This window comes from Neoarius graeffei, chromosome 2, assembly GCF_027579695.1.
Source record: "Neoarius graeffei isolate fNeoGra1 chromosome 2, fNeoGra1.pri, whole genome shotgun sequence".
NCBI classification, from domain to species: domain Eukaryota; kingdom Metazoa; phylum Chordata; class Actinopteri; order Siluriformes; family Ariidae; genus Neoarius; species Neoarius graeffei.
The window spans coordinates 41,528,795-41,671,397 of NC_083570.1; the positions used below are offsets into that span (position 1 = coordinate 41,528,795).

The following is a 142,603-nucleotide window of genomic DNA, read 5'->3' on the forward strand; positions in this document are numbered from 1 at the left end:
AGAAAACCTGACTGTCACCGGGGAGCTTTTGTGCAGTGAGCTGTGCCTCTCCAGTCAGCAGTGGTAATAGATGGGCCACATGTTGCCCGACCGGCCACCCACCCTTCGGCCGCTTTCTCGAAGAGTGCAATTAACACCTCCAGGTTGTTGTGTGGCCCTATCTTTGTTAGAGTGATGTGGGGTGGGTCCGGTGTGGTAGCGGTCAAGGACCCCGCCGATGCAAGCAGGTGCCGTAATGCCTGGTGATCTTCCTGCTGGGCCAGCAGCAAGACTTCGAAACGTTATTTCTGCTCCTTCCAGCGGGCGATCAGCACTTGGTACTGGCTCTGTTCGGTAGCAGTGAGGGCATGAATCAGGTCTTTAAGTGGGGAAGACTCCACGGGGTTGTTCCCTTCAGTATCCCAGCTTTTGGCACCACTGTAGTATGTCCTTGATGTGGGTGGAATACTGAAGCGCGGTAGGTGGGGACTGATATTAACACAGACTTTACTTCTGAGACTTTCTTGCTTCCTATTCAGCTTTACTACTCTCGTTTGCTCGCTCACTCACACACACACACACACACACACACACACACACACACACACACACACATGCTCTGGTTGGGAGAGATCCTCTTTGCTCTCTCCCTCCTTTTCTATCCTCTGTCGTCACTGCAAAAAACACACACACAACAGGTGTCCTGACTTTGCCACTCACCTTCCCTGGCCCCTCCCTCTATTCACAAACCAATTCTTGGCCACACCCCCACTGCCACAACATGTTAATACCATAACATAAAGGCTTAACTAGCCTAGCTTAGGTGTCGCTCACTCACAATTATTGAGAACGGCAATCAAAGGATTGATAAAAGGATGAAATAATTGCTGATACCACTAAATTTAACACCTAGTTAAAGCATACCAGTGGTGGTTTTATACCCCCCATCCAGTGTGACATAAATTACATCATTGGTGATTTGTAACACATGAATGAACTGAATGGTGAAGCTTTAGAAAACAGCAAGTCAGTGGGTGGACATTGACAATGATACACCGGTAACCTCCATCTTTTCCATACCAGAAAAAGAAATCAGTGCCTCCATTTGTGATAATTTAAATCAGTCTATGAACTGAGTCAAAAGCTACACTAAGGCAGTGGCGGCTCCAGAGATTTTTCCTTAGGGTGGCAAAGGAGGGGCATAGGTTCCAGGAGGGGGGCATAGGTTGTCGATGCAGCAGTTTATGCAAATCGTAGAAATAATTTTTACTTACACTCAAGAAAGACTCACAATCAAGTCATCTTGTCAAATATGTATTGAGCTATTGTACCATCAAGGAAAACGGATTCAACCATCTAAACCATCTTTTCTGAAAGTATATTCCCAAGCAAGGAATGGAACTATTCTGCCCTAGCGATGTATCAAAAAATAGACAGATAGCGAACGGTTTAGATTGTGGATCTTTACTGAAGACAAAATGTTAGTTACACATTGATTAGCGAGCTACTGCTAGTGTAATCTCTGCAAACTAAGGTCAGGACAGATCATGGGACAGATAGCTAACTAAAGCTTCTATGCTAGTGGAGCAAGACTAGCGTGCTAGTCTAGTTGCTGACCAACCAATATAAAAAATATTGATAATAAAGATAGCTGGGCTAAAAGAATAATTGAGTACCAAAATGCATTTAACATAGAAAGGACAAGACTGTGTTCTATCAGGTGAAAACAATTTGACCAACCTCTTTGCTCCAGCACGTTGCCTCATCAGAAGTCGAGCATTCAGAAGAATCATAACAGAAGAACATCTCTCTCTGGGTGAAACCATTTCAAAATTCCGGGGGTGGGATGGGGTGTGAAATAACGTAAATAACGGTAGGTAGAGATGAGATGAGGGCTTAGTATCTCTGTAGATAGATAATTGAATTTCAAAAATGTGTTTTAATAAATAATTCTTTTTAAAATAGGGGGGCAACTGTGGTGGCAAGACATATTTTTACAGTGGCAACTGCCACCTTTTGCCACCCCTTAAAACCACGCCTGCACTAAGGTCATGCAAAACAAGCAAGGAGACACAAGCCTGATCACAGGCCAGGAGTAGGTCATTTACTACTTTAACCAATGTTGTCTTTGTGCTATTATGAGGTCTAAATCCTGACTGATACATTTCATGAATGTTATTTTTATGTAGATATGAACTTGCCTGCTTTTTCTAGGGTCTTGGAGATAAAGGTGAGGTTTGATATTGGCCTATAGTTGGACAGCTGACAGGGGTCTAGGTCAGGTTTTTTTAATTATCCCCCTCCCAAATGAAATTTGGCAGGAGATATAGAAATGGGTTCCGTCTGCCTGGCCGGCTGTCTGTCTGGTCACGTTTTCATTTCCGGGCCATATCTTTAAAACTACTGAAGATACCTTCATGAAACTTTGTATACATGTCAAGCAACATGTGAACTGGTGCCTTTTGCTATTTTGGATTTTTGAAATTTTTTTTTTTTAATTTTTACATAGAAAATAGATTTTGACTTTGTTTCTAAGAGCAATGTTCGTTTCCGGAGCATATATCCCAAACTATTCATGATACGGATTTGAAACTTGGTATACATTACCCCTTTTCCACCAAATCAGTTCCAGGGCTGGTTTGGGGCCAGTGCTGGTGCTGGTTCACAACTCGTTCAACTTGCGAGCCAGCTGAGAACCAGTTTGCTTTTCCATAGCTCGTGGTGCTAAGGGGAACCACGTCATTACGTCGCTGTATACGTCAGTTACGTCGCTGCATTTGCATAAACCTTGGTGCAAATATCGAAGCAACAACAACACGGAGAAGAAGAAGCAGCAACAACAACAATAATAATAATGGATGACTTCGCGTTTGTACAGCTGCTGCTTCTCGGCGCTTAAAAATGGCGACCTTTTGCGGTCTTGCGATTGTTGTTGGTCTTAACAACTTTGCCCCCTGCTGACGTAAGCGGTTCTTTCCTCTGGCCCAGCAAAGAGCTGGTGCTAGCCTGGAACTGGTTTTTCTGGCCCCAGAGCCAGTTCTTTGTCAGTGGAAACAGAAAACCCGGTTCCAAACTAAGCACTGGCCCCGAACCAGCCCTGGAACTGCTTTGGTGGAAAAGGGGCACATGTGAACAAGGTGATGTAGATGTGCCTTTTAGAAACAAGTTCTGTCCATCCATCTGTCCAGGGGCATTGTAGTGGGGGGAAAAGGGGAACTGAGTTACCAGGGCCCCAAGTGGGGGGAGGGCCCTTGAGGAGTCTGTAATTTTATTTTCCTTTAAATATCAATACCATTTAAAGATCACAATATATGTTGCTAACAAATGTAAATATTATGTTTTGGGTAAATAAATTGTTTGATTAATGGATTGAATTGTGTGTCCTAGCCCAGGGGTTTTCAAAGTGTGGGAGAGTCAGCCCCCCCTCAGAGAGCAAATAAACAACAGCACCCCCCTTACAATTTTTGTTGTTGCTATACTTAATGTTCCATTCGTATTTAAAAAAAATGGTTGTTGTACACATTTTTATTTTTTTCTTTTACACATTTTAAACATCTGTGCTTTTTTTTAAAACATCTTGTCTTACACATTTTAAACATCTGTGCTTTTTTAAAACCTCTTTTGTACACATTTTAAACATCTGTGCTTTTTAAAACATCTTTTGTACACATTTTAAACATCTGTGCTTTTTTTAAAACATCTTGTCTTACACATTTTAAACATCTGTGCTTTTTTAAAACCTCTTTTGTACACATTTTAAACATCTGTGCTTTTTTTAAAACATCTTGTCTTACACATTTTAAACATCTGTGCTTTTTTAAAACCTCTTTTGTACACATTTTAAACATCTGTGCTTTTTAAAACCTCTTTTGTACACATTTTAAACATCTGTGCTTTTTTTAAAACATCTTGTCTTACACATTTTAAACATCTGTGCTTTTTTAAAACCTCTTTTGTACACATTTTAAACATGTGTGCTTTTTTAAAACCTCTTTTGTACACATTTTAAACATCTGTGCTTTTTAAAACATCTTTTTTTACACATTTTAAACATCTGTGCTTTTTAAAACATCTTTTTTACACATTTCTAACATCTGTGCTTCTTAAAACATTTTTTTTACACATTTTAAACATCTGTGCTTTTAAAAAAAAAACATCTTGTTTTACACATTTTAAACATCTCATAGCATCGTTAGCTAGCACCTCTTGGCAGACAACACACTGTGGCAGTGGAGCATCTTCAGATCCAGTCCATGAAAATCCAAACTTTAAATAATCGTGCTCATACTTCCTTCTTTTTTTTTTTTTTTTGCTTGGCCCAGACTCTGTCTCCTCACTCACTGTAGCTTTAGGTACTAAAAATCAATCCATTTTGTCTCTGGCAAAGGCTAGCTGAAGTTCGCTAAATGTCCGCAATAGTAACTTATTCTGGTTTATTTTTCCTCACGTTGCGCCCCCCCTGAAGAACTCTGGTGCCCCCTAGGGGAGGCGCACCCCACACTTTGAAAAGCCCTGGTTTAGTCCGCTTTCACCGGGCTTTTTAACTTGGCGCATTTAATGGAGCGTTCATTCTGCTGAAGCAGTGCATGCGCATTGTCGGCTATCTGTGCTATGGAAGATGATGCACTAGAAAACAAAATCCGGTTTTCAGAAATGAAAAGAGAGGCAGGAAGGAGACAAGAAAAGAAATGAGGGAAAGCAGCTGCTCACAAACTTCTTTCCCAAGAAAGGTGAGCCCAAATGTGAAAGCAAATAGCCTACAGTAAATGACATTAAGTGGTTATCAGTGCTAAAAACCGCACAACACAAAATTAGAAATAACATGATGCCTTTTTTGTTTGCATTGCAATAGTATACTAATCGAAAATTAAGTTAATATTTATTATTGGGCCATAACATAATTAGGCTAATAGCCTAATTTAGTCTCAATGTCCTAGGTTCATAAGGGTAGGCTGTCAAATTAGTAGCAAAGCTAACTTGTGAAACACATGGCACTCAGTTTCAGAGCCTGTCACAGAGGGGGATGCAGCAACACACCCCTCATCCTCTCATACTGGGGATCTGAGACAAGGTGAGCCTTTAGCTTAAAATGAAAGCACATAATTTTAGCTATTTTTACTGTAATGTGTTAAGGGTTGTTTGATATTGATATCTTCAATATCAAAAGGCTTGACTAAATAAACTTGATTGTTTATTGTAGCCCTGTGATAGCTCTATTTACCATGCAAAAAAAAAAAATTGGTGATAACATTATTTTTGGTGAATGTATGGCAATATATGTCATATTTAGCAAAATTACTCGTGTCATTTAGAAAAAGTGCTTTTTTGACCACAGGTAGCTCCAAAAGGGATGCACTTAAATCATTCTTTATACCATAAAACACATATTTAGTTCCATATCATTGGAAACATAGTTAAGTTTTAATGTTGAATGCCAGTAAGTTTTCAGACTATTTTGATCAAATTAGTATGTAATTGTGTCAAAAAAATGTCCTCTCCAAGACAGCTAATTTTTCAATATAAAATAACATATCTAAAATGATTATTTTCATCCTAAAATGTGGTCAAGATATTGGGACATAAATATTAGAGACAACTAACACAAAGCTTACAGCCTTATATTTAAAAGCACTATGGAAGTAGTGGATTCTGAATTGTCAAAAAAAATGTCCTCTCCGAGAATCACTTCATTTGTTTCTCCCAGCCCTGCTTAAAGCTACACTTAATCTTCTTTATCTTATAGCAGATTACACAAAACTACCATACACGTATGTCAAAAAATTACCTGAAATCTGTTCTTTAACTTGTCCTGCACTTAAAAACTGGTACAGGAACCAGTTTGAATCAATTTGAATTTTGGACCCCTGCGACACAAACTTTGTACCCTGATTGTAAAACAACCCTTAAGCAACACTACAATCATGCTCTGTGTTTTACTGAAGCCTATGTTTGGCTATAGCCTAATTAGAATAAGAGACTAAAAGTTTACATTTTTGTCACATCCATAAGAAAAATAAAATGCCACATAGTTTTTTGTGATGCAAATGAATATCTCATCTCATCTCTCAATCTCTAGCCGCTTTATCCTGTCCTACAGGGTCGCAGGCAAGCTGGAGCCTATCCCAGCTGACTACGGGCAAAAGGCGGGGTACACCCTGGACAAGTCGCCAGGTCATCACAGGGCTGACACATAGACACAGACAACCATTCACACTCACATCTACGGTCAATTTAGAGTCACCAGTTAACCTAACCTGTATGTCTTTGGACTGCGGGGGAAACCGGAGCACCCGGAGGAAACCCACGCGGACATGGGGAGAACATGGAAACTCCGCACAGAAAGGCCCTCGCCGGCCATGGGGCTCGAACCCGGACCTTCTTGCTGTGAGGCGACAGCGCTAACCACTACACCACCGTGCCGCCCGCAAATGAATATATTTTCTTTTATGTAATAAATAAGCTACTTGATAAAAATCTGTTCTCTTCAGCCCAATGCAAAGGTGCTCAATTTTCATGCAGGCCTATTATGTTTGGTGACCTTTGGTGGCATTTACTGTTACAACTTTCAATCATTCTGCAAATAAAACAAAGATTCAGTGAAGTATTGTGTGATTAGGGGTTTTTATTCATTTAAGAGTTGTTAGATTCATGTGTGGCTACATAACTGACTGGACTGGTAGTACACCCTTGTTGTTAGATACTTTCAGCATTGTTAACTGCTGAGTTTTTTTTTTGGGGGGGGCCCCATGGCCACTGCTTGTGCATAGGGCCCAGAATTTGGTGCTACGCCCCTGCCGTCTGGTCACGTTTTCGTTTTCAGGCCATATCTTTAAAACTACTGAATATATCTTCATGAAACTTTGTATACATATTCAGACCCTCCAGGATTTCGCAATGTTGCAATTTGCAACTTCAACACAAATTCAACCAATCCTCTCGAATTCAGGGCGGTGTTGCAATTATATCCAATCACCACAACTTTCCCGCAAATTTGACCAATCGTTGGCATCGTCTTGAGGTGACGTCGACAAACTACCTTCCACCTTGCTTCCGTTATACATTCAAGAGAAGCAGCATGTGCGAGTCAGTGTTTATATAGGCTTAAATTCTGTTACTGAAAGTGTGTTATGTTTACAGTGAAGGACTGTGTGCACTTTACATTATTTTTTTTTTTACTTAATACAAGAAATTAATGGATGCCAACATTTTTGCCAAAATGGTATTTTATTTTCCATTGTTTTGGCAGCTTCAGCATCATACTGTGAGATTCTGTTCAAATTGTTTTTTTTCTTCTATGAAGCCTGACCCATTTATTTTATTAGTTTATAATTATTGTTTAATTTAGTCTTCAGGAGAGACTGCCTGCACACAGTACTAGTATTAATAGTTTTTTTTTCTTACATGAAAGCTGAGGCATTTATATTATATTTTAAGGTAACTTCATGTTGTGCTGTGAGGTTCTCTGCACTTTAACTTTTGAACCAACAGGTGCATTTGGATAAGTAAAGCCTATTTTTCTGCATTTTTGTAGCCCTGGTAATCTTTTATATTGGTAAAGTTGTTTATAGGACCATTTCTCAGTGTCTGTTTTTTTAATCAATAGTTTTTCAGTAATAACTTAATATTTAACATATCACTCAATTTAATCACAAAAAGAGAAAATCGCAACAATTTCTCGCAACTTTCACTTCCTCCCGCAATGTAATCGCAACAAAAACCTAAACACCGCAACTTTCATCGCAATTTTTTGGAAAACCCCCGCAACATCAGACATTTTAGCCCGCAACAATCACAAAAAAGGCCCGCGAAATCCTGGGGGGACTGACATATCAAGCAACATGTGAACTGGTGCCTTTTGATATTTTGAATTTTTGAAAAAAAGTATTTTTCAAATTTTTGCATAAAAAATTGATTTTGACTTGGTTTCTAAGAGCAATGTTCCTTTTTGGAGCATATATCCAAAACTATTCATGATACGGATTTGAAACTTGGTATACATGTTAACAAGGTGATGTAGATGTGCCTTTTCATACTAAGAAATTTTAATATTTCATGTTTCCATGGAAACAATTTCAGACTTAGTCTCTCAGGTTAGTCTTAGGTTTTGTTTCCGGAGTAGAACTTAAAAACTATGAGTGGTTTGGTCTTGAAAGTTGGTATATGAGTTGGTACATATACATTAAGTAATGTATATGTGCCTTTTGATACTAAGAAATGTGAGAAATTTTAATTTTTAGCTCACCTGGACCAAAGGTCCGGTGGGCTTATGCCATGGACTGCTGAGGTCAGTGGAAAGAGGTAGGGTTGGTTTCCTGCAGCAGAACTTGAAAATGTGACAAATACCGTAATATCTTGAAACTTGGTATATTGTTGGTTCCCCATATCTTCTTTTTATATTTCTCATCTCATCTCATTATCTCTAGCCGCTTTATCCTTCTACAGGGTCGCAGGCAAGCTGGAGCCCATCCCAGCTGACTACGGGCGAAAGGCGGGGTACACCCTGGACAAGTCGCCAGGTCATCACAGGGCTGACACATAGACACAGACAACCATTCACACCTACGGTCAATTTAGAGTCACCAGTTAACCTAACCTGCATGTCTTTGGACTGTGGGGGAAACCGGAGCACCCGGAGGAAACCCACGCGGACATGGGGAGAACATGCAAACTCCACACAGAAAGGCCCTCGCCGGCCCCGGGGCTTGAACCCGGACCTTCCTGCTGTAAGGCGACAGCGCTAACCACTACACCACCGTGCCACCCCCTTTTTATATTTGTATATGTAAATACTTAATTTATTTTAATTTATCTAGAAGTTTTTCTCTATTTTTCTTTTCTCTGTTTATCTGTAATGATGCTGCTGGAATCTTAATTTCCCTGAGGGAACCCTCCCAAAGGGATCAATAAAGTTTTATCTAATCTAATCTAATCTAATCTAATCTAATCTAATCTAATCTAATCTAATCTAATCATAGAGGGCGGGGGATATAGATCACTCTGTCTTCTTGTTAATCAGGGGTTTGATAACTGCTAGTTTAAATGATTTAGGTACATAGCCAGTGCTAAGGGAAGAATTGATTATTTTTAGAAAAGGTTTAATTGCTTCTGCTAGTATCTGTTTGAAGAATCATGTGGGTAAGGGATCTAGTATACAAGTTGAAGATTTTGATGAGGAAGGAAGTGAAATTTGTTCAGTCTCTCAAAGGGGAGTAAAACATTGTAATAATTTTTCTCTCCTGGGTTAATCATCAAATTGTCTGCCTCTAAATTAATAGGTTTTTTTTGTCTGATATTTTCTCTTTAGGGGGTGGCACGGTGGTGTAGTGGTTAGCGCTGGCGCCTCACAGCAAGAAGGTCTGGGTTCGAGCCCCGTGGCCGGCGAGGGCCTTTCTGTGTGGAGTTTGCATGTTCTGTCCGTGTGGGTTTCCTCCGGGTGCTCTGGTTTCCCCCACAGTCCATTCTACTATTGTTTAATTCTTATTATTTTCTTTTAATTATTTTAATTATTTTAATTAATTGTTTTAGATTAAAAATAAAATTATTTTATGTAATTTTATTTCTCTATTGGGCGGCACGGTGGTGTAGTGGTTAGTGCTGTCGCCTCACAGCAAGAAGGTCCTGGGTTTGAGCCCCGGGGCCGGCGAGGGCCTTTCTGTGCGGAGTTTGCATGTTCTCCCCGTGTCCGCGTGGGTTTCCTCCGGGTGCTCCGGTTTCCCCCACAGTCCAAAGACATGCAGGTTAGGTTAACTGGTGACTCTAAATTGACCGTAGGTGTGAGTGTGAATGGTTGTCTGTGTTTATGTGTCAGCCCTGTGATGACCTGGCGACTTGTCCAGGGTGTACCCCGCCTTTCGCCCGTAGTCAGCTGGGATAGGCTCCAGCTTGCCTGCGACCCTGTAGAACAGGATAAAGCAGCTAGAGATAATGAGATGAGATTTCTCTATTGTTTACTGTTTTTGCTTCTGTAAAGCACATTGAACTGCCATTGTGTATGAAATGTGCTATATAAATAAACTTGCCTTGCCTTGCAGGTTAGGTTAACTGGTGACTCTAAATTGACCGTAGGTGTGAATGTGAGTGTGAATGGTTGTCTGTGTCTATGTGTCAGCCCTGTGATGACCTGGCGACTTGTCCAGGGTGTACCCCGCCTTTCGCCCGTAGTCAGCTGGGATAGGCTCCAGCTTGCCTGCGACCCTGTAGAACAGGATAAAGCGGCTAGAGATAATGAGATGAGATTTTCTCTTTAGCCATTGAAAAAAACTATGTTGTTGCTACTACATATTGAAGCTGTGCATGTTTCATCTCATCTCATCATCTCTTGCTGCTTTATCCTGTTCTACAGGGTCGCAGGCAAGCTGGAGCCTATCCCAGCTTGCCCAGCTGACTACGGGTGAAAGGCGGGGTACACCCTGGACAAGTCGCCAGGTCATCACAGGGCTGACACATAGACACAGACAACCATTCACACTCACACCTACAGTCAATTTAGAGTCACCAGTTAACCTAACCTGCATGTCTTTGGACTGTGGGGGAAACTGGAGCACCCGGAGGAAACCCACGCGGACACGGGGAGAACATGCAAACTCCACACAGAAAGGCCCTCATCAGCCACGGAGCTCGAACCCGGACCTTCTTGCTGTGAGGCGATAGCGCTAACCACTACACCACCATGCCGCCTGTACATGTTTCAGTGTGGTCTTATTCCTAGTTAGTTTTGCTACAGTATTAAATAAGAATCTAGGATTATTTTTGGTATCTTCCATTAGGGTGGAGAGATACATTGATCTATTAGCATTAAGATCTTTTCTATAAATCAAGCAGCTCTCTTTTCTTTGGAATACTACCAATTTTGTTTGATGCCATTTACTTTCTAATTTTCAAGTGGTCTGTTTTAAGGTGCATGTGTGATCATTATATCAGGGTGCTAGATTTTCTCTTAAATTATTTTCTGTTAAGTGGAGCTACAATAGCTAAAATATAGTGGGCCGTTGACTCTACGCATTCAGTTGCCTGATCAAGTTCTGTGGGGTCTGACGGTGAGTCAGTCAAAGTTGATACCTCTGGGAGACTACTGATAAAACTTCAGACAGCAGTTGACATGAATGTACATTTGATGTGATAGTATGGCACAGTGCATATATTATTGCTAAGATGTATTTCAAATGGCATGAGGTAATAACCTGAGGTAGCTTCAGACTAGAAGTGTGACTATATTTCCGTCCATCCATCATCTGTAGCCGCTTTCCTGTCCTACAGGGTCACGTGACTATATTTTCTGTATTTAATTTGAATATAAGTATTAAATCAAGTGTGACCACCATTACGAGTGGGTAACTTTTATCATTAACCCCTACTGAATTTAGAATGGACAAAAACACAGTTCTCCGATTCTTACAGGTTATCAATATTAAAGTCTCCAACATTTTAATGCTTTGCCTAAAGAAACAACCAGGTTTGAGATGAAATCTGCAAATTCACAAAGGATTTCAGAGTATGGCCCTGGGGTTCTGTAAATAATTACCTGAATCAAGTGGATAGACTTTTTTTTTGGGCTACATAAGTTATGTTAGTATAAAGAACTTCAAATGCATTGAATTTGTCAAGGTTTTTGTGTGATGCTTTCATTATCATGATAAATAACTGCGACGCCTCATCTGCTGCCAGTTAGACAAGGCTGATGTACAGTATATAGCTGTATCCTGGAAGACTAGCTTAATTTAATGCGACATACTCATTTGGTTTGATCCACATTTCTGTCAAATGCAGTACATTAAACTCCTGATCAGTAATTATTTCATTAACAATAAGCACTTTAGATATAAGAAATCTAATATTTAACAATCCTAGCTTTAGATCCAAGCTGCTGGCTGTACATTCAGTGTGAGCTAATTTTATGTTAATTAGTTTACTCAAAACTACTCCAATTATCTGTAAAGCTCAAATTGTACATAGAGTTGTAAATCTTTCTGGATGAGCATCAAATACTGCAGCTTCATCAGAAGTAAGATGAAGGAGAAGACCAAGAACCAGGGTATAATAAAAGAGAGTTTAATTTACATACAAAGACAACCTGGGCAACAACCTTTAGTCTTGGTCTAAACAAAAGCTTGGCACAGCCAGCTAATATATTGATATTCTTCTAATGTGTAGGTGCAAATGACACATTTTAGACCAGATAGGTAAAACTCAGAGCTAAGATAAATGAAAATGTGAGCAAAGACAAAATCATCATGACCCAAGGAACAGTTACATGTACATTATGAGTGAAGAAAGTACAGACAAGTATGCATTGAATTAACTAAACCCTTACTGAAATCACACTAAGCAGAATTGATCCTAATGATTAAATCATGTATAATGATCATGGAATAATAGAAAACATTATGTCGATAGACAGTTATGTGACAGGATGTTAGCTATGTGCCAAGGCCCTGAGGTACAAGCCTTGGTCCGTAGGCATCAACAGGATTGGCCTGAACTGCATGCCCCCTGTGGACCCCTGCATTTTATCACTGGTAGTTTCACCAGGCATTAGAATAATGTCATCTTTTTCTAGGGCTCTATATTATGTGTAACATAATGTTTCCTTATCATCCATTGCTAATGAGCCATAACTTCCTAGTGTTGTTTTAATTTGTGCTCTCTTTCTCTGACGTACATTGCATACCATAGAACCGGTGTGTACTAGCCTAATCTCCTATTTTGATATACATTTGTAAACACTCTGCCTGAGAAGCGTTCTATAAATATTAATGCTTTATCATTAAACTTCAGATTGAGCAAAACCTGACAAGTGTGTGTGTGTGTGTGTGTGTGTGTGGTGTCTGTTTTTCCTAACCCGTAATCAATGACCAACAGGAAAAGGTCAGACCAGGTGAAGATTGACCAGGCATTCTTGTTCAGAAAAAAGAAGGCAATTTCCATCCTATTCTGGATCTGAGAGGACCAATTTGTTCTTGCAAATCCTTATTTTCCACATGCTAGGGTACGCATATCAATTTTACACTCTCTATAGCCATCGCCACAGGCATTTTTGAGGTTCAGGATCCTACAGTGCCTCTGGAAATCAGCAGGCCCTACTAGACATGCAAAATCACCTCAACTTCTTAAGTTCAGGCTCAAGGTAAAGTCTGTTGTTCACCAACACCAAAGCAAATCTAACGGTTAACAAGTACAGAACTGGTTTCAATGGGGATGAAAACCAACCTTGTGCCACAACTAGGAGCAGTTCCCTGTTGGACTGAAATGTTCACCACAGCTGCTTTCTTCACTGGATGGGTCCCCCTCCAAAAAAGTGAATGCAATTATAACCTTCAGGTTTCTATCATGAACTTTTAGTTAGATGTCCTGCAGTGTGCATCAACAAACTCCTCCACCAGCCTTCCTACCAATATTTTAGACTTGGTTACAGTTAACTTATGGATAGAGAAATTGAACCATGCACAAAAAGATTTTTCATGAACTGAATTGTTGGTACTGTTTCTGCTCTATTCACATGTCTTGAATTTATCTGGAATCTCATTGGCTAATGCTGCAGTACTACACTGATAATAAACCGTAAGTGCTAAAGAAGGCAACTGGACTTGCTTGAAATTCTTGAAAACGTTTCACCTCTCATCCGAAAGGCTTCTTCAGTTCTGTCTGACTAGTGGGGAGGACCAGGTATTTATCCTCTAGTGGACCAAAAGCAACCCTAAGGTAAGGTTTACGATGACCTGGATGAATGAGAACCTTCACAGACACACTGATAATAGTGTAGTAGTTAATTCATTACTTGTGTGGTGGTAAATAATGTCATGACTACTTAATGTTTTCTTCTGATCTTAAGTCTTACTTTAAACATCACTATAAAATTACATATTTTAAAACAGTCAATATAAATAAAATGAAAAATAAAGTACAGATCGTTTTCAGCAAAAACAATAATAAGCATGTTTAATTTGACAACATTAAATCATGCAATGCCTCTGAGTTAGAGCACTTGTGGGTCTTAAATGTAAGTGAACAAGTAAATGTCTTTGCACACTGCGAGCAGTGATGCGTCTTCTCTCCTGTGTGAATGCGCCGGTGTCGCTGGAGATTACATTGATGAGTAAAACTCTTTCCACATAGTGAACAATGATACGGCTTCTCTCCTGTGTGAATGCGCTGGTGTCGTTGGAGATTACTCTGATGAGTAAAATTCTTTCCACACTGTGAGCAAGGATACGGCTTCTCTCCTGTGTGAACGCGCTGGTGGCGTTGGAGATGACTTTGACGAGAAAAACTCCTTCCACACTGTGAGCAGTGATGTGGCTTCTCTCCTGTGTGAATGCGCTGGTGTTTTCTGAGATTCCTTTGGTCAGTAAAACTTTTCTCACATTGAGAACAGTGATACGGCTTTTCTCCTGTGTGAACGCGCTGGTGTTGTTTGAGATCACTCTGTTGATAGAAACTCTTTCCACATTGTAAGCAGTGATGTGGCTTTCCTCCCATGTTAGTACATAGGTGTTTTTTGAGACCATTCTGATGACCAAAACTCTTTCCACAATCTGAGCAGTGGTGAATTTCCTTATGTACATCATCGTGAGAAGTGTCAGTACTGAGAGTATCAGAGGATGATGTCTGTCTACGGTAGTCTTCGGAGGGGATTTGAAGGTCATCTTTAATTTCTCCTGATTCCTGCAGTCTCACAAACTCTTTGTAGTGACATCTCTGGATGTGTTTGTGGAGGTATATTTCAGATGCATAGGAAAGAGGACATGTAGTGCAGGAAAAGCCTCGTTGCAGAGCATTGTTTACTTCTGGAGAAGTGAAAGGACAAAAATATCAGAAACTGAATATGAAATACAACACAATTATAAAATGTAACAACACTATCCCAATGTAAAGAAGTGTTTGAGGTTAAATAAAAATACCTGAGATTCTACATGAATGAACAATGGAGAACCAAGATATAGCAACATCTAGCTTGGAATACTGGTAAATTCAATAAATTATTATTGTATCTACCAGTATAATACAATAATATAATATTGGATAAGGTGCTGGAACAGCAGCTAAGGGCAGCACTAGCCATAGCCCTGTGGATCTGTGTGACCAAGGATGAGTGGTTGGTTTCTATTTGATCTAACATCAAATCTAGGCAATGGCAAGCCTAGCCTTAATTACAGCTCGTCCAGGAGTGATAAGGAGACTCGGCCCTAGCATTCAAGGTTCCGAAAGATACAATAATAGGCCTTATTTATCAAGTTGGATATGAACAGATTTATTTGCAAATAGCTTGTGGTAGCATTTACACAAGAAAGTTTGTATTTTTATATATTTTATACAACCCTGATTCCAAAAAAGTTGGGACAAAGTACAAATTGTAAATAAAAATGGAATGCAATGATGTGGAAGTTTCAAAATTCCATATTTTATTCAGAATAGAACATAGATGACATATCAAATGTTTAAACTGAGAAAATCTCATCTCATTATCTCTAGCCGCTTTATCCTTCTACAGGGTCGCAGGTAAGCTGGAGCCTATCCCAGCTAACTACGGGCGAAAGGCGGGGTACACCCTGGACAAGTCGCCAGGTCATCACAGGGCTGACACATAGACACAGACAACCATTCACACTCACATTCACACCTACGGTCAATTTAGAGTCACCAGTTAACCTAACCTGCATGTCTTTGGACTGTGGGGGAAACCAGAGCACCCGGAGGAAACCCACGCGGACACGGGGAGAACATGCAAACTCCACGGGGCTCGAACCCGGACCTTCTTGCTGTGAGGCGACAGCGCTAACCACTACACCACCGTGCCGCCCCTAAACTGAGAAAATGTATCATTTAAAGAGAAAAATTAAGTGATTTTAAATTTCATGACAACAACACATCTCAAAAAAGTTGGGACAAGGCCATGTTTACCACTGTGAGACATCCCCTTTTCTCTTTACAACAGTCTGTAAACGTCTGGGGACTGAGGAGACAAGTTGCTCAAGTTTAGGGATAGGAATGTTAACCCATTCTTGTCTAATGTAGGATTCTAGTTGCTCAACTGTCTCAGGTCTTTTTTGTCGTATCTTCCATTTTATGATGCGCCAAATGTTTTCTATGGGTGAAAGATCTGGACTGCAGGCTGGCCAGTTCAGTACCCGGACCCTTCTTCTACGCAGCCACGATGCTGTAATTGATGCAGTATGTGGTTTGGCATTGTCATGTTGGAAAATGCAAGGTCTTCCCTGAAAGAGACGTCGTCTGGATGGGAGCATATGTTGCTCTAGAACCTGGATATACCTTTCAGCATTGATGGTGTCTTTCCAGATGTGTAAGCTGCCCATGCCACACGCACTAATGCAACCCCATACCATCAGAGATGCAGGCTTCTGAACTGAGCGCTGATAACAACTTGGGTCGTCCTTCTCCTCTTTAGTCCGAATGACACGGTGTCCCTGATTTCCATAAAAAACTTCAAATTTTGATTCGTCTGACCACAGAACAGTTTTCCACTTTGCCATAGTCCATTTGAAATGAGCCTTGGCCCAGGGAAGACGTCTGCGCTTCTGGATCATGTTTAGATACGGCTTCTTCTTTGAACTATAGAGTTTTAGCTGGCAACGGCGGATGGCACGGTGAATTGTGTTCACAGATAATGTTCTCTGGAAATATTCCTGAGCCCATTTTGTGATTTCCAATACAGAAGCATGCCTGTATGTGATGCAGTGCCGTCTAAGGGCCTGAAGATCACGGGCACCCAGTATAGTTTTCCGGCCTTGACCCTTACGCACAGAGATTCTTCCAGATTCTCTGAATCTTTTGATGATATTATGCACTGTAGATGATGATATGTTCAAACTCTTTGCAATTTTGCACTGTCGAACTCCTTTCTGATATTGCTCCACTATTTGTTGGCGCAGAATTAGGGGGATTGGTGATCCTCTTCCCATATTTACTTCTGAGAGCCACTGCCACTCCAAGATGCTCTTTTTATACCCAGTCATGTTAATGACCTATTGCCAATTGATCTAATGAGTTGCAATTTGGTCCATCAGCTGTTCCTTTTTTGTACCTTTAACTTTTCCAGCCTCTTATTGCCCCTGTCCCAACTTTTTTGAGATGTGTTGCTGTCATGAAATTTCAAATGAGCCAATATTTGGCATGAAATTTCAAAATGTCTCACTTTCAACATTTGATATGTTGTCTATGTTCTATTGTGAATACAATATCAGTTTTTGAGATTTGTAAATTATTGAATTCCGTTTTTATTTACAATTTGTACTTTGTCCCAACTTTTTTGGAATCGGGGTTGTATATATGGATTAGGTTGTCAAGTTTAAATCACTTATTTATTTCAATTATACACAGACTGAATTAAATTACATTTTTGTGGGATTTTGTGAAACTGAGTCAGTTCATATTAATGTAATTTATTAAAGAAAGCAAGCCAATGTTCACAAATTAAGACATAGAAGACCGGTCATTTAATTAACAAGAAATACAGGCATATAAAAAGGGACACACTGCAATGGTTCAGATGATTCTCAAGTAGGACTGCCGCAGTATAGAAATTTAAAAGAATGCCATGGTGTGGTTTGCGCCATTACTGCGACCAACCCCCCCCCCCATGTTTAATATAGGCAGTGGTATAGAAACTTCCTTCCTGAAGTATCTGAAGAATGCCACAGTGTGGTTTGCAACCAAACCCCCATATATTTAATTATTCATTAATCTGATGTTACTTGTCCCTTAATATGCTGAGCAGCAAAAGTTTAAGGAGTTAAAAATAAACATAATTAAAAAGACTATTTCTGCATGGTATGACTCTTGTGGAATTATTGAATTTAATACTAAAAATGTGTTAAATTGGTTGATAATATAAGTAAAATATGATCACAAATGCTCCTGTAATAAAGAAAATGTGTTCTAATTTTTTTTGCCAGTTAACAAGTTTGGGTCAGACATGCTGCATTAGTGTGCTTAACTAACTTCTATCCAGGCAGTTGTTCATATTACAGGGATGTGATTTGGGGCTGGTGAAATTATCTGAAAATTTTAGCCGGGGGGCTGGGGGCCGCAGGCCCCCAGCTGGTCCAGGGCAGCGGCCTGGTGGGGGGACAAGGGGGGAAGCCCCCCGAAGCTTCTGGGTTCTTCTGACTTAAAAATTGGACTAAAATGGCAAGCAAACAAACAAGAAAAAAACTTGTCATGATTAACAAATTCAAGCCAATTTAATGGTCAACATGCAACTCTGACACACACACTCTCGCTCACTCACACACACACACTCTCGCTCGCACACACACTCTCTCACTCTCTCTCACACACACACACACCCCAAAGAACCAGCGCGAGCAGGGCCCGCTAGCCCCGCGCCTTGTGACGTAATTCGCCCAGAGGCGAGCCGCGGTTTTTCTCCAACCATTCCCAGCGGAACTTTTTTTTTCACTATTCTGTCGATTTCTTTAACTCGATTTGCATCTTTACGCTTGATCGCGGAGGCTGCCATCTTTCAACTCTTTGTTTGAAGCGAGCTTACGTACAGCTATCTAACAAGCGCGTTCATTGGTTGTTACAGAGCGATGAGCCAATCACGTACCTCGTTTCATCTCATTGACGTAATTACGTCATTTACGCAATTACGTCACTGAGATGAAACGAGGTACGTGATTGGCTCATTGCTCTGTAACAACCAATGAACGCGCTTGTTAGATAGCTGTACGTAAGCTCGCTTCAAACAAAGAGTTGAAAGATGGCAGCCTCCGTGATCGAGACGTAAAGATGCAAATCCGAGGCTACCATCTTTCAAACAAAGTCAGAACGAATAGGATACCAATGTGGATGAGGGAAAAATCAGAAAAAAAAATTTTCTTCAAGTTTTGAGGTGAAAAAAGCGGAATTCCGCGAATTTGCGGAAAAATCACATCCCTGGTATTACACTGAAGGCATTATAACGTGTTTTTTTCCCCCTGCCTACAATGGCAAATATGATCTTAATGTTTCTGTAGTATGGGGAGGTGTGATAGCACTATCCTATGTTGTGTGTTTGTTGTGATAGGGCATGTGTATTTTTTCCCCAATTTTTCCATTATTTTCTCCCTAATACAGTTATGGCCAATTCCCACCCAAAAGACATCTCTCCTGTCACACAAAAGCTACCAACCAGGGAGTGCGAAGGCTACCATGTGCTTCCTCTGAGGCATGTAGGAGGCATGTAACGAGACCTCTGATGTTTCTGTAAAAACTTTAAATTTTAATAAAATGTTAACAAATGTTAATTTTAACGAAGACCCAGTGTAACCAAACTGTACAAAAGCCAAAAAAATTGTCCATCTTATCCACACATATTCTGCATCTCATCTACAGCTCTCATCTGCAAATGATTTCAAGAAGACAGTGCATTTATTGGTTATAAACCATTATTTTCCTTTGTTTTTCACCTGTTGCTACATTTCTTTTTTCAAACATTTTTGGGTCATTCCATATCAAATGAACCAAAATTTTTTAACTTTCATGCTCAATTTTAATTTTCTTTAAACTTTTTTGGATGAAGGGGACATGTATCCTGAGCCCAACTGCCAAGTTTTAAAGCTGAAATGTTAATATTAGCAGAGATAAATTACTGGTTTGGGGTCAGGGGGTCAATTTTAAGAAATCAAACCTATTTCTGAAGCCATTTGGAGGACTCTGTATGCTCACTTGTAGACTATTCAGGTGAACTATTTTTTTTCCCTCTAGCCCTATAATACATACACTTCTGAAATATATAGTTTGAACTTTCTTTGTCACCACCTTCCAACTATTTACTGTAGATCAGAAATTTAAAAAAAAAAAAAATCACGATGCGAATTCACAAGTGTTTTTTACTAGTTTTAAAGAGCTGTTTTCTAGAAAACTAAGCAAGTCTCAGACATGCCACTTGGTGACCAAAGTCTCAGTAAACTTTTCAGGCCATGTTAATATAGCTCTAGGATAGCATATGGCTGATATTCAGGTGCCCAAAGTTGGCCCCAGCTAGAAAATTAACAAATTTGCCATATTTCATGGGGGGTCCAGGTCAGAAGGTCCACAACTTAGCAATTTGGAAAGTTGGGTACATTCAGTGGCGGGCCGTGCATTTCACACATGGGCCTTCAGTACTGCTCTGTCTGAATTAAATCCACCCCTCAATAATGCCTATAAAACTTCTACTGCAGCTACAGCTGCGACATTCATAAAAACATCAATAACAACCTCATATTGCAATGTTATTTTGCAAAATAGCAACATTTTATTTTATCGACGTGTTCGCAAAATAGCAACATTTTATTTTATCGACGTGTGTGTTTATGTGCCTTATGAGACCTTGTGTGCATGTATGCGAATGAGGTCAGTCAGTATAGGCGAAGTAGATGACATCACTCACCAATACGGTGATTATCTGAACTGAAAATCCATCCTCCTTTCTTTCCTCAAGAAAACATCAATAACTCTGTCATAGAAGTCGTTTGTTCTTTTCAGTCCCATCAAAAAGTCCCGTTCGATGGCCATCAAGGCCAATACAGACAGTCGAGCCTGTCCTGTCATGTTTCTCGCATACGTTTTGATTCTCTTGAGGACTGAAAATGTCCGTTCGACAGAAGCAGTGGATACGGGGATGGTCACAGCCAAACACACCAGTTTGTACAGCTGCCCCATGCTCTCACTCAGCTGTTTCTGCTGAAGAAAGTCAAGCAGATCAGTGGGGAATTTTCCGGCGAAATCATCCATGCCATACATGACAGTCAGTTCTGTTCTTAACCGAGAAAGGTCGAAAAGTGTTCCGTGACTCTGTGTCAAGCTGGAGAAGGCTGCATGTGGGAAATCCTTCTGGTAGTCTTTAAACTTCTGGGGGTCGGGGAGAGTGGCAAACAACAGTTTTTCGTGGTCTTGAAATCTGCTCTGTGTCTGGCAAATAATGTTATCCAGGATCCTGCCGTGGAGTTGGTGGTAGTGCGCGCGAGGATCTTGCGCTGGGTCTCTTCGTGCGCTCGGAGCACCTGCGGTGTGTTCAGTGGCCTCGTAGATGTCATTGTATCGGCTCCTCTCTCGCTCAACGGTGGTACAGAACTCCTTCACCCTTGCCAGACAAAACTGTACATCCAGTTTTTTGTCTTGCAGTATTGAAAAGAGCACGTCTGAATACTCGAAAATGCCATTAAAGGTGTGAAGCAAGAAACAAAATTCAAAATCATCCAGACGTGCTTTAAATCCATCAGCAGCTCACACAGACTCCTCGTCAAACTCGTCATGATTATCCAGAATGTGATCAAACAGTTCCTTTAGAGCGTCTCTCTTTTCAAAGACTGTATTGACCACTCTGGATGTGTACTGCCAACGTGTTGGTGCCACCCATGGGAGACATCGCTGGCAGATTTCGTCCAGTAGTTGGGTGTGCCGAGGTGACCTCGAAAAAAATGCAGCAAGGCCGTTGAGGTGGGCAAAAAAGATCTTGCATTCTTTAAGCTTTGATGCCCCTTGAGTCAGCACTAAATTGAGCCGATGTGCATAGCAGTGTATGAACAAAGCCAAAGGTGCGCTCTCCTTAACTTTAGCCTGCACTCCATTTAATCCAGAGGACATCACCACTGCGCCGTCAAAACACTGTGCCACCACTTTATCCAAACATCCATTTTCCTCCAGAAATCAGATGATAAGGCGTGCAATGTCATCGGCTCGCTTCCCACTGGTGACATCTTCAAATCGGACAAACTGCTCCTTGACACCTGCGCCCGTTATGTAATGCAGAACCAGTGCCAGCTGCGCTGCATTACTGGCGTCTGTCATCTCATCCACCATAACAGAGACAAACGGTGCTTCATTGATTTCCCTTCTGATCTCTTTCCCCATCACTTCAGCGATCGCTGCGATCAGGTCGTTCTGTATTTTACCAGAAGTCCCAGTAAAAACTTTGTTGATGGACAGATGGTACTGCAAATCTGTGTTGCTCTCGGCAATGAGAGAAAGAAGCTCCACATAATTCCCTTTATTGTTTGACCCAGCGCTTTCGTCGTGTCCCCGAAATGAAAGTTCCTGCTTGCCCAAAAAAATTACACAGTCCACCAGTCTTTTTAAAATTCCCCTATTCTTCTTCACCTTTTCATTGTGGAGCTCCGTTTCTCTGCGTGCTTGCTCGCTCAGCTGAAGATCCACTCTTTTTTCCCCCAAAGGTATTTGACAGCACCGTTGCTCGCAGGTGACCGGCAGTGCTTTGGTGTCTCGCTGCCGCCTTGGTTAGGCAAGCCAAATTAGCAAATCCACTATGGCCCCAGACACCATGGCGATCAGTAACAAATAACAAACACGCCCAACAATAGAGTTTGCAGTGTTCCTCGGAGCCCGTGAGCCAGGAGTACCGCTCGTAATTAGCGGGCTGAAAGTGGCGAACAAATCCTTTTCCAGGCTGTGTCAGGTTGGCTAGCTTTGGCGTTGACTGCCCTTTCTGAACGATGTCCAGCTTTTCTGGAAAAGTGCTCCGGGAAAATGGTTGTGACAATAAATTTGCCACCATATCAACTTCTCCCCCTCCTTCGGCCACTTTGGGTTGATAAAACAGATATTTATATTATTTAACTATTAAAAATTGAAGCTCGTTAATGCAGTTAAAAATTGCCAAGTTGACTAGCACTCAATGACTTTTTGTAGCATTCGCGTCATCGCAACTCCAGTGGAAATCTACCCAATCAAATGGTGAGAATACAATGACGTTTCCTTATGCATGCTTTGAGCCAATCAGAGCATATACGCCTGCAATGGGCTGTTGGGGCTCATCAGAGACGGCCTAATACGACTGGTTCTGGGCTCGCTAACTTAAATCTACAGTCTATGACACAGACAGGCCAGCAGAACTGATTGTACTGGCCTCCAGGCAGATTTATTTGCCTGGCAACAAATGATGGTTGAAATGTGATTGGTTAAAAATGCTTCAACGTGAAAAATACACGTCTGGCAGCAGCGCAGCCACGGGAAAGGAAACGGCCAGACCATTTGGAATTATTTAATAGTTATGAAATGAAATAAAAATAATAAACAAAAAATTAACATCAATCAGTCTGTATTTCACACTGTACATATATACGTAGTACGTACCGTATATACAGTGTGAAATGCACTAAATTCAGGCATGTTTGTGGTATTGTAATAGAGCCCACAAGATAGCTGCATCCCTGAATATATTATTCTCTGCTTGTAATTTTACTTGGGGAACAATATCATTTCTGAAAAATGTCATCGTGGACCATAAATATCTGACGCTAGGCTTTAAAAAAGCTTGTCAATAATTATATAAATGTGACTTGGATTTGGGGGCGGCACGGTGGTGTAGTGGTTAGCACTGTCGCCTCACAGCAAGAAGGTCCTGGGTTCGAGCCCCGGGGCCGGCGAGGGCCTTTCTGTGTGGAGTTTGCATGTTCTCCCCATGTCCGCGTGGGTTTCCTCCGGGTGCTCCGGTTTCCCCCACAGTCCAAAGACATGCAGGTTAGGTTAACTGGCGACTCTAAATTGACCGTAGGTGTGAATGTGAATGGTTGTCTGTGTCTATGTGTCAGCCCTGTGATGACCTGGCGACTTGTCCAGGGTGTACCCCGCCTTTCGCCCGTAGTCAGCTGGGATAGGCTCCAGCTTGCCTGCGACCCTGTAGAAGGATAAAGCGGCTTAAGATAATGAGATGAGATGAGATGACTTGGATTTGGCCGTTACAGTGGCTGCTGATAAAATGTGTGCAATAATCACATACTTTTTGTCTTGTACATTCTTCTTCTTATATATACACATCATTCATTCTTATATGCTGCTTGTAATTCCCTCTAAAATGTCTGTGTAATGCGTCTGTTGTTCCAGTACCACAATATTTCCAGGCATTTCACTGTTTTTTTTGTTTTGTTTTTTTACACAGGTGCAAGTTTCACTGCATTACACATACGAGTTTACTGATAATTTATCTCTTACAAACACCATTGCATCATCAAATAATTTTAGCTGATTTTCACTATTTGGCCACTAATTTCAATGCTTTTATTATCATGTAAAAATCCAATAACCATACCATGACCCAATAAAACAAAAAGGAAACATTTTCCATTGCCAGTTTTCACATATGTGAGGCATTAAACCCTACTCTAAATGTACGGTACATTTAGAGTAGGGTTTAATGCCTCACATATGTGAAATAATATATTCGGGGATGCAGCTATCTTGTGGGCTCTATTACAATACCATAAACATGCCTGAATTTAGTGTATTTCACACTGTACATATATACGTAGAAGCAATGCTTCATAAAGCCACAGGGAACATTTTTCCATTTCCAGTTTTCACATATGTTAGGCCTTAGCCCCTACTCTAAATGTACCCAACTTTCCAAATTGCTAAGTTGTGGATCTTCTGAGCTGGACCCTCCCATGAAATAAGGCAAATTTGTTAATTTTCCAGCTGGGGCCAACTTTGGGCACCTAAATATCAGCCATATGCTATCCTAGAACTATAACCCCGATTCCAAAAAAGTTGGGACAAAGTCTCATCTCATTATCTCTAGCCGCTTTATCCTTCTACAGGGTTGCAGGCAAGCTGGAGCCTATCCCAGCTGACTACGGGCGAAAGGCGGGGTACACCCTGGACAAGTCGCCAGGTCATCACAGGGCTGACACATAGACACAGACAACCATTCACACTCACATTCACACCTACGGTCAATTTAGAGTCACCAGTTAACCTAACCTGCATGTCTTTGGACTGTGGGGGAAACTGGAGCACCCAGAGGAAACCCACGCGGACACGGGGAGAACATGCAAACTCCACACAGAAAGGCCTTCGTCGGCCATGGGGCTCGAACCCGGACCTTCTTGCTGTGAGGCGACAGCGCTAACCACTACACCACCGTGCCGCCCTTGGGACAAAGTATAAATTGTAAATAAAAACGGAATGCAATAATTTACAAATCTCAAAAACTGATACTGTATTCACAATAGAACACAGACAACATATCAAGTGTCAAAAGTGAGACATTTTGAAATTTCATGCCAAATATTGGCTCATTTGAAATTTCATGACAGCAACACATCTCAAAAACGTTGGGACAGGGGCAATAAGAGGCTGGAAAAGTTAAAAGGTACAAAAAAGGAACAGCTGGAGGACCAAATTGCAACTCATTAGGTCAACTGTCAATAGGTCATTAACATGACTGGGTATAAAAAGAGCATCTTGGAGTGGCAGCGGCTCTCAGAAGTAAAGATGGGAAGAGGATCACCAATCCCCCCAATTCTGCACCGACAAATAGTGGAGCAATATCAGAAAGGAGTTCGACAGTGTAAAATTGCAAAGAGTTTGAACATATCATCATCTACAGTGCATAATATCAAAAGATTCAGAGAATCTGGAAGAATCTCTGTGCGTAAGGGTCAAGGCCAGAAAACTATACTGGGTGCCCGTGATCTTCAGGCCCTTAGACGGCACTGCATCACATACAGGCATGCTTCTGTATTGGAAATCACAAAATGGGCTCAGGAATATTTCCAGAGAACATTATCTGTGAACACAATTCACCATGCCATCTGCTGTTGCCAGCTAAAACTCTATAGTTCAAAGAAGAAGCCGTATCTAAACATGATCCAGAAGCGCAGACGTGTTCTCTGGGCCAAGGCTCATTTAAAATGGACTGTGGCAAAGTGTTCTGTGGTCAGACGAATCAAAATTTGAAGTTCTTTATGGAAATCAGGGACGCCGTGTCATTTGGACTAAAGAGGAGAAGGACGACCCAAGTTGTTATCAGCGCTCAGTTCAGAAGCCTGCATCTCTGATGGTATGGGGTTGCATTAGGGCGTGTGGCATGGGCAGCTTACACATCTGGAAAGACACCATCAATGCTGAAAGGTACATCCAGGTTCTAGAGCAACATATGCTCCCATCCAGATGACATCTCTTTCAGGGAAGACCTTGCATTTTCCAACATGACAATGCCAAACCACATACTGCATCAATTACAGCATTATGGCTGCGTAGAAGAAGGGTCCGGGTACTGAACTGGCCAGCCTGCAGTCCAGATCTTTCACCCATAGAAAACATTTGGCACATCATAAAACGGAAGATACGACAAAAAAGACCTAAGACAGTTGAGCAACTAGAATCCTACATTAGAGAAGAATGGGTTAACATTCCTATCCCTAAACTTGAGCAACTTGTCTCTTCAGTCCCCAGACGTTTACAGACTGTTGTAAAGAGAAAAGGGGATGTCTCACAGTGGTAAACATGGCCTTGTCCCAACTTTTTTGAGATGTGTTATGAAATTTAAAAATCACCTAATTTTTCTCTTTAAATGATACATTTTCTCAGTTTAAACATTTGATATGTCATCTATGTTCTATTCTGAATAAAATATGGAATTTTGAAACTTCCACATCATTGCATTCTGTTTTTATTTACAATTTGTACTTTGTCCCAACTTTTTTGGAATCGGGGTTGTATATTAACATAGCCCTGGCCTGAAAAGTTTACTGAGACTTTGGTCACCAAGTGGCATGTCTGAGACTTGCTTAGTTTTCTAGAAAACAGCTCTTTAAAACTAGTAAAAAACACTTGCAAATTCGCATAATTGTGATTTTTTTTTTCATTTTAGAACTTTTATAGAAAGAAAGAAGTCAAAATGAAGAAAGCTTATTGGACATTTTTCAAAAGGTATGGGTGCCTGAGGGCCCAGGAAAAAAAAAATTGGGCTGTCTGCAATACCCAGAAGTGGGTATAAAAACCCCTCAAAAAGCCTCCAGAATGAAGAAAATTAATAAAAATTGACCCCCCACCCCGTTAAGTGGCTATATTTTAGTAACAGAAGCAAAACTGGGCAAAATATTTTGCCAGTGCTCTCCAAAGACATTAAGGGTGCAATCCTGATTTTTTTTTTTTTTAGCAAAATTGATGTAAGGTGTGAGGCTCTGGTTGAATTGACATGGAATGACCATTTTGGTTAAAGACAGGACACTATTTTCTTCATAGTCCTCATTAGGAAGTGGAAAGAAATGCAAGTACAATCCACAGTATTTCAGAATAAGCAGCAATGAGTTTTTCAGTATGTTAAGTGGAAGATGTTTAGCTATTCTTCTTCTGTCATCAGTAATAGTTTTGCTTGTGAGAAATGCAGATTAATTAGCACTCTAATGGAGAAGATCTGGACTTTACAGAGGACTAGCAATAACAAGTAATGCAGTGGGTTGACTTCACGTGTCTCAGAGGAAGCATAGGATAGACTTCACCCTCTCTGTTTGGTCGCTGTCATGTGATAGGGGAGACCTACCTGGTTGGTAGAACAGGCCAAAATTATTTATCTGGGGGAGTGCTCTGGATACAGTCTATTCCATTGTACAATAGGCTTTCATCCCAGAAACATTGTTAAGCTAAGAAATATGTCAGGAGATGATGCAGAAAACAACCTCTGTAACCTCTTAGACTATATTAACACCTTGCTGTCTGGTTGTTCCTGTAGGTGCAGGACTGAGTTCTTTGGCATACTCTTCTCCATACCACACCAAGAGCTCCTGTCCTGGGTTAATGGGTCTACAGCAACGATACAAAATTTTCCCTCGATACTGAAATGCCACAAGATTCTTTTCTTCATCATTACGGGCACAATTCACATATCTAAAAGAATGAGGCAACATGACAGAAAAGGTAAAGATCAGATCAGAGTTATAGATTTAGAGAAAACATGGCAGAGATATCAGTGACAGAAGGAAGATAAAGTTCTTCCAACAAACAAGGAGCTGTAAAATCAATCACTAAAAAGACCCAACAACTGGTGTACTCCTCACCTCATCCAATTCGCATGCATTTCTCTTTTGGCGTCCATATTTTCGTCACACTGCCTACTCCTGCATATCTGTAGAAAAATTACACATTTAAATTTTCTTCATTAAATCAATCTAAACCTTTAAATGAGGTATATAGGAATAAAAATGATGGCTCATGCCAATATTATATTAAGCATCATGCAGGCAGAATTCAAGGTTCTTTACTGTATATTTAGATTCACAAAACAGCCGACACGCTCTAATGTGAATTTAGTAACCTTAGGAAAATGCAAGTAAGGCTTTTCATCAGAATGTAGGTGAACTAAAGGTTTCCCCTGGAATGATTTAGGTCTTTGACACAGCAAAGCTGTGCTCTTGAATAAGACCACTCTGCTAAATACATGTCCCTTGTTTTTTGATTTCTAAACAGACTGCTACAAAAATGCACAACTTTAAAGTTTAATGAAACCCCAAAAATAAACTTTATACTGACAGATAATATCCATACAAGACATGTTCAAGTGTTCACTTGTTCATATTTATATCTGTATACTGTACATAGTTTTTATTTTAAAAGGAAAACAATGTCCTTGGGTGCTGACATTTTACTCTCTCCAAGGTTCAAATATTGCGCTCTGAGTACAAACTACATGAGACAATCTGAGATTGTGACATCACTTACATGCTACATGACTGACCAAGGCTGAGATCTAGTGGGATCTTATTTCTAAATTGTTGTAAACAACCCTGAAGATGCACAGTTGTCAAGTGTTTGGGTATAAAAATAAACCCAATTACTGAACCAGTAAGCACACACTTTCATATTTTCACTTTCCCTTTTTCCACATTTTTTTTAATCAGAGAAGGCCAAAGACTGGAAGTTCCCCCCCTTCCTGGGCAAAGACAGCAATCAGAGGCCACCTATAATTGGTTCTGCCTTAATATCAACAGATCTTCGATTAAGGTACGTAAACTGTCTACCACGACACACATTCAGCTTGTTTAGTGTGTTGAGTGCAGGATGTTTAGTCATTCTTCCTTTATCATTAGTAATAGCTTTATTTGTGATGTGTATATTAGTTAGCTCTCTGACAGAGAAGATTGCAGCTTTAGAGGTGTGCATCCAGACTCTAGAGGAGGTTAGTGAGAATGAGAACAGTGTAGTTTCTGTAGGGGGAAGTCTGGATGCCCTAGCTGGAGGAGTTAGTAATCCCCCAACTCCAGCTTTACAGCCCTCACAGCAGGGCGAATGTGTGACGATTCAGCGGCATAATGGCAGAGCCAAAGCTACTGCTGAGGCTCGCCCACAGGAGCACCGCTCTCCTCTGCTTCATGTCTCTCAAAGGTTTGCTCTCTGCCATGAAGCACCTGCTGAGAAACCTGAAAGAGCTCTGGTTATAGGAGACTCTACTTTACAGCGCATGAAATTAGCTAGGCCTTTAGGGGCACCAACAGCTTTAGTCAGGTGTATACTGGGAGCCAGGGTGCCGGACATAGCAGGTAATCTTAGGGTCCTAGGCAAGCACAGGTTTTCAAAGATAGTTATCCATATAGGAGCTAACGATATATGCCTTCGTCAGTCTGATGTTACGAAGAGCAACTTTTTGTAGAAGTGTTTAAATTAGTGAAGGTGATGTCCGATGCTGTAGTATGCTCTGGCCCCATCCCGATGTGGTGTGGTGATGCAGCTTACAGCAGGTTATGGTCACTGAACTGTTGGTTGTCCAGGTGGTGCTCTGAAAATAATGTGGGATTTATAGATAATTGGAGTAGTTTTGAGGGCAAGGCTGGCCTGTTAGGGCAGGACGGTATCCATCCCACTCGAGAAGGTGCTGCTCTCATTTCTTGCAGCATAGCTCATAATCTCAGAACAGGCCTAGTTAATTTGTGACAATCCATAGCCAAGGCCAGGGAGCAGATGAAAAGGCTAAACTGACTGTCTGCTAGCTGCACAGAGTCATCACTCAGGTTCCACTATATCAAGACTGTCTGTTCCCCGAGCTATACAAAAAAAGTAGAAACACTCAAGAGTTTGTTCTAATAATCTAATTAATATAAAATTAGTTCATACTGATTGTACAGCCAATGCCAGCACCTTTGATCTAAAGGTAGGACTCTTAAATATTAGATCTCTTACATCTAAAGCGCTAATTGTTAATGAACTTATTACTGAACAGGGTTTAATGTACTGTGTTTAACAGAAACGTAGATTAAACCAAATGAGTATGTAGCATTAAATGAAGCTCATCCTCCTGGATACAGTTATATACACCGGCCTTGTCTAACTGACAGAGGAGGCATCTGTTATGAATGACGAGATGTGGTGAGTTAGGATCCAAAAGCAGAAACACAAACCAGAATATCCAATAAAATAAAAAAAAATTTAATTGAAGTCCAAAAAAGTAAATGAACAAAATTAGCAAAATAGTCCAGACAAAAACAAGGTAGGCAAAGACAAAACGCTGGTATGAAATAAACATGAAAAATAGTCCTGACAAAAACTGGAGACAAAAAACATGGCACAAAAAACATGAAAAGACAAAATGTGAATGCAAAAAAACTGTGGCAAAGACTAGGCAAAACAGACAGCAAAAAACCATGAAGCTATAATGGCACAGAGACTATGTGAAAAACAGACAAGATGTTCTGGCAAAGTCCCCTTCTGAGAAGGTCTATTTATACACAGCAGAGGAGACCAGGAAGTAAATGCCGGCAAGATGGAAGTCCCGTCCCGGATCCAGATTGCGCTGAGCTGGGAGATGATAAATCTCTGGAGTGGAAGTCTGGGGCAGATCATAACAGTACCCCCCTTCAACGAGCGCCTCCAGACGCTTTAGGAAGAGCGTCAGGGTGTTGCCAGTGGAACTCCGTGATAAGTGCGCCGTGGCGATGTAGCTTACAGCAGGTTATGGTCGCTGAACTGCTGGCTGTCCAGGTGGTGCTCTGAAAACAGTGTGGGCTTTATAGATAATTGGGCTAATTTTGAGGGCACTGCTGGCCTGTTAGGGCGGGACGGTATCCATCCCACTCGGGAAGGTGCTGCTCTCATTTCCTGCAGCATAGGTCATAGTCTCAGAACAGGCCTAGTTAATTTCTGACAATCCAGAGCCAAGGCCAGGGAGCAGACGAACAGGCTAAACCGACTGTCTGCTAGCTGCACAGAGTCGTCACTCAGGGCCCACTACATCGAGACTGTGTCTGTTCCCCGAGCTCAACAAAAAGGTAGAAATTTTCAGAGAGTTTGTTCCAGTAACCTAATCAATATAAAATTAGATCATACTGACTGTACAGCTGCTGCCAGCACCTTTGATCTAAAGGTGGGGCTATTAAATATTAGATCTCTTACATCTAAAGCGCTAATGGTTAATGAACTCATTACTGATCAGGAGTTTAATGTACTGTGTTTAATAGAAACACGGATTAAGCCAAATGAATATATAGCATTAAATGAAGCGAGTCCTCCTGGATACAGTTATATACACCAGCCTCGTCTAACTGGCAGAGGAGGAGGCGTCGCGGTTATTTATAACGATTATCTAGGTGTAACACAAAAACCTGGTTATAAATTTAATACATTTGAAGTTCTTCATACTCATATAACGTATGTAGCCTCGAAAAATATGTCTACCCAGTTAATTCCATTGCTTATTATTTACAGGCCCCCGGGGCCATATTCTGAGTTTCTTTCTGAATTCGCAGATTTTATCTCAGATCTGGTTATTTCCTTAGACAAAGCTTTAGTTGTCGGAGATTTTAATATTCACTTCGATAACCCAGAAGACCCTTTAAAAACAGCGTTTGTGTCCATCTTAGATTCAGTCGGGATTAAGCAGAATGTCATAGGACCGACCCATAATGGTGGTCACACCCTTGATCTAATACTAACATTCAGATTAAACATAGATAATATAGTCATACTTCCACAGTCTGAAGTTATCTCAGATCATTGTCTCATCTCATTCAAGATATGTCTGAGTAATAATATATGCACCTCACCACGCTACTGTATTAAACGTACTTTCACGTCAACTACTGCACAGAGCTTTATAAATGATCTCCCAGAGCTGTCAACTTTGATTGGGTCACTGTCAGCCCCTGCAGAACTTGATCAGGCAACTGAATGCTTAGAGTCAACATTCCGCCATACTTTAGATAATGTAGCTCCTCTAAAAAGGAAAATGGTCAGAGACAAAAAATTAGCACCCTGGTATGATGATGACACTCGCACATTAAAACAGACCACTCGAAAATTGGAACGTAAATGGCGTCAAACAAAATTGGTAGTGTTCAAATTAGCTTGGAAGGAGAGCTTCCTGAAGTATAGAAAAGCTCTTAGTGCTGCGAGATCAACATATTTCTCCTCCCTAATAGAAGATAACAAAAATAATCCTAGATTCCTATTTAATACTGTAGCAAAATTAACCAGGAATAAGTCCACTATCAACACATGCACACCTGCAGTATGTAGTAGCAACGACTTCATGAATTTTTTTAATGACAAAATTGAGAATATCCGACAAAAAATTCAAACTACTAATTTAAGGTTGGACAATGAAAGTGACCTTGTAGTTAACAATATAACTGTATCAGATCATCAGTTAGAATGTTTTACTCCCCTAAAAGAAACTGAATTACTTTCATTAATCTCTACATCAAAAGCCTCAACTTGCGTACTAGATCCCTTACCAACACATCTATTCAAACAGATAATGCCTGGAGTAATTGAACCGCTTCTAAAAAGAATAAATTCTTCTCTTATGATTGGCTATGTACCCAAATCCTTTAAACTAGCAGTTATCAAACCCCTGATTAAAAAACCTGACCTTGATCCCTGTCAGCTGTCCAATTATCGGCCAATATCAAACCTCCCCTTTATCTCCAAAATCCTTGAAAAAGCTGTGGCACAGCAGTTATGCTCATATTTACATAGGAATAACATCCATGAAATGTATCAGTCAGGATTTAGACCTCATCATAGCACAGAGACAGCACTGGTTAAAGTAGTAAACGACCTACTGTTGGCGTCTGATCAGGGCTGTGTCTCGCTACTTGTGTTGCTTGACCTTAGTGCAGCATTTGATACCATTGATCATTCCATTCTTCTGGATAGACTAGAAAATGTTGTGGGAGTTAAGGGAATGGCCCTCTCCTGGCTCAGGTCTTATCTAACTGATCGTTATCAGTATGTTGATATAAATGGTGATATTTCTAGATGTACCGAGGTAAAGTTTGGTGTTCCACAAGGTTCTGTCTTGGGTCCACTGCTTTTTTCTCTATATATGTTACCTCTGGGCGATATTATTCGTAAACATTGTATTAGTTTCCACTGTTATGCTGATGACACACAGTTGTATGTCTCTGCAAAACCTGATGAGAGACACCAGCTTAATAGAATTGAGGAATGTGTTAAGGACATTAGACACTGGATGCTTATTAATTTCCTTCTGCTTAACTCTGACAAGACTGAAGTACTTGTGCTAGGACCACATACAGCTAGAAGTAAGTTTTCTGATTACACAGTGACTCTGGATGGCCTTTCTGTTTCTTCACGTGCAGCAGTAAAAGACCTCGGAGTGATTATTGACCCCAGTCTTTCATTCGAAACTCACATTGATAACACCACCGGGATAGCTTTCTTTCATCTCAGAAATATTGCAAAGATAAGAAATTTTATGTCATTGCATGATGCAGAAAAACTAGTCCATGCTTTCGTTACCTCCAGGTTGGATTATTGTAATGCCTTACTGTCTGGATGTTCCAATAAGTGCATAAACAAGCTCCAGTTAGTTCAAAATGCAGCAGCAAGAGTCCTTACTAGAACTAGAAAATATGACCACATCACGCCTGTCTTATCCACACTGCATTGGCTCCCAATCAAATTTCGTATTGATTATAAAATACTACTATTGACCTTTTAAAGCACTAAATGGTCTCGCACCACAGTACCTGAGTGAACTTCTGCTCCTCTATGACCCGCCACGCCTACTTAGATCAAAAGGTGCAGGCTATCTGCTGGTACCTCGTATAGTGAAGGCTACATCAGGGGGCAGAGCCTTTTCTTACAAAGCCCCACAGTTATGGAACAGCCTTCCAAGTAATGTTCGGGAATCAGACACAGTCTCAGCATTTAAGTCTAGGCTGAAAACATATCTGTTTAGTCAAGCCTTTTGTTAATGGTGTTTATGAGGTAAAGGAGTAGATCTGGAGGGTCCTCAGACATCGAGTGTTTTGGTAAACTGGGATGTATGGATGCTGTCAGTCCCCACTCACTTGCTCACTCGAGTTTGTTGACGGTGTAGTGGCTGGCTGCTTTATGTCCCGGGGCTCCCTCATGCCTGTGTTACCTTCTGGCTCTCTCCTTTTAGTTATGCTGTCATAGTTAGTTGCCGGAGTCCCTGCTTGTACTCGGTGCAATATGTATACTGCTCCTACTTATTCAGGTGACATTGGGCATACCTAACAACCTGTGTTTTCTTTTATCTCACCCCCACCCCAAATCTGTCCCTCTGAGTTACATGGAGTCAACAGGAAATCTTTTGGTGGAGAGGGTGGAGACCTCGACTGGCTATCGTAGCCTGCAGGGAATCGGCCGTCAGACATTCTGTCGCATGTCCCAGACCCGGTGAAATGTAACTGAATTGTCTTGGCCAGCCCTAAGGGTCCCATCTGCATCCCATCATTGCTGAGGAGTGTGCTCCCATCACCCAATCAAGCATCCAGCCAGAGCAGGTCATGATATTTTTTACCATATTAACATGCCATTGTTGTGTGTTATGCCTGATGTAAAGACTCTCGTCTCTGCGAGCCTACCACACAGATTTAATACTTGTCATTTTTAGGGCATACCTAACAACCTGTGTTTTCTTTCTCTCTCTCTTTCTCCCCCCCCACTCTGTCCCTCTGAGTTACATGTTGATCCTGGGATTGAGATGCTGGCCTCTTCTGCCCCTCGGACCTGCTTGATCCATCCTGGTGCCCTGTGTCTGGTCGGAGTTTTATCGCACCGCTCCTGTGAAGGACGGCCCCATGAGGACAGTTGAGGGTTATACCTGTTAAAACTGTTAATATTATAGTCAGGCTGTCTGTTGTTGCCCAAATGAGGATGGGTTCCCTTTTGAGTCTGGTTCCTCTCGAGGTTTCTTCCTCATGTCGTCTGAGGGAGTTTTTCCTTGCCACCGTCGCCACAGGCTTGCTCATTGGGGATAGATTAGGAATAAAATTAGCTCATGTTTTAAGTCGTTCAAATTCTGTAAAGCTGCTTTGCGACAATGTTTATTGTTAAAAGCGCTATACAAATAAACTTGATTTGATTTGAAGTGTTGGGTCCAGTATGAGCCTGGCGGGGACCCAACTTCTCTCCTTGGGACCGTAACCCTCCCAGTCCACCAGGTACTGGAGACTTCTGCCTCGCCGCCGCACCTTCAGCAGTTTCTTGACCGTGTAGGCCTTGCCGCCATCGATGAGCCTCAGAGGAGGAGGGGGTTTGGAGGGTGGGAGCAAAGGACTGGAAACCAGAGGTTTAAGCTATGATACATGAAAGGTAGGGTGAACATGTCGCATAGTGAGTGGTAATGCCAGTCTAACGGAACATGGGTTGATTACCTTCTTGATGAAGAAGGGTCCAAGGAACCTGGGTGCCAGCTTGCGAAAGATGGCCCTAAGTGGCAGATGGCGTCTTTTAATCGGGTTTGATAACTGCTAGTTTAATGGATTTGGGTGCATAGTCAATTCTAAGGGAAGAATTTATTATTTTTAGAAGCAGTTCAGTTGCATCTGGTATTATCTGTTTGAAGTGCCATGTTGAAGATTTTGATGTGGAAATTAATGAAGTTAGTTCAATTTCTCTAAGGGGAGTAAAACATTATAATTGCTGATCTGATACAGTTGTATTGTTAACTACAGGGTTACTTAAATTGTCTGACCTTAAATTAGTAGTATTAATTTTTTGCTGGATATTTTTCAATTTTGTCATTGAAAAAAATCATGAAGTCGTTGCTACTACATATTTTAGGTGTGCATGTGTCTATGGTAGTCTTTTTCCTAGTTAATTTTGCTACAGTAATAAGAATCTAGGATTATTTTTATCATCCTCTATTAGGGTGGAGAGATGCATTGATCGAGCAGCACTAAGATTTTCTATAATTCAAGAGACTCTCCTTCCATGCTAACTGGAATACTACCAATTTTGCTGGATGCCATTTACGTTCTAATTTTCAAGTGGTCTGTTTTAAGGTGCGTGTGTGTAAAATTGTTACACCAGGGTGCTAGTTTTTTTTCCTCTAATTAGTTTTCTTTTAAGTGGAGCTACATTATCTAAAGTATAGCGGAACATTGACTCTAAGCAATCGGTTGCCTGATCAAGTTCTCTGGGGTCTGACGGTGATTCAAACAAAGTTGATAACTCTGGGAGACCATTTATAAAACCTTGTGCAGTAGTGGATGTAAATGTATGTTTGACATAGTAGTGTGGCAAGGTGCATATATTATTGATCAGACATATTTTGCACAAAATGAGAGAATGATCTGAGGTGGCTTCAGACTGTGGAAGTGTGACTATATTTTCTATATTTAAACCGAATTTTAGTATTAGGTTGAGAGTGTGGCCACCATTATGGGTAGGACCTATGACATTCTGATTAACCCCTACTGAATCTAGAATGGACACAAATGCTGTTTTCAGAGGGTCCTCTGAGTTATCAAAGTAAATCTTAAAGTCTTCAACAACTAAGGCTATGTCTAAGGAAATAACCAGGTCTGAGATGAAATCTACAAATTCAGAAAGAAATTCAGAATATGGCTCCGGGGACCTGTAAAAAATAAATAACGGAATTGACTGGGTAGACTTATTTTTTTGTGGCTACATGTGTTAGTATGAAGAACTTCAAACGTATTGAATTTATGTCCAGGCTTTTGTGTTACACCAAGATAATCATTACAACTAACTCTGATGCTGTCATGATCCGCCCCGGACTTCCACTCCGGAGATTTATTATCTCCCAGCTCAGTGCAATCCGGATCCGGGAAAGGACTTCCATTTTGCCGGCATTCACTTCCTGGTCTGCTCTGCTGTGTATAAATAGGCCATTCTCAGAAGAGGACTTTGCCAGAACGTCTTGTCTGTTTTTCATGTTGTCTCTGTGCCATTATTGCTTCCTGGATTTTTACTGTCTGTTTTGCCTAGTCTTTGCCACAGTTTTTTGCACTCACGTTTTGTCTTTTCTTCATGTTTTTTTGTGCCATGTTTTTTGTCAGGACTATTTTTCATGTTTTTTTCATACCAGCGTTTTGTCTTTGCCTACCTTGTTTTTGCCTGGACTATTTTGCTAATTTTGTTCATTTACTTTTTTGGACTTCAATTAAATTTTATTGGATTTTTTTGGTTTGTGTTTCTGGTTTTGGATCCTAACTCACCACATCTTGTCATTCATAACCGTACGTTCTGGCCAACATGGATCCAGCGGAACTAAACCATCTGAGAACGGCTATGCAATAGCAAGGAGCCCTCCTCGGGACCCACCAACAGGAACTCCGACAGATCACCCAGAACCTGGCCACCCTGTCCGATTCACTCAACCTCCTAGCCACACAACTCCAGCACTCCCAAGCCGTGCCTACCCCTGCCCAGCCGTCTCCTTCACCTCCTGCCACCGCCACTCTCCACGAACCAAGACTCCCTTCGCCTCAACCCTACAGTGGAGAACCAGGTACCTGCAGATCTTTTTTTTGTCAGTGTTCGCTGATCTTGGAGCTTCAACCTCTGGTTTTCCCCACAGAACACTCCTGGGTAGCCTATACCATCACGCTCCTCACCGGCAAGGCCAGGGAATGGGGGACGGCGGTCTGGGACGCCAGCGCACCCTGTTGTTCCAGCTTCAAGGAATTCTCTGAGGAAATGAGGTGAACATTTGACCGCACTCTGTCTGGCCGGGAGGCAGCAAGAGAGCTCATGGAGCTGCGGCAGGGGTCCCAATCGACCTTGGATTATGCAATCGAGTTCCGGACGTTGACAGCGTCATGCAGTTGGAACGAGAGTGCCTTGGTCGACGCGTTCCTACATGGCTTATCTGATGCTATCAAGGATGAACCTGTCTCAAGGGAACTGCTGTCAGACCTCTCCAACCTGATGGACCTTGCCAATTACATTGATGCGCGGGTTCAACAACGGAGGAGAGAGAGGAGCCACCTCAACCCCTCTCCACCACCCGCCTCGTCCGTTGAACCCATGCAGGTAGATTGGGTATGGGTGTCAGCGGAGGAACGACTGTGCCGACGGAACACGGGGGCTTGCTTCTACTGTGGTCAGCAGGGACACATCTGCCGAGCCTGCCCGCTAAAAGGACGAGCCCACCAGTAAATCAAGGGGCCCTGGTGGGCAATGCTCTGAACCAGTCCCCTGCCAACCGACTGTTGCTCCCCGTTATCATCACTCTCAACAACCGGCATCACCATCTTCAGACGCTCGTCGACTTTCCTTCCACTGCCCAAGCTCCCCTCAGCCAAAGAGACTGCAGAACTACTCATCCACCACACCTACCAACATAGTTTCTGACCGGAGTCCTCAGTTCACTGCACAGTTCTGGAGAGCCTTCTGCAAACTCATCGGGGCCACCTGTAGTCTCTCCTCAGGCTTTCCACCCACAGACCAACGGCCAGGCAGAAGGGGCTAACCAGGCTTTGGAGGTTGCACTCAGGTCCATGGCGTCCAGGGATACCAGTTCTTGGAGCAAGTACCTACCTTGGATCGAATACGCACATAACACTCTCCCTTCCTCTGCCACAGGTCTCTCTCCGTTCCAGTGCTCACTAGGGTAACAACCACCACTGTTCCCCAGCCAGGAGGAGGAGGAGGTCACCGTACCATCAGCCCAGGCCTTTATACACCACTGCAGGAGGACATGGGCATTGGCCCGGAGAAGACTCATTCGCTCCACACTCGCATCCAAGAAGCAGGCCGACAAACGTTGCTCCAAGGCACCCACCTACCGAGTGGGTCAACGAGTTATGCTCTCCATGCGTTTGGCTGCGTGTTTGCTATGGGGCTAATGTGAGCTGATTAGCTGAGGCTATGTTCTGCTTGGTATGAATGGAAAGAGTAGCTTCTCTAATTTCATCCGACACTGAACATGTTGCGCTGGAGCGAACAGATTATGTGTACTGTTGTTTCATTTCGACTATCCCTTATATTTATGACTTATTTAACAAAAATATTAAAATTATTACTAAAGATTGTTTGACAAAATATACTTAGTGCTATTTTCATGGCACAGAAGTCTCATCTTATAGAAATACCTTATCTCATATCATCTGTAGCCACTTTATCCTGTTCTACAGGGACACAGGCAAGCTGGAGCCTATCCCAGCTGACTACAGGCGAAAGGCGGGGTACACCCTGGACAAGTCACCAGGTCATCACAGGGCTGACACATAGACACAGACAACCATTCACACTCACACCTACGGTTAATTTAGAGTCACCAGTTAACCTAACCTGCATGTCTTTGGACTGTGGGGGAAACCGGAGCACCCGGAGGAAACCCACGCAGACATGGGGAGAACATGCAAACTCCGCACAGAAAGGCCCTCGCCGGCCACGGGGCTCGAACCCGGACCTTCTTGCTGTGAGGCGACAGCGCTAACCACTACAACACCGTGCCACCTTATAGAAATATTGGGGGGGGGAGAAAAAAAACAGCATTTAAAAAAAAAAAAAAAAACTTTTTACCGGAAGTCAACTACAGTTGCGTTCTACTGGACCCAGTATCGGGTTCATCAGTTTTAAGAGATTAATTTGTGTCCAATCATGTATCTCATGCTTTAACTCTGTATGCATTATTTATGTGCTTACTTTTATAGTGGAGCTCGCTGCATGCAAAGCGAAGAGCCAAGAGAATATGGTAATGCAACCATATGACATTCATACGAAGGACATGCGTACCACTGGAGACCCAATCGTAAGTGCAAGGCAACATCTCTCAAACACTTGACCACTGAACAACGAAATTTGTATTTTTATTTACATAAGATAAATGGGTTTTTATCCAGCACTTCTTTTTAATTTGCTTCATAAAAAATAATGTGGGATTATTTACACAAACATTTTACATTCATTGGGAGCTCAGCTTTTAGGCAGTGCCAAAATATGATAGTCATGTGAAGGGAGAAGTCATTTTGTAGAACTCTTAGGTATCCTCTGATATTTGTAGAAGTGACCACCTGGGTTTGTGATGTGACTTCATGAATAATTATATTAATTTATACAATAAAGAAATATTTTCTTGAGCATTAGTCAGGTGTAGGGAGGATGATTTTCCATTTCAGGAAACTGCCAATTCCGTTTTGTGATTTTGCCAATTCCTTTTTTTTTTTTTCCATTTTCTGTAATGAGAGATGGGAGAAGTTTCCATGTACCACAGATGCCAACATGCATGATTTGGGCGTAGCAGCTACAGATCTGAAGCACAATAACGGTGCTACACGTAAACCTGAAAATAATGCGTTTTTCAACCGGATTTGCCTGTGCATCGAACGACTCAATATATTTCAGCATTCTGACTGTTTCACATGTCATAGTTTACACTGATTTGGATAATTTCAGGAATTTCCATATCCTTATGTTAGCTGTGCTGTGACTGGCCGAGAGGTGACCTGATTTTATGCTCTCGGCCAATCACAGCGCGTGTTAAATGCAGCGCTCAGAAATGCGCAGTAGTGATGCATAGTAGTTTTCCTGGAAGCAAATTGTTTTCATCGGTCGTGTTCCAGAACTGAAACTTTGAATTTCTCTCACAAACTAGAGTCAGGTGTGAAGTGAAGACAGACCATGGATTGTGAATGGTGGCGTCTCCGCCTAAAAAGAGGAGGATATGTGAACAGCAATTTGTAGTTGAATACATGGCCAAGTGGCTGCGTATGGTACAGTTGAAACTGGACAATCACCATGCCTACTGTACTCTGTGTAGGTGCGATTTCAGCGTGCGACATGGGGGGAGGAGCGATGTGTACCGCCACATGAAAACCACCAAACAATTCCTACAAATCAGCTGTCAAGACAACAAAACATTAAGTCCAGACTGGTGCACAGTTCAGCCAATAAATACAGTATTAATTTTGTTGTCGGGCACTGGTATTGACTTAAGTCCATTATTAGACTGGTGCACAGTTCAGGAAGTAAATAGTGTTAATTTTGTTGTTACTGAAAGGCTATATGTAAATCTTTTGTCTTTTACTCCGGCTTTTGTTACTGATCATGATGAAACTACTGAAAACACTGTATTACAGTACAAGCTCCGTTACCTGAACCCCTTTAATCTGAACATCCTCTTAGTGAGCCAGACTTTCCCCCCCCCAGAGAGTTTGGATAATTGAGCTTATCCAAGTCTAAGTCCCTTCCCATGCCATGTGGCGTATAGGGAGGTGCCGATCTCTGTTTCCGTAGCCCTCAGCCTCTCGCCTATTACATAGCTAGGGTTACAGTGGGGGGGGGCTGGTCCTCTCGTAGCTGCGAGAGTTTGATTCCCCACTCGCATCTGTATTGCAGCGTGCCTTGTCAGAAGGCAGTAGGTACCATTTTTATGATGGTCTTTGGTATGACCTGACCATGAGTAGAACTCACGATCTCCCAATCGAGAGGCGGACACGATAACCACTGGGCCAACTCGCGGTGTTAATTGAACTTGTACTGTCCAGCAAACCCTGCATTTATTTTCCTCAAAAAGTAGCTTAAAATGGCCTAGATTGCATCTCTGAGCTTCCCTGAAATTTGCTTTCTGGAGGTCTCGGTGGCCCCCAGACCCCCGGCCTAATAGGAAGCCTTGCAACCTTGCTGCACTCAGAGATGCTACTCTTTCATTTGTCAATGTTGGCATCTCTGTTATACTGACAATACAGTTTTGGAGTTCTGAAATCCATAAAAACAAAACTTGAACAATACATTTTTATTAAATTTCTTCATAATTATAGACTTTCAGGTTCAAATTGGGAGAATGAGAGAAAGAAGCTGAAGGAATGCATGGCATCACCTCCATTGAAATACATCAAAATGAAATAAGACATCATGTCAGGCTCAACATTTACTTTTTAATCCACTTGTCCAGTCGGACAAGCAGTACGATTTTTCACTTCTCCTGACCACAACCTTTTTTATTACTATGTATCTAATATATAAATGAAAGGAACCTGGTTAACAAAGTTTACAAAAAAGCTGATGTAGTTATGATAATCATTATGCGCTAATGATTTATAGTTTTTCAATAAAACTCAAACTTTAACTGTAACAATAAACAAAAACTATCCAATGCCCCATTATTTATTTTTTTTGTGTGTGGTTATAATCCATTACCTGATATGTAATTTTAAGTGTTAGACTCATCCAAATTCAAAACTTCTGGAGGAAATAAAGTTAAATCTTTAATCAAGTAAAACCTGAAATATAAATTAATTTAAAGAAATGAAACCGAAAGAAAACAAGTTGGACATGATAAGAGTGACAATCACGTTGTGAAAGAAAACAAACTGAGTGAGTTCGGCACAGTCATAAAATTCCCGCGATTTGTGACCGTTAATGTGTCCCACACAAAAGAAAAATACAATGAATGTCTGAATGAAATGAAGATTCACCACAGATATTTATTTTATTAATGTCTTTAATCACCATTTCTTCAATTTCATTGAATTCACGGTCTAATAATCTATAATTAGATATTACGACGTGATTATTTTTCTCACACACACACTGTACTCGGCTGCCCCAGAATTTCGTAAACAATAACACGGCTAGATTGAGGTGAGTGAAGTACTTTTGTTGGAACTTTACTGATGTAACTCTTGAATAATTATTATAAAAAATGGGGATTTTCAACAAGTATTCAACTTGCCCGGTTGGACAGGCAGATGCAGATTTAACACCACTGTACAGTGGTGCTTGAAAGTTTGTGAACCCTTTAGAATTTTCTATATTTCTGCATAAATATGACCTAAAACATCACCAGATTTTCACACAAGTCCTAAAAGTAGATAAAGAGAACCCAGTTAAACAAATGAGACAAAAATATTATACTTGGCCATTTATTTATTGAGGAAAATGATCCAATATTACATATCTGTGAGTGGCAAAAGTATGTGAACCTCTAGGATTAGCAGTTAATTTGAAGGTGAAATTAGAGTCAGGTGTTTTCAATGGGATGACAATGAGGTGTGAGTGGGCACCCTGTTTTATTTAAAGAACAGGGATCTATCAAAGTCTGATCTTCACAACACATGCTTGTGGAAGTGCATCATGGCACGAACAAAGGAGATTTCTGAGGACCTCAAAAAAAGCGTTGTTGATGCTCATCAGGCTGGAAAAGGTTACAAAACCATCTCTAAAGAGTTTGGACTCCACCAATCCACAGTCAGTCAGACTGTGTACAAATGGAGGAAATTCAAGACCATTATTACCCTCCCCAGGAGTGGTCGACCAACAAAGATCACTCCAAGAGCAAGGCGTGTAATAGTTGGCGAGGTCACAAAGGACCCCAAGGTAACTTCTAAGCAACTGAAGGCCTCTCTCGCACTGGCTAATGTTCATGAGTCCACCATCAGGAGAACACTGAACAACAATGGTGTGCATGGCAGGGTTGCAAGGAGAAAGCCATTGCTCTCCAAAAAGAACACTGGTGCTCATCTGCAGTTTGCTAAAGATCACGTGGACAATGTTTTGTGGATGGATGAGACCAAAATAGAACTTTTGGGTTTAAATGAGAAGCATTATGTTTGGAGAAAAGAAAACACTGCATTCCAGCATAAGAACCTTATCCCATCTGTGAAACATGGTGGTGGTAGTATGATGGTTTGGGCCTGTTTTGCTGCATCTGGGCCAGGATGGCTTGCCATCATTGATGGAACAATGCATTCTGAATTATACCAATGAATTCTAAAGGAAAATGTCAGGACATCTGTCCATGAACTGAATCTCAAGAGAAGGTGGGTCATGCAGCAAGACAACGACCCTAAGCACACAAGTCGTTCTATCAAAGAATGGTTAAAGAAGAATAAAGTTAATGTTCTAGAATGTCCAAGTCAAAGTCCTGACCTTAATCCAATCGAAATGTTGTGGAAGGACCTGAAGCGAGCAGTTCATGTGAGGAAACGCACCAACGTACCAGACTTGAAGCTGTTCTGTACGGAGGAATGGGCTAAAATTCCCCCAAGCTGGTGTGCAGGACTGATCAACAGTTACTGGAAACGTTTAGTTGCAGTTATTGCTGCACAAGGGGGTCACACCAGATACTGAAAGCAAAGGTTCACATACTTTTGCCACTCAAAGATATGTAATATTGGATCATTTTCCTCAATAAATAAATGACCAAGTATAATATTTTTGTCTCATTTGTTTAACTGGGTTCTCTTTATTTTTTTTTTTTTAAATTCAATCAGCGTGCACACCGATCATAAGCCCTCATGTCATTTACAACAGGGCGAGACGTTGATAGTTTGTTGACAACCTGGTTTACACAGAGATTTGATTTATTTTTGCCAAAAACAAACAAACAAACCCTCACTGTATAGATGCGTGGAATAAATTTCTGTGGTTCTGAAACTAGATGCCAACAAAAACCCATTTTCCATTTCAGAATGGCAGTTCTGTTTCAGACAAGGGATTCCGTGATTTTTTTTCCCGTGATCGCGGAAAATCATCCCTACAGTTATTAGCAAGTGAACTTCCACCATACTGGCTAAAAGAATCGACGTAGGGTCGCATCGTGATCTAACTTGAGTTATACCCCTACTCCACATATCTCTACAAAGAATCAATTGATATTAATTGGAGTTACCTTCATCCAGTGGTAACATTTTCTTGCTTAAAAATATGCAAATCTTTATAATAAATTTATAACAAACTCACCACCGAGGAGCATCCACTGTTCATGGCTTCCTCTCGGTCTACCAGTTCTCCCTGGCAGGGCCCGAAGTGTACACCTACTGGAACGGTCTCCGCCTTATTAAACACTCCCAGGTCTGCACCAGGAATACTGGACTTCTGAATCTCTAACCCAGGAGGAAGAGTTTGTCTGGCTTGGTCAGGGACTCCCATGGGAACAGGAGTATCAGGGATGGTGATGAGTGGTCCATGAACTTCACACTTGCTGAAGAAGAAGGATTTGCAAACTTCACAGTCTGGGAATAGAGAGAACACAATAGGAAGGAATTATGCCCAAATGTGTATGTAATGTGTGTATATCTAAGACCATATACTAGTGCATCTCAAAAAATTAGAATATTGTGAAAAAGTTCAATATTTTCCATCAGTTATTTAAGAAAAGTGAAAATGTTATATATTGTAGACTCATTACACAAACTAAAATGTTTCAAGCATTTTTCTATTTTAATCAGTATGGCATACAGTACAAAAACATTAAAAAAACATCTCAAATATTAGAATTTCTCATTTCGAGTTTGAGTAAAACAGTATGAACACAGTGTATATCTCGGTCTAGTTCAGTACACACAACCACAATCATGGGGAAGACTGCTGACTTGACTGTTGTCCAGAAGATGATCAATGATGCCCTCCACAAGGAGGGTAAGCCACAAAAGGTCACTGCTGAAAAGGGTGGCTGGAAAAGGTGCACAAGCAACAGGGATGGCCGTAGTCTTGAGAGGATTGTCAAGAAAAGTTGATTCAAGGACTTGGGAGAGCTTCACAAGGAGTGGACTGAGGCTGGTGTCAGTGTGTCAAGACCCATCACAAACAGACATCTTCAAGAAAGGAATGCGAAAATTGTATCCCCTAACATCAAGCTACTCCTGAGCCAGAGACAATGTCAGAAGTGTCTTATCTGGGCTAAGGAGAGAAAGAAATGGACTGTTGCTCAGTGGTCCAAAGTCCTCTTTTCAGATGAAAGTACATTTTGCATTTAATTTGGAAATCACGGTTCTAGAGAGTCTGGAGGAAGAGTGGAGAGGCACAGAATCCAAGGTGTTTGAAGTCCAGTGTGAAGTTTCCACAGTCTGTGATGATTTGGGGTGCCATGTCATCTGCTGGTGTTGGTCCACTGTATTTTATCAAGTCCAAAGTCAACACCGCCATCTACCAGGAGATTTTAGAGCACTTCATGCTTCCATCTGCTGACGAGCTTTTTGGAGATGCTGATTTCCTTTTCCAGCAGGACTTAGCACCTACCCACAGTGCCAAAACTACTACCAAATGTTTTGCTGACCATGATATTACTGTTTGATTGGCCAGCCAACTTGCCTGACCTGAACCCCATAGAGAATCTATGGGGTATTGTCAAGAGGAAGATGAGAAACACCCGACCCAAAAATACAGATACGCTGAAGGCCACTATCAAAGCAACCTGGGCTTCAATAACACCTCAGCAGTGCCACAGACTGATCACCTCCATGCCACACTGCATTGATACAGTAATTCATGGTAAAGGAGCCCCAACCAAGTATTGAGTGTATAAATGAATATACTTTTCAGAAGTTGGACATTTCTGTATTGTAAATCCTTTTTTTGATTGATCTTAGGGAATATTCTAATAATTTGAGATACTAGATTTCTGATTTTCATGAGCTATAAGCCATAATCATCAAAATTAAAACAAAAAAGGCTTTAAATATTTCACTTTACATGTCATGAATACAGAATATATGAAAGTTTACCTTTTTGAATTAAATTATGAAAAAAAAGGAACTTTTTCATGGTATTCTAATTTTTTGAGATGCACTAGTGTATATATACAGTGGGGCAAAAAAGTATTTAGTCAGTCACCAATTGGGCAAGTTCTCCCACTTAAAAAGATGAGAGAGGCCTGTAATTTTCATCATAGGTATACCTCAACTATGAGAGACAAAATGAGAAAAAAAAATCCAGAAAATCACATTGTCTGATTTTTAAAGAATGTATTTGCAAATTATGGTGGAAAATAAGTATTTGGTCAATAACAAAAGTTCATTTCAATACTTTGTTATATACCCTTTGTTGGCAATGACAGAGGTCAAACGTTTTCTGTAAGTCTTCACAAGGTTTTCACACACTGTTGCTGGTATTTTGGCCCATTCCTCCATGCAGATCTCCTCGAGAGCAGTGATGTTTTGGGGCTGTCGCTGGGCAACACGGACTTTCAACTTCCTTCAAAGATTTTCTATGGGGTTGAGATCTGGAGACTGGCTAGGCCACTCCAGGACCTTGAAATGCTTCTTACGAAGCCACTCCTTCGTTGCCCGGGCGGTGTGTTTGGGATCATTGTCATGCTGAAAGACCCAGCCACGTTTCATCTTCAATGCCCTTGCTGATGGAAGGAGGTTTTCACTCAAAATCTCACGATACATGGCCCCATTCATTCTTTCCTTTACATGGATCAGTCGTCCTGGTCCCTTTGCAGAAAAACAGCCCCAAAGCATGATGTTTCCACCCCCATGCTTCACAGTAGGTATGGTGTTCTTTGGATGCAACTCAGCATTCTTTCTCCTCCAAACACGACAAGTTGAGTTTTTACCAAAAAGTTCTATTTTGGTTTCATCTGACCATATGACATTCTCCCAATCTGCTTCTGGATCATCCAAATGCTCTCAAGCAAACTTCAGACGGGCCTGGACATGTACTGGCTTAAGCAGGGGGACACGTCTAGCACTGCAGGATTTGAGTCCCTGGCGGCATAGTGTGTTACTGATGGTAGCCTTTGTTACTTTGATTCCAGCTCTCTGCAGGTCATTCACTTGGTCCCCCCGTGTGGTTCTGGGATTTTTGCTCACCGTTCTTGTGATCATTTTGACCCCACGGGGTGAGATCTTGAATGAGCCCCAGATCGAGGGAGATTATCAGTGGTCTTGTATGTCTTCCATTTTCTAATAATTGCTCCCACAGTTGATTTCTTCACACCAAGCTGCTTACCTATTGCAGATTCAGTCTTCCCAGCCTGGTGCAGGTCTACAATTTTGTTTCTGGTGTCCTTTGAGAGCTCTTTGGTCTTGGCCATAGTGGAGTTTGGAGTGTGACTGAGGTTGTGGACAGGTGTCTTTTATACTGATAAGTTCAAACAGGTGCCATTAATACAGGTAACGAGTGGAGGACAGAGGAGCCTCTTAAAGAAGTTGTTACAGGTCTGTGAGAGCCAGAAATCTTGCTTGTTTGTAGGTGACCAAATACTTATTTTACCGAGGAATTTACCAATTAATTCATTAAAAATCCTACAATGTGATTTCCTGGATTCTTTCCCCCCATTCCGTCTCTCATAGTTGAAGTGTACCTATGATGAAAATTACAGGCCTCTCTCATCTTTTTAAGTGGGAGAACTTGCACAATTGGTGGCTGACTAAATACTTTTTTGCCCCACTGTATGTACCTACCATATGTGTGTGTGTGTGTGTATATATATATATATATATATATATATATATATATATATGTATATATATGTATATATATGTATATATATGTATATATATGTATATATATGTATATATGTGTATATATATATATATATATATATATATATATATATATATATATATATATATACACACACTTTATACATCACGCCTAAATACCATATTACACTCTCTATAATCAAAGTTCCCAACATCAATAAAAAAAAAAAGTTCAACTTCAATTTCTTTTCATTACAATTTGGTGACTAAATAATCTGAGACAGAAGCTACATCCCATATGACCCCTCATTGTAATTTTAGTGCACTCGATAATGAGTAGGGTAGAATAATCAGCAAGTGCGTTATTGAGCTCCAAAGTGGCCTGATGCCTTACAGAGGTAGTCTTTCTTGTCAGGATCTTCCACTTTAATGGCGAGAACCTCAGGTGAGTTGTCGAGGTCATTTCCGTCGTTGGAGATGTCCAACTCCAGTGTCTCTTCTTTCTTTACACAGACTTCATTTTCGTGGTTGGAGATGTCCAGCTCCAGTGTCTCTTTCTTCACACAGACTTCATTTCCGTGGTTGTAGATGTTCAGGTCCAGCATCTCTTCTTTCTTCACACAGACTTCTGATGCTTCAACTGTTTCTACATCTAAAGTCTCTATATTCACATCCTCATACAGCTAAAGATCAAACAACAATAAACACTTATTCAGCAAAAAAACAATTTATAAGGTTTGTTAATCAAAAACATTGTTTTTTTTTGTAACATGTCTTTATTAAGCTTTACCTGTGAGGGATCAGGAGCTTGAGAGTTCCTGGAGGAGCATAGTCTCTTTACTGCTGAACTCATTATAACGGCTCTAAAATAAGATTATTAATAATAATAATAATAATAATAATAATAATAATCTGCACATTTCTACAAAAAAAAATAAGTGAAAACAAACATAATATTTAAGTAGTTGGTTTTACTGCTAGAATTTTTCCCCAGAACAGATACAAAAACAGATTACAGACAAACTAACATACTGAACTAATTACACACACACACTGTGTGCATATATAAGGGCTTTCAATCAATTAAAATATTTAACCGCAATTAATCAAATTGTTGTCCATAGTTAACTCACAATCACAAATTAATCACATTTTCATCTGTTCTAAATGAATCTTAAAGGGATATTTTTCAAGTTTTTGAGGTGTGGGAGTGGACAAATATGCTTATTTTATGCAAATGTATGTGGCCAGGTCAGGAAGGATAAAGCTGGACACAGCAAAAATTATTTTTGTGGGTATTTTATCCCCCCACTGCATTAAAAAAAAATAAAGCAGTGTTAACTTTATAATTGAGGGTTTAGCACAATTTGGTGTGAACAAAACAAGACAGTATTTAACTCTAGTTCTTTCCTTAACTTCCAGCCTCAAACTATGCAATAAAATAAACTGATGTGGACTCTGGACAACAGTAGTGGCGATCTTTAAATAAAGAAAATAAAAATACAAAACCCAAATAAATTCATTTGTTAAGCCACACATCTCATAAAGATGTTTTCCAGTAAAATGCAATAACTTACTGGTAAGTCTAGAGGACATTCATGAGCAAAAATTGCATTTAGAAACACTTTTATATAACTCACAAATGTCTCAGAATAAAACAAACTCCCTCTCTCCAGTGTGCAGCCTGAGCGCTTAGACACACATACACATACGGACTGCAACACGTCTTCGTTTCTCCCCTCTGGACCATTAAAAGCATACAAAATGGATTATCAAAATACACACACTTTATGTAAACAGTCAGAATGCAACAATATAAGTTGATTCTGTACATAAGTGTATTGTATGACTTACGCCGACCAGCTACTGGCTACATAGCTTGCTCGCACTCCGTCGTCACTTCCTGATTTCCCAAACTACGGGGGAGGGGCACAGAACATGCATGTGTTAATTGCACATTAAAAGGAATTTGCATTAGCATGTTATTGCATTAACTTTGACAGTCTTAATGTGTCTGTGTTTAATACATACACTAGTGCATCTCAAACAATTAGAATTTAGTGAACAAGTTCACTATTTTCCAGCAGTTATTTAAGAAAGTGAAAATCTCATTCTAGACTCATTACACGCAAACTAAAACGGTTCAAGCATTTTTCTATTTTTTTATGTTGATAATTATGGCCTACAGCACAAAAGTAAAAATAAAAATATTTCATTTCAGTTTTGAGTAAAACAGTATGAAATACTGTGTATCTCATGGTCTAGTTTAGCACACACAATCAATCATGGAGAAGACTCCTGACTTGACAGTTGTCCAGAACATGACCATCGACACCCTCCACAAGGAGGGTAAACCACAGAAGGTTATTGCTGAAAAGGCTGGCTGGAAAAGGTGCACAAGCATCAGGGATGACTGCAACCTTAAGGGGATTGTCAAGAAAAGTTGATTCAAGAACTTGGGAGAACTTCACAAGGAGTGGACTGAGGCTGGTGTTGGTGCATCAAGAGCCACCATGGACAGATGTCTTCAGGAAAGGCACTACAACTGTCACATTCCTAATATCAAGCCACTCCTGAACCAGAGACAACGTCAGAAGCATCTTACCTGGGCTAAGGAGACAAAGAACTGGACTGTTGCTCAGTGGTTTAAAGTCCTCTTTTCAGATGAAAGTAAATTTTGCATTTCATTTGGAAATCAAGGTCCTAGACTCTGGAGGAAGAGTGGAGAGGCACTAAGGTATTTGAAGTCCAGTGTGAAGTTTCCACAGCCTGTGATGATTGGGGGTGCCATGTCATCTGCTGGTGTTGGTCCAGTGTCTTTTATCAAGTTCAAAGTCAATGCAGCCATCTACCAGGAGATTTTCATGGAGTACTTCATGCTTACACCTGCTGACAAGCTTTACAGAGATGCTGATTTCCTTTTCCAGCAGGACCTACCTGCCCACAGTGCCGAATCTACTACCAGATAGTTTGCTGACCATGATTTTACTGTGGTTGATTGGCCAGTCAACTTGCCTGACCTGAACCCCACAGAGAATCAATGGGTACTGTCAAGAGGAAGAGCACCCGACCCAAAAATACAGACAAGCTGAAGGCCGCTATTAAAACAGCCTAGGCTTCAAGAACACCTCAGCAGCACCACAGGCTGATCACCTCCATGCCACGCCACACTGATGCAGTAATTCATGGTAAAGGAGCCCCAACCAAATACTGAGTGTATAAATGAATATACATTTCAGAAGTTGGACATTTCTGTTTGGGAACCACAGGATTTCATCTCTGCTTTTTGCGGATGACGTTGTCCTGTTGGCTTCTTCAAGCCAGGACCTTCAGCATGCACTGGGGCGGTTTGCAGTCGAGTGTGAAGCGGCTGGGATGAGAATCAGCACCTCCAAGTCCGAGGCCATGGTTCTCGACCGGAAAAGGGTGGCTTGCCCTCTCCAGGTTGGTGGAGAAGTCCTGCCTCAAGTGGAGGAGTTTAAGTATAGAGCGTGAGATCGACAGGCGGATCGGTGCAGCCTCCGCAGTGATGCGGTCGCTTTACCGGTCCGTCGTGGTGAAGAAGGAGCTGAGCCAAAAGGCGAAGCTCTCGATTTACTGGTTGATCTATGTTCCGACTCTCACCTATGGTCATGAGCTTTGGGTAATGACAGAAAGAACAAGATTGCGGATACAAGCGGACGAAATGAGTTTCCTTCGCAGGGTGGCTGGGCGGTCCCTTAGAGATAGGGTGAGAAGCACAGTCACTCGGGAGGAGCTCGGAGTAGAGCCGCTGCTCCTCCACATTGAGAGGAATCAGCTGAGGTGGCTCGGGCATCTCTTTCGGATGCCTCCTGGACACCTCCCTGGGGAGGTGTTCCAGGCATGTCCCCCTGGGAGGAGGCCCCGGGGAAGACCCAGGACACGCTGGAGGGACTATGTCTCTCGGCTGGCCTGGGAACGCCTCGGTGTTCTTCCTGAGGAGCTGGCCGAGGTGTCTGGGGAAAGGGAAGGGCTTCCATGCTCAGACTGCTGCCTCCACGACCCGCCCCCGGATAAAGTGGATGAAGACGAGATAAGACATTTCTGGATTGTAAATCCTTTACTTGATCTTAGGAAATATTCTAATAATTTGAGATACCGGATTTCTGATTTTCATGAGGTATAAGCCACAAACATCAAAATTAAAACAAAAAAGGCTTGAAATATTTCACTTTATGTGCGATGAATATAGAGGTTTAAATTACAAAAAAATTAACTTTTCTAAATTTTCTATATTCTATATATAACTTTTCAAAATTATAATTGTGACTGTTGTTTTCGTTAATGATGACGATGAAATGATTTCGTTAACGCACCTTTTTTCATGACTAAAATGAGACAGTGACGAGCTAAACATAACTCTTTGATCATGAAAATATGACGAGACGTATCTGTTGTTTTCGTTGATGAGACGAGGCGAAAATGTTAGTGGGTTGGCTATAGGACTATCAAAATGCATGGCATTTCCTCCAACAGTGCGTGCAACCTGTCTGCCAAATGCTGAAAATATCAGCAATGCACCTGCATCCGGTCCTTGTTTGGTCACGCCCACCACCAGGCACAGTGCACACCGGGGCAGCCACACACAGTTCATGGACCATGGTGGCGGCAACGCCAGCACAAGGGCTTGGTGGGCGGAAAAGACGTGGTGATTTATGGACATACTTTACACATAATCCAGCAGAAAATAAAACGGAATGCCTTGTAGTGGGAGACAGAGGTACACGCTGTGGCTATAAACTACGTGGCAAGAATACGACCGACCTCAAGAGGCATCTAAAGGCTCACCATGCTGCTATTTCTGCGACGGTAAGTTAATGTTACAAGAAGTCCTTAACATATCATGCATACGTTTGCTAGCTTTGGTTAATGTCACTCAACAATCGGTCTGTGATGAATTTCCTATGAACTTTTCCAAAACACCGTGACCTGGCGAAAATGAGTGGGACCGCTAGCTTCACGCTAAAGTTGGCTTGGTTAAGCTAACTTAAATTCAATTAACATGTCATGAGTAAAACTTGTCCTGCAGGGATTATTGGTGGGACAACAACTGAATGCTTTGTCATATATTGACCCATATTTGAGTTACTGTGAAACATACGGGGGGAAATGTAGCTTTTCAGACCTGTTGCTGTGCCTTAATATATGTCTAAATGAGCAGCAGCACACCTCGCTACTCTAACGTTAGCAGTAGTATGCTTAGCCATCAATGTCACGGGCTGAGCTGTGACGCTGACATAGCGCGCAGGCAGCCATTTGCTGGCATTTTTAAAAATCACTGCTGTCCTGTCGCTATTCTCATTACTACCACCATATGTACTGTTTAAGATCTCTTTCATATTGTCATAAATCACCATTTGTCATAGATTACTTACGCAGGGCCAAACTTAGTGTTTAGAGTGCAGGGAAAGGCCTACTGGCACTTCTAGATGGCTACTGTTTGTGCATCTGACTCATCTCATTATCTCTAGCCGCTTTATCCTGTTCTACAGGGTTGCAGGCAAGCTGGAGCCTATCCCAGCTGACTACGGGCGAAAGGCGGGGTACACCCTGGACAAGTTGCCAGGTCATCACAGGGCTGACACATAGACAGACAACCATTCACACTCACATTCACACCTACGGTCAATTTAGAGTCACCAGTTAACCTAACCTGCATGTCTTTGGACTGTGGGGGAAACCGGAGCACCTGGAGGAAACCCACGCGGACACGGGGAGAACATGCGAACTCCACACAGAAAGGCCCTCGCCGGCCACGGGGCTCGAACCCGGACCTTCTTGCTGTGAGGCGACAGCGCTAACCACTACACCACCGTGCCGCCCTGCATCTGACTCATTCAAAATATTCGCTTGAAACATATTGTCATTCATTCTTCATCTGAATAATATTTGTCTAGTCTCAAAAAGTAAAATAATTCACACTGGCTGTTAAAAACTTCATTTATTGGTTAAAACTTTGGTTATTACTACACAGGTAGCAATTCACTCACCAGGCATTCAAAACGTTCTTCCATGTCTCGTTTGGGGAAACAGATGGACTGTTCCACTGGGGGGGGGAAATAGAGGGGTTTCCCAGGTTCTTTGTGGGGCAGCCCATTGTGATGGGGGTGTTTTAGGGGTAATGACTTAAAAGCCATTTGGAGGGTTCAATAAGGTATTTTTGTGCATGTCAGTTATTGTATGTATTTTTGTGTTATGTTTTCTTATTTGATTTATTATTCTGTAATAATTATGTTGTTTAGTTAATTGATTATTTTTGACAGTGGGGCTATCCAGTAGGTGGGGCTACAGTTAGCAATGCTCTATATTAGGCCCAAGAGCCTCAGTAGGTGAGGGTTGGTGGTGAAGTGAACGTGTCTTGTTAATTGAAGTTGCTCTTGATAGTAGTTCAGGGTCTGAAGACTTAGCCTGGTTATTTATGCTTGTTTATTTTCGTTTTGTACAGTTTGTTTTTGTATATTTTTTCATGCATGCTTGTCATTGTAAATATTTGCACATTTGTAAAAAAGAGAGAAAAAAATAAAAGCCTTTTCATTGAAAACTACTTGGTCTCCTCCGTCTTCTCCGCTGCTGTGGCTATCCTGCCACAATCATATTTACATTAACGGACAGCGTGGTCATCTTCTAGTTGTGTGTTCATCATGACATGTTTGTGCTCTATCAGCGCATTGCGACATGTTAAACGGAGGCAGAAACACGAGTCTGTGAACAATGGAGCATGCACACTAGACAGCGTTTATGTAGACAGCATGCACACTAGACAGCGTTTATGTAGACAGCATGCACACTAGACAGCGTTTTATGTAGAGAGCATGCACACTAGTAGGGCCTCCGATTTTCCGTGATCGCGGAAAACGGACGGAAATCGCGGAAATTGGGGTCAGAAATGGAATTAGTGCTCAGAAACGGAATCTACGGAGCCCCTCTGGTGACATGGGTGAAAAAAAAAAATTCCGTGGCCACGAGTTAATAACGTGTGGGAACGAGATCCTATTCCGCCACGATTTGCTTAATGAGTGGGAATGAGATGATTATTAGGTGGCCACGAATTAATAATGCGTGGCCACGAGATGATTCAAGTTCCAGCCTGATGGGATGATGTCCAGTTTTTGAGCGGCCGTCAGTTGTGCAATAAATACAGGATTTATCCTGTATGATGAAATCTATAACTTCCCCGAGGTCAGCATATTGTCTACGTTTGAGCCCATGCTTTTTGAGCAGCCGATTTAAATGTCTCTTGCTCAGAATTACTCCATGTCTAACTGCAAGTGATTTAAGGATATCATTAGAATTCATTCCTAGATTAAAATAAAACGAAATCAGATCAAACTTGTCCATATTTGCGGCTGAAGCTACTGATGCCAGAAAGTCAACAGTCTCAGTGATGAAATGACTAACACTTCTCGTGGCCACGTGTTATTAATTCATGGCCACCTAATAATCATCTCGTTCCCACGCATTAAACAAGTTGTGGCCACGGAATAGGATCTTGTTCCCACGCGTTATTAACGTGTGGCCACGGAATATTTTCAAGCACAAAGGAACTCCTAATGCAGTATTATAATGGTGATCTTGAAGGCAGATTTTGAACAGTCAGATTTCCATTAGTAGTTTGCACCAAGGCTTTTCAGTTTAACATTATATAATAGCAACTGATTATTTTCATGATTTAATGGTTTATGTTCTTAAATAAGAAGTTATGTTCCGAAGAATGATTTTCTATATAAAAAGTTTGAAGACTTGTGCATGATTAAATGAATAATTTACAGGCAAAATGTAAATTAAACTAATAGAGTTAACTGTTAAATAATTTGAATCATTTAAAGTATATATTAAATGGACACTGTCACACACTTTATGTTAGACCTGTCGTTGTACTGAAAACATTGTAAGCATAAGAACGAATAAAAGTTTGAAAAACATGGATAAAATGATAACTGAGATTGTTTTATTTAAATGTACAGGTAGTCGTCGACTTACGACCTATGCGACTTATGACCGATCAACTTTACGACCGTCTGGCTATGACTGGCAAGTGTTTCCCAGCTGAGCGTACGACAGTTTCCGCCCCAGCTCCCGGCAGCACCCAGCATCCAGCCAGTGTTGCCAGATACTGCTGACGGTTTCCAGCCCAAAATATGTTCAAAACCCGCCAAAATGCACTTAAAACCGCCCAATCTGGCAACACTGCATCCAGCCTCTTCTATTGTGTGCAGTGTTTCGCTGGACAAACAACGAGCGAGCTACAGCGCGCGTACGGCTTAACCAGATCTTGTGCTATAACGTGCGCAGCTGGTAATCAAAGTAACTTTCACTTTTCTGTTCTGTTACACTGTTCTGTGTCCAATGTCCAAAATGAAGTTAGTTTTCAACTGTTCAGCTAAAAAAAAAATGTAATTAAAACGATTGTGTTGTTGAAATGATGTGTTTGCAATTTATTTATAATCAAAAACTGATCAGGGTTTCCCATACATAGACCATTGTGTGGCACAGCGCCACACAATGGATTCCTATCGCCACACAATCAGACTCGTGATTTTGAAAAAAAAAAAATTCCCATTGCGTATCGTTCCGTTCATTCATAGTGCTCTTTCTTCTCGTTCGCGCGCGCGCACACACACAGAGAGAGAGAGAGGCGTGTACACAGGCCTGCCGTTGCGCATATACCTGGACTGTGAGTAGGCCTGTTAGGCTAATTAAAAATAACGCAGCCTTCCCGATTCGCCTTCCGACCCCTTATTTTAAAAGGTAGCCTACGTCGTGCTCGTGACGAGCTTTATCATAGCCTTCTTGGCTTACAGGAAACGGACATCCCTGAGTCAGGCTATAAACCAATTTTGATGCAGACAGTAGCAGCTTGACGCGAGGAACCGGCCTTATTGCATTATTCCGTTTATCCCGCTTCAGCAATGACTTCCTTTACGATAGGGCACTTGAGTTTTTTTTCAGGAAGCCACGCAAAATTAAATGTTCTGATAGGGCATGCAGGCTTTGCACCAATTAGGGTAATGCTTTTTCATTATTGTTAGTTGCCTTGGTGTTACCTTAAGTGGTTTCTTACATCTAATTATGATATTTTATTATTATTTTGTTACATTATACTATTTATTTCATTTTAGTATTGGTTGAGGTAAGTGCTGAGTTCAATATTTAAAAACCTCCAGCTTGTTTTTTGCAATTTATTCTAGGGCTGCAACAACTAATCGATTAAATCGATTAAAATCGATTATTAAAATAGTTGGCAACTAATTTAATAGTTGATTAGTTGGGTCTACGTCATCATACACAAGTGCAGTTGCTACTCCCTAATGTGGGAGCAGTAAAGCACCATTAAGCTGGATACCGACCGCCGTAAAAGAAGAAGCAGGAGAAGCGAACCAATGCCGTGCTTTGTGTAGCTCACCTGGAAGAAGCGTTTGAAAAATGGCGGAGGAGGCTAACGTTAGTAGAGAGAAAAATGTCCGACCCAAGTCATCAAAAGTATGGGAGCACTTTACATTAACGTCTTCAAAGAACAGTGTTAGGTGCAAAATGTGCAGAGTTGATCTCGCATGGCACGGAAGCACAACATCGCTGAATGAGCACCTGAAGAGGAAGCACGTTGGAGCCATGGGTGAAGGAGATTCACGGTAAGTTAACGTATCACTTATCCATCAACAAAACTGGAGAAAACAGACAGAGAGCATTTCTGTCCATTAAGTTTATTTTTAAATTGGCCTGAAATCGTGCGTTTGTCCGTCAAAACGGACACAAATCTGCCGGAAACTGTAGATATATTTGACGATAATTAGCTGAAATTAAGTCAGAGACACAGGTGGATAACATGACTTTGTGAAGTTTTTGGATTATTTTATGCAATTATTCAGGGACAGTTTAACGCGAATCCTTCATTTCTTCATAACAGAAACTTGAGCAATATCTGGTCAAATATACAGGGATGCAAACAGCGCGCCTTTTGGCGGATGGCGCCTTTTTCACGGCTGAATCGCGCAGATCCGAATTTTTTTTTGGGGGGGGGGCGTTGGAGTGTCTGATTATAATTTCAAAGTAAATTCTGTATTAAAATTACTAAATAAGCAAATCCATTACAGTCCATGAAACAGGAAGTATAAGGATGAGGAAAAAACAGTTTAAATCGGGAAGCTGCGCACATTTGCGCAGTCCTGCTGCTCAGGCAAATGTGCGCAGCTTCCCGATTATTGTCAGCACATGGCAGCATTACCCAATGTTCATTTGTTTTTCATTACAGTTATTTAAACTGTTCACCATCTTAAAATTCAAGACTTCAATAGGATTTTGTTTGACAAAACAATATAAAGAAATGGTGGTTGCACTATATAAAAAAAGATGTTTTATGTGATTATTTTCTTTACATTAATTCAGCTGCTACAAAATTTTTATTTTTATTTATTTTTTGTACTCAATGTAGCATACATTTAATTTTTTCATGAGTTGGAAACAACTTTTGAACAAAGACAGTTTGGTTAATTAAATAAAATGCTGGAAATCAAATTTTGCTTTTTTTCCTTTTTATCCGATTAATAATCGATTAATCGAAAAAATAATCGACAGATTAATCGATTATCAAAATAATCGTTAGTTGCAGCCCTAATTCATTCCTTGATTGTCAACTAAAGAATTATTGAAAGATTGCCACCAAAAAGGCAAAAAACTAAGGTAAAAACCAGAGATGCACCGATTGACCGGCTGCTGATCGGAATCGGCCGATTTTCACGTGATCAGCCATGACCGGCGACCGGCCGGTCAAAATTAAAATATGCCGATTTTCTGCCGATCAAAACTTGTGTATCACATAGAGATAAAAGTGGAAATACTCATAATTCGCAACTAAGAAGACTGCAGCTACACTGGCAGCTTGAACATGCTTTCTAGTGCGATTGAGTTGCGCTTGCGCAGAACAGTGTCAGTCCTGCGCGCCTAACGAGCTCCGACACGCGCGCCGTTAAATAAATATATATATATATATATATATATATATATATATATATATATATATATTTATTTATTTATTTACACTATATTTGGATATGCAAATATAGTGAATTTTTTTTTGTGCCAGATATTGGATGTGAAAAGAAGAAAATGTTTGTGGTTGTGTGAATTTCCCATTACAGGAATTAATACGTTAGCCTATTACCAAACATCTAGTTAGATTTGTACAAAGAGAGAAAGAAAAAAAATGTCTTTTTGTTTGTTTTACAACCTTGGTTGCACTTGATTCCATTGGAAATTACTCTACAAATACACATTTGACAAAGATGATAGAATGGCTATGGTATAAGTATGACTGGAAATAATTTTTGTATTCTGATACTGAATGAAGAAATGGGTTGCTCTATAAGGCATAAGTTTTCAGATCTAAATAGGCTTATGAAAGTGTGTTCCATAGCAGTAGGCAAATAATATATGAGGGGGAAGTTGTTTTTGTGCCAGATATTGGATGGGAAAAGAAAAAATGTTTGTGTGAATTTCCTATTTCAGGAATTAATATGTTAATACCAAACATGAAGAAAGATTTTACAAAGAACAATGTCTTTTTGTTTGTTTTCAACCTTTGAGGTGTTGAAAATTTATTACTGAAAATCTGGCAGAATGTTCTATTAAAGAAAAGATAAAAAGAAAATAGTCTTTGTGTGTGCTGTGAAGTGGTTTGAAAAAAAATGAAATCGGAATCGGCCCAAAAACTTGCAATCTGTGCATCTCAAGTAAAAACTAAACTTTAACTTCAATTTTGGTGAGTAATTTTCATAAATTTAAAGACAGGTTTTCCACCAACATCAAGCCCAGCAAACTAATGGCCTGCCCTGTAATGTAAAGTTGGGTCGAGGAATGAAACCAGGCAGGGTTCTGGTAAAAATTGTTTTAGCTGTCTTCTCTTAAAGAACTTAAAAGAATTTAGATTGAACTGAATAATCTCAAATGCTTCTTGTAGCTTTAAAATAGTCCCAGCAGGCGACTCTGAAGAAAAATACTGTGTGTTTGAACACCGCCCGCTGTAAACACTTTGCATACACCCCAATGACCGACTCCACCGACCGCCACGACGCCACCGCGCACGATTCCCTCATCGGCACAGTGGAGCACCACAAATTGCTACCTGGTCTGTGGGAAACACTGCTAATACAGGTGGATGAAAGAGTGATAGTGTGATAAAGAAGTACTATACTAGTACTACTGAGTGATAAGAAGTCCTAGTGAATGCTTGATAAGTAGACAAATAATAAATAATTAGGTGTATTTTTCGGCGCGCGCTGCATGCGTGCGCACTATGGCTCAAAATAATATACCAGCAAGAAATAAAAGTTACTTTCACCCCTGAGTATGCAGTGTTTGACTTAAACCAAATAATGAGCCAAGGTAATGAAATAAGAAAATGTTGATAAAATAAGACTTTAAGATGATTACAATATCATTACACATCACAATATACTTACATTCATTTAACATAGGCCGACTTACGACCAGATCGGTTTACAACCGGTCAGTCGTAACCAAACGCAGTCGTAAGTCGACGTCTGCCTGTACATGTATAAAGAGTAAGGATAACCATAAAAGTATTAATATACAATATAAAGTTTTAAAGAAAATAGCAGGAGCCAGTCAACAATCAAGTTAACAGCACTAATTAACTACAGTCTTAAATAAATGAAAGAAACATTTTCAGTGAAGTGAAATTTAGTGTTGATTCTAAGGTGCATTAAGATATTAGACTGTGTACAGAAAGTTTAAAGCTTTATATGAAGTTGTTCTACAGCTGGCCAGTAAAGCAGGATTACAGGGATAGATGCACAAGGACAACAAACATGCAGATGCCTCCCAACACCAGTTACCTGAAACATAAAATTTCATGCATTTATTACATGTACTTAAGAATTCTGATTCTGAATTATGTATTTTATATATTGAAAATCTAAAAATGCCAATTTAGTTGTCATTTGAGCATATAACAAACAAATTGTCTGAAACGGAATTAGCCATTCTCTGAAACGGAATTTAATGTTTTTTGAAACGGAAAATACCGGTAGGAGGCTCTACACTAGACTAGGGATGGCGAAAACTAAAAAAAATCTTGACCGACCACCGAGCCTCATTAGCCGGTTAAAGTCGGTTAACCTATGAGTTTAAAATTCTAGAATTGGAATTATTACAAGGATGCAAACGGCGCGCCTTTTGGCGGATGCCGCCCTCTCCACGGCTGAATCGCGCAGATCCGACCTTCCTTTCCCAAGGGGGGGGCGTTGGAGCGTCCGACCACAACTTCATCAAAGCAAATTCTGCATATAAGCAAATGCCGCCACAGTCCACGAAACACAGGAAGTACAAGCACGAGAAGAAAACAGCAAATCAGAAAGCCGCGTGCCCGCGCAAAATTTAATGTGCGCATTCTGATCTACTGATTGCGCAGCTTCCGCGCAAACGTGCGCAGCCCCCCGATCCACTGCCCTCCTTTCACACCCCCCACGCCTCATGGACTGCAACGGCACCCACCTATTTAGTAATTTTAATACAGAATCCACCTTGAAATTACAATCGGACACTCCAACGCTCCCCCCCCCCAAAAAAAAACCAAACGGATCTGCGCGATTAAAAAAAAAAAGTCGGCATCTGCGCCTTTAGTTTGTGTGGAGAGATATTATCTGCAATAACATGCATTGTTGGCTACAGACCGAAACATACTTTCAGAATGCACTGGCCAAGGCAGGACTAAACTCCATGTGCCTTCTAATAATTAAAAAAAAAAAACAATAGTAATTTGTAAGCTAAAAAGCCGGTGTCTACACTTTTCTTTCACCGAGTGGCAGCTGGGCGGGACATGACTGAATGGGTGTTTCTGATTTGTCAGCTGTCTTTAACTGGGGCGGGACATGACTGAATGGGTGTTTCTGATTTGTCAGCTGTCCGCTCCAAAATCGGCAGCTTCAAAACGATCGATTTTTTTTTTAACCGACAACCAAAAAAAATTAACCGGTTGACGTTGATTCGGTCAACCACCGGTCAAACGGTCATCAGTTAACATCCCTACACTAGACAGCGTTTATGTCAAGAGCATGCACACTAGACAGCGTTTATGTAGAGAGCATGTTATGCACAACCTGTCAACCTCGATTACAATTTCCTATCTCTGTATTGGCCTAATTTAATGTTTTAAAGTAATTATTTTTTTGACTAAAATGAATGACTAAAACTGGACTAAAACCCTTTTAGTTTTGGTCTAGTTTTAGTCGACAAAAATTATTAAGGATAGAATTGACTAAAATGTGACTAAAACTAATAAGCATTTCGTCCAAAAGACTAAGACTAAAACTAAATCAAAAACGGCTGCCAAAAACAACACTGGTTTGTGATGCACTAATATACAAAAACACACCCAATTTCCAAAAAAAATTGGGATATTTTCCAAAATGCAATAAAAAACAAAAATCTGGTCACTTGTGAATTCATGTGAACCTTTACTTAACTGACAAAAGTACAAAGAAAAGACTTTCAATAGTTCTACTGACCAACTTCATTGTACTTTGTAAATATAAATGAAGTTAGAATTTGATGCCTGCAACATACTCAAAAAAAGTTGGGACAGAAGCAAAACAAGACTGAAAACTTTATACGAGATGCATGTAACATCACACTGGGGAACACAATTTTTGTTGAGTTAGGTCTGACAACTGTTTTAAACTAATTTTTGGGTGCGGAATCCAAAACTGATCTCAGTTTTTCTCTATCGTGTCAAGTTTTTGAACTATAGGATCCCAGTTTTCTTAAAAAATACTGTACTTAACAGATATGTGCTTGTTTTATAAAAATTTACAAATGGGCAATTCCATGTAAATGTCAACCTCACCAGGCAAAAATAAAGCAACATGTAATACATCAAAACCACTCCCAGAGATATCACCTAGGCCTGTATTTTACAGATGTGAATAAGTTGAACCAATTTGTAACCAACCTAATATGTCACTGTCAGTCTTTCTTTCTTATAATGTAAAACCCAAGCTAAAATCAACTTTGATCATGTACAATTCTATATTATTGCCACAAGCCACAGAAATGTATGCTAAAATCCACAAAACAGCAAAACAATAGCCATCCTAAATATTATTTAAGAACTTTGATAGTTTTAGCTGATATTTAGAGAGTTTTTCAAAGGGTTATGGTGGTTAAATTGCTGATTTTCTAAACATATGCCATGTCTATTTCAGACGCGTCACATCCATAACGGAATTATGTCACATCCATAACGCTGATTTTTTCTTCCTAGATTCTGCTTGAAATAGAAAATATTTTAAACAAAGGCTTTTTTTATTTTCAGCTAAGACTCCTTTATTAAATGCATGCCTGCATTTGGATATTATGTTTGCAATTTCACAGAGTTTGATGAATATGTGTAGTCACCCTGGAAATGGGGTATTTTTTCTGTCACATCCATAACGCATGTCTTTTTTGGCATTTTCTAGAGTTCTAAATGTACTATGGGAATTCTTTTTTTCCCCATGACTTCTCCAATATGAGAGGTCTTAAAAATATACAACAAACTTTAAAATACTGGAAAGGAATAAAAATTAACTAGGTCAGTTGTTGCCATTTTGAGTCCAAATGTCACATCCATAACGCTGGAATTGCTCAAATACTGACATACAATGAAATGTGAAAGAAACAGGCATGACTGCAATGTTTATTTAACACTTATGTTTTTACAAAGGATATGGCTACTGTAATTATAATTGTGTGCAAGAAGAAGAAGAAACCTTTATTCATCACATGCACACTTCAAGCACAGTGACACACTTCAAGCACAGTGAAATTCATCCTCTGCATTTAACCCATCTGAAACAGTGAAAACACACACACACACACACACACACACACACACCCAGAGCAGTGGGCAGCCACACCAAAGCGCCCGGGGAGCAGTCAGGGGTTCGGTACCTTGCTCAAGGGCACCTCAGCCCAAGGCCGCCCCACGTCAACCTAACTGCATGTCTTTGGATTGTGGGGGAAACCAGAGCACCCGGAGGAAACCCACGCAGACACGGGGAGAACATGCAAACTCCACGCAGAAAGGCCCTCGCCAGCCGCTGGGTTCGAACCCAGAACCTTCTTGCTGTGAGGCGACCGTGCTAACCACTACACCACCATGCCGCCTGTGCAAGTAGTTACGGTAAAAATTTACATTTATAGCTCTTTCTGGAGCGTTCAACTTGAGGATTATCGCGTTTGATGCTCCAACAAAAGTCAGCCATCATATGTACATCCCATTTACCCTGATAACATTCTTCCATAACCTTCAAATAGTCTTACTACAGTGGAATTTTGCTTATCTGGAGGGTAAGCTGTGGAGAAAAAACTTGACGTGCTAGGAAAAAAAAAAAAAAAAAGACTGCAATTTTGGAATCAGCATGCCAATTTTAGTTTTAATCAGCATAAAAATCTAACTCAACAGAAAATTTTTTTCAAATTGTTCCCCAGTGTAATTTTTGAAGATTCCACAATAAGCTAGGTAACTGCTAACATGATTGGGTATAAAACAAGCATGCACCAAAGGCTCAGTTTTTGCAAGCAAGGATGGGTCGTGGCTCACTCCTTTGTGACAAAATTTCTGAGAGAATTGTTAGTCAAGTTAAAAAGAACATTTCTCAGCACAAGATTTTAGGTCTTTCAAAATCTACAGTACATAATATTGTGAAAAGATTCAGGAAATTCTGAAAACATCTCAGTGCATAAAGGGCAAGGTCCAAAACCACTGTTAAATGTGCATGATCTTCAAGCCCTCAGGGGGCACTGCTTGAGAAACTGTAATGCTAGTGTGATAAAGATAGCCACATGGGCTTAGGAGTAGTTCAGTAAACCACAGTCTAGGGTTCAGGATACAGTCTGCCACTAAATCCTGAAATGCAACCTGAAACTGTATTATGCAAGGAGGAAGCCACTGTGATGTGGTCAGATGAGTCGACATTTTAGATTGTTTCTGGGAAAACTGGACATCAAGTTCTCAGTGCCAAAGGTGAACATGACCATCCAGTTTGTTATCAGAGAAAGGTGTAAAAGCTAGGATCTGTGATGGTATGGGGGGCATCAATGCCCACAGCATAGGTGAGTTGCATGTGTGTGAAAGTATCATTGATATTCTGGGGCATATATTGGGATTTTAGAGACATTCATCACAGCAATCCCTGTGTCCGAAATCATTCACTACTCACTATATAGTGGACTATATAGGGAGTTCACCATCTTGTAGTGCTGTCCGAATGTATAGTGAGAATTATTACACCCTATATAGTGGACTCGTAGTATCCCACGATGCATCGTGAAAAGTAGTGTATAACTGATGGTCACTAACCAAGCAATATATACCATCATGCACTGCGGTCACACTTAAAAATAAAAAAAATTTTAAAAATGTTTTTAAAAATGCTAGGGTGAATGGACAGGAAGAAACACACTATAAACGGATATTTAAGTACAATTAAAATAGTAAAAGAATAGAAAATAAGCTAAAATAGAATAAGACAAAATACAAGAATAAAAAAAAAAGTTACAGTGCAGAGTGAGGAATTAATCAAAACCCTCAAATTTGATTCAATTAAAGTGAGTAATTCCGTGCCAAATCACCAGATTTTAGAGAAAGTTCCCGACTGACCAGCTCAGATTTTGTTCATATTTTTTTATTTTAATGTCCTTGTTACTAATAACTGCTGTGCACAATTTTAGACCAATATCTCCACTAGTTTCGGAGATATTAAGCCTTCAAAAAGGGGGTGTGGCCCCATATTTAGCATACAAACAAGTGCTACAATCAAACATCCATAGTTTGATGGCTAATAACTTTTGAATTGTTCACACTAAATGGTTCAAATTTGCACACATGATTCTTTGATATAATAAGGCTTTGTACACAGAAGGAGAGCTTTGTGACATATTTGCAGATTTATGGCATGCCAAATATGGCTTCCTGGAATGCGCATTTGTCCATGGTAGCACTCTTGGCTCTCTATATCTCCAGATTTAATGACACCAGATGTCCGATTCTTTTTAATATACGAGACATGTTATAGTACTATCAGGAAAACATGTTATATCTGTGACAAAAATTATACTTCTCATACATAGGCCCTTAAAAATGGAAAAAAAAAAGCTTGTTGCGTCTGTATTTTGAATGCTTATAGCAAAAACCTGACAAGGTCTACCAGAAAACAAAATTAGATCAGTGAAAAGAGCAAGGTCTAATTGATATATGTACCAAATATGAAGTTGGTGCTGTGAAGAAAACTATTTCATTCAAGCTGTTGAATATAGAAGGTTTTATGCCATTCACAAGGTTACATCTAGAGTTGAGCCGGATACTCGGCTGAAACGAGTATCCGGTACGGATAAAGCACTTTTGCCAAGTACGAGTATTATACGAGTAATACCTGTGCTCGGACTGAATGAAAATCCTCACACAGCGTCACAGCGCCCCTCCCCTACACACCGCTCTGCTCACTCACACAGAGAACAGCTCTCAGGTTTGCGGCTCTTTTCCGTTAATGTTTCGGGTTTCTTCAGCTTCAAGTTTGTTTTTATTTCAGTTTGTACTTACTTATAACCAGTAGAGTTCTGGTAAACGTGGGTTCGTTCAGATGTGGAGTTTGGTAGAAAGCGACTCGCGTTGCGTCTCTGCCTGTCGGAGATTTTTTTTCTTTTTTTAACCGTCGGTTAAAAACAGTTTTTTTGACTTCACGCATTGAGTGTCTGACACTTTCTTGCTGTAATTCATGTAAAAATAAAGGTAGTAGTGGTATAAGTATTACAAATTAAGCTACACACACACACACACACACACACACACACACACACACACACTCTGCCAGTCGTCGGAGTTTTTTTTTTTTAAACCGTCAGTTGGCTCTAACCAGTTTTATTTTACTTCACGCACTGACACCTTCTAGGTAGTAGTGGTATAAATAATATTACAAATTAAGCTACACACACACACACCTGGTGTGGAAATAAAAAAAAAAAAAAAAAAAAAAAAAAAAAAAAAATCACACTGATCATAAAAAAAAAGTTAAAAAAAGAAAGTTGAGTATGAAAAAACTTGTTCATTACATTTCATTTCATAATTGCAACTGCATGTGTTGTATTCATTGTTGCAAAACTTGTTCTGTAAATAGTTCGTTTGCTATCGTGATCAAAACCATTGATCTGAAGCTCAATGCTGATGCTGTCCTGTAAATGGTTTTCTAATCAGCAATAAATATAACAATTTCTGATCAACCCATATCAACTGCATGCTTAAAATAACATACTGGTTAAAGCCCCGCCCGTTTCAAGACAACCAGACCCACTTCCGGGTTAAATCCCGCCCACTCCCGGGTACGGATACTAGGGCTGTAACGATACACCCAACTCACGAGTCGATTCGTATTGCGATTTTTGACCCACGATTCGATACGCCCACGATTTTTTTTAAATGTTTTTTTAAAGTAGTAAATTTGACTTAACATTTACTTACTTACATTAACTATTTAATAACAAATAATTCAGACCACTGCAGAGAATGAGTAATATGTATGCAAAAATGAACAAATGTATATCCAAAGATTGTTTTATTTCTCAAAATAATACTGTTGAGCCGGAAGCTCTGTTTTTTCGTTTCTGAAAAAGTCATTTTTCCAAATCGTGTAAATCCGTTAAGATTTTTTTTGGGGGGATGGCTCTCTCACTGTCTCACTCTCATAAGGCCAATGATTTTCTGTGATCGCGGAAAACAGATGGAAATTACGGAATTTTTATGGTGAAACATTGCTCGCGTGTCAAAATGTAACTGCCGCAGAAGGCTTCCGCCCAGGCAGACATGCCTTCAGTGTTGCCAGATATTGCTAACGTTTTCCACCCCAAAATATGTTCAAAACCAGCCAAAAAGCACCTAAACCTGCCCAATCTGGCAACACTGCATGCCTTTCCGGTCAAGTGATTGTGATTGGCTTGTGGCACACCTAGCCAGCCAATGAGCTGCTTGTTTACAGATTCGCTCCCCGCGTCGCAACCAGAATGGCGACCGCTTAAAAGAAATGAATGCTCTGCCAGTGGCGAGTGTGGACGTTGCGTGACTCGCAGAAGATTGTCGCAGGTCGGCGAAAAAATGACTTACTAATAGATATAAAAAAATAAAAGTAATTTAAGTAAGTTTAAAATGTAATTTAAATAAAAAGTAAAGTATTCATAAATTGAAGTTTGGAAGCACCTCTGTTTTTGGGCTGAGGAGAAGTTTGAAAGGGTGTACCGCAATTCTGCCTTCTTGTATTGCGATATGGATCGTGGCTCTGCGTATCGCGATTTCGATACGCATATCGTTACAGCCCTAACGGATACGGATACAGATAATTCATACGGTTAACAGATAATGCTGTACTCGCTCATCCCTAGTTACATTACATGCTACATCATTATTAATTCAAATTCTCGACTATACATATATGTAGCATATTTGTAAATATGATAAATTCTTTACAAATCTCACAAAAGTCAATTACACAAATTTAATTCTATTTATGTAGACTTAGCATGTCTATTTGAAGCGTCTGAATAACAATTTCTTTCACCACACCAGACAGAACTACATATTGTCTACCAGTTGATGTGATTGGTGCATCTATGATCTTTATGATGTGCATCAGTGGAACCCAACAGATATCTTCTCTTCTGGGCCAACTGTAAGACTTTGCAGGACCATGAGAGTGCATAAATTGTACTTGCACATCCTGTTCCTCCTCCGATATTGCACAGATATTACCAATCCACCATTGCTGGTCATACAAACATGCAACATATTTTCCTGGGATCATGTCTGACAGGGTGTAAACCTTCTTTCACAGCATCATCTACAACCTGGGGATGAGTGCCACTCATGTCCACAATGAAGCTTGGTCCACCAGACACTCTGCTGATCTGCAACTGGCTCTCTGAGATAGGAACAAATGAGTGGTTGTCCCTTGTTCCTGGTATTGTTGAGGACTTTGAAAATCTCTTCTGAAGAACTTTTCCATTGCTTGTTACTTCCCCCTTTTCAATCCAAATGAAATGGATGTTTATGTTTTTTTTCTGCCCACACAAAGAGATCTCGTGGTGTCAGTATGTGTTGTGAAGTAACTGCCTGTAAGCTGTGTGACCTTTGTAGGTCAACATGTGATGACAGAGAGAGTATAAACTTTTCTTTAACTTACCATAACGAGGTTTTATGCTATGTTTTAATCATTAAATTACAGATCTATTTTTGAGAAACATGCAATTACTTTAACATATTTAGAATCTATAAAAAATATGTTTAATTTTGATATATAAATGTATGCATGCTGATTAAGTTAAACATTCAATTTCAGCAAGTTGTTACTCTGGTACATTAAGTGTCAACCCTCCATTCCAAAATAATCACATCACATCACATCACATTATCTCTAGCCGCTTTATCCTTCTACAGGGTCGCAGGCAAGCTGGAGCCTTTCCCAGCTGACTACGGGCGAAAGGCGGGGTACACCCTGGACAAGTCGCCAGGTCATCACAGGGCTGACACATAGACACAGACAACCATTCACACTCACATTCACACCTACGGTCAATTTAGAGTCACCAGTTAACCTAACCTGCATGTCTTTGGACTGTGGGGGAAACCGGAGCACCCGGAGGAAACCCACGCGGACACGGGGAGAACATGCAAACTCCACACAGAAAGGCCCTCGCCGGCCCCGGGGCTCGAACCCAGGACCTTCTTGCTGTGAGGCGACAGCGCTAACCACTACACCACCGTGCCGCCTTCCAAAATAATTTTTTCTGAAATTTCTGTTCGTTAATAAATTAAAAAATTTAAACATGCCACTTTATTAGGGAGCTTCAAATGAGGTCAATGCTGATCAGTCAATAAACCACAAACATACATTTATACCACTACATAAATGATGAATATGCTAACTCCATGTGACCTGTCTATCTTCAAGACAAAAATTCACCTATTAATATTTATCTGGGCAGCACGGTGCTGTAGTGGTTAGCGTTGTCGCCTCACGGCAAGAAGGTCCGGGTTCGAGCCCCGTGGCCGGCGAGGGCCTTTCTGTGCGGAGTTTGCATGTTCTCCCCGTGTCCGCGTGGGTTTCCTCCAGGTGCTCCGGTTTCCCCCACAGTCCAAAGACATGCAGGTTAGGTTAACTGGTGACTCTAAATTGACCGTAGGTGTGAATGTGAGTGTGAATGGTTGTCTGTGTCTATGTGTCAGCCCTGTGATGACCTGGCGACTTGTCCAGGGTGTACCCCGCCTTTCGCCCGTAGTCAGCTGGGATAGGCTCCAGCTTGCCTGCGACCCTGTAGAACAGGATAAAATGGCTAGAGATAATGAGATAAATATTATTCATCTGAGTAATTAGCACATTAGGCTTTTCCCATTCCCCGGCCTGAACTACCCTATCATATGGTTAGTGAAAGTGTACACTGAACTTGATCACTCAAAGTAAAACTAGGTCACGCAAAGTGATGTCATAGTCTCCTTGACCTCTCCCCAACAGAAATCTATAATGGATCATTAACTAGGATTAAAACTCCTCCTAGGATTTTATGCCAAAGGAAAGAGCGGAAGAACGAAAAGAATAATAAGAAACCGTGCAATTACAATGTATTTTGCCTTTTAGGAGGCAAAATACAATGATGTAGCATGTGATGTAACCTTGTGAATGGCATTTTCGCATGTCTTAAAACCTTCTATATTCAACAGCTTGAATGAAATAGTTTTCTTCACAGCACCAACTTCATATTTGGTACATATATCAATTAGACCTTGCTCTTTTCACTGATCTAATTTTGTTTTCTGGTAGACCTTGTCAGATTTTTGCTATAAGCATTCAAAATACAGATGTGACAAGCTTTTTTCCATTTTTAGGGGCCTATATATGAGAAGTATCATTTTTGTCACAGATATAACATGTTTTCCTGATAGTACTATAACATGTCTCATATATTAAAAAGAATCAGATATCTGGTGTCATTAAATCTGGAGATATAGAGAGCCAAGAGTGCTACCATGGACAAATGCACATTCCAGGAAGCCATATTTGGCACGCCATAAATCTGCAAATATGTCACATACAAAACTCTCCTTCTGTGTACATAGCCTTATTATATCAAAGAACCATGTGTGCAAATTTGAACCATTTAGTGTGAACAGTTCCAAAGTTATTAGCCATCAAATTATGGATGTTTGATTGTAGCACTTGTTTTTATGCTAAATATGGGGCCACATTCCCTTTTTGAAGGCTTAATATCTCCGAAACTAGTGGAGATATTGGCCTAAAATTGTGCACAGCAGTTATTAGTAACAAGGACATTAAAATAAAAAAAATATGAACAAAATCTGAGCTGGTCATTTTTTTTATTTTTAAGCGTGACCACAGTGCATGATGGTATATATTGCTTGGTTAGTGACCATCAGTTATACACTACTTTTCACGATGCATCGTGGGATACTACGAGTCCACTATATAGGGTGTAATAATTCTCACTATACATTCGGACAGCACTACAAGATGGTGAACTCCCTATATAGTCCACTATATAGTGAGTAGTGAATGATTTCGGACACAGGGATTGCCTTGATGAATGTCTCTAAAATCCCAATATATGCCCCAGAATATCAATGATACTTTCACACACATGCAACTCACCTATGCTGTGGGCATTGATGCCCCCCATACCATCACAGATCCTAGCTTTTACACCTTTCTCTGATAACAAACTGGATGGTCATGTTCACCTTTGGCACTGAGAACTTGATGTCCAGTTTTCCCGGAAACAATCTAAAATGTCGACTCATCCGACCACATCACAATGGCTGCAAATATGTCACATACAAAGTTCTCCTGTGTACATAGCCTTATTATATCAAAGAATCATGTGTGCAAATTTGAACCATTTAGTGTGAACAGTTCAAAAGTTATTAGCCATCAAACTATGGATGTTTGATTGTAGCACTTGTTTTTATGCTGAATATGGGGCCACATCCCCTTTTTGAAGGCTTAGTATCTCAGAAACTAGTGGAGATATTGGCCTAAAATTTTGCACAGTAATTATTAGTTACAAGGGCATCAAAATAAAAAATTATGAAGCAAATCTAAGATGGTAAGTTGGGAGCCTTCTGGTGATTTGGCACAGAATTACCCAAAAGGCAGCAGCAAAGAAGAAAGTAATTCAGCCTTGATTTAAAAGAACTGAAAGATGCAGCAGACCCAAAGTTAATGTAGGAAATAATACACTTAGTATAATACATATTTATCACAAAAATACATCCATTTTGAAAACCCACCAGCCGACTGATCTGGCACGTTTTAATTGTGCGACAGTAATGGCATAAATAACAGTGCAGTGGAGTAGTGTCCGAAAGTGTTTTTTCATTTTACCAATGAGCTCGCTATATAGTCCTCTATAGACCCTTTTCAGTCACGTGATCTTCGTAAACGCGACCACCATTTTGGACATGTAGTGGACTTCGGCTCGAATCAGTTTGAATGCGAGGAAGGCGACAAACGAAAAACAAAAGAAAAAGGAGCGAGATGCAGAAAACACCTTCACTATCCAGCGACGTAGGGCATTTACAGGGCGAGCAGAGGGAGAGGTATTTGCAAAAATTGAGGTTAGCAGGCTTAGAGAACGACGTTTACCTGCTTCCACCAGGATTGTTCACTGACGTACGCTCCGGCTTGCTCCCCCTCAAATTAAGCAGCGCGCTCTGGCTTGCTCCCCCTCAAATTAAGCAGCGCGCTCCGGAAGCCGGAGCGCGCTGCTTAATTTGAGGGGGAACAAGCCGGAGCGCGCTCCGGAACCTCGGACGTTAGCTCCGGCAGCTATTTACACTGGATCTGGTGTAAATAGCTGCCGGATCATAATTACAGTAAACTAGTAAATACAGTAAAGGAAAAACTTGAGACTGAAAGGTTTTAACAGTCATCCAAATGACTGAACGTAAACATTGCTACAGTAACATACTAGCTACTATGTTGTTGACATTAGCTAGTCAACAATAGCTACTACAGAAGAACAAAGAGGTTACAATGGGTTATTTTAACCTATTTGGTTACACACTCGCTGCCACAGAATGTTAACAGCAATGTAATGCCTTTTCTGGCTAATTTTATTCGTCTTACCTCCAACAAAGTGGTCACTACACAAGCATTGGTATGCCAAGGGCTGCCAATCTTTCCTGTTAATGGCCGCTATCCATCTTCTCTGTCGGGATCCGATAAAATGATAAACCTTGCCTTGTTTGTTGATGGTTACTACATCCAGGTGCACAACAATATAGTGGCATGATGGAAGTCTTGCTGAAAGTAAAAACTTTCTTTGCTGCCGTTCCTCAATGTTGGCTGTGGTAAACTACTGGTAGTACATGTCCAAAATGGCGGCCGTGTTTGTCGTGACGTCACGTGAAAAGGGTCCATATGGCAATTCCCTATATAGTGAGTACAGAGTAGTGAACGAGTGAGTGATTTCGGACACAGGGAATGTCTCTTCCTGAGAAGTCCATGCTTATTTCAGCAGGACAATGCCGAGCCTCATTCTGCACAGGCTACAACAGAGTGGCTTCATAGACAGACTGCGTGTGCTTGATTGGCCTGCTGCTAGCCTAGATCTGTCTCCTATTGAGAAATGTATGGCGCATCATGAAGAGCAGAATCGGACGATGGCAATCACAGACTGTTATGCAACTGAAGTCTTGCATCAAGCAAGAACGGACAAAAAAAATCCAAACCGTAACAATTGGTATCCTCAGATCCCATATGATTAAAAAGTGTTATTAAAAGGAAAAGTGATGGAAATAATACTTCTGTTCAAACTTTTTTTGTGTGAGTTGCAGGCATCAAATTCTAACTTCATTTATACAGTTAGGTCCATAAATATTTGGACAGAGACAACATTTTTCTAATTTTGGTTCTGTGCATTACCACAATGAATTTTGAACAAAACAATTCAGATGCAGTTGAAGTTCAGACTTTCAGCTTTAATTCAGTGGGTTGAACAAAATGATTGCATAAAAATGTGAGGAACTAAAGCATTTTTTAAACACAATCCCTTCATTTCAGGGGCTCAAAAGTAACTGGACAAATTAAATAATTGTAAATAAAATGCTCATTTCTAATACTTGGTTGAAAACCCTTTGTTGGCAATGACTGCCTGAAGTCTTGAACTCATGGACATCACCAGACGCTGCGTTTCCTCCTTTTTAATGCTCTGCCAGGCCTTTACTGCAGCGGTTTTCAGTTGCTGTTTGTTTGTGGGCCTTTCTGTCTGAAGTTTAGTCTTTAACAAGTGAAATGCATGCTCAAATGGGTTGAGATCAGGTGACTGACTTGGCCATTCAAGAATATTCCACTTCTTTGCTTTAATAAACTCCTGGGTTGCTTTGGCTTTATGTTTTGGGTCATTGTCCATCTGTATTATGAAACGCCGACCAATCAGTTTGGCTAGATTTGAGCACACAGTATGTCTCCGAATACCTCAGAATTCATCCGGCTGCTTCTGTCCTGTGTCACATCAATAAACACTAGTGACCCAGTGCCACTGGCAGCCATGCATGCCCAAGCCATCACACTGCCTCTGCCGTGTTTTACAGATGATGTGGTATGCTTTGGATCATAAGCTGTACCATGCCTTCGCCATACTTTTTTCTTTCCATCATTCTGGTAGAGGTTGATCTTGGTTTTATCTGTCCAAAGAATGTTCTTCCAGAACTGTGCTGGCTTTTTTAGATGTTTTTTAGCAAAGTCCACTCTAGCCTTTTTATTCTTGAGGCTTATGAATGGCTTGCACCGTGCAGTGAACCCTCTATATTTACTTTCATGCAGTCTTCTCTTTATGGTAGATTTGGATATTGATACGCCTACCTCCTGGAGAGTGTTGTTCACTTGGTTGGGTGTTGTGAAGGGGTTTCTCTTCACCATGGAAATTATTCTGCGATCATCCAACACTTATCTTCTGTGAGCGTCCAGGTCTTTTTGCATTGATGAGTTCACCAGTGCTTTCTTTCTTTCTCAGGATGTACCAAACTGTAGATTTTGCCACTCCTAATATTGTAGCAATTTCTCGGATGCGTTTTTTTCTGTTTTCGCGGCTTAAGGATGGCTTGTTTCACCTGCATGGAGAGCTCCTTTGACCGCATGTTTTCTTCACAGCAAAATCTTCCAAATGCAAGCACCACACCTCAAATCAATTCCAGGCCTTTTATCTGCTTAATTGAGAATGACAATAACGAAGGAATTTCCCACACCTGCCCATGAAATAGCCTTTGAGTCAACTGACCAATTACTTTTGGTCCCTTTAAAAACAGGGTGGCACATGTTAAGGAGCTGAAATTCCTAAACCCTTCATCCAATTTTAATGTGGATACTCTCAAATGAAAGCTGAAAGTCTGGACTTTATGTCCATGTCCATTATATAACTATAACTTTAATATGTTTCAGTAAACAGGTAAAAAAAAAAACAATTTGTGTCAGTGTCCAAATATATATGGACTTAACTGTATTTACAAAATCCAATTAAGTTGGTCAGGAAAATTACTGAAAATCTTTTTCTTTGTACTTTTGTCAGTGAAGTAAAAGGTTCCCATAAATAAAATCACAGATTTTTGTTTGTATTGCATTTTGGAAAATATCCCAAGTTTTCTGGAAATGGGGTTCACACACACACACACACACACACACACACACACACACACACACACACAAAGGTTCCTCTCGAGGTTTCATGTTGTCTGAGGGAGTTTTTCCTTGCCACCGTCACCACAGGCTTGCTCATTGGGGATAGATTAAGGATAAAATTAGCTCATGTCTTAAGTCATCCAAATTCTGTAAAGCTGCTTTGGGACAAGGTCTATTGTTAAAAGCACTATACAAACAAACTTGACTTACACACATCCACCCATACATACATACATAGAACCCCAATGCTATAAATTTGGGACCCTTGTGTAAAATGTATAGATAAGAAAAAAAAAAAAAACAATTTGCAAATATAGGGTTTCCATGATTTAATTGACAATGGTACAAAGACAACAGATCAAATGGTGAAACTGAGAAATTTTATTGTTTTTAAAAAAAAATATATGCACATTTTGATTTGATGTCAGCAACAAATTTAAAAAAAAGTTGGGACGGGGCATGATTACCACTGTGTTGCATCACCTCTACTTTTAACAATGCTCTGTAAATGCTTGGGAACTGAGGAGACCAATTGCAGGAGTTTTGAAAAAGAAATGTTTCCATTCTTGCCCGATATAGTTTCATTTGTTCAACAGTTCAGGGTCTCCTTTGTCGTATTTTGCGCTTCATAAATGTGCCAAATGTTTTAAATGGGAGACAGGTCTGGACCGCAGGCAGGCCAGTTTAGCAGCATCACCTCCTCTGCAGTATATCTGCCACAAAGCTTTTCACACTGAAAATGAAAATGGATGCAATTCTTTGTGTGCAAGTGACGTTACGCCTGACGTCCCAACCCGGAAGTCCACCATGTTGGATGATTAATTAATGATCATGTTGGACACGATAAGCTCCAAAACGAAAACTCATCTCACAGTATCGAGAAGCAACAGGAGAAATGAAAGATCTGCCAAGAAAGCCAGATCAGAAGCAGCGCAAACCTTAGTGAGTTTGGATACACAAGGAGAACAATGTGGGTCAACTTTGCCAGGTGAGATATGGTCACCGGTTTTAGCAACAACTGCGGGGAGGTCACTGCCCGAGCAATAATATGTCACGTCCCGTTCCATCCCGGGTTTTACCAACCACCCTTGGCTCACACTCCAAGAGAACTGGTGCGACTGAACTCACTTTCCTTTTAAAAAATAAATTCTTTCCTTTTCTTGTAGTTTTCCTTTAATTGTTGGTACTGCACCCTCTTTCAATATGGGCTTATAACCAACACTCAACAGATAAGAGGTCTCGTACGACTCTTCAGTAAAATGTGCAAAGCAGAGGAGAGACCACTTCGTAGGCGCCCAATGCGCCCGTGAACTTCTCACAAAACGCATCCAAATCTTTGCAGTTTGAACATTCTTGGGCTATTAATGCAACATAAATCCACCTTCTGTTGTGTTGCTGCACCAGCCAGCAACACATCTATGTGGCATGGCAATAAATTAGCTCAAAATGGAGGATCGGAGTTGCAGTCAGCTCTGTGTTTTAGTATTGCGGAAATGGCAATGAGACCGATAGACTTCCTGCTGTGACGTCACGGACGTCAAGGTCATTCACTCAGACCGCTACCTATATGAATCATTTTAATTATAAAAAAGATTATAGATTTATTGTTAACGCTTAAAACTATTCCTGTGCCATTCTTGAGGTCTCAAGGCATTTATAAAAAAAAAAAAAAAGAAGTGAGGCCATGGTTCTGAGTATATGCAAAAAAATACTGGAAGCTGATTTAATTTGAGTGCCAAGTATTGTGTAATTCATCTCTATCGACTGTTCCTTTTGATTAGCGTGATTTTACTTCATCGATGAAAATGAAATAGAATTAGCATAAAATAGCATTACTTGCTTAGTGATGTTTTTATTGCATGCTTTTAGACTGTACTTTTTTTTGGTCAAAGATCTTTATTGTTTGAAATGTAAAGGTTTTTCAGGTTAATATAAAAACAAGAATAATTAGACCAAAATAGGTTAATAAAATATACTACTTGTGTACATGTCCTTGCATTCTGGACATCAACATATCCAACATGGCGGTGGGTGCATACATCACACTGTGTTTGTCACGTGATTGCACATGAAGAATCATAGAGGACTGTTTTAAAGCATATACGCAGAGCCATGGCCTCACTTTCGTTTATAAATGCCTTGAGACCTCAAGAATGGCACAGGAATAGTTTTAAGCATTAACAATAAATCTAATATAGTAATTTTTATGATTAAAAAGGGGGTGGCACGGTGGTGTAGTGGTTAGCGCTGTCGCCTCACAGCAAGAAGGTCCGGGTTCGAGCCCCGTGGCCGGTGAGGGCCTTTCTGTGTGGAGTTTGCATGTTCTCCCCGTGTCTGCGTGGGTTTCCTCCGGGTGCTCCGGTTTCCCCCACAGTCCAAAGACATGCAGGTTAGGTTAACTGGTGACTCTAAATTGACCGTAGGTGTGAATGTGAGTGTGAATGGTTGTTTGTGTCTATGTGTCAGCCCTGTGATGACCTGGCGACTTGTCCAGGGTGTACCCCGCCTTTCGCCCGTAGTCAGCTGGGATAGGCTCCAGCTTGCCTGCGACCCTGTAGAACAGGATAAAGCGGCTAGAGATAATGAGATGAATGTGATGATTAAAAAGTGATTCATATAGGTAGCGGTTTGACTGAATGACCTTGACGTCCGTAACATCACAGCAGGAAGTCTATCGGTCTCATTTCCGCTATACTAAAACACAGAGCTGACTGCGACGCCAATCCTCCATTTTGAGCTAATTTATCGCCATGCCACGTAGATGTGTTGCTGGCAGGTGCAGCAACATGACAGAAGGTGGATTTATGTTGCATTCATGGTCCAAGAATGTTCAAACTGCAAAGATTTGGACGGGTTTTGCGAGAAGTTCACGGGCGCATTGGACACCTACGAAGTGGTCTCTCCTCTGCTCTGCACATTTTACTGAAGACTCGTACAAGACCTCTGATCTGTTGAGGAGTGTTGGCTATAAGCCCGTATTGAAAGAGGGTACAGTACCAACAATTAAAGGAAAAGAAAACTACAAGAAAAGGAAAGTATTTTATTTATTTATTTTAAAGGAAAGTGAGTTCAGTTGCACCAGTTCTCCCAGAGTGAGCCAAGGGTTGTTGCTAAAACCCAGGATGGAACGGGATGGGACAGATCGCTCAGGCAGTGACCTCCCTGCGGTTGTTGCTAAAACCGGTGACCTCCCGCTCCATCCCGGGTTTTAGTAATTGCCTGAGCCCAGCAGTAATGGTGGAATACATAGTATGAAGAAAAGTGAACGAGTGTAGCAGCCGTCTTATTTCTAAACTGGATATTGCTGCCATCTCGCCCTTACATGGAAGAAGTGAATGAACAGAGAACTGAACAAACTAAAAGTCAGATTGTTTCAAAAACAATCGGCCTTCAAGAAGTGAGAACACAGACAGGTAAGCGTTGACTCATTTGGATTCAAAAAAATAAAAAAATAAAAAAAACTTGTTTACCTGCATTTAGATTAATACATGTATCTTGTATTGTGTGTTTAAGTTACCAGTATAATGGCCCTTTTCCACTACCCTTTTTCAGCTCGCTTCAGCTCACTTCAGCCCGACACAGCTCGCGTTTCGACTATCTAAGAACAGCACGACTCAGCTCGCTTCAGCCCTGCTCAGCCCCCAAAACTCGCACGGTTTTGGAGTGGGGCTGAAGCGAGCCAAACCGAGCCGAGTGGGGCTGGGGGCGTGAGCAGACACTCCCCTGTGCACTGATTGGTGAGGAGGAGTGTCCTCACATGCCCACACACGCCCCGCGAGCACGCTGGGATCTGTAAACACCGTAAACCCGGAAGAAGAATAATTACGAATTACGAGAATTATGAAGCCTTATGCGCCTCGCCTCATCTATACGCTCTTGCCAGTATCTGTTGGTGTTGTCGGTGACAACAAGCCACAGCACCAAGACCAGCAACACTAACGACTCCATGTCCTCCATGTTTATTGTTTACTCTCCGGGTTGTGAGACTACCGCTTAAAAGCTCACTGATGTCACTGTTTGCGCCGCCTAACGACATCACCTGACATCCACCCACTTTCGCTAACTCCATCCAATGTGTCCACCCACTTCCAGCCAGCACGGTTCAGCGCGGTTGTAGTCGAAATGCAACGCCAACAGCCCCGCTCAGCTCGACTCAGCACGGCACGGCTCAGCCCAACTCAGCCGCGTTGGTAGTGGAAAAGCAGCATAAGATTATTTAATTTGCTTCAGAATGTGATTGTCTCAGTTCATCTGATTATTTAATTAGCCTTTTGCATTTTATCAGTGAAAATGCATGCATAAGTTATAACACCCATCCTGTTTTAATGAGAGTCCACCCACAATCAATCAATGAAGTCAAATCAGTCTTAGTTTAGCATTTCTTACTTTCACCATAAATTTTTATTCATATGACTTTGGTCTATAGCTGTCAAAGGCCTCGGCCTTAAAACCGGTTCCCGCTGTGTCGTCATGCACTCGGCTGGCTGGCTCAGCAGGGCAGCTCGAATGCCAACTTTGCGGTCGATTTTAACTCTCAAAAATATATATTTTTTTAAATTCCCATTTATGCAGCATACAAGAGTCAAGGATGGATATACTATCCACTCAGAAATAAAGGCTAGCTGCATATCTCCTTTAAGTATGGTTTCAAAAACCAAGAGATCTTGTTCCTCAAGGAATTGTAAGGTATTAAACTTTCATCCTTGGAGAGAGAGAGAGAGAGAGAGAGAGAGAGAGAGAGAGAGAGAGAGAGAGAGAAGTGGTTTGTCCAACAACCATTTCTGGCAGAAACGAAACCTGTTATTTTAACTCAAGGCTAAAGGCCCAACTCACAAATCTCTGCATCCTATTTTTGCTCCAATTTTATTCTTAACCCTGTAATTCCCAAATATAAAAAAGGGTGATTTTTTTCTTCGCCTTTCCGTTGTTGTCAGAGGCCTCTGATGCAGAATTTAAAGAGTTTTCAAATTTATGTTTTAGTTAGTTTGTAAAGAAATGTAATAATGCGCAGAAATTCTGTATTTGTACTAACACCATACTTTACACATTACACTGAAGCCACACAATCTGAGTCTTCTTCTTCTGGCTAGCCTAGGCTGCTCTCTACTTCCCTGATCAACGCAACAACCAATCCCCCTAAACAGTCCAGAACATTCAAAACTAGTTTCTGCCTAATGCAACAAGCAGATGTTTGGGCAAACAAACAAAATCCAGGGGGGGAAAAAATCCCAAGAACAGCATTTTTTAAAATAAGATACAGAAAGAGCTTTAAATACTGCAACCAGAAATAAATTTATTAACCCTTGTATGGTGTTCGGGTCTGTGGGACTCGTTTTCATTTTTTATCAAAGGAACAATGATACGATTAATTATTTTTTCAAACTCAGACTCATTGGCCTTGGCTCATTTTCTGTGAAGAACATATATTAGAACACATTGTCGATGACCATACACTGTACACCCCCCCTACACATTTATATTACATACAGGATGTTCGGGTCCACTGGACCCGGGGCTAATAAAAGTGTTTGTTTTTTTCGCGGTGTGATTTCCATCAAATCCTGCGCTCTGATTGGCTGGTGAGCGGGTCAGTATCCTACATTACGGACCCCGGTTACAGACCTCTGGCGACTCGCTTGTTCACAACAACAAACAGTAGAATTTTTCTGTCAACATTTATCTTTTTTTTTTAAAGATATATTTATAAGATTATCAAAAATCTTATAAATTTTTGCCAGCATTTCTCAGGAAAATAGCATTAATATTATACAGCATGGATAGCGATAACGACAGTCTTCACAGTGAAAGCAAGTTTTACTACCCTGAGGAAGAAGAAATAAAAGAAAACATTTCAGGAGAAAGCTAAAAACCTCTAACTTGCTAGCGCCAAGCAAAAACATGGCTGAATCCTGAATGACTCAATTTTACCTCGGTCACAGTATATTACGATACGGACCTCCCAGCTGGTAAATAACATGTATATCTTACACTCGAAAATGCACCAGATACTATGGAAGAACACTTGTGAATGGTTGATATTTTAAAATTACATCAGCGTTACACATTTTGGGGAGCATTTTATCGTCTCATCTCATCTCATCATCTCTAGCCACTTTATCCTGTTCTACAGGGTCACAGGCAAGCTGGAGCCTATCCCAGCTGACTACGGGCGAAAGGCGGGGTACACCCTGGACAAGTCGCCAGGTCATCACAGGGCTGACACATAGACACAGACAACCATTCACACTCACATTCACACCTACGGTCAATTTAGAGTCACCAGTTAACCTAACCTGCATGTCTTTGGACTGTGGGGGAAACCGGAGCACCCGGAGGAAACCCACGCGAACACGGGGAGAACATGCAAACTCCACACAGAAAGGCCCTCGCCGGCCACGGGGCTCGAACCTGGACCTTCTTGCTGTGAGGCGACAGCGCTAACCACTACACCACCATGCCGCCCTTCTTTCAGGATTGATCCCGGATATTTCTCTTGTCTCAGATGCCAATCCTGCCTGCATTACTTTAAGAGAGTCTGGTTCGTAGTTTTCCCCATTTTCTTTCCTCACTTCTGCATAAAACTGCAATAGCACCTTGTCTAACTCACAGCATTCATATGCCACCAGAGAGTCGTTTATTTGTCTTTCTGCAGCCCGTTTCTTAAACACGTAAAGCCAAAAATGCGTACTTTTTTTTGTATTTTCATTTGGGCGGCACGGTGGTGTAAGTGGTTAGTGCTGTTGCCTCACAGCAAGAAGGTTCTGGGTTTGAACCCAATGGCCGGCGAGGGCCTTTCTGTGTGGAGTTTGCATGTTCTCCCCGTGTCTGCGTGGGTTTCCTCCGGGTGCTCCGGTTTCCCCCACAGTCCAAAGACGTGCTGTTAGGTTAATATGGGACGGCCTTCAGCGAGGCACCTAACTCCCAATTGCTCCCCGGGCACTGTTAGCATGGCTGCCCACTGCTCTGGGTATGTGTGTGCTCAAGTGTGTGATGAATAAAGTTGTGCTTTCTTTCTTTCACTTGCAGCTTTCAATTGGTTTACAGACATTCCACCGAATGGGCGCCATTTGCTTGTTGTACCACTCCCAAATTAAACTCAATTTGTTATATCTTTTCAACACCGATTATAATAACACACATATTTAACTATTCAAAATGTGTATTGGTCAACCTCAGGCTACATTACAAGGTTTGGAAGTCAAAGATGGCTGCATTTTTTTCAGTCCTGTTACCAAAACTCTGAAAGTAACAGGACTGAGTTTTTAGCCTAGGATTCGCTAATACATGGAATTAAGTCACATGGCGTCATCGCTAATAGCATGACCACACTTAGCACATTCTAGTGATTTACCAAAAATCTGTATTTTTAAAATAAACAAATATCATCTAAGAAATAATTTAAGTAACAGGACAGTATGTTGACATTGACCTTATCAGTCAAAGTTAAAAAAATCATCAAATATACAGAAAAGTAAATGAGAGAACTAACTTTTGGTCTTCCCATGGCCTTCAGAAGACACAACTGATGTAACTTCCTGTTGAGCATGTGATTTATGGAATGTTCCAAATTTGTCAGATGGGGTAATATGTTTGGGTAACAGGACTGAGTGAAAACCCAGGGACACGACTAAAATGTGTATTTTAACTAAGATATTGTGGATTTCTTATGAAAAAAATATATTTAAACCATGGATAGGATATGGAGTCACACAACAGTGCAAAAGAAATACTGTTTCTGAAGGATTTTAATCATAATATTTCATAGTTAAGTATAAAGTTAGAGTGCGGGGACAGGTAACACATGCTATTTTTCAGTGTTTTAGGTAGTTTTTATTAATCCTTACAATTATATACGGGTTGTTTTACAATCAGGGTACAAAGTTTGTCACAGGGGTCCAAAATTAAAATAAAAATTAAAAAAAAAACCTATCAAATCTGCACGTTTGGAAATTAATACACATATGAACATAGGCATGTGTAATAGTTTGTATTATAACAAGATTAAGTGTAGCTTTAAGCAGGGCTGGGAGAAACAAATGAAGTGATTCTCGGAAAGGACTTTTTTTTGACAATTCAGAATCCACTACTTCCATAGTGCTTTTAAATATAAGGCTGTAAGCTTTGTGTTAGTTGTCTCTAATATTTATGTCCCAATATCGTGACCACATTTTAGGATGAAAATAATCATTTTAGATACGGTATTTTATATTGAAACATTAGCTGTCTCGGAGAGGAAATTTTTTTTGACACAATTACATACTAATTTGATCAAAATAGTCTGAAAACTTACTGGCATTCAACATTAAAACTTAACTATGTTTCCAATTATATGGAACCAAATATTTGTTTTATGGTATAAAGAATGATGTAAATGCATCCCTTTTGGAGCTACCTGTGGTCAAAAAGCACTTTTTCTAAATGACACGAGTAATTTTGCTAAATATGACATATATTGCCATACATTCACCAAAAATAACATTATCACCAAATTTTTTTTTGCATGGTAAATAGAGCTATCACAGGGCTACAATAAACAACCAAGTTTATTTACACTATGTTCACACTGCAGGCTGAAGTGACTCAAATCCGATTTTTTCGCCCATATGTGACCTGTATCCGATCTTTTATTGACAATATGAACGACACAGATCCGATTTTTTCAAATCCGACCCAGGCCGTTTGGATATGTGGTCCTAATTCCGATTCCTATCCGATCTTTTCATATGCGACTTCAGTCTGAACCGCCAGGTCGCATTCATCCGACTTACACGTCATCAACAAGCCACAAACGTCACTATTCTGCGCTGAAGTAGGCGGCGGGTCTCTCAAAAAAAGTTACAACATGGCTTTGATGTTCCTTTGAACGGAGGTTGCAGTCACTACCCCGCAGAACGCCTGAGCCAAAACCCTTGCCCTCTTCCTTCTCAACCTCCTCCTTAACATCAGGCTATTGTGCATGTTCTGGCTCCGTCACAACAACAACTGCATCATCGCCAGGTACTCCATGCTGGCTAATGTCATACACAGGAATCTTTAGGTTACTTCCGTAAACACTGGCCATGCTCACTGCGTGTGACGTCGTCGTATCCTGCAATGCGCATGCGGAACACTTTTAGGTCGCTTTTTGTTCATACTGAGGATCACTTACAAGTCGCATATATTTGTTAATGTGAACGACCTCACAAAAAAATTGGAATTGAGCATTAAGCCTTGCAGTGTGAACGTAGTGTTAGTCAAGCCTTTAGATATTGAAGATAATAAGTGTTAAATGTGATTTTTAGCTTGCGTACCCCAATTGTAAAACAACCCATATCTTAAATTTGAAATCAGATCAATATGCAGGACATTCTGCGTAATAAGGAAATGTATTTTAAAGTACATTTATACATAACTTTCTAGGGACGGAAATGGCACCGATTCGGTGGAATGGCTCTTCATCATTTCTTCGTCAAATATAGCGAAGCGAGGCATTGCTGAGTCAGCCATTTTGTTGACAAAATTTGCTAATTTTTGTAACCGTAACCAAGCAACGAACTAGCCAATAGCATTTCAGAAATATGGCCCCATGTTAAGGGGGAAAAAAAAGTCCTCCCTGATTGACCAATCAGAATTGAGTAATTTGGCCCCCTGTATTATAACGACCTTAACTGCAGCCACTTCCTGTTGGTCTGCTCGCTGAGATTCTTCGTCCGCCATGCCGTCTTCTGTTTACAAAATAAGTTACACCGCCAGGATGTGCAGCTCCTCCACTGAGGGTTGCCTTAATTGTGTCGTAACCGATCACGCTTTTGCTTAGTTTATGTGGAGCAGGAAAGTTTGGACAGCATTGTTGTTGTTATTATTATTATTACCGGTGCCACTGAAGAGGTTCTGTTTTCGGTACAGTTTGATGGTCTCAGAACTGCGAGAAATAAAACCGCTATTCAGAGAAATAAAGTCGGAATTGCGAGGAAGTCGCAAAAAACAACTTTAATGTGACGGAAACGGGTTTGAAGATGAGATTTCATTACTTTCAACATAAAAAATAAACAGGCTAGCCGAATTACAAATCTCTCTTTACTAGATAAATAGTGCACTACATAGCGTGTACACGGCATTATTTCATACTGAATGTAGTGCACTTAAACAGTGAAGTGGAGATTCAGCCACATAGCTTCAGTTTAACTTACCTCAGGGGTTTAAATCCTCAGAAATAGATATAACAAAGTGCTTTTTCTTAGATCGGTGGACTAAAGCTCTTCAGGCGAGCAGCGGCTTTTTCTTTTCTGGTGGTTCGAGAAGCAGTTACTGGATGCAGTATCGCCCCCACCTGGAGTGGAGGACACCCATCCTTTCTCTCACCCGAACAAGCTGTATGGAATCAATTTTGTGCCAAAATGTTCATACAATACTTTTGAAATATCAAACAAAAACGACAAATCAAAATACAAAAAATGAAAAGTCAATTTTTTTAGACTGGCAAAAAATTATTCGTGTAATCGTGCAAAATATCAGTCTATTACTCTTCAGAAACCTTTTATTTTTGTTCTGCGTCTTTCTCAGTTTTGTTTGACGTAATTTATTTTGGTTGCGATTCCAGCTTTCTCGTTTGCGCTCCCTGACTTTTTGCTTGCAGTTTTGGCACAAACTTCACGTGTGGGTGGGCTGTCCAGGAATGCATTCCCATTGGCTAACTTGTGTTTGACTGACAGCTACTCTGGCGGACTGTTTGACGAGTGACCGATCCATTGACGGTACACAAGGATCGAGTGGACTTCAGTGGCGACTATGATACTGAATTTACACTTTGTTGAATTAATTCAATATCATAGTCGCCACTGAAGTCCACTCGATCCTTGTGTACCGTCAATGGATCGGTCACTCGTCAAACAGTCCGCCAGAATCCGAGTAGGAAATGGCCGCAACAGCCTCCGGGGGAATCGCTGAGCGTAGCTGTCAGACAAACAAGTTAGCCAATGGGAATGTGTTCCTGGACAGGCCACCCACACGTGAAGTTTGTGCCAAAACTGCAAGCAAAAAGTCAGGGAGCGCAAACGAGAAAGCTGGAATCGCAACCAAAATAAATTACGTCAAACAAAACTGAGAAAGACGCGGAACAAAAATAAAAGGTTTCTGAAGAGTAATAGACTGATATTTTGCACGATTACACGAATAATTTGTTTGCCAGTCTAAAAAATTGACTTTTCTTTTTTTGTATTTTGATTTGTCGTTTTTGTTTGATATTTCAAAACTATTGTATGAACATTTTGGCACAAAATTGATTCCATATTCACATATATACTGGTATGATAGTGGTATAACTGTATCGATACAAAGTATACCGGTACAGTTTAGTGCATCTGTCCACACTAGCGAGAAATGTTTGTGTTTTTCTTTCACGGTAGTTGAGGTGCGCGAAATGTTTCCGTGGTTACCGAGTAACTTCCTTCTGAGAATATGGCAGATGAAACAACATGTGTGCGCTTTTTGTTGTCAGTGTACAACCCTGATTCCAAAAAAGTTGGGACAAAGTACAAATTGTAAATAAAAACGGAATGCAATAATTTACAAATCTCAAAAACTGATATTGTATTCACAATAGAACATAGACAACATATCAAATGTCGAAAGTGAGACATTTTGAAATTTCATGCCAAATATTGGCTCATTTGAAATTTCATGACAGCAACACATCTCAAAAAAGTTGGGACGGGGCAATAAGAGGCTGGAAAAGTTAAAGGTACAAAAAAGGAACAGCTGGAGGACCAAATTGCAACTCATTAGGTCAATTGGCAATAGGTCATTAACATGACTGGGTATAAAAAGAGCATCTTGGAGTGGCAGCGGCTCTCAGAAGTAAAGATGGGAAGAGGATCACCAATCCCCCTAATTCTGCACCGACAAATAGTGGAGCAATATCAGAAAGAAGTTCGACAGTGTAAAATTGCATAGAGTTTGAACATATCATCATCTACAGTGCATAATATCATCAAAAGATTCAGAGAATCTGGAAGAATCTCTGTGTGTAAGGGTCAAGGCCGGAAAACCATACTGGGTGCCCGTGATCTTCGGGCCCTTAGACGGCACTGCATCACATACAGGCATGCTTCTGTATTGAAAATCACAAAATGGGCTCAGGAATATTTCCAGAGAACATTATCTGTGAACACAATTCACCGTGCCATCCGCCGTTGCCAGCTGAAACTCTATAGTTCAAAGAAGAAGCCGTATCTAAACATGATCCAGAAGCGCATATGTCTTCTCTGGGCCAAGGCTCATTTAAAATGGACTGTGGAAAACTGTTCTGTGGTCAGACAAATCAAAATTTGAAGTTCTTTATGGAAATCAGGGACGCCGTGTCATTCGGACTAAAGAGGAGAAGGACGACCCAAGTTGTTATCAGCGCTCAGTTCAGAAGCCTGCATCTCTGATGGTATGGGGTTGCATTAGTGCGTGTGGCATGGGCAGCTTACACATCTGGAAAGACACCATCAATGCTGAAAGGTATATCCAGGTTCTAGAGCAACATATGCTCCCATCCAGACGACGTCTCTTTCAGGGAAGACCTTGCATTTTCCAACATGACAATGCCAAACCACATACTGCATCAATTACAGCATCATGGCTGCATAGAAGAAGGGTCCGGGTACTGAATTGGCCAGCCTGCAGTCCAGATCTTTCACCCATAGAAAACATTTGGTGCATCATAAAACGGAAGATATGACAAAAAAGACCTAAGACAGTTGAGCAATTAGAATCCTACATTAGACAAGAATGGGTTAACATTCCTATCCCTAAACTTGAGCAACTTGTCTCCTCAGTCCCCAGACGTTTATAGGCTGTTGTAAAGAGAAAAGGGGATGTCTCACAGTGGTAAACATGGCGTTGTCCCAACTTTTTTGAGATGTGGTGTTGTCATGAAATTTAAAATCACTTAATTTTTCTCTTTAAATGATACATTTTCTCAGTTTAAACATTTGATATGTCATCTACGTTCTATTCTGAATAAAATATGGAATTTTGAAAATTCCACATCATTGCATTCTGTTTTTATTTACAATTTGTACTTTGTCCCAACTTTTTTGGAATCGGGGTTGTACAGTCTGTATTTCTGGTGGTCATTTATTCAGTCGAATACTGCAAAAAGTAAAATCTAACCAAGATTAAATATCTTAAATCAAGACAAAATATGCTTGTTATTTGTCTGCCAAGATAATTCTCCTTTCCAGGCAGGTTTTGTGTAAGAGTATTTCACTTACTTTAAGCATTTTTTCCCTCAATTATCTTAATAAGGTATTATAACTTGTTATTGAGATTTTATTACTGGTTATGAGTAAGTTCTGTCTTAAAATGAGAATTACCATAATTTCATCGGTGTTATATTAACCATGACAAGTTTGTCAAAGTCAGAATTTCTTATTTCAAGCATCTTATCCTTTCTTTTAATCTCTTAACACAAAACAGATAACTAAATTAAATGAATTGTTGTATTGTCAATCTGGCAACAAAAACAGGTTACAAAATGGATTGGTTTGTTGTTTTGATTGTGATTTATTTGGCGGTCTCAGTTGGTATAAACACTTACTTAAACAGAGCACACCAATATGCCCAGATGAAATAGTCAAACTGTTGGTTGGGGGACGAAGTATCTAGCATGTTAAAATGAGTAGTACAACTTTACTTGTTTTTAGTATAAATACACTAGTTTTAAGACATCTGTGGGGTTTCTAAAGCTAGATATATTTACTTGTTTTTAAAAATCTTACCAAGTCAAATTTTCTTGTTCTGTTGGAAGATAATTTTGCTTATTTTAAGTAAAATATTCCTAATTTTATTACTTTTTTTTCTTGTTTTTGTAAGCCGGGTTTTTGCAGTGAATTGTATAAAACGCGCGAGGCAGTTGAGAAAGAAACAAAGAAAATGAATCTCCGTTCTTCACTATTTTATTCAGCGAAGATATCGATTGAGGTGTGTGACTGCGCATGCGCATTATATTTGTATCGATACAGAACCGCTTCATCTGTCCACACTACGCGAAGCGCTACAGTACCGATACTGTACTGGTACGAAACCCATACATTTGTGGGTTTCGTACCGATACAGTTATACTGCTACAGTACCGGTATAGTTGCTAGTGTGGACAGGTGTTGCGGTACGAAAGTAGTATCATATCGGTACAAAATCCCTAGTGTGGACAGGGTATAATACTAAGTCAGGGGCGTAGCTAGGCTTTTTCAAAGGGGAAGGGAAGGGGGGCTACACACTGAATGGCAGCCTGAGCACATGACATACTGTACCTGTAGGTTTGTCTCATCTCATTATCTCTAGTCGCTTTATCCTGTTCTACAGGGTCGCAGGCAAGCTGGAGCCTATCCCAGCTGACTACGGGCGAAAGGCGGGGTACACCCTGGATAAGTCGCCAGGTCATCACAGGGCTGACACATAGACACAGACAACCATTCACACTCACACCTACGGTCAATTTAGAGTCACCAGTTAACCTAACCTGCATGTCTTTGGACTGTGGGGGGAAACCGGAGCACCCGGAGGAAACCCACGTGGACACGGGGAGAATATGCAAACTCCGCACAGAAAGGCCCTCCTCAGCTACGGGGCTTGAACTCGGACCTTCTTGCTGTGAGGCGACAGCACTAACCACTACACCACCGTACTGCCCCTGCAGGTTTGTAAATGAAAAAATACATTTGAGAAAATAATGCGGTCTTTGCATCATTCTTTCATCTCATGTTGCGAGCTGTCGGACAGTCTTCTTCTTTTGGCTGCTCCTGATTAGGGGTCGCCACAGTGGATCTTTCGTCTCCATTGCTCCCTGTCTACTGCATCCTTCTCTACCACACCTGCCACTTTCATCTCCTCTTTGACCTTCCTCGTTTTTGTTTGCCTGGCAGCTCCATCCTCAACATGCAGTGTTTTCCTTTCTCCAAACATAACACTTTTCATTTAAACCAAAAAGTTCTATTTTGGTCTCATCCATCCACAAAACATTTTTCCAATAGCCTTCTGGCTTGTCCACGTGATCTTTAGCAAGCTGCAGACAAGTAGCAATGGGTTTGGGGGTTTTTTTGGAGAGCAGCGGCTTTCTCCTTGCAACCCTGACATGCACACCATTGTTGTTCAGTGTTCTCCTGATGGTGGACTCATGAACATTAGCCAATGTGAGAGAGGCCTTCAGTTGCTTAGAAGTTACTCTGGGGTCCTTTGTGACCTCGCCGACTATTACACGCCTTGCTCTTGGAGTGAACTTTGTTGGTCGACCACTCCTGGTGAGGGTAACAATGGTCTTGAATTTCCTCCATTTGTACACAATCTGTCTGACTGTGGATTGGTGGAGTCCAAACTCTTTAGAGATGGTTTTGTAACCTTTTCCAGCCTGATGAGCATCAACAACGCTTTTTCTCAGGTCCTCAGAAATCTCCTTTGTTCATGCCATGATGCACTTCCATAAACGTGTGTTGTGAAGATCAGACTTTGATAGATCCCGGTTCTTTAAATAAAACCAGGTGCCCACTCACACCTGATTGTCATCCCATTGATTGAAAACACCTAACTTTAATTTCACATTCAAATTAACTGCTAACCCTAGAGGTTCACATACTTTTGCCACTCACAGATATATAATATTGGATCATTTTCCTCAGTAAATAAATGACCAAGCATAGTATTTTTGTCTCATTTGTTTAACTGGGTTCTCTTTATCTACTTTTTGGACTTGTGTGAAAATCTGATGATGTTTTAGGTCATATTTATGCAGAAATATAGAAAATTCTAGGGATCACAAACTTTCAAGCACCACTGTATTCCTATTTTTAAGTCTGTCAAGATTATCATACATCTCATTTACTATATCATGCCTACTGTCTAATGTAAATGACTACTTCTTCTTCTGGCTGCTCCCGATTAGGGGTCGCCACAACGGGTCTTTCGTCTCCATTGCTCCCTGTCTTCCGCATCCTTTTCTACCACACCTGCCACTTTCATGTCCTCTCTCACCACATCCATGTATCTCCTCTTTGGCCTTCCTCGTTTTCATTTGCCTGGCAGCTCCATCCTCAACATTCTCCTTCCCACATGCTCTGCATCTCTTCTCAGGATGTGCCCATACCATCTCAGTCTCATCTCTCTTAGCTTAATTCCCAAGCTCTCCACATGTGCTGTCCCTCTGATGTGTTCATTCCTTATCCTGTCCAACCTCCCATCGCAAACCTTAACATCCTCATCTCCGCCACCTCCAACTTTGCCTCCTGTCTCTTCATTAAGGGTATGGTCTCCAATCCATACATCACAGCTGGTCTCACTACTGTCTTATACATCTTACCTTTCACTTTTGCTGGGACTTTCCTATCACAAATGACTCCCGAAATCCTTCTCCAACTGCTCCACCCTGCCTGCACTTGCTTTCTCACCTCACTATCGCAGCCCCCGTTTTCCTGCACAGTTGACCCCAGGTACTTGAATTCACCAACTTTCTTTATGTCTACTCCTTGCATCTTCACTACACTCTCATCCCCATTCTCATTGATGCACATGTATTCTATTTTGCTACTGCTCACCTTCATTCCTCTTCGTTCCAATGCATACCTCCATCTCTCCAAACCCAACTGAACCTCCTTTCTACTTTCACCACATATCACAATATCATCCGCAAACATCATGTTCCATGGTGACTCTTGTTGAGATGTCGGACAATGATTAGGCCAAATCAGCTTTATCCGGCAGTGTATGGATAGCGGCTCGATATCTTACCCTAGTCAACCCATGCAGATCTCAACCCATGCAGATCAAAAAATTGACTTAGTACTAGAATAGAACTATGAAAAATATGTAACAAAAAATAATTACCATTGCTAGTTTTAGGTAGCTTAGAAACCAGCTCTTCCATTATTGCGGTTTCTTCCACGTTTTCTTGATGTTGTGTTCTTGAAACGGCACACTAAAACTTGGCTTCGAAGCCACAAAATGCAACTTTGATGGAAAAAAAAATATATAATAAATTGCTTACCTGTCTTCACGTCAAAAGAAGGAGGAAAGTTTTGCTTGTTTTGACATGGTGAATTATTAATACAAGAGGAAATACTCATAATTTGCAACTAAAAAAACTGCAGCTACACTGGCAGCTTGACCATGCTTTCTAGTGCAATCGTATTGCGCTTGTGCAGAACTGGGTTTTCGCGTCCAAACCACAGGAAGTCCATACAAGGTTATAGAAACCCTAATGAGGCTGAGGTGAAAATCTGGTTTTAAAAAATGTTAGAAAAATTACAGTGGGCGCTTTTCTAATATTCTTATGCGGCTATTGAAAAAAACTTATGGTCTGACAAGGGGGGGGGGGGGTCACAGGCACCCCAGGACCCCCCAGCTACGCCCCTGTAAGTACAATTATATATCCATCCATCCATCCATCCATCCATTATCTGTAGCCAGTTATCCTGTTCTACAGGGTCGCAGGCAAGCTGGAGCCTATCCCAACTGACTATGGACGAGAGGCGGGGTACACCCTGGACAAGTCGCCAGATCATCGCAGGGCTAACACACAGAGAAACATTCATTCATTCATTCACACTCACATTCACACCTACAGTCAATTTAGAGCCACTAATTAGCCTAACCTGCATGTCTTTGGACTGTAGGGGAAACCAGACCACCCGGAAGAAACCCACACAGACACGGGGAGAACATGCAAACTCCACACAGAAAGGCCCTCACTGGCTGCTGGGCTTGAACCCAGAACCTTCTTGCTGTGAGGCGACAGTGCTAACCACCATACCACCCCACAATTATATATATGGTTTTTGGGGGGTTTTTTTAAGTGAAATATTACATCCCTGGACACATTTGGTTGTTCTGAGCATGTCTGTGCTGGTTTTTGCTGCTAGAGGTCATAAAAATGTAAGCAATTTTCACCTAAAACAAATTTTGATCGAAGTTTTCAGTCTCCAAATTAATTTTACAAGTCTGTATCTAAGCTCTTGGGTGGCACGGTGGTGTAAGTGGTTAGCACTGTCACCTCACAGCAAGAAGGTTCTGGGTTTGAGCCCAGCGGCCGACTGGGGCCTTTCTGTGTGGAGTTTGCATGTTCTCCCTGTGTCTGCATGGCTTTCCTCCGGGTGCTCTGGTTTCCCCCACAGTCCAAAGACATGCAGGTTAGGCTAATTGGTGGCTCTAAATTGTCCATAGGTGTGAATGGTTGAGAGAAGAAAACCTCTATAATAATCCAGTAGAAGGCAACAGGAAACCAGTACTGTAATGTTCCCTAGAGAATTTGATGGCTGAAACCATCAGAGCGGCCACATCACTGTAGTGATATGCCAAATCGGATGGATGGATCTAAGATCTTAAAAAGAAGCTAAGACATTTTCTTCCCATAGATCTCTCTCTCAAACTCAAACACACACACATTTGAAACTTAGTTATCCACTCTGTCACATTTGTCTTGTGAAAAATAAATTTTTATATTATATAGATACAAGTGATACTGGGAAATATGCCACTCATATTTTTCATACAAGCTAATTCCAGGACACGGAGGTCCAAAACAGTGACAAATCTCTATATTATATGGACGTTGAGTGTTTTACTGGGAAATACACCACTCATATTTTTCATACAAGCTGCATCCAGGACATGGAGACCCAAAACCATGACATAAATCTCTCTATTGCGTTCAAATCAGCATCAGGTGTTTCCCATAATGACTGGGTCCCAAGTGTGCGCACAACATTAACCCTAATCTATCAATAATTTATTATTTATGTACCGGTATGGGTGGTACTACAAAAATATCAGTAACCTGATTTGTGGAGATGGCATCTCATCACACTCTGAAGCCAGCTCTTTCAAGATATCAGAGGACTCATAATCCAGATCTGCAATCTCATTGTCAATCAGTTGAGACTTCCGGATTGAGAGCAGGGGGAGGATGTTCCTTGACGGGGGTACTGGCAGAAGCGCTGTGCTGTTCAGGTGGTAGATCAGCTCCATCAGTCTGAGTTTCCACCGTCCTGCTTGTGATCACTGAGTTAACGCCTGTTTGAAATGAATAATTATTAAATATCTCCAACAGTCAACCGGAATATATTTTGTTTCAGGTGTAAACATAACTTGGTTGAGAATTACAAACAAATCAAATGATGTTTACTTACCCTTTTGAATAGTTCTTTGTAGCCTTGATGTGACAACACTGTATTCCTTGGTGTTTCTGTTGGATAACTGCTTGGGTTCCTGCTTCCTTGGTGTTGCTATGGGTATCCATTTCTGCTGAACAGGCTGACTCTGGTTGTGATTCTGTCTTGATTTGGGTGGATGCAGTGGCATGGTGCAACAGCTGGAAAATTTCATTAGTTTTGTATAAATCATGTACAGTCAAGCTGGAAAGTCTGCACACCCCTTTCACCTTCTCCACATTTTATTACGTTACAGACTTATTCTACAATATATTGAGTTCATTTTTTGTCACAAAATTCTACACAAAATAATCCATAATGATGAAGCGAAAGCAGGTTTTTAGAAAAAATGCAATTTTACTGACAAAAATAGGTTATTTAGGAGTTACATATCTGTACACACCCTTAGCCTAATACTTAGTTGATGCACTTTTGACAGCAATTACAGCTTCAAGGCATCTTGGGAAAGAAGTTATGAGCTTGGCACACTTGTTTCTGGACATTTTTGCCCATTCCTCTTGGCATATCCTTGCAAGCTCCATCAGGTTGGAGGGGGAAGCATCGGTACACAGCCATTTTCAGCTCCTTCCACAGATGTTCAATTGGATTCAGGTCTGGGCTCTGGCTGGGCCACTCAAGGACATTCACAGACTTTCTCTGAAGCCACTCCTTTGTTCTCTTGGCTGTGTGCTTCAGGTCGTTGTGATGTTGGAAGGTAAACCTTTGCCCCAGTCTGAGGTCCAGAGTGCTTTGGAGCAGGTTTTCTTCAAGGATCTCGGTGTACTTAGCTGCATTCATCTTTCCCTCTATCAGGAATAATCACCCTGTTTCCGCTGCTGAAAAACATCCCCACATCATGATGCTGCCACTGCCATCCTTCACTGTAGGGATGGCATTAGCCAGGTGATGAGCGGTGCTTGGTTTCCTCCAGATGTGACACTTGGTATTCAGGCCAAAAAGTTCAATTTTGGTTTCATCAGACCAGAGAATCTTGTTTCTCATGGTTTGAGAGTCCTCTTGGTGCCTTTTGGCAAACTCCAAGCAGGCTGTCATGTGCCTTTTATTAAGGAGTGGCTTCCATCTGGCCACTCTATCATAAAGGACTGATTTGTGGAGTGCTGCCTGGATGGTTGATCTTCTGAAAGGTTCTCCCATCTCCACAATGATATGCTGAAGCTCTGTCAGAGTGACCCTCAGGTTCCTGCTCACCTCCCTGGCCAAGGCTTGTCTTCCCCGATCGCTCAGTTTGGCCAGGTGGCCAAGTCTAGGAAGATTCTTGGTGATTCCAATCTTCTTCCATTTATGAATGATGGTGGCCATTATGGTCTGCAGATAATTCCTTTGACCCCATGGCTTGGAGTTTGTGCTGACATGCACTTCTTCTTCTTTCGGTTAATGGCGGGTTACACCTTCAGGCGCATACCGCCACCTACAGTTCCCTACATTTAAGTGCATTTAAATTCTCTCATGTAGCCCTGCACTCTTGAGGAACCTGATCAGTTCCCCTGCCCTTATTCCATATCCCAGAACTGAAGTTAGACTAAAGTCTGAGCATCCAGCTCTTTGCAATTTATCTTTCCACTGCTCCCTGTGCCACTGGTACCTAGGACATAAAAGCAATACATGTTGCACCGTTTCCTCTTGATCTGGGCACCACATGCAATTTCTTGTCTCTGCCCTACCAATCCTGCACTGGGTGCTGTTCAGCAGTGTATGACCAATTCTAAGCCTGGCAATGACAACTTCATCCCTCCTGCACCCTCCTACTGTGGCTTCTCTCCCAACCTCTCAGTGGATATTGTACAGGTGCCTGCCTTTGGGACTTGTGTTCCACTGGGTCTGCCATTGCCTTGTCAGGGCCCTCCTAATAAAAACTTTTACCTCCCTCCTCCCAAGCTTAATATCGACCTGTGGATCTGGTCTCTCTAGGGCTTTTTTTGCAAGTCCATCTGCTTTTTCATTGCCCCATATCCCCACATGAGCTGGGATCCATAAGAAACATACAGAAGCACCTCTCTGCTTCAGCCTATACAGGCATAAATACACTTCATATAATAAATCCAGTCTACAGGATCTATGTGACTGTATGCTACCCAACACTGCTGCAGAGTCAGAGAATATTAACACCTTCACTTGCCCAGTCTCTTCAACCCACTCTAGTGCTTTAATGATGGCAATGATCTCAGTGGTGTACACAGACACCTCATCTGTCAGCCTCCAGGAGGCACTAACACCCATCCCCTTCACAACCATAGCAGCTGCAGTTTTCCCAGATGCAGGATCCTTTGATCCATCTGTATAAACCTGGACATGACTTGCATATGCACCCAAAATATGGTCTAATGCAAAACCAGCCACATACTGCTTCTCTTGTTCTTCCTTTGCATACTCCAATATATTCATATCCACTAAAGGTAGAGGGAATAACCAAGGTGGCACCGGTGATATAGCTACTGTCGGGCTAACCATTCCCTCTTTCAATCCTGCTTCTTGTACCCATTCCCTCACCCTCCACCCAAATCCCTTGCCCTTTTTGACCTCATACTCCCAGCATGGCTCGATCACTTTTTTAGCAGGATTCCCTTGGTTGTGGCCTTCCAGGTTTGACCAGTAAGCTAAGGACAACTTCTTCCTTCTTAATGCTAAAGGCATCTCTCCCAACTCCACACATAAACTCCCTATTGGGGAAGACTTAAGTGCTCCACAACAAATCCTCAGTACTCGTGACTGTATTCTCTCCAGCTTCATGAGTTGAGAATCAGATGCAGATCCATAGACAAAGCTACCATAATCCATTGCTGAACGCAAGAGAGCATAATATAGTGTCATTAATGAGGATCGGCTTGCCCCCCATTCCATCCCTGCCGGACATCTCATCACGTTTAATACTCTCTTGCACTTTGTCTCCAATTTATTAATATGAGCTTTCCATGTGAGCCTTCTGTCAAACCAAAGCCCTAGATACCTGGCAACCTCCACCCTTTCCAGTGGTTCCCCATACAGGTATAGTTTAACATTATCAGCAACTGTCCTATTTGTAAAGAATTCACAATAGGTTTTTGCTACTGAGAATCTAAATCCCCAGTCAACAGCCCATCCTACAACTGCCTCAATCGCTTGCTGGATCTTACTGACCACAAAGTTAATGTTCCTTCCCCTCCTCCACAAGGCTCCATCATCTGCATATAATGAAATGTCTATGTCTGGGCTTACATTCTTATACATCATTTATCATGATGTTGAATAACACAGGGCTGATAACACTGCCCTGGGGTGTGCCATTTTCCACCTCGATCACAGTAGATATGTCTGCCCCCACCCTCACCTGGATTGTACGCCCAAATAGGAAATTCAATATCCAGTTAAAAAGTTTCCCTCCCACCCCAAGCTTTTTCAGCTGCATCATGAGGCCCTCCTTCCACAGCATGTCATAAGCCTTCTCTATGTCAAAAAAGACAGCCACAAGAACTTCTTTCATGGCTAAGGCTTTCCTAATGTCAGTCTCAAGTCTAATCATGGCATCCAGAGTAGACCTTCCCTTCCTAAACCCACTCTGGTATCCTGCAGACAGCCCCTTGCTTTCCATAAAATATGTTAACCTGTTAACCAGTATTCTCTCCATCAGTTTACACAAATTAGACGTGAGTGCAATGGGCCTGTAGCTAGTTACTTTTGAAGGATCTTTCCCTGGCTTGGCTATTGGAATGACTAGAGAATGCTTCCACACAGCTGGCACCTTTCCTTCTGACCATATTCTATTAAATGCTTCCACTATCTTATTAAGCACTACATCAGATACATGCTTCAACATTATGTAGCGCACTTCATCCTGACCTGGTGCAGTATTGGAGGTGTTAATGAGGGCACTTTTAAGCTCAAATAGTGTAATATCACTATCCATAGCACTGCTGTAGTCTGTTTGCTTTTCACACACATTACCCCACTCTCTCAGGGTTGTTTGTCTCCGCTCCACCCACTGTTCACCCAAGTTACTTGAGCTATGAGCTTTGGCAAATGCAGTCTTCAACAGCTCTGCTTTATCCTTTGCTGAGCTTGCCACACTATTTCCCTCAACCAAAACAGGAATAGTTCTTCCTCTAAATACCCCCATCATCTTCTTGACCATACCCCACACCTGTTCTATCTGGACATGCGTTCCAAGTTGACTACAATACTCCCTCCAACATTTCTTTTTTGCATCTTTAATAACCTTTCTTGCCTTTGCCCTTGCACTTTGATATTGCACCACTTTCTCAGGGGTGAGTGTCATTCACAGCACCCTAAATGCCTTATGTGTTTGGATTGCCTCAGTGCACTCCTTAGTCCACCATGGCACTATCTTTCTCCTCCCTCTCCCTTGGGATCTGAGGGCTGCAGCTGCAGCTAGGAACATATCAACCAGGCTCCTTACCATGTCATTGACCTCTCCTGTGATCTGTACCTGGTTTACTCTGGTTTCACAAACTTCATTAAACAACTCCCAGTTTGCCTCTTTCCAATGCCACCTCCCCGGAGACCAATCCACCTCTCTGCTTACATCTATAGCTATTTTACAAATTAAAGGGAAATGATCACGTCCTATAGTGGAATGCTCCCATATATCCCACTCACTTAACCCAGCTAATGTACTGGATACACATGTGAGATCAAGTGCTGATAATGCTCCAGTTCTAACATTCACTCTGGTGCCTCTGTAACAGAGTTGTAAATGTCCTTGGTGAATTTCACTAAAAATATTTGGTTCTTGTGATTATACGAGTTTGGAGCCACCTGGTGGTGTATTCTTGCAGCTGCAGTAGGTTAGGTCTTTGCACACGATGCTTACTAGCCTGGCTAATGCGACTTCAAAGCTCTCCGAGCATTTGGTCTGGCCAAGCTATTAAGCCAAACCGTTTCCCAGAGCCCGTGGTTGACCCACCTCCCTGAAATGCCTCAGTTTGCTACTGGTTGAAGCCAGAAAAGGCTGTGACGAAGCTTAAACCAATCACATCACTCTTTCCTCTGACGTATGCGACGTGACGGGGCTAACTGGTAGATTAAACTCTTACCGAAGCCGGTTGGGAGCAAGGCGAAAACGTCTTTCCTTTCAATAAATACCTCCAGGGCTGCTCTTTGCTCCGTTTTCAATGAGAACTTCCCATTGAATGCTTTCAATACAGCATCTACCGCTGTGTTAAAGGCTTGCCACTGCTCCATGTTCGTGATGTGAATGAAGCGCTTCCGGCATAGATTCTGTAAACAATCTATGGCTTCCGGTCGCAGTTCTACTATGTCACTGCCTTGAACACGCCTCTACCCAGGCCCGTTGGAGATGCTCAAAGTTGATTGGTTCCCGATTTTTCGGGAGCTTGGAAATGCTGTAGATAGCCTGCCTGGCCAGACTAAGCTCGGAACAGGCCCTCGTGTTGCATCACGCTTAGGATGGTCGGGCCCAGGCTAGATGCTTACTCCAGCTAGAAAGAGTTGTCTACGCTGGAGGTATGTTCAGTGGTATAATGCTCCGTGTATATCCATAATTGTAATATTATAAATGTGTGCATACTAAGGTTTGCAATTAAAAATGTTGTTTTGAGTAATACTGCTACACGGTCATGGAGTTGCAAATGATTGTGCATTAATATTGTAATGTTATTTTGGAATGATCATTTCTGACCATGTTATGAACTTGCTAGTCAGTTTGCTGCTAGTCAGAGCACACTTGTATTCTTTGTTGTTGACCGTGGACAGTAAGCTAACTATCTCAATCATTCTGTGTAGGTTACAGATCTACGAATGTACAGCAGCTGCATTGTATTATTTTCTGTTTCACCAGGTAGGCGTTGTCTTATCAATTTTATATGTCTCAGAAACGTAATTGAAATGCAGAAAACTGAGGTGTATTTTGTCTCGTTGCTTGTCTGATTCAATTCTCCCTGTAACTTTAAGGAATCAAATATTAAGTACTGTTGATGTTTAATGTGGATCATTTCAAAGTAGTTCTTGTCCTGTTCATTTACCCAACAATGGAATGTTGTAATGGAATGTCCCGCTGTTTAATGAGGGGATGTTATCGTAGAATGTTTGCACTTGTTACGTGTGTAAAAAGAAAATGTCTCTGTGTCTCACTTTGATAATTCTTAAAGTTAATCACTATACGATCACCAGCCAGCTAGAAAGAGTTGTCTACACTGGAGGTTACAGATCTACGAATGTACAGCAGCTGCATTGTATTATTTTCTGTTTCACCAGAATAAAAGCAAGTTGGAGCCAGTCCTTGTCCGTCCTTCCTTGCCTTCAACCTGCCACTGAACGCGGTCTGTTACACTGGTGCCGTGATGCCGCGACACAGATCAGCTTGATGCAGGTCCTTCCGAGGAGCTGCGCGGACTTCGTGGAGTTCAAGATCGCCGTCTGTCTGTGTTATTATGTCGGTTGTGGTCAGGTATTAGGAACTACTGTTGCTCCACTTACTGTCAATTGTTCTGTATTCTGAGTATAATATTGTTGAGGTTTATGATTGACTTGTGTATATATATATATATATATATATATATATATATATTTTTTTTTTTTCCCTCTATTTTTTTTTCTATCTCATCTTAAGACTGCTATTGCATAATGGATTATATGAGTGATCCCAGTGTTCAGTCAGACTTTAAATGCCTCCCTCTTGGGAGAGGTATGGGTGCAGTGAGTAGCCATTCACACATGGAACGAGTGGTTGGGATGGATGTGGGTGGTACACCTGTGTTGCCTGCAAGGAATAGGGATTCGGGGCTGGGTACATACCTGGTGGGATTGCCTTTAGAGCAGAGGTCACAGGGTGGGCCACATCATTCAACACCCAGTGTTGGTGATGTGACATTGCAGCAACTTTCTGATATGATAGTACAACTGGGCTCACAGATAGGGGAATCTATAGTAGCTACACTTATGTCCAGTGGTGCTATGGGTGGGGTTGGCCTCACAAACACACAGCATACAGGTGACACACAACATTCTCTACACAGTTCGCACACTCAGTCCGACAGCGCTATGAATACACATGGAGAGGGTACGCCCATTAGTGTGGTTGTACATACTGACAAAGAACCTGTTATTTTCAGTGGTGACGGTACCAACAAATACACAGTCACTGAATGGGTAGATCTGATGAAATCCTACTTAAAGAAACAGAAATGTGATGTCGCTTCTCAGTAATGGGGAGGTTGATGGGGAGAGCCAGAGATGTAGTCAAAATTGTCCTTAGAAGTAATCCCCCCCTTAATCATTCACCAGATGTTGTATATGGCATACTGATACAGTATTTTAGTCTCAAATCTTCATGCCTGCCCCTCCAAGACTTCTACTCTACTCTGCCCAGTCAGAGAGAGAACCCTGTTGATTACTGGATCCGGCTCAACAATGTGGCGGACATCGCTGAAGAGGGCCTAAAGCGTCAGAGCAGACATGCTGGGGATATGGGTGGAGAGATAGCCAAGATGTTCGTGAAGCACTGCCCAGATTCAGAGTTTGCCTCTGTGTTCAAATGCAAGCAGATACATGAATGGACGACAGCGGAGATACAGGAGAGGGTTGATGAATATCAGAGGGAGCGGGTGTCTTCAGTGAAAGTGCCAAAGACTAATGTATCACCACTGATTTGCCACGAGGTACACACAGAGATTCACAATGCCTGTGACACAGACACATGCAATGCTAATCCTCTCTCCCCCCCAGCCCTCTCTCTTGTGGGGGTGCCATCTCTCTCTCTCTCATCTGCCTTGTCTCAGAACCAGCAGCTGTCGCTCTCTCCAGTCCCCCAGGCCCACCTGCTGTATCTGACACCCTTGGCCCAGCAGCAGCCACCACAGACTCTCTCTTCATTGCTACAGTACCAGCGACCACCCTTGCCCCCTACACTGCAGGCCGCACCACTGCAGAGTCAGCAGACTGACAGCACTGTTATGCTCACTGAAATGATGTCTATGCTCAGGGAGCTGCTGGCTAAAACACAGTCTGGAGATCGAAGGCCTGTTCCATGCCGTGGCGGTGGGCAAGTTCGGAACCGGGGCTGGCCTGAGACAAATTGCCATGTCTGCAATGACATAAACCACACCATTGAGTCCCACTGCCGTTTGAATCACCTCTGCTTCACATGCTTCAGACCTGGCCATGCGCAGTGCTCATGCCCCGCTAGGCCCTCAGCTCAAAACAACATACAGGGAAACTAAAAGACCTGTGCGTCAAGGGGGGCCGTATGGGTCATGGAGATAACTCCCACATTGATGATGCTGCCGTTTTATACAACAATGTTAAGACTTTGAATAATTCAGAGACTGTCATCATTCAGAATACACAAAAGCTCAGGGGCAGTAATAGCCTATTTTACACTCCTGTTGTAGTCTCGGACAAAGTAACTCTTCGTGCTATGATGGACAGCGGCTCCATGGCCTGCTCGCTGAGTAGTGAAGCACAAAAGAAACTTATTGGATCTGGGGCTGTTGACCTGAGCAGTGTGGAAATGACTGATGTTGTCTTCGTCGGATGTGGTGGTGTGCGTGTGAAACCTGAGTCGGTGGTGAATCTCAAGATGGTCGTGTATGGATGTAGAGTGTCAGTGCCCGCCTTCATTGTGGAGAATCAACAGGATGATTTGATCATCGGCTCTAACGTTCTTAGACATTTAATTCGTCAGTTCAAGAGTGACGCCAGTTACTGGAAGGCTGTATCGTCGTCTGCTTCAGGCGATCAAGAACGTGAACAGTTTCTCTCTCTTCTCGCTGGCCTGGAATGTTGGTCTGGTGGTGAAGTACCAGACAAGGTCGGCACAGTGAGGTGCAGCAGGGCTGTCACTCTGCTGGCTGGCGGTGAATTCCTTGTGTGGGGCACTCTTCCAAAAAATGTCAGGATATCTCCAGGTTGCACTGTCATGACCGAGCCAACGTCCTCTCGCTCTGCTCCCAGAGGTATTATGGTTGCCAGAGTCATAACGCCTCTGTGGGGCGACAGATGGGTCCCTCTCAAGATCCTGAACATTTCAAACGGCCCTGTTGCACTACGGAGGAATGCAAAGCTCGCTGACGTCCACACCTGCCTAGCGCTGGAGGACATGGAGGTCCCAGAGCTTAAGACTTTGAACCAGGCCACGTCTGTTAGGCCTGCTGGAGCGTCGTTTGAGATGGCAAGTGCAGAGACTGTACGGGAGAGACTGGAGCGTATCGGCCTGAGTGACCTGGACATTGAGTCATGTGACGTGTCTGCAGAATGGCGTATGAAGCTGGCTGAACTTGTGATGAGATATGAGGATGTCTTCTCCCACCATCATCTGGACTGTGGCGAGGCCAAGGGGTTTGTGCACCGTATTCACCTTACTGATGATAGACCGTTCCGTCTTCCCTACCGGCGTGTTCCTCCTGCTGAATATCAAAAGCTCTGCCAGGTCCTCAACGAGATGGAGGAAAAGGAAATAATAAGGAAGTCTGCAAGTGAGTTTGTCTCGCCTCTTGTCCTTGTGTGGAAGAAAAACGGTGACCTGCGGGTGTGCACGGACTTCAGATGGCTCAACAAACGTACAGTGAAAGACGCACACCCTCTTCCACATCAGGCCGACTGCTTGGCTGCCCTCGGTGGGAATGCATTCTTCAGTACGATGGATCTCACATCTGGCATTTACAATATGCCATTGCATGAAGAAGACCGTAAATATTCTGCGTTCATGACACCAATGGGCCTATATGAGTACAACTGGCTTCCTCAGGGCCTCTGTAACAGCCCTGCCAGTTTCATGAGGATGATGACCAGCATATTCGGTGACCAGAACTTTCTTAGCTTGCTGTGCTATTTAGATGACTTTTAGGTCTTTGCCCCGACAGAGGCATTGGCTCTTGAGAGACTGGAGCTGGTGTTCAGTCGCCTCCGCCTGCATAACTTGAAGTTGGCCCCGAAAAAGTGCTGGCTGCACTGTAAAGTTTCTGGGGCACATCATAGATGAGTCTAGTGTGTCTACAGATCCTGCAAAAATGGAGACTGTAAACAAAATGACTGCTGCAGATTTGATGGAGCCTGACAAAGCAACTCCGTCTCAGTCCCGTGTCGGATCCTTCTTGGGCATGGTGAACTACTACCAGCACTTCGTGCCCAATTACTCCACCATAGCAAAACCCCTTTTCAACCTCCTGGCTGGCCAGAAGCAGAAGCGGAAGGGCAGACCATGCACAAGGCGCCCTGCTCAATTCAGGAAGTTAACACCGAATGATTGGACACCAGATCACCAACGGGCTTTTGAGGACTTGAAAACAGCCTTGGTGACTTCTGTTGTCTTGGCCCACCCAGACTTCACACGCCCTTTCGTGCTGTCCACTGATGCTTCGCTGAATGGCTTAGGAGCAGTGCTATCTCAGATCCAAGAAGGTGACAGTGTGGCACGACCAGTGGCTTTTCCCAGTAAGTCTCTTTCACGAGCCCAGAGGAAGTACCCCACTCATTGTCTCGAATTCCTTGCATTAAAGTGGTCTGTGTGTGACAAGTTCAGCCATTGGCTCAAGGGACATACATTCACTGTTTGGACTGATAACAACCCCCTCACACACATAATGACCAAACCACGTCTAGATGCCTGCAAGCAACGGTGGGTGGCAAAGTTGGCTGCTTACACGTTCGATATCAAATACATCCCTGGCTCAAAGAACACTGTAGCTGATGCACTGAGTCGTCGACCGTTTGTGGGTTCAGCTGTTGGACAACAGTTACTGCGACATCGCTACAGTGAACTCCTCTCAAGGGCAGTGCCTGTCTCCTCTGATTCTGTCCAAGAGGCCTTCAGGCAGTGAAATGTCACACAAATGAACTTTGGCAGTGTGAGAGAGGAAGAGTCTTGTGCGTCTGGGTGTGCCAAGATACAACCACTTTCCAGAGAGGAGGTCTCAGCCATCCTTGAGACGCACAGTCTATGGGAGTCCAGTGCCAGAGTGCGAGCTGTCAATGCCCTCCAGCAACTCCCACAGCTGGTTCCACCTGACGAAGACTCCCTGCCTGCGTTCTCAGAGAGAGAGCTGCGTGAGGGGCAGTTGAGTGATCCCGTCCTCTCCAGAGTGTTGTACTTTGTGGAACGTGGCTAACGCCCCTCCAGGAGGGAGAAGGCCATGGAGTCTGTCGTGGTGATCAGATACCTGAAGCACTGGGAGAAACTGACTACTTGTAACGGGGTCCTCTACAGAGTGTCTAAAGACCTGCTGTCCAGGAAGAAGAGGTTCCAGTTTATCGTTCCTGACTCATTCTGATCTGAGGTGCTGAAGGGTATCCATGACAACGCTGGCCATCAGGGGCAGTTCAGGAGCCTGATCCTGGCTCGTCAGAGATTCTTTTGGCCCCATATAGACCAGGATGTGAAGGAGTACATCCGCCAGTGCCCGAGGTGCATCATCAGTAAGTCAGCTGATCCTGATGGAAGGGCACCTCTTGAGAGTATTAAGACCTCTGCACCTCTAGAAATAGTGTGCATTGACTTTTGGTCTGCAGAGGACTCTAACAACAAGTCTGTTGATGTACTGGTGGTCACAGACCACTTCACCAGGCTAGCACAGGCCTTTCCATGCTGAGATCAGTCAGCCAAACAAGTGGCAAAGCAACTCTGGGAAAAGTACTTCTGCATCTTTGGATTTCTGGAGAGAATCCACTCAGACCAGGGTGCTTTATTCGAGAGCCAACTGATCAGTGAACTGCTGAAGGTTGCCGGCGTAAGAAAGTCTCGGACCACACTGTACCATCCAATGGGAAATGGTAGCGTGGAGCACTTCAACAGGACACTGGGCAACATGATTCGTGCACTCTCGCCTGAGGCTAAGCAGAACTGGCCCCGACACCTTCAGACTCTCACTTTCATGTATAACTGTACAGTGCATGAGACCACAGGCTACACCCCCTTCTTCCTCATGTATGGTAGAGTTCCACGCCTGCCTGTTGACATCCTTTTCAAGAATGTCCTGCGAGATCCAGAAATCAGTAGTTACGATCACTATGTAGTGTCCCTAACTAAAGATCTTCAAGAGGCCATGGCTATTGCTCAGGACCATGTCAATAAGGAGCAAAATCGCCAGGCTGAGCTTTACAACCGACGAGCAAAAGGGAAGCAGATTGCTGTTGGCGACAGAGTCCTGGTGTCAAACAAGCGAGAGAGAGGGAAACAAAAGACAGCTGACAGATGGGAGTCCACAATTTGCAGTCATAGACATCAACACCTCCACACACACCTATCAGATCCGACATCCTGAGACAGGACAAGTGAGAGTTGTGCATCGCAACCTATTGATGCCTGTTAACTTCTTGCCTATTGAAGTGGATAGTGCCTCCAATTGCACCTTCGTGTCCTCCAGTGGGGTGGATTCCAGTGAAGTGGATGGAGTGAAGTCTATTGTGGGAGACAACGCTGCTAGTAGCAGGACTCAAGAGTGGGTAGACAACCTGACAACAGTGAATGTGGATGGCCATTCAGAAGTCGGTCCACCTGAAGACGCCCTGAGTATGAGTGAGTCCGGGCATATAGGCAACTTACATACAGACACACACACAGAGCGGAGTTTCACACAAAGTTGCTTACACACCTCTTCAACTGACACCCAGGACACACACACACTCACTAGAGTCCACACTGATGACACTTGTAGCGTGCTCCCCACCTCCCCTGAGCCTAGCACTGTACATACAGTTAGGACTCGTGTAGGATGGATAGTGAAACCAGTTAACCGTCTGTTATATCAGATGTCCAAACAGGATGTTGTTAGTGATATTGGTCAACTTCTTGAAAATTTCTCTCAGTCTGTGTTCCAGTTCTTGCACTAACATTACAACACACAGATACCCATATCTTTGTCCCTGTTATGTAACATCCCAATGGGATGGTTTAGCAGAAGTGAGTCAACCCTGAAGTACTGAATTGTTGAATATGTGTTAAACATGGTCTGTGTGGGGTGTAGACGGCACCCTGCCTCCAGAGGTTGGTAGTGAGATTGGCAATACTCTCCTTCCATCTCATCCTTTACAGGATACTTTTGGGTTGGATTATTTGTGTGACCATGTTATATATATTTTTTTTCTTTTTCTCATGATGTTTAATATTTTAGCAAAATTCAGTGGGGGTGGGTGTAACAGAGTTGGAACTGTCCTTGGTGAATTTCACTAAAAATATTTGGTTCTTGTGATTATATGAGTTTGGAGCCACCTGGTGGTGTATTCTTGCAGCTGCAGTAGGTTAGGTCTTTGCACACGATGCTTACTCCAGCTAGAAAGAGTTGTCTACGCTGGAGGTAAGTTCAGTGGTATAATGCGCCGTGTATATCCTTAATTGTAATATTATAAATGTGTGCATACTAAGGTTTGCAATTAAAAATGTTGTTTTGAGTAATACTGCTACACGGTCATGGAGTTGCAAATGATTGTGCATTAATATTGTAATGTTATTTTGGAATGATCATTTCTGATCAACTTGCTAGTCAGTTCGCTGCTAGTCAGAGCACACTTGTATTCTTTGTTGTTGACCGTGGACAGTAAGCTAACTATCTCAATCATTCTGTGTAGGTTACAGATCTATGAATGTACAGCAGCTGCATTGTATTATTTTCTGTTTCACCAGGTAGGCGTTGTCTTATCACTTTTATATGTCTCAGAAACGTAATTGAAATGCAGAAAACTGAGGTGTATTTTGTCTTGTTGCTTGTCTGATTCAATTCTCCCTGTAACTTTAAGGAATCAAATATTAAGTACTGTTGATGTTTAATGTGGATCATTTCAAAGTAGTTCTTGTCCTGTTCATTTACCCAACAATGGAATGTTGTAATGGAATGTCCCGCTGTTTAATGAGGGGATGTTATCGTAGAATGTTTGCACTTGTTGCGTGTGTAAAAAGAAAATGGCTCCGTGTCTCACTTTGATAATTCTTAAAGTTAATCACTATACGATCACAAGCCAGCTAGAAAGAGTTGTCTACACTGGAGGTTACAGATCTACGAATGTACAGCAGCTGCATTGTATTATTTTCTGTTTCACCAGAATAAAAGCGAGTTGGAGCCAGTCCTTGTCCGTCCTTCCTTGCCTTCAACCTGCCGCTGAACGCGGTCTGTTACACCTCGCCCATCATTTAGGCATATAAGTGATTCAATATCCATGAACTCCTCTACAACTTCCCCATTCCTATTAGTGGTATCGCTACCCCACAGAGAATTATGTGTGTTAAAATCCCCACACCACACCACCCTTTTACCCTCTCTCTGTAGCACTCTTTCCAAATACTCCACTGTTAAATCATTACAGGGATTATAAAAATTAACTATTATAATGCTATCCCCTCTTGTCCACCACATTTCCACAGCCACACACTCACTAACCTCACTCACTTTTAATTCCCTGTATGATAGACCATCTTTCACAAACGTGCAACATCCACCCCCTTGCCCTTCCCTCCTATCTTTTCGTACTGAAGTGTATCCAGGGACTACAAACTGCAAGTGAGGAACTAACCTTGTCTCCTGTATACATAAAATGTCAGGTAAAATTGGGAGCTCATACACAAATTTCTTAAATTCCTGCCCATTCGCCACTAGGCTTCTAGCATTCCACTGCAATATGGTTAATGGGATTCCTGTCATCTTTCAGACTGTGATGGTTCACCCTGTCCTTCTGATAGCTTTTTCATCACCTCTTCCACAGGCACACTAGCCATGTCCAAATGTGCCTTTGCAGCTTGCAGTATTATCTTAATGCAATCTGTACGCGTGGTTGCTTGGGCAGAGCAGTTAATAACCTTAATTATAAAAGCTAGAAAATCTATCTTGCCCACCTGCATTGTAGGCCTATCCCCTCTCACTAGGGAGTCATCCCTGCCTTGTCCATCACCCTGCATTGATGTCTCTTTCTGATTTACCCTCTGATTGGTTGCAGGCCCTCTTGCTTTGACCTGTTTAACAGCCTCTGCATATGACACCAGGTTAACTGCTCTATATCTTTGCACCTACTTTTCCTCCTGCTGTTTTACACAACCTTGATATGCTGCGCTATGTGCCCCACCACAATTGCAACATCTGGGCTGCACTCCCTCCTCACACTGCCCATAGTCATGATCTCCTCCACATCTACAACATCTCCTTGCCCCTTTACAGACTGCTGCAACATGCCCCAGCCTCTGGCACTAAAGCACCTCAAAGGTGCTGGCACATATGACCTGACTGGGTAGCAAACATATCCAATCCCCCCCCCCCCCCTTGTTAGTGTAGAACCGAGTAGCCTTCACTAGTGTCCCTCCCTTCATACAGGATTTCAGTACCTCTTCTGAAATATTCGTGGGGACACCAGTAATGACTCCTCTCACTCCATTTCTCACCCCTACCTCCATACATTCCACATCCTCTTTCCCCAGCTTACACAATCGTAATGCCTTCTGTTTTTGTTCGCTAGACTTACAAAACACTATGACCTTGTTGTTGCTAATATACCTCGCTGATGCCACCTCTCCAAGAGTTTCTTTAATCAACTTAGTTAGCCGTATTGGGTTGGAAATGTCATGTTTAGAGATATCCGCATTAAATTTCACCAAAACTTTTAATTCTCCTTCCTCAATTCTTCTACCTTTACTAACTGGGCTTTCGCCACCACCACTTCCCCTTCTCTTTCTTCCCCCTACATGTCCACCTCCTGGACCCTGAGATTCCTCCTCCATTTCACTCTCACTATCTCCTGCCGAGCTTGGCATATTGCAAGCAGGGTAGCCTAAATCAATCCTACAAACTTTCTTATTGATTGTGTGTGTATAAAAAAAATTAAGGAAAAAGTGAAAAGTTGTAAAGCCGCTTTGCTATTCAGATCAACAAATTCCTTTGTTCCTTATGTGTCAAGTCCATAAACACCAGGAAACTGCAGCTGCACGAACTGTACAATCATCCGCCCCTCCTCACCGATACCGGTCCCCTCTGTGCAATCCACTCATGCCTACCGCTGACATGCACTGTCAACTGTGGGACCTTATATAGGTAGGTGTTGGCAATCCCCAATCATGTCCAATCAATTGAATTTACCACAGGTGGACTCCAAATAAATTGTAGAAACATCTCAAGCAGTATCAGTGGAAACAAAATGCACCTCAGCTCACTTTTGGATGTCATATCAAACAGTGTGCACACTTGTGAACATATGATCTCATCTCATCTCATTATCTCTAGCCGCTTTATCCTTCTACAGGGTCGCAGGCAAGCTGGAGCCTATCCCAGCTGACTACGGGCGAAAGGCGGGGTACACCCTGGACAAGTCGCCAGGTCATCACAGGGCTGACACATAGACACAGACAACCATTCACACTCACATTCACACCTACGGTCAATTTAGAGTCACCAGTTAACCTAACCTGCATGTCTTTGGACTGTGGGGGAAACTGGAGCACCCGGAGGAAACCCACGCAGACACGGGGAGAACATGCAAACTCCGCACAGAAAGCCCTCGCCGGCCACGGGGCTCGAACCCAGGACCTTCTTGCTGTGAGGCGACAGCGCTAACCACTACACCACCGTGCCGCCTGAACATATGATATTTTAGATTTTGATTTTTAATAAATTAGCACAAATGTCTAAAAACCTGCTTTCACTTTTCACAAGTAATGTTCAGGAATCAGACACAGTCTCAGCATTTAAGTCTAGGCTGAAAACTAGTGCTGTCAAAAATGTCGCGTTATTAACGCGTTAACTTGACTCAATTTTAACGGCGATAATTTTTTTTATCGCGAGATTAACACTCTGTGACATGATGTAGGTTTTTCATAAGCTTTTGAAACTGCCAGGAACTTGGAACAGAGACTTTGCTTAGAAAAACGATAGCAGCTAGACTGTAATGCCCCGCACAGCCAGAGTCCTCTGCCCTCCTCCCCCAAAGAACCAGTGCGGGCAGGGCACACTAGTAGAGATGGGATTTATGGCTCTTTGAATGGATCCACATCTTTGTGATCCGTTCTTTGAAAAGAGCCGTTCAAAAGACTGGCTCATTTGGCTCTTTTTAAATATTTATTCAGTTTTAAGAAGACAGCGTCTAAAGAAGCCAGATCCCTCTGAACTGTAAACTCAATGCTATCCCAGAAATCCTTCCTGTAATATGCAAATTTGGCCGCTTCTGATTGGACAGCGTGATGCATCAACAGGCAGAAAGTGTAAAAGTACAAAATGTGTTAAGTGAGCTGAAACAGTAAAGATCAGATTCAATGCAATATTTATCAACGAACAACTTAAAGTTAATATAATAGTGTACTTTATATTATAGATCAAGCATGTCAAGCCTAATGTCACTGTGTAACCTGTCTCTCTGATTAGAGTTGTAGACTAACTCAAGCAGTAGATCACTTCACTCATGGTTCTCTTGCTAGCCTAGGGTCGAAGAGCCACGGTGCTCAGCTTAGGTTTCACTTTGCAGTGGCTGTGTCAAGATGTGTTATGCTTTGCAATAAAAAAAAACATTGGTACAAAACAAGCCCATTCACTTTTTTATGCTGGTAAGAGAATTACAATGGTTTTTCATGTGACAAAAATGTGCGATTAAATTGCGATTAATCGCGAGTTAACTATGACAGTCGCGACATTAATCGCTATTAAATATTTTAATCACTTGACAGCACTACTGAAAACATATCTGTTTAGTCAAGCCTTTTGTTAATGGTGTTTATGAGGTAAAGGTGTAGATCTGGAGGGTCCTCAGACATAGTGTTTTGGTAAACTGGGATGTATAGATGCTGTCAGTCCTCACTCACTTGCTCACTCGAGTTTGTTGACGGTTGTTAGTGGCTGGCTGCTTTATGTCCCGGGGCTCCCTCATGCCTGTGTTACCTTCTGGCTCTCCCCTTTTAGTTATGCTGTCATACCTAGTTTTGCCAGAGTCCCTGCTTGTACTCAGCACAAAATGTATACTGTACCTACTTATTCAGGTGACATTGGGCATACACAACAACCTGTGTTTTCTCTCTCTCTCTTCCCCCCCCCCCCCCCCAAATCTGTCCCTCTGAGTTACATGTCAATCCTGGGATTGAGGTGCTGACCTCTTCTGCTCCTCGGACCTGCCTGATCCATCCTGATGCCCTATGTCTGGTTGGAGGCTCATCACATCACTCCTGTGGAGGACAGCTCCATATGGACAGTTGAAAGTCACACTTAGAAGACGCTCTGGACACTTACAGTAATGCTTTTATGGCTGAGGACTACAGTTGACTTGCTAACTTTAGAACTGCTGTTGTCATGAACAGTTTTGCACTCAAGTTTCCATTAATGAAGAGTTATAACATCAATGAAACTGACTTCATGTTAAAACTGTTAATGTTATAGTCATGTTGTCTGTTGTTGTCCAGGTGAGGATGGGTTCCCTTTTGGGTCTGGTTCCTCTTGAGGTTTCTTCCTCGTGTCGTCTGGGGGAGTTTTTCCTTGCCACCGTCACCACGGACTTGCTCATTGGGGATAGACTAGGGATAAAATTGGCTCATGTCTTGGGTCATTCAGATTCTGTAAAGCTGCTTTGGGACAATGTCTGTTGTTAAAAGTGCTATACAAACAAACTTGACTTGACTTTGTCATTATGGGCTATTTTGTGTAGAACTTTGTGACAAAAAATGAACTCAATCTATTGTAGAATAAGTCTGTAATGTAATAAAACGTGGAGAAGGTGAAAGGGGTGTGCAGACTTTCCAGCTTGACTGTACATGTACCACTACATGTACTAATACATGTCATAATTATAATTTTATAATGGATAGAAATATGAAAATATTAGTGTGCATCATTTTGTGCCTTGACTCTAATACCAGTGTAAATATATTCTAATCAATCTTGATTAGCTGATGGTTATTAACTGATAACAATAAAAAAAGATGCATATTTACACTTGTGTTCAAAATAATAGCAGTCCAACACGACTAACCAGATCAATCACTGTTTTTGGTGGAAATTATATTACTACATGGCAAATAATTTATCAGTAGCTGTAGTAGAGTCATAGACAACCAACAGACCCAACATTCATGATATGCATGCTCCTGAGTCTGTGTAATCGAATAATTAAGTGAAAGGGACGTGTTCAAAATAATAGCAGTGTGGAATTTAATTAGTGAGATCATTCATTCTGTGAAAAAACAGATGCCAGTCAGGTGGCCCTAATTTAAGGATGAAGCCAGCACATGTTGTACATCCATTTCTCTCTGAAAACCTGAGAAACATGGGTCGTTCCAGACATTGTTCAGAAGAACAGTGTGCTTTGATTAAAACGTTGATTGGAGAGGTAAAACGTATACTGTAAAGAAGTGCAGAAAATGATGGGCTGCTCAGCTAAAATGATCTCCAGTGCTTTAAAATGGACAGCAAAGCCAGAGAGACATGGAAGAAAACAGAAGACTACCATTCGAATGGATCGAAGAATAGCCAGAATGGCAAAGACTCAGCCAATGATCAGCTCCAGGGTGATCAAAGACGGTCTGAAGTTACCTGTGAGTACTGTGACAATTAGAAGATGCCTGTGTGAAGCTAATCTATCGGCAAGAAGCCCCTGCAAAGTTCCACTGTTAAAAAAAAGACGTGCTGAAGAGGATACAATTTGCCAAAGAACACATCGACTGACCTAAAGAGAAATGGAAAAACATTTTGTGGACTGATGAAAGTAAAATTGTTCTTTTTGGGTCCAAGAGCCACAGACAGTTTTTCAGACGACCCCCAAACACTGAATTCAAGCGATAGTACACTCTGAAGACAGTGAAGCATGGTGGTGCAAGCATCATGATATGGGGATGTTTCTCTTACTGTGGTGTTGGGCCCATTTATCGCATACCAGGGATCATGGATCAGTTTGCATATATCAAAATACTTGAAGAGGTTATGTTGCCTTATGCTGAAGAGGAAATGCCCTTGAAATGGGTGTTTCAACAAGACAACGGCCCCAAACACACCAGTAAGCGAGCAGCATCAGGGTTCAAGACCAACAAAATGAAAGTTATGGAGTGGCCAGCCCAATCCCCGGACCTTAATCCGATAGAAAACTTGTGGGGTGACAATTAAAATGCTGTTTCTGAGGCAAAACCAAGAAATGCAGAGGAATTGTGGAATGTTGTCAAATCATCCTGGGCTGGAATACCTGTTCACAGGTGCCAGAAGTTCTCAGAAACTGTGGTTATACAACTAAATATTAGTTTAGTGATTCACAGGAATACTAAATCCTTAAGATTTTTTCAGTTTATACAGTAAATATTTGGAGTTTGTAATGAAAAATGCAGACACTGCTATTTTTTTGAACAGCCCAATGTTCATTTTTCTTCATTTTCTGTAAAGTAATTAAAATATTGATACATTTTTCTTCATGTTTTGATGTAGAATATAATGTGCATTGTTCCCAATGCATGGAAATAAAAACTATTATAAGGATTTTGAGCTTTACTCACGTTTTTAAACACACTGCTATTATTTTGAACACAACTGTACATGGGCTGTCATCAACTTGTCCATAGCTCTCCTCTTCTTGACAGGGGGTGTAAGTTGTCCTGGGCTGGTGATCTCAGATTGTTTGGCACTGGGATTAAACATTGCACTGGCACAATGCACAAGATGTCTGGATAGTTGGCACACTTCCTGGTTTCAAAAGTTTTTTTTTCTCTTTTGGCCTCTCATCTGTTCCATAAAGAACACCTATCCTTCATAGCAGTTCTTATTGAAATGCTGCTCACAAATTCCCACTTGACTCTTCTCCGATGGCCACATGAAATCTGCCCACTTCATTTGCACAAACTTCACCCACTGTTGCTTTAGATTAGTGTCTTTTCTCAGAAATTCGTGAACTGAATGTCCTGTTGTACATGAATTTGAACATCCAAACACAACGCAGCACTGTCACATCGTTATTTTTGTAAGATTCCAACAACAATATCCAATTTCACTGAGTAAACAAGCATGGAGTCAGATGAACGGAAATGACCCAGATAACTGGGGTTCCACGTGTGACGTCATGCAAGATTAGCCCTGAGGCAAGGCTCCCTTTTTCCAGGATCTGGATGCTATGATTTATCGATAGTTTTGTGCTTGATAATAAAATGACAATTTATATTATTTTCCCCCCTGCTTTATTAATTCATTTTGGTTGTTAGTAAGGATGTATATTCATTTTAAAGCATTACAGTAAGGCATTACATTCATGTTAAGTCTCAGCTCTCCACTTTATGTGGGGGCAAAATAAACTTGGGTCCTTTTCCAGGCAAGTTTATAACAGTTCCAGTTGGTGTCCACTTTTTTGCTATTGCCTTAACAGTAGAAATGGGCATTTTCAGGTGAGTAGCTGTTAAGGTGAGGTCAGGTGAATAACTATTCGCTGAGTTATGAAGGTCCACACACTTCTTTTGGTTTGTATGTTCTCTGATCTTTCCCATGTTGATGGATGACTATGGGAATTTAACCTCTGTGTCACGTCATATTTGTACCCCAGTTAATCAGGAAGTTATGGAATACAGCTTGAAAGATCCTACACATTCCAACCAACTCAAAAATGTACCATTTTAAATGGGAAACATGTTTCAGTTACATTGTGTTCACCAATTCCAGGGGTCCCAATAATAGTGACACGTGTTTTTGTTGAAAATAATTATTTCTTAATGACAAATTTGCTTTTCTCTGAATAAATTTATTTCAATTAAAGTTTGGATTTTTCTAATTTTCTCAGTGTGAGATAAAGCTACTTCACCACAAAGTGGATTTTTTTTCTAACCCGTCACTAGGTGCCAATAATCATGGAGGGCACTGCATACTCAACTGAATACAATACAAGTATTGAATACAATATTTAATGTTCAAACAAACTTTATTGTTCTTTTTCTTTTTTCAAATATACACTCGTTCTGAATTTGATGCCTGAAACACATTCCCAAAAAGCTGAGACAGGATTTTAAAAAAAAAGGGAATGTTGTGGAATGTTTAAAAAGCACCTGTTTGGAATTGGAAAGTGATTCACAAGCAAGGATGGAGCAATGTTCACCGGTTTGTGAAAAAAATTACATTGGCAAATAGTCCAACAGTTAATGGAACAGCATTTCTCAATGTACAATTGCATGGAAAGATTCAGAGAATCCAGAGAAATCTCTGCATGTAAGGGGGAAGGCTGAAAACCGACATTAAACGCCCATGACCATCAATCCCTCAGGCAGCACTGCATTAAAAACCGATATGACTGTGTAAAGGATATTACTCCATGAGTTCAGGAACACTTTGGAAAGCCATTGTCATTAAATACATTCATCGCTGCATCTACCATGCAAAGTGAAAGTCATATATATATATAAACAACATCCAAAAATGCTGCTAAATACTCTGGACCTGAGCCCATCTGAAACAAATTGGTACAATGTGGAAAATTGTGCTGTGGTCTGACAAGTCCACATTTTGATTTTTTTTTGGAAATCATGGAGGTTGTGTTCTACAAGCTAAAGAGGAAAAGGACCATCCAGATTGTTACCAGCACAAGGTTCAAAGGTCAGCATCCGTAAGTTAACCTCCACCATGCTCTTGGGCCAGGACCCCCACCACAGTCACTACATCCTCCAGGACATACAAGTTGAATGATCAGGCAGACCCAGTGCTGGAGCTGACGTGATAACTGCTGACATGTCAAAGCTGAGGTATCATACCAAGTGCTGACAGAACTGCAACTTAGACCATGAGGCTTTAAAGTGCATATCACGGGTAAATTCAGGAGCAAGATCAATGTAATTCTCCTATTTTATATTAACCTCCTAAGGCCCAAGCTGTTTTTTTACATGCATTTTTTAATTTCTCTTTGCTATTTGGGCTTATTAGAACCTGATTAGAATAAAAACTAAGCATCATCTTTTGATAAGATGTACTTTTAGAGAAAAAGTATGTCCACATATGTGGATTCTTGTTCCGAATTTCCATAAAGTGCTGTCCACGCATGTGACCGCTAAGCCCTAGGAGGTTAAGCTTTGGTCAAATATCTGTCACATTTTGCATTTTGTGCAATTTTTTTACCTTGCGCAATACCAGAAAAATTAAGTTGAAATCAAGCCATTTGAGGCGAATTCGTCCGCCTCTGAAAAAAACTTGGCATTTGGATTTCCCGGCAAACATTGATTTTCGTGATGTAGCATGCGGGACGCCTCCTTCTGAATCCTATGTCAGCGCTAGTTTGTTTATGAGAAAACGACCTGGTGGTTTTCTGCAAATTTCTTCAACGTCATCACATAATTATTAAAATGGTTAACAGATGTATCGTAGGAGGGTGTAGCAACACCAATCTTGATGGGATTAGTACTCACTGTTTTCTAAAAGACCGGACAATGAGAGAAAAATGGGAGCGATTGGTCTACACAGGCTGTGCACTGAAACCGTGCAAAGCTCTCGCAGCCTGCTGGTGCTTCCGCAGGTGACGTCACGAATCTGGCTCCAGACTCCCTTGGGATTTTTCCAGACGCGTTTTGTTATTTTATTTTTTTCTACTGTAGACAGATGGCCTTGTGCAAAATTACCCTTCTGGATGAGTATGTAAAGGGACATACTTTTCATATTTTAAAAAACCCAAATTGGTCCAGGATGTGCACTTTAAATCCATACCTAGCCAGGTGCACAAGAAGAGCCAGAGAGCCTTGTTCAAACTTGGACTCATCTTCAGCTGAGAGTAGAATGTAATCTGCATATTGGAGCAATGTGCAGCCATCAGGGAGGGTCAGAGGAGTCAGTAAGTCTTGAACAACAACAAAGAAAACCACAGAGGAGTCATTGAACCCTTGAGGTAGGCAGGCCCATGTGTATTGTTGCTGCTCAAAAGTAAAGGCAAATATGGGTTGAGTCTCAACCCTCACAGGGACACTGTAAAATGCACTGCAAAGATCAACAACAGTAAAGTGGATATGTTGACTAGGAATAGATAATACAAATGGAAACTGTCTGGTACAAGAGGGCTGACAGGCATAACTAATTGACCAATGCATACACAGCAACAGGTGTTTTCAGACTGGCAGTGTATGGGGTACTTGTACATGTCTGACCTCATTGGGGTGCGACACCCAGAGAGTTTGAGGCACCTGATTCAAAATCTGAAGAACAAAGACTTCAGCACCTGTATCATCCTTCAGGTCATACTCAGAGAAAACAACAGAAGCAAAAGATGGGTTTCTGGTGTGCACAGAACAGTATGGCCTTGTTCAAAAGAGATGTAACAATTGAGCTTACTCAAAATATCATGTCCTAATCAATTAAAAAGGGAGCTAAGAATCATAACCAAAAGATGAGCATTTAACATCAGTTTACTTAAGTGATGTCTAATTTATAATTAATATGCTTTTATGGCATTCATTCTTTTATTCATTTTTTATATTTACAACAACTGTTAATACAGCATTCTAGAGAGAAATCTAGCAATCACTAGAATTTTTCTTCTTCACATAAGAAATTCTTCTACATCAAGATTTTATTTTAATTTTAGGAGAAAACAGTTAAATCTGAAAACTGGAGCTCATGAAAGCCAGTGATGTACAATAATACGAGAATGTTTCCCTGAAAAAATTTCCGGAGCAAACCAATTATTTTCTGAAAATTTTTTAAGCAGAAAAGATTACAACTTGAAATTCCATACCAAGTCTTGAGTCGGGGCGGCACGGTGGTGTAGTGGTTAGCGCTGTCACCTCACAGCAAGAAGGTCCTGGGTTCGAGCCCCGGGGCCGGCGAGGGCCTTTCTGTGTGGAGTTTGCATGTTCTCCCCGTGTCCGCGTGGGTTTCCTCCGGGTGCTCCGGTTTCCCCACAGTCCAAAGACATGCAGGTTAGGTTAACTGGTGACTCTAAATTGACCATAGGTGTGAATGTGAGTGTGAATGGTTGTCTGTGTCTATGTGTCAGCCCTGTGATGACCTGGCGACTTGTCCAGGGTGTACCCTGCCTTTTGCCCGTAGTCAGCTGGGATAGGCTCCAGCTTGCCTGCGACCCTGCAGAAGGATAAAGCGGCTAGAGATAATGAGATGAGAAGTCTTGAGTCTTGCGGCTCACCTCCTCAATGGTCATATCGTTGAGGGCACCTGCAAAAGAAATTCTCAAAACACAAGCATTTTTATGAAGCGAGTTATTCAAAAAGATTGTGATAAACATAGTGAAATGCCTACTGCCTGAAGCAAGCTTGTTCCATGCAGTTTTGAACAGGTAAAGAAATCAGGACAGGATCCATTCTGATATTGTTTAACACCTGTTAATTGAGAGAAACAGATTGAAATTTATTCTTAAACATTCTTGAACATTCTTAGTAATTCTTATTCTTGAACATTCTTAGTAATGAGTTTAAAATGGGGTTCAAACGTAAGGGTGGAGTCAAAGAGAAACTAATGCTGAAAAAAGAGGTCTTATCAAAAATACCTAGGATAAGTTGACCCTCAGTCCATCCAGCCAAATTATCAACAAAAGGCTGCACGAAATAGCCAAAACCACTGTCATACCTGAATTTGGAGTCCGATATTCATTCTTAGACTGACCACTTCCACCCATTTTGACACACACACAAAACACAACACACACCAAAGACAAAACACAAAGGAGGAGAATTTCCAAAGTGGAGTGAGGTAAAATTTTCAATACATTAAAATATTGGGAAATAATTCTTAGCTAGAGTGTATAAATCTCTCAACCTGTCTCTGGTAGCACCACTGAAACCACATCCATACAGTATATGGCAGCTTTAGAATATACATAGTTGAAAGACCCTATACATAGTTCAAAGACCCTCTTATTCCCAGAAACACTGGGAAATAAGGATAACTTGGGTAAATCAAAGTAAAATCAGAGGAATCAAAATCAGACAGCTCAAAATCACAGGCTCTTCTAATCGGCCCTAGAAAACACCATAGGACTATTTATACGATGCATGTATGTGTGCAGTTGGGATAACCAAATTACAGATCTCCAGATGGAAGAAGAGAATCCATCCATTCATTCATCCATCCATCCATTGTCTGTAGCTGCTTATCCTGTTCTACAGGGTCGCAGGCAAGCTGGAGCCTATCCCAGCTGACTATGGGCGAGAGGCAGGGTACACCCTGGACAAGTCGCCAGGTTATCACAGGGCTGACACACAGAGACAAACAACCATTCACACTCACGTTCACACCTACAGCCAATTTAGAGCCACCAATTAGCCTAACCTGCGTGTCTTTGGACTGTGGGGGAAACCGGAGCACCCGGAGGAAACCCACGCAGACACGGGGAGAACATGCAAACTCCACACAGAAAGGCTGAAGAAGAGAACCAATTGTACTTAATCAAAAAAAATTTCTTACCTTCCATGTGGAGATCCTGGATGAATCCCCAGAAAACTGATAGGTTTTGATCTGTCTGTACTGAAGGAAGTTGAATTGACAAAGTATGACCTGGGAATGAAGACCTCTGCCACCCAGGAGATCCTACTTCATGGATCTGGGAGCAACAGTCACTGACACAGACACAGCTGTTTAGAGATGTTTCTCAGTTTATTGTAGGACAAACATGAGTTTAGACCCCTTTCACTGACGTCACCCGAAACCGGAAGTAAACAGACCCTGCGCCATTTTGGAAGACCAACAAACTCGTGATTAGGGGGAAATAACGGCAGCGGTATGTGAACCCACGAGAATAAAGTGGAGTGGCAAACGACTTAAACAAACAAATCTGAGCTGTTTTATTTATGATTTATTGGCCCAACAGTAGACTTGAAAGAAACCTGTGTGAGACTTGGCAAAAAACTGTGGATATAATGGATAAGTCTGTGCATGATCTGCGGACACTTTGAGGTAAGCAAACGCAAGAAATTCAGATTTAAAACATGCTAAATTGGCCCCAAGTTGATAACTGTATGAGGAGCAAGCCTCCCAGACTTCTACAATTTAATAATAATAATAATTTAGGATGGTTTGGGGCTTGCTCGCTGCTGCCAGGTTGGTTGTTGAGTAGCCTGACTGTTTTTTTTTTTCTTGCGTGTGGTATCATTGTTGACGCGAGGTTGTTTTTTGAACATGCCAATGTGGACACGATTTCCCCTGATGAGTTATGACTTCAGACGCGATGCGTGTGTGGAGGTGTGGAGTCCGCGTGATATGTGCGTAAAATAGGCTTCTCATGTGTTTGGAGATCCGTGCTCCGAGACAAGCGCAAGGCTTCTCATATGTTTGGAGATCCGCGCTCCGAGACAAGCGCAAGGCTTCTCATGTGTTTGGAGATCCGCGCTCCAAGACAAGCGCAAGCGCCCCCCCAAGGGAAAAAAAAGGACCCCCCCGAAAATATCGGCATAGTTCGAACACTGAGTGTAGGCACTGGGTGTAAACAACAAATAGTTTACAATGTCTGGGTAGCAAACAGATGGCAGAATTGGTGTCAGGTCCTCCTTATGTTTCCATTCTCCCTTGCCGCGAGTCTTATCATATGGGTCAAACCCATCAATCACAGCCAGTTTCTCCACATACCGTGCCCTTTCTGCAGCTGGTAATGTACTCACATAACCAGAATTATCAGCCATCGTGTCACTTTACTCTCGCTCGTACTTTGTTTTATATTGTGAGTGCATGTACTTGGTCTTCCAATATGGCGCCTAACAAAATCTCGCGGCGCGGTGACGTCATGTGAAAGGGGTCTATATCCACATACAAGAGTGTGTTGTAGCTTTATGATTGGATGATGATGATGATGATGATGATGTCATTGACAAAGCTAAGTTATCTGTGTATGACAGGGTAATGTCAATGGGTAATGAAGTATTACATCACTGGTCAGAATAACTTTCTGGAAACAGCAGATGTGTAAGCAAAGATAAATCTCAAGGATTTAACTAGACAAAACAAGTAGCAATCAGAACAGAGCAGGGGCGATTTCTCAGAGACAACAAGGGAAGCCGAGCTTCCCCTAAAATTCTCTCCCCAAACTGCGGCATCTATGACGTTGAATTCTCATTAAAACAATAACTTGCATAACATAATATATGCCCAAGATTGTATTTACGTTCATAACTATCCTGTAACTTATTTGAGTGATGTCTGACGAACTTGCAGTCCGCTACGAGAATCACCTTTGCTGCCAGGCTGTAACCAGCGTTGCCAGATACTGCTGATGTTTTCCAGCCAAAATATGTTCAAAACCCGCCAAAATGCACTTAAAACCTCCCAATCTGGCAACACTGGCTGTAACCTTTCTTATTTCAATGGGCTCTATGCGCTGGCAGCCGGGTATCCGTTGCAGTCTATGAGAGGGCTCTGAACAGCCAATTTCAGCTAGTTGTTATTGGTTAAAATCGACAAAATCGTCACTTCCAGGGAAGCTGGGCTTCTCTGGGACTAAACGAGACAGTGGGAGGGACAAGAAGCCAGGCTGATGAAGGATTATTGGAGGTGGTGTTTGAAAGACATGAGGAGGGTGGGCTCTGTCGGTGAGGGACACAGAAGCATGATCAGTCCCTAGCGGATGTCGAGAAAGTGTAGTCGTGTGCCAAAGTGCTGTCCGAATTTCTTTTCATATAAATGGTTCTTCTCATTGATGTCTCTGTACATTACTCTGTAAATAAATGTAAATATTACTCGTTGTGCGCCGTTAACTTTCATCCATTCTATCAGTTTGATCATTCGTGAATTCACTCGTTTATTTCATTTGTAGTTCAATCTGGTTGTAGGCTAGCTTGAGCCTTATTGGGATCTGCAGTGCTAGCTGCTAACAGAAATTGGTAAAGTCTCTGGAAAGCACAACCAGCTGGTATGACAGGGTCACAGACCATTTTCTGGAAAAGGAGTGGAGGGCAGAATTTGTGTATAAATAGTGTGCATCATAGTGTGCTCCGTTCATGAATCTGAAGTGTGTATATTGTTCAGTAATGTTAAGAGAATGGTGGGCTCTGTGTTATAGGTTATACCTGGGTATAATATTCAAGGTTCTGTGTGTTGCATAGCCTACCTGGTTATGAATTTCCAGACTGTGTTGCAGAAGATGTTCAAGGATGTGTTGCACAGCTGGGTGTTGTGTTAAAGACTCTGTGTTGCATATCAGGGTATGATGTTCAAGGCTCTTCGTTGAATAGCCAGTGATTTTTGGATGTTTGATATTTTTGATTAAGGATATGAGGCACTAGCCTGGCAAGCCAGACTATAACATGAAATGTACAAGCAAAAATACTTTCTGCCACTAGGTAGGGTTGTCTAGTTCACTATGCTAATGGGGCACACCTTTCTATGCTTTGATATCTGGCCTACAGGTTTTACGATGAATGCGTAAAATGGGCTTCCCCTGTTTTAAAAACCAGCAGCCGCCACTGGAACAGAGTGTACCAGTTTTAAGCATGCCAAACATATATTTCTATCACGCTCTTTCCTGATGGGCAGAGCTACAAAAATGTGTTCAAGCGAGTTTCTGGGTCAATTATTTATCCCTGAAATACTGTGAAAATGTCAAAATAAAAAAAAATCAACAAAATTGAAGTTAAATCATTATAATTGTCTTTTATTGAAAAATGCCTCATGTGAGAAGCATTTGATTTGATGTGGTTAGTCATGAAGGATATCTGGGGCCTGTCTGGTTGCAGAAAGCCTGTAACATCAGCCCCTACAGAATTCTGCGCCAGATCAACCCAGTCCCATATAAGCTGAACCTGCCCAGGCACTGTCATCTGAACCCCTCCTTCCACATGTCACAGTTGAATTTGGTCATCCTAGGTCCTCTAGTATCCGACTCACTCTCAACCTCGTCCCTGTGTGTTTCTATCACACATAGCAGAGACAGTGACAGACTCCAACTCCCATGAGCACTCATAGCATCCAAATATGGCCAACATATACTCAAGCTCCCACACTCTCACATACTCAGCTTCCTCATGCTTCTGATTATGCATTATCCTTGATTATGCATGTTCCATTCTGAAAACAGATCCAAGAGTGACCTGCTATGGAAGTCAGTTATGGTCTCTTTCAGAAGAAGACATTTCTGAGCTGGAGGGAACCATAAAGAGTCATCACTTGAGGAGTCTGCTTCACTGTGTCTATCTGGAAATGGCACACTCATGGCAAATCTATAGCACACACTCTTGAAACCAATTGACATGAATGTAACTGCACCAACCTTGAATATACACTGGAGTGGTGCTCAGCATGAGGCTCAATAATCCTCCCCATCTCGTCATACCTGAAGAGTCTCCACTGTTTTTCCCCCCACATGTGAATGAGAAACATAAAGTATGTGTGTGCATGTGCACATGTGAAGCTACTTCACCTTTTTCGAACCCTTGTAACTAATCTTTACAAGAGGTCTCAGTATATATATATATATATATATATATATATATATATATATATATATATATATATATATATATATACAGTGCTCAGCGTAAATGAGTCCACCCCCTTTGAGAAGTAACATTTTAAACAATATCTCAATGAACAGGGTGGCACGGTGGTGTAGTGGTTAGCGCGGTCGCCTCACAGCAAGAAGGTCCGGGCTTGAGCCCCGTGGCCGGCAAGGGCCTTTCTGTGCGGAGTTTGCATGTTCTCCCCATGTCCACGTGGGTTTCCTCCGGGTGCTCCGGTTTCCCCCACAGTCCAAAGACATGCAGGTTAGGTTAACTGGTGGCTCTAAATTGACCGTAGGTGTGAATGTGAGTGTGAATGGTTGTCTGTGTCTATGTATCAGCCCTGTGATGACCTGGCGACTTGTCCAGGGTGTACCCCGCCTTTCGCCCGTAGTCAGCTGGGATAGGCTCCAGCTTGCCTGTGACCCTGTAGAACAGGATAAAGTGGCTAGAGATAATGAGATGAAATGAGAGCTCAATGAACACAAACAATTTCCAAAATGTTGAAAAGACAAAGTTTAATATAACATCTGTTTAACTTATAACGGGAAAGTAAGGTTAATAATATAACTTAGATTACACATTTTTCAGTTTTATTCAAATTAGGGTGGTGCAAAAATGAGTACACCCCACAACAAAAACTACTACATCTAGTACTTTGTATGGCCTCTATGATTTTTAATGACAGCACCAAGTCTTCTAGGCATGGAATGAACAAGTTGGCGACATTTTGCAACATCAATCTTTTTCCATTCTTCAACAATGATCTCTTTGAGTGACTGGATGTTGGATGGAGAGTGATGCTCAACTTGTCTCTTCAGAATTCCCCACAGGTGTTCGATTGGGTTCAGATCAGGAGACATACTTGGCCACTGAATCACTTTCACCCTGTTCTTCTTCAGAAATCCAACAGTGGCCTTAGATGTGTGTTTAGTCATGTTGGAAAAGTGCATGACGACAAAGGGCACAGAGTGATGGTAGCATCTTCTCTTTCAGTATAGAGCAATACGTCTGTGAATTCATGATGCCGTCAATGAAATGCAGCTCCCCGACACCAGCAGCACTCATGCAGCTCCACATAAGGACACTGCCACCACCATGTTTCACTGTAGGCACCATGCATTTTTCTTTGTATTCCTCACCTTTGCGACGCCATACAGTTTCGAAGCCATCAGTTCCAAAAACATTTAGCTTGGTCTCATCACTCCAGAGTATAGAGTTCCAGTAGTCTTCATCTTTGTCAGCATGGGCCCTGGCAAACTCTAGGTGGGCTTTTTTGTGCCTGGGCTTTAGGAGAGGCTTCTTTCGTGGACGGCATCCATGCATGCCATTCCTCTGCAGTGTACGCCGTATTGTGTCACGGGAAATAGTCACCCCAGTTTGGCTTTCTACTTCTTTAGATGTGTGTTTAGTCATGTTGGAAAAGTGCACGACGACCAAGGTCACAGGCTACTTGCATGCCGATTTTCTTCAACCCTTCTCATCAGAAGACACTCCTGTCGAGGTGTTAACTTCCGTGGACGACCTGGATGTCTCTGTGAGATGGTTGCTTTTCCATCTTTCTTAAATTTTTGTACCACTTTTGCTACAGTAGTCTGACTGATAAGTAAAGCTTTGTTGATCTTCTTGTAGCCTTCACCTTTGTGGTGCAAAGAAATTATTTTCTTTGGGGAATTCTGAAGAGACAAGTTGAGCATCACTCTCCATCCAGCATCCAGTCACTCAAAGAGGTCATTGCTGAAGAATGGAAAAAGATTGATGCTGCAAAATGTCGCCAACTTGTTCATTCCATGCCTAGAAGACTTGGTGCTGTCATTAAAAATCATGGAGGCCATACAAAGTACTAGATGGAGTAGTTTTTGTTGTGGGGTATACTAATTTTTGCACCACCCTAATTTGAGTAAAATTGAAAAATGTGTAATCTAAGTTTATATTATTAACCTTACTTTCCTGTTATAAGTTAAACAGATGTTATATTAAACTTTGTCTTGTCAACATTTTGGAAATTGTTTGTGTTCATTGAGATAGTGTTTAAAATGCTACTTTTCAAAGGGGGTGCACTCATTTATGCTGAGCACTGTATATTGTAGTGGACATCTATTATGGACATAATTCACCATACCTTTTTCCTCTGATCTGATGTGCGTTCCGCACGACATGTTTAATGTGTTACCTGGTTAGAGTATTAGCGACGCAGCCCCTTTAAGGATGGGAACTCGGTTTGTTTATCTGATGGGGAGCGCCATCTTGTTTTGCTTCGGGAACTCGGTTTGTTTATCTGATGGGGAACGCCATCTTCTTTTTCTTCTTCCTTGAGTGTTTCAATAAACGACACACCGTTGCGTTGTCAAAGTGAGAAACTGACTCTTCTTTTCTAATATCGCAATTCCCACACTGGTGACCCCGACGTTTGTCTGCTGGACGCATTCCAGAGATGCACCGAACGACTATGGCAACAAATGCTGTAACTTTGAAGCTCCCGGAGTTCTGGGAGTCATCGGCTTCTGCGTGGTTCGCGCAGACTGAGGCACAGTTCGCGCTGCGTGAAATAACCGCGGACACCACCAAGTACTACTATGTAGTGTCGACCCTCGGCAGCTCAACAGCAACAAGAGTGGTCAGTCTCCTGAAAAAAAACCCTGCTGTGGATAAGTATACTACACTCAAGGCTCACCTGTTAAAGACTTTTGAACTTTCTCATGCTGAGAGGGCTAGCCGGCTATTTTCTCTGCAAGGCTTGGGCGATAGCAAACCCTCTGAACTTACGGACAGAATGTTGGATCTGCTTGGGTAGCACAAGCCTGGGTTCCTCTTCGTCCAGCTTTTCTTGCATCAACTCCCTCCTCAGGTACGGGCTGCTTTAGCCAACACTTCCATCACTGACTGCCGCGCACTGGCAGAGGAGGCAGACAAGTTTTTTCTGGCTGTTCAACACCCCTGCATGACTGCTGCTGCACTCAGCCCTGCTTATGCCATTGCAACCGACCCGTCCCATGCCTGTCATGCCGCCGCCCCATACCCTGGTGACCCAGCGCTCACTGTAGCAGCTACAGTTTTGCACCGGCCGCGTTCTGACTCCAGCCTATGTTTTTACCATGCGAAATTTGGCTCCAGGGCCAAGCAATGCCGAGCACCTTGCAGTTTCGGGGGGCAGGAAACGCCAAGGCTGGCGCTCAGTAGTGGCCTTGAGCATCGGCCGCACCGGCAGGCTGCTGTTCATCCAGGACACTACCTCTGGGCACCGTTTCTTGTGTGACACTGGTGCGCAGAAGAGCATTCTACCTGCATCGACACTGGACATCCTGGCGAATGGATTTGGCCCCCCCCGGAGGCCGCTAACGGCAACCCCATATGCACTTACGGCACGCGTCACGTGGAGCTGTGTTTCAGCAGTCAGCAGTTTAACTGGGACTTTATCACGGCCAAAGTGTCTGTCCCCATCCTGGGTGCGGATTTTCTATGCGCTTACGGGCTGCTGGTGGATGTCAAAAACCGTCGCTTGATTGACGCCACCACGTTCTCTTCATACAACTGCACCCTCAGTGGTGTAGACTCCATCAGACTGTCTAGTGTGCTCTCATAGGCTGACGAGTTTCATCGCCTGCTCGCAGAGTTTCCAGCGCTCACACAGCCCACCTTTTCGTCATCTTCTGCCAAGCATGGGGTGGAGCACCACATCACCACCACTGGCCCACCTGTCTACGCCCGGGCACGACGGCTAGATCCAGCTAAGATGGCCATTGCCAGGGCTGAGTTTGACAGCATGGAATGCCTTGACATCATCCGCTGCTCCAACAGCCCGTGGGCTTCGCCCCTCCACATGGTTCCCAAGCCCGCTGGCGGGTGGCGCCCCTGTGGTGATTACCACTGACTTAACGAAGCTACAATGCCAGACCGCTATCCAGTGCCTCACATCCAGGATTTTTCAACATGCCTGGCAGGCAAGGTCATTTTTTTCAAAGGTGGACCTCGTCCGTGGATACCACCAGGTTCCTGTCCATCCGCTTGATGTGCCCAAAACAGCAGTGATCACCCCTTTTGGACTGTTCGGGTTCTTGAGGATGCCTTTTGGCCTTAAAAACGCCACCCAGACCTTCCAGCGCCTCATGGACTCTGTACTGCATGATCTGCCTTTTCTGTTTGTTTACCTGGATGACATCCTTTTGGCCAGCACTTCCAAAACTGAGCACCTGGCTCACCTGCGGATCCTTTTTGAGTGTCTCAGTCAGCACAGACTTATCATCAACCCAGCTAAGTGCCAGTTTGGTTTGACCACCATTGACTTCCTGGGCCATCGCGTCACCAAGGACGGGGCTGTGCCACTCCCATCTAAGGTTGCTGCGATCTTAAACTTCCCACAGCCCGTCACGGTGCGGTCCCTGCAGGAGTTCCTGGGAATGGTGAACTTTTACCACCGCTTTATTCCCGGTGCTGCTGCAATCATGTGCCCCCTGCATGAAGCCTTGAAGGGGAAAGCACCGAAACACCTAGTGGATTGGTCCTCGGAGAGGGAAAAAGCTTTCAGGGCTGTAAAGGCTGCTTTGGCCAAAGCGACAATGCTGGCACACCCATTGCCTGATGCACCTATTGCCATCACTACGGACGCTTCGGACTATGCAGTTGGTGGGGTGCATGAGCAGTGGGTGGATGGTGCCTGGCAGCCACTCGCTTTCTTTAGCCGCCAGCTACGCCCACCTGAACGTAAATACAGCACTTTTGACCGGGAGCTGCTGGCACTCCACCTGGCCATCCGGCACTTCCGTTCACTGCTGGAGGGGCGACGGTTTACAGCTTTTGTCAACCATAAACCCCTTACGTTTGCCATGGCTAAGGTGACTGAGCCGTGGTCTGCCCGCCAACAGCGTCAACACTCTTTCATCTCCGAGTTCACCACGGACATACAACATGTTGCAGGCAAAACCAACCTTGTGGCTGACTGCCTCTCTCGCGCCACTGTGGGAGCCGTCCACCTGGGGCTTGACTACACCCACATGGCAGCCGATCAGGCCACTTACCCCGATGTGCTGGCACTCAGGACAGCTGCCACTGGACTGCAGTTATCGGAGATTGCTTTTGGTGATGGTGGCAACATACTGCTTTGTGACGTTTCCACTGGGCAGCCGCGGCTCATCATGCCCACGGCATGGAGACGACGAGTTTTTGATGCTGTGCACAGCCTTTCCCACCCAGGTAGGAAGCCATCTCAGAGGTTGGTGGCAGCAAAGTTCGTCTGGCATGACCTCAAGAAGGATGTGCGGGACTGGGCAGACTCATGCGTGGAGTGTCAGTGCTCAAAAATTCACCGTCACACAAAAGCTCCCTTGGAGCATTTCCCAGTGCCAGAGCGACGGTTCGACCATGTCAACGTTGATCTGGTGGGACCCCTCCCCTCCTCCCGGGGCTTCACTTACCTCCTCACCATGGTTGATAGGACCACGCGTTGGCCGGAGGCTGTCCCATTGACATCGGGGACGACTGCTGAAATGGCTCGAGCGTTCATTGGGACCTGGGTTGCCCGGTTCGGCACCCCATCTGATCTGTCTTCGGACCGGGGCTCACAGTTCACTTCCGAGCTCTGGAACACCATTGCAAACAGCCTGGGTGTGAAACTCCACCATACCACTGCCTATCATCCCCAGGCTAATGGGCTTTGTGAGCATTTTCATCGGGCTATGAAGGCCTCTCTTCGGGCCAGCCTCAAGGATGGTGGCTGGGTTGACCAGCTCCCTTGGGTCATGCTAGGCCTGAGGACTGCCCCTAAGGAGGACCTACAGGCCTCATCAGCAGAGCTGGTGTATGGCCAGCCATTGCGGGTTCCAAGGGATTTCTTTCCAGACTCTTCTACTCCCTGGTCTTCGGCCCAGCAGCGGGCGGTGTTTCAGGATAAGGCGAGGCTTTTTGTGCCTGTCCCTACTTCACGCCACAGCCTCCCGCAATCCTACACTCCCCCGAGTCTGCCATCAGCGGAATATGTCTTCGTTCATCATGACGCACACCGGGGCCCACTACAGCCACCTTACAACGGGTCGTTCCGCGTGCTAGAAAGCGGGGAAAAGCATTTTGTGGTGGACTTTGGTGGTAAGGCAGAACGCGTTTTGGTGGACCGCCTTAAGCCAGCTCATCTGGATGTGGACAGACCTGTGGGGCTCGCTCAGCCTCCAAAACGAGGGCGTCCTCCGATTTGGCCCCAGTCCCCGAGCGTGGCGCCACCACGCGGGGGTTCCTCAACCCATGTTCCAGTGCAGAGGAGTCGTTATGGCCGGATTGTTCGCCCACCTCCTCGCTGACTTTCATTTGTTTCTGTGTTATGGCGAATTCTGGGGGGATGTATGTAGTGGACATCTATTATGGACATAATTCACCATACCTTTTTCCTCTGATCTGATGTGCGTTCCGCATGACATGTTTAATGTGTTACCTGGTTAGAGTATTAGCGACGCAGCCCCTTTAAGGATGGGAACTCATTTTGTTTATCTGATGGGGAGCGCCATCTTTTTCTTCTTCTTTGAGTGTTTCAATAAACGACATGCCGTTGCATTGTCAAAGTGAGAAATTGATTCTTCTTTTCTAATATCGCAATTTCCACAATATATAAAACATTTACACATGATGTCTCAGAATTCCATGAATCTTTTCACAGTATTATGTACTGTAGATTTTGAGAGACCTAAAATCTTCTGATGAGAAATGTTCTTTTTGCATTGACTAACAATTCTGTCACAAATTTTGGCACAAAGGAGTGAGACACAGCCCATCCTTGCTTGCAAAGACTGAGCCTTTGGTACATGCTCCTTTTATACCCAGTCATGTTACCAATTAACTTGCTTATTGTGAAATCTTCCAAAATGGTGTCACTTGCATCTCCTATAAACTTTTCAGTCTTATTTTGCTTGTGTCCCAACTTTTTTTGAGTGTGTTGCAGGCATCAAATTTTAACTTTGTTTATATTTACAATTACAATGAAGTTGGTCAGTAAAACTATTGAAGATCTTTTCTTTGTACTTTTGTCAGTTAAATAAAGGTTTACATGAATTAACAAATGACAGATTTTTGTTTTTATTGCATTTTGGAAAATATCCCAACTTTTCTGGAAATGGGGTTAGTGCAATCAACATCCAGCAAGCAAATTTAACAACAGCTTGAGTTTATTTCACACTTCAATGGTACACTTGATACACTTCATACCGTCCTCTGGAAAATGATTAATTTTAACTATATACCCTTCTGAATATGGTGATGTTAATTAGCAAATTTGTTAGTCAGGAGTCATATAACCGAACCACTTGTAGTTTTTAACATTTCTGGCATTTGTCAGATACCCTTATTCAGACCAACTCATATTTATTTCATTAATAGAGGCTTTGCACCATCACATGACCCCATAGCAATGGTAACTACGCCACCATGACAGGGGGCATGCTTGTAGTGCTTCATAGAAGAATTAATTGTTATTGATCAGTATGAGAAGGTTTTGCTGCGTTTTTGGATGTGCAAGTCCATCCATTCATTATCTGTAGCCACTTTATCCTGTCCTACAGGGTTGCAGGCAAGCTGGAGCCTATCCCAGCTGACTATGGGTGAGAGATGGGATACACCCTGGACAAGTCGCCAGGTCATAGCAGGGCTAACACACAGACACAGACAACCATTCACACTCACACCTACGGTCAATTTAGAGCCACCAATTAGCCTAACCTGCATGCCTTTGGACTGCGGGGGAAACCGGAGCACCCGGAGGAAACCCACGCGGACACAGGGAGAACATGCAAACTCCACACAGAAAGGCCCTCGCCGGCCACTGGGATCGAACCCAGGACCTTCTTGCTGTGAGGCGACAGTGCTAATCACTGCACCACCGTGCTGCCTGGATGTGCAAGTCGTTTTGAACAAAACAAAGGCATCAGATTTGTTTAATTTACCAAAAGTAATTCATCAGTGGGGGGAAAAAACTAAAGAGATTTCTAAACGTAGAGGGTTAGAGAAGTCAGTAAGTCTTGAACAACAACAGAGAAAACCACAGAGGAGTCAATGAACCCTTGAGGTAGGCAGGCCCATGTGTATTGTTGCTGCTTAAAAGTAAAGGCAAATATGGGTTGAGTCTCAACCCTCACAGGGACACTGTAAAATGCACTGCAAAGATTAACAACAGTAAAGTGGGTATGTTGACTAGGAATAGATAATACAAATGGAAACTGTCTGGTACAGGAGGGTTTATCATGAACAGTTTTGCACTCAAGTTTCCATCAATGAACAGTTGATAACTTCAGCAAAACAGACTTCATGTTAAAACTATAATGAATTTCCTGGTTACACGGTTATACTTTGTGACTATATAGGACACAGTCATAGAAGCAAGTTATTTATAATCACATTGTCTCTTATCACCCAAACGAGGATGGGTTCCCTTTTGAGTCTGGTTCCTCTCGAGGTTTCTTCCTCATGTCATCTGAAGGAGTTTTTCCTTGCCACCGTCACCACAGGCTTGCTCATTGGGGATAAATTATGGATAAAATTAGCTCATGTTTAAAGTCTTGAATTCTCTGTGAAGCTGCTTTGCGACAATGTCTATTGTTAAACGCGCTATAAAAATAAACTTGACTTAAATATCACACCTGCTAATAAACACTCTTCTTGCACTTCGATCCATCTACTGCTGTCTATCTTGTAGTGTCCTGATCCCCAGATCTTTAATCCAGCCACATATAAAAAGTTGTGCTCCTCCATGCTCTTCCAGGTTTTCATCTGTGTGTCCATGTAGAACGATGTCTGCAGCACCAGGTAGTTTGAGATGTCGGGGAACTCAACGGATGGATAATTTTCCAACTCATAGGAAAAATTCTTCTTTGTTAGCATGTAAGGATCTAATCCCATTGAGTGGTTTCTATGTCCACTTCATTTGAGTGTACTTCTTGGTTTTAATAACTTGCTTGTTTGCTGTACACAAACATGACAATAAGTTCTTGTGTTAATGGACCAGACTCCACTTTTGGATCATTAATCCCTTTTGACTGAGAATGCTCTGCATGCATGGTTTTATGTTGGCTTCTGGCACATCCATACAGTTTTAAATACAATCCCTACAATTAAAAACAGTTTGTTTTTATTGCACTTATTTAATTCCTGGGCTCCCATCTGTAACAGGGAGTGATGTTGCATCCCATTAATACACTTTACAGTAGATTATTAGATTCTAATAGAATAGATGAGCCAAAATAATTGGGGATCTTTTTTTAATGGGCTCTGACTTGTTACAAGTGTGAATAGGTGGGCCTCAAAGTAGACAAGGTTGAGAAACTCTGGGCTATTCCATAAAAAGATTATTATTATTTTATTTTATTTATTTTTGAATCCTTACCTTCGTGGAAAGGAAATGAGCATACTATAGGATGTTTTACCTCTCTGTTCGACACAGAGTCCCGCTGAATGTTTGCGAGCCATTTTTCCCTTCTATGTTTAGAAATCTCTCTGGTTTTCCCCCCGATGATGAATAACTTTTGGTAAATTAAAAAATCTGATGTCTTTGTTTCATTCAAAATGATTTGCACATCCAAAAACGCAGCAAAACCTTCCCATACTGATCAATAACAACTAACTCATCTAAATGAAGCACTACAAGTGTGCCCCCTGTCATGGCAGCGCACTTACTGTTATGATGGGGGTCATGTAAAGGTGCAAAGCCTCTATTCAACTGAGCAGTTGATGCTTATGTGTCTTGCTCAAGGGCCTAGCCATAACAACTTGGCAGTGTTGGGATTTGAACTCAGGACCATTTAAGCAGTAGTTCAATATCTTACTCAATGTTAAACTATAAAATAACTCAGTGGTTAAGTATCTTATTGTTCTCAGGAGCACTAAAGCCTTGGACATGATTTAATACAGAAGCAGAAGATGCAGTACAATATGTCCAGATCTGTTTATTCAGAGAAATGTAATTATTTTATCAATAGGTTTCAGTATGTACCTGTTCATTTCTTCACCTGTTCATGAAATACTTGTTTATGATGATTTAACATAACACAGCAGCTGTATTACCCTATGAGGAAAGTGTCATGTTTTGGTCTTAAGCAGGCCTCGAACATTAAAAGTGTCTTTACATGCCCCAGGAGGCACATCTTTAAAGCCTCTGTTTCTTTCTTCATTTTCAGGCTCAGATATTTTCCAACTTGCCTCATAGTACAAGTCTGTCCCACCCTATCCGTCCACCCCATGTCATGGGGTGACATCATGGATGCACCAGACAATGGGCTAGAGGTTGTAGAGTCTTTCACGTTACATGAGACACAAAGCTTGTAAATAAGTTGGACGTACATAACATAAATCTTTTTTTTCTGTTGTGTCTTTAATCGTCTAATTCTCTTTTTCTGTATAAACCAGAATCCCTGGAGCACAGATAATGTCACCTAGGTAGAAGAGCAGAATAAGCAAGAACACACACACAGTAACATAATAATGATAATACTCTTCTATCTCCGTTTCTCTCTGTGTGAAGATGTTCAGGCTGGCAGTATCAATGCTCCTCTGGCTCCACCTGTCACATCAGTGTCCTCAGCACCAGTATCCTAGCCTGAGTCCAAATCTGCCACCCATGTCCAGCTTCAGCTGTCCATGGAAAGCCAAAATATTTCTGAAGCGCCACCATCCACACTGCCAGCCCCTTTCATGGGGTGACATCATGGACACGCTGGACAACTGGCTAGAGGATGTAGAGACGTTTACTTTATATGTGAGGCACTAAGCTTGTAAGTAAGTTGGATATGCATAATATAAGTCTTTTTTTCTGTGGTGTCTCAAATCCTCTCTCTTTTTCTATCTAAACCAGAATCCCTGGAACATGAATAACATCACCCAGGTCAAAGAGCAGAAGGTAGAGGCGCAGAGGGAGCAGGCAAAAATCCAGCAGCTGCCTGTTGAGAACAAGCAGCTCCCTAATTAACCCCTCAGCAAGAACAACAAGGTAGAGTAGTAAAGTCTTTTTACAGATCACAGATCTTTTGCAGAGGGAACATGCTTTATATCCATACATGGATATGCAGGTGTGTTTCTGTGTCCACGTGTGAGTCTGAATCTATATCTGGAAATGTTGATATTTCTTTTAGTGACTTTGGAAGTTGAGAAATAAAATCCATAACATTGTGCAAACAATCAGGGAAATGACTAATTATGAGTCTTACATTGTTTAAAGTGCATATCCTGGACCAAATTCGTTTTGGTTTTTTTTATATGAAAGTATGTCCCTTTACACGTTCATCCAGAAGGGTAATTTTGCACAAGACCATCTGTCTACAGCAGAAAAAAATAAAATAAAACAAAACGCGTCTGGAAAAATCCCAAGGGAGTCTGGAGCCAGATTCGTGACGTCACCTGCAGAAGCGCCAGCAGGCTGTGAGAGCTTTGCACGGTTTCAGTGCACAGCCTGTGTAGACCAAGTTTAGCAGCTAGCGATTTTGCATTGAAATATGGAATTGTCACCTGAGCGCAATGTGGGAAACGAGGAGTACTAATCCCATCAAGATTGGTGTTGCTACACCCTCCTACGATACATCTGTTAACCATTTTAATAATTATGTGATAACATTGAAGAAATTTACAGAAAACCACCAGGTCGTTTTCTCATAAACAAACCAGCGCTGACGTAGGATTCAGAGGGAGGCGTCCCGCACGCGACGTCACGAAAATCAATGTTTCTCGGGAAATCCAAATGCCGAGTTTTTTCAGAGGCGGACCAATTCGCCTCAAATGGCTTGATTTCAACTGAATTTTTCTGGTATTGCGCAAGGTAAAAAAAATGCACAAAATGTGACAGATATTTGACCAAAGTTTAATATAAAATAGAAGAATTACATTGATCTTGCTCCTGAATTTACCCGTGATATGCACTTTAAGGTGTTTAATGTCACACAGTAAATCTGATTATCATGAAGTGAAAGGCACAATGCTAACTTTTACATTACATCTGTACCAAGTTTTGTACAGCTACAGTGGTGCTTAAAAGTTTGTGAACCCTTTAGAATTTTCTATATTTCTGCAAAAATATGACCCAAAACATCATCAGATTTTCACACAAGTCCTAAAAGTAGATAAAGAGAACCCAGTTAAACAAATGAGACAAAAATATTATACTTGGTCATTTATTTACTGAGGAAAATTATCCAATATTACATATCTGTTAGTGGCAAAAGTATGTGAACCTTTGCTTTCAGTATCTGATGTGACCCCCTTGTGCAGCAATAACTGCAAGTAAATGTTTCCGGTATCTGTTGATCAGTCCTGCACACCGGCTTGGAGGAATTTTAGCCCATTCCTCCGTACAGAACAGCTTCAACTCTGGGATGTTGGTGGGTTTCCTCACATGAACTGCTCGCTTCAGGTCCTTCCACAACATTTCGATTGGATTAAGGTCAGGACTTTGACTTGACCATTCCAAAACATGAACTTTATTCTTCTTTAACCATTCTTTGGTAGAATGACTTGTGTGCTTAGGGTCGTTGTCTTGCTGCATGACCCACTTTCTCTTGAAATTCAGTTCGTGGACAGATGTCCTGACATTTTCCTTTAGAATTCCCTGGTATAATTCAGAATTCATTGCTCCATCAACGATGGCAAGCCGTCCTGGCCCAGATGCAGCAAAACAGGCCCAAAACACGATACTACCACCACCATGTTTCACAGATGGGATAAGGTTGTTATGCTGGAATGCAGTGTTTTCCTTTCTCCAAACTTAACGCTTCTCATTTAAACCAAATTGTTCTATTTTGGCCTCAGCCGTCCACAAAACATTTTTCAAATAGCCTTCTGGCTTGTCCATGTGATCTTTAGCAAACTGCAGACAAGCAGCAAGTTTTTTGGAGAGCAGTGGCTTTCTCCTTGCAACCCTGTCATGCACACCATTGTTGTTCAGTGTTCTCCTGATGGTGGACTCATGAACATTAACATTAGCCAATGTGAGAGAGGCCTTCAGTTGCTTAGAAGTTACCCTGGGGCCCTTTGTGACCTTGCCAACTATTACACGCCTTGCTCTTGGAGTGATCTTTGTTGGTTGACCACTCCTGGGGAGGGTAACAATGGTCTTGAATTTCCTCCATTTGTACACAATCTGTCTGACTGTGGATTGGTGGAGTCCAAACTCTTTAGAGATGGTTTTGTAACCTTTTCCAGCCTGATGAGCATCAACAACGCTTTTTCTGAGGTCCTCAGAAATCTCCTTTTTTCGTGCCATGATACACTTGCACAAACATGTGTTGTGAAGATCAGACTTTGATAGATCCCTGTTCTTGAAATAAAACAGGGTGCCCACTCACACCTGATTTGTCATCCAATTGATTGAAAACACCGGACTCTCATTTCACCTTCAAATTAACTGCTAATCCTAGAGGTTCACATACTTTTGCCACTCACAGATATGTAATATTGGATCATTTTCCTCAATAAATAAATGACCAAGTATCATATTTTTGTCTAATTTGTTTAACTGGGTTCTCTTTATCTACTTTTAGGACTTGTGTGAAATTCTGATGATGTTTTGGGTCATATTTATGCAGAAATATAGAAAATTCTAAAGGGTTCACAAACTTTCAAGCACCACTGTATGCTTTCCCCTCCTTATTTTTGTTTAACTTTGTTCGTTGCTTAAGCCTCACTCACAACCCGCTGTACAGGCTGCTACAGGCGGTTTATGGTAAAAAAAATTGGCAAAACCATGCTTGAGACTTGCACGACACTTGTGTGTGTTCAGTGCCATAGAAAGTCGCAGACTGCCCATGGAGACTTTTGGTCCTGCACATGCAAATTCTACGGGTCTTGCGACAAATCAAGAACACATACACTACATACGGGACCCGTACTCCTTTTGTACACCTGAATCAAGTCAGCAGCGCGGCTAGTAGGGGCTTTTTGTGATGACAGTAAAACTCATGAGTGATGCACGGTCATTGTATGAGTGACGTGCCTCAGAAATACTACACAAGTATTCCACACTTACTATTTGTGCGGCCCGCAAGACAGAAGTGCATCTCACTTTCTACCCCTATGTGTGGTGTGCACGCAGCGCACGTGACCCACCCACGACACGATTGGGCAAGACTCTGGGAATATATATACAGTACCAGTCAAAAGTTTGGAAACGCCCTCTAATTCAGTGGTTTTTCATTATTTTAAAATTTTCTGAATTGTAGATTAATACTAAAGTCATTGACATTATGAAGAAATATATATGGAATTATTTGGTAAACAAAAAAGTGTTAATCAAACCAGAATATGTTTTATATTTTAGATTCTTCAAAGTAGGTGCCTTTTGCTTAGATGACAGCTTTGCACATCTTGGCATTTTCTCAGTCAGCTTTACGAGGTAGTCACCTGGAATGGCTTTCAGTTTACAGCTGTGCCTTGTCAAGAGTTAATTTCTTGAATTTCTTGACCTCTTAATGTGTTTGAGACCATCAGTTGTTTTGTGAAGAGGTAGAGTTGGTATACAGTGAATGGCCCTATTTGAGTACTGTTCTAATCCATATTATGCCAAGAACTACTCAACTAAGTAAAGAAAAATGACAGTCCATCATTACTTTAAGAAATGAAGGTCAGTCAGTCCGAAAAATTTCAAGAACTTTGAAAGTATCCCCAGGTGCAGTCACAAAGACCATGAAACGTTATGATGAAACTGGCTCTCATCAGGACTGCCCTAGGAAAGGAAGACCTAGGGTTACCTCTTGTTGCACAGGATAAGTTCATCAGAGTTACCAGCCTCAGAAACTGCAAGTTAACAGCACCCCAGATAAGAGCCCACCTAAATGCTTCACAGAGTTCAAGTAGCGCACACATCTCAACATCAACTGTTCAGAGAAGACTGTGTGAATCTGGACTTTATGGTCAAATTGCTGCAAAGAAGCCACTTCTAAGGAAGAACAACAAGAGGAAGAGAATAGCTTGGGCCAAGGAACATAAGGAATGGACATTAGACCAGTGGAATCTGATCTAATGGACTCATCAGATCTGTCCTTTGCTCTGATGAGTCCAAATTTGAGATTTTTGGTTCCAATCACCATGTCTTTGTAAGACGCAGAAAAGGTGAGCGGATGGTTTCTACATGCGTGGTTCCCACAGTGAAGTCTGGAGGAGGCAGTGTGATGGTATGGGGGTGCTTTGCTGGTGCCACTGTTGGCAATTTATTCAAAATCGAAGGCACACTTAACCAGCATGGCTACCACAACATTCTGCAGCGACATGCCATCCCATCTGGTTTGCGCTTAGTGGGCCCATCATTTGTCTTTCAACAGGACAATGACCCAAAACACACCTCTAGGCTATGTAAGGGCTATTTGACCAAGAAAGAGGGTGACTGAGTGCTTCGTCAGATGACGTGGCCTCCACAATCACCTGATCTAAACCCAATTGAGATGGTTTGGGATGAGTTGGACCGCAGAGTGAAGGCAAAGCAGCCAACGAGTGCTCAGCACCTCTGGGAACTCCTTCAAGACTGTTGGAAAACATGGGCGTCGCCACCACTGAATGTGAAGGGGACGTGTCCCCCTCACATTTCATAATTCTTCATTTGGACCCCCCCACACACACATCTCATCTCATCATCTGTAGCCGCTTTATCCTGTTCTACAGGGTTGCAGGCAAGCTGGAGCCTATCCCAGCTGACTACGGGCGAAAGGCAGGGTACACTCTGGACAAGTCGCCAGGTCATCGCAGGGCTGACACATAGACACAGACAACCATTCACACTCACATTCACACCTACGGTCAATTTAGAGTCACCAGTTAACCTAACCTGCATGTCTTTGGACTGTGGGGGAAACCGGAGCACCCGGAGGAAACCCACGCGGACACGGGGAGAACATGCAAACTCCACACAGAAAGGCCCTCGCCGGCCACGGGGCTCGAACCCGGACCTTCTTGCTGTGAGGCGACAGCGCTAACCACTACACCACCGTGCCGCCCCACACACACATTTAACATAAAATATTAGTTCACCCAGCGTCGTTTCTATTGCTTCATGAAAGAATCCATTCCACTTGATCGATAAGAGAATACACATCCCACTGAAAATCCACTCCGGGTTTTCTGGGCGTTCCCTACAACAGCTCACCACGCGCGAGTGAATCTCAGCGCGAGTGGAGACATTTTTGGTGCAGCTGCTCGAAAGTGGAGGAGGTGACGTCAGCCCCATTGCAACCTCACAATGTCTTGCTTTTGCTAAAACCTTATTCTTTTGTGATATGCCCTCAAAATTAACCCTAGGCCACGTTAAATTAATATTCAACTAAACAATTAAATAAGCTTAGCCTAATGGGGTATTCTTGATTGATGATGAATTGTTTGCAGTTCAACCCCAGTATGCCTACCTTATTGTAATGCCAAGAATGAGGTCAAGTCTGCTCTGATGATATTTATTGATTCCCTGTTGTGATTTGAAGAACTTGTTTTGTCTGGTCTTTGGCAGTTTTCTGGAAAGTAACATGGGAAATCAGTGTATGGGGAAGGAATAGTAGAAAGGAAAGCAATGGAGAGAGATGGATGTTATTCCAGGTGGATTGTGAAGGAAAGGGGGATAAAAGTTATGAAGTGGTAGAAATTGTGGTGGCACCAATGTAAGGAGTTATATCTATAAATCTATTTGTTATACTAATCTGTAAATGTTACTGTAGTACCACCACTGCATGTAGGTTGACAAAACTGCACTTGTTCATTGTGTGAAGTTCTCTTTTATGTGTCATTGCTTGACAGTGTGATTTTGTGTGAAAAAAGTAAAATGCACCCACTAAAGTCACTGCTGGTGGTTAACAAAATTGCACCTGTTCATTGTGTGAAGTTGTTTATGTGTCACCGTTGCTTGACACAGTGTGATTTTGTGTTATGAAGTTTGCATGATGCCATGTCATGCCTGTTCATTGTGTGAAATTATGAATATTCTTATTTTTAAACATACAGTTGAGTGTCACTATTGCTTGGCACAGTGGCATGTTGTGTTACATCTAAAACTAAATAAAAAAGGAAACACAAAATAAAAAGTAAAATGCACCCATAAAGTCATTCTCTAGCCACTTTATCCTATTCTACAGGGTCGCAGGCAAGTCACTGTTGATGATAAATTGTGTCACATTCATCTCATTATCTTAGGCAGAGCAGTGGGTTTAAAAACAGGCTGATGAATATATGGACTAGTTGAATGAGGACTTATTGTTGAGTCTCGAAAATAGTCATTGAATTAAGTGACTTTTGAAGGTAAAATTACGTGTTTAACAACCTGTTAAAAATACACCAGAATGCAGGAAATGGCATCTAAATAATTACAAATTTTCTGGGGGAGGA

The 142,603-nt window shown here is 41.9% G+C and overlaps 1 protein-coding gene across 5 annotated transcripts; it reads right to left on the minus strand.

The window, feature by feature from the left end:
* Positions 1 to 12,011: 12,011 nt before the first annotated feature.
* On the minus strand, positions 12,012 to 86,108 carry LOC132881595 (histone-lysine N-methyltransferase PRDM9-like). Of its 5 annotated transcripts, none has more exons than XM_060914250.1 (8): positions 86,008 to 86,108; positions 49,944 to 50,005; positions 48,880 to 48,952; positions 48,484 to 48,772; positions 44,620 to 44,891; positions 27,759 to 27,826; positions 27,410 to 27,588; positions 12,012 to 14,762 (listed from the first exon to the last, which is right to left on the minus strand). In XM_060914250.1, the coding sequence occupies exons 3-8, from the start codon at positions 48,940 to 48,942 to the stop codon at positions 13,915 to 13,917; spliced, it is 1,719 nt and encodes a 572-aa protein (XP_060770233.1). In that variant the 5' UTR covers positions 48,943 to 48,952; positions 49,944 to 50,005; positions 86,008 to 86,108; the 3' UTR covers positions 12,012 to 13,914. The 5 variants fall into 5 exon arrangements, with proteins under 5 accessions (XP_060770233.1, XP_060770232.1, XP_060770228.1 ...); XM_060914249.1 differs by having other exon boundaries at positions 48,880 to 49,830; XM_060914245.1 differs by having other exon boundaries at positions 49,730 to 50,005.
* Between the last annotated feature and the right edge of the window lie 56,495 nt (positions 86,109 to 142,603).

What these genes read in the sequence shown, in the direction of transcription:
- LOC132881595 (XM_060914245.1), bottom strand. Translation starts at nt 49,923, where the DNA reads ATGTACAGAATCAACTTATATTGTTGCATTCTGACTGTTTACATAAAG. An exon ending in TGTTTTATTCTGAGACATTT is followed by an intron (nt 48,953 to 49,729) that starts GTGAGTTATATA and finishes ATCTTATTTTAG; the next exon opens with AGCCGTTATAATGAGTTCAG. An exon ending in AAGCTCCTGATCCCTCACAG is followed by an intron (nt 48,773 to 48,879) that starts GTAAAGCTTAAT and finishes TTTGATCTTTAG; the next exon opens with CTGTATGAGGATGTGAATAT.